Here is a 144,179-nt window from a genome sequence, read left to right as displayed (position 1 = left end):
GCGGGAGCTGCAGAATCACATAGCCGGCTCCCTGCCTCTATGAGCTGTAGCTGCGATCTGCGGTAGTTAACTCCTCAGGTGCCGCGGATCGCAGCTACAGCTCATAGAGGTCGGGAGCCGGCTATGTGATCCTGCAGCCAGCTCCCGCCTCCTGTATATGAATAAATTAGAGATTAAGCTTCATTGGTGGCGCAGTGCGCCCCCCCCCAAGCCCCCCAGTATCAGACATTGGTGGCGCAGTGCGCCCCCCCAAGCCCCCCAGTATCAGACATTGGTGGCGCAGTGCGCCCCCCCCAATATTAGGCATTGGTGGCGCAGTGCGCCTCCCCCCAAGCCCCCCCCAGTATTAAGCATTGGTGGCGCAGTGCGCCCCCCCCTCCCCCCCAGTATTAAACAGTGGTGCGCCCCCCCCCCACCCCAGTCGCAGTGCGCCCCCCACAGGATTCCCTCTCCCCTGCTCCTCCGATCGGAGACCCAGCAGTGTAATGCTGGGGCTCCGATCGGTTACCATGGCAGCCAGGACGCTATTGAAGCCCTGGCTGTCATAGTAAGCTCCATGCTGCTCTGTGCACAAAGCACAGAGCAGCAGGGACAGTGTGAGCTCCTATTCACCCTGATAGAGCTCTATCAGGGTGAATAGGACAAGGGCTCTAGTCCCTAAGGGGGCTAAAAGTTAGTTAAAAAAAAAAAAAAGTAATAAAAACACCAAAATATTAAATATAAATGAAAAAGAAAGATTTACAAAAAAAATAAAAATACACATTAACAATAAACATTAATTTTCAGCAGATTTGTGGGAATTTTAATTTTTTTTTCAAAAATGAAAATTCCCAGAATATCGGTATAAATTATCGGCTATCGGCCTGAAAGTTCACAAATTATCGGTATCGGTATCGGCCCTAAAAAATCAATATCGGTCGATCCCTACTGAATAGACTGTTAGAATTTGTATTAGGGCAAGAAAAAAGCAGCTAAGTAAAGAATAACGAGTGGCCATCATTACTTTAAAAAATGAAGGTCAGTCAGTCCGAAATATTTGGAAAACTTTTAAAGTGTCCCCAAGTGCTGTCACAAAAACCATCAAGCGCTACAAAAAAACTGGCTCACATGCGGACCGCCCCAGGAAAGGAAGACCAAGATTCACCTCTGCCGCGGAGGATAAGTTCATCCGAGTCACCAGCCTCAGAAATCGCAGGTTAACAGCAGCTCAGATTAGAGAACAGGTCAATGCCACACAGAGTTCTAGCAGCAGACACATCTCTAGAACAACTGTTAAGAGGAGACTGTGTGAATCAGGCCTTCATGGTAGAATATCTGCTAGGAAACTACTGCTAAGGACAGGCAACAAGCAGAAGAGACTTGTTTGGGCTAAAGAACACAAGGAATGGACATTAGACCAGTGGAAATTTGTGCTTTGGTCTGATGAGTCCAAATTTGAGATCTTTGTGCGACGCAGCAAAGGTGAGCGGATGGACTCTACATGCCTGGTCCCCACCGTGAAGCATGGAGGAGGAGGTGTGATGGTGTGGGGTTGCTTTGCTGGTGACACTGTTGGGGATTTATTCAAAATTGAAGGCATACTGAACCAGCATGGCTACCACAGCATCTTGCAGCGGCATGCTATTCCATCCGGTTTGCGTTTAGTTGGACCATCATTTATTTTTCAACAGGACAATGACCCCAAAAACACCTCCAGGCTGTGTAAGGGCTATTTGACCATGAAGGAGAGTGATGGGGTGCTGCCCCAGATGTCCTGGCCTCCACAGTCACCGGACCTGAACCCAATCAAGATGGTTTGGGGTGAGCTGGACCGCAGAGTGAAGGCAAAAGGGCCAACAAGTGCTAAGCATCTCTGGGAACTCCTTCAAGACTGTTGGAAGACCATTTCAGGTGACTACCTCTTGAAGCTCATCAAGAGAATGCCAAGAGTGTGCAAAGCAGTAATCAAAGCAAAAGGTGGCTACTTTAAAGAACCTAGAATATTATATATTTTCAGTTGTTTCACACTTTTTTGTTATGTATATAATTCCACATGTGTTAATTCATAGTTTTGATGCCTTCAGTGTGAATCTACAATTTTCATAGTCATGAAAATAAAGAAAACGCTTTGAATGAGAAGGTGTGTCCAAACTTTTGGTCTGTATATATATATATATATATATATATACACACACACACAAACCGGATTCCCAAAAAGTTGGGACACTAAACAAATTGTGAATAAAAACTGAAAGCAATGATGTGGAGATGGCAAATGTCAATATTTTATTTGTAATAGAACGTAGACGACAGATCAAACGTTTAATCTGAGTAAATGTATCATTTTAAAGGAAAAATGCGTTGATTCAAATTTTCACGGTGTCAACAAATCCCAAAAAAGTTGGGACAAGTAGCAATAAGAGGCTGGAAAAAGTAAATTTGAGCATAACGAAGAGCTGGAAGACCAATTAACACTAATTAGGTCAATTGGCAACATGATTAGGTATAAATAGAGCTTCTCAGAATGGCAGTGTCTCTCAGAAGCCAAGATGGGTAGAGGATCACCAATTCCCACAATGTTGCGCAGAAAGATAGTGGAGCAATATCAGAAAGGTGTTACCCAGCGAAAAATTGCAAAGACTTTGCATCTATCATCATCAACTGTGCATAACATCATCCGAAGATTCAGAGAATCTGGAACAATCTCTGTGCGTAAGGGTCAAGGCCGTAAAACCATACTGGATGCCCGTGATCTCCGGGCCCTTAAACGACACTGCACCACAAACAGGAATGCTACTGTAAAGGAAATCACAGAATGGGATTAGGAATACTTCCAGAAACCATTGTCAGTGAACACAATCCACCGTGCCATCCGCCGTTGCCAGCTGAAACTCTACAGTGCAAAGAAGAAGCCATTTCTAAGCAAGATCCACAAACTCAGGCGTTTTCACTGGGCCAGGGATCATTTAAAATGGAGTTGGGCAAAATGGAAGACTGTTCTGTGGTCAGACGAGTCACGATTCAAAGTTCTTTTGGGAAATCTGGGACGCCATGTCATCCGGACCAAAGAGGACAAGGACAACCCAAGTTGTTATCAACGCTCAGTTCAGAAGCCTGCATCTCTGATGGTATGGGGTTGCATGAGTGCGTGTGGCATGGGCAGCTTGCATGTCTGGAAAGGCACCATCAATGCAGAAAAATATATTCAGGTTCTAGAACAACATATGCTCCCATCCAGACGTCATCTCTTTCAGAGAAGACCCTGCATTTTTCAACAGGATAATGGCAAACCACATTCTGCATCAATCACAACATCATGGCTGCGTAGGAGAAGGATCCGGGTACTGAAATGGCCAGTCTGCAGTCCAGATCTTTCACCTATAGAGAACATTTGGCGCATCATAAAGAGGAAGGTGCAACAAAGAAGGCCCAAGACGATTGAACAGTTAGAGGCCTGTATTAGACAAGAATGGGAGAGCATTCCTATTTCTAAACTTGAGAAACTGGTCTCCTCGGTCCCCAGACGTCTGTTGAGTGTTGTAAGAAGAAGGGGAGATGCCACACAGTGGTGAAAATGGCCTTGTCCCAACTTTTTTGAGATTTGTTGACACCATGAAATTCTGATTCAACATATTTTTCCCTTAAAATGGTACATTTTCTCAGTTTAAACCTTTGTTCTGTGATTTATGTTCTATTCTGAATAAAATATTAGAAGTTGGCACCTCCACATCATTGCATTCAGTTTTTATTCACGATTTGTATAGTGTCCCAACTTTTTGGGAATCCGGTTTGTATATATAAATAAATAAATCACAATAAATGAGGAACCAGCAGAACACTTACCTGGTGACCTCCTTTTCATGTTTTTAGCTGCGGATCAGCCAGTTCGCAGGCGTCTGTTTTGTCATCCAAGATGGTTGCAACGCTTCTCAGACTACTTGATACATATTGTGCATTTGACAGCCCAAGACACTTCCTGCTGCCCAGTGTTGTCCAATCCAAGAGCAGGGCTTGACAAGCAGGACAGTCTGCAAAGTGGTTCAGACTTCTTGGATGACAGCGGATCTGTAAGATAAAAAGGAGGGCACCATGTAAGTGTTCTGTTCATTCCCCAGTTAACGTGATTTTTTTCTAGAACCGGAGTGTCGCTTTCAAATTTACCATGTCCATTTTCACATGGTTTTGGACACCATGTTGCACTTGATTAAACAAAGTGGTATCATTTTTTAAGCTTCACTGGTCAATACATTACATAGTAGAGTTAAAAAAAAAAAAAAAAAAAAAAAATATTTTATATATATATATATATATATATATATATCGGAATTAGTCTTACTGGTAATTCTATTTCCATGAATCCACCATGATGGCATACATATGGAGATTGACCCCTGACCTCTGTAGGTGCAGGAACAGAAAAAGGTTAACATTTTCCCCTCCCTCCACCATTCCCCAGTGCTAGTGTTAATTGTGATATTTTGTATTTCGTCATACCCAACATGAAGTTTTCTTACTCTCTTGTTTATCGATATATCTCAGAAAATTTTATTTTTTGGGAAGGGTTTTATGTCCCGTCATGATGGATTCATGGAAACAAAATAACCAGTAAGACTAATTCCCATTTTTCATTTCACCACCATGACGGCATACATATGGAGACCTATCAGATCACAAAGCTTCAAGAACTTTACATCCGAAGGACAGATCTGCAGTACCCGATAAGTAAAACAGGCTAGGTCAGCGCTAAAGCCCACCCATTAGTGCCAGCAACGTCATCGGGAACACTGCTAGGCAGAAGCCTCCGCCTAGCAGTGTAAAAATATAAACAAACAGCCCTTGCCCCATGTGAGACAGAGAGGGGCAAGAGAGAACATTGGAGCATGAAATGCTCAGATGCTCCACTCAAAGGGAATGTCTGGGTAAATAGGCAGATATGTACAGGTTCAGCTCTGAACCTGGACAATCCCTTCAAGAGTTGATATCACTTTATCAGATAGACCATGGCGTTTCAGGATGTCGACTTCAGGATCCATGCTGTTGATTTGTATAATTCTGGATGTAGATAAACAATGAGTCTCTGTGCTAGTATATCTTTCCTCTTCGGAAGAATCCAGGGTTCCAATAGTGACATTCTTTTCAGTAGTGGGAACCAGCTTCTTTTTGGCCAAAAGGGTGTAATCAGTATGAGTGTCATCCTTTCTTGAAGAGCTTTCAGTATTAACCTTGGGATTAGGTGAAATGGCGGAAAGGAATACGCTAGATCCCAATCCCAGGTTTGTGAAAATGCATCTATTGCCCATGGGTTGTCCCTGGGGTTTATAGAGAATAATTTTTGGACCTCAAAAATGGACCTTGTGTGCTTTCTTGATGCAAATAGGTCCACTGATGGAGAGCCCCATTTGTCTTTTATCATCCTGAATATCTCCGAATTCAGTGTCCGTGCTCCCTGATCTAATTTCTCTCTGCTGAGAAAATCCACTACTTGGTTCCGAGATCCCCTGAGGTAAACTGCTGTTCTAGATTCCACTTTCTTTTCTGCCCAGGAGAAGTTTGTTTTTCTTGGTGTTTAAGGTATGACAAAGTTATATTGTCTGATAATATTTTTATATGATGACCTTCAAGAATTCTTGGTGCTGATTTTAAAGTCTTCCATACCGCTCTTAGCTCTCGATAGTTTGAGGACTGACTACTTATGTCTGTGGACCAAATGTCTTGATAGAATCTGTCCCCTATTCTTGCTCCCCATTCTGTCTTGCTTGCAACTGTCTGGACATGTATGGATGGAGATCTTTTCCATACTACCACTAAGGGTAAGATTTATTAACCTTATCCACCAGTAAAGGGAAGTTTTTACATGTCCCTGAATGGCAACTTTGGAGTCTAGGGATGCCTGGCGTCTGTCCCACGTTTTTAGCAGCCATGATTAAAGGGTGTGAAAATTAGTCTGGCTCCAAGTTACAGACGGTATGCATAATGTAAGTAATCCCAGTAAGTTCATAGTTTCTCTAATGAAACACATCCTGTTTGTTATGACCAGCTGCCCCACATGACCAACTTCCTCTGAGGGCAATGCCTAAACACACCCCTCGTTCTTCACACGATACCTCTGATGGTTAGGAGAGACTTTCCCAAGGGGAGTACCAGGTGCAAAATCGAATTGGAACATGAGGGAATCGGGACTAGAGTGTAAACCCACTGGACTGACCTGCAGGTGACACACTACACCCGTGGATGCTGGAGGCCAGAGGCTGATCAGACGGAAGCATAGTCAGAGTATGAAGACATAAGTCAGGACAGGCAGCAGTCAGGCAAAGTCCGTAAACGGCGTGCAGCAGCAGGGAGGAGTTAGTGAGCCCGGCGCCCATACCTGCATGTGGGGACAGAATCGCAGGCATGGGAAGCGGGGTTAACACTTTTCCTCTGAAATATTCGGATCCTCTGTTTCAGTGATGTTATCTTTACCTATGGAAGAAAGGATGTCTATGCCTCTGAATATAGGATAATTCCCAGGAATCTTGCTTGTGTTGCCAGATCAAGGCAAGACCTTTTTAGATTTATTACCCATCCTATGTCTGATATGGGGGACAAAATCCTTTTCAGCTGGTAGTTTCTGGTTCTCTGTGTTTCCTATGATTAGGAAATCGTCTAAATAGGGAATTATTATTGATCCTTCCTTTCTTAGGTATGTCATAATTTCCACAATGAGTTTGAACAGCCTGAGGGCAGATGATATGGCAAATGGGAGAGTGACAAACTGGAAATGAACTACCTTTCCTGCTGTGGTCATTGTAGGGACAGGAAACACTGGGGAATGGCGGGAGGGGCAATTTCTCAGTTTCTGCTCCTACAGAGGTCAATCTCCATATGTACGCTGTCATGGTTGTGAAATGGAAAATAAATATGGCCATCAAGTTTAGCCAAAGAATGGGAGGGGAGTGGGAGCCAGACTTCCACACATTTACATAAGTATTAAGGGGTAATAAATCTGGCATTTTATTATTGATGACTGTGATGGTGGGATATGGCGTGGTGGGTATCATTTTGTCTATCTGATAAATGGGAGCCCAGTGGTACTTGATCCTCCCGCTTGGGCGGCCTGAAAAAGATTGGGGAGATACTCGTCCTCCGAGTATCACTAGGTCGGGTGGAAGACGTCTAGAACAGGCAAGGATCTTCTGACCACTAGGGTCCATGGCAATGATGTAGTTAGTGGTTTTCCTGACAACCTGATAAGGGTCTTCCCACATTGCTTGAAGCTTGTTGGCAGGGGAAACAATAATAATGAGCACCTGTTGTCCTTCCATAAATTCCCAGATCCTGGCTTTACGGTCATACCAGGTCTTTTGTCGGGACTGGGCCATTCGCTGGTGTTCTTGAGCCAAGGTAACTAGCTGGGCGAGACGGTCTCAGAACTCTGTAACATACGGAATGACAGACACTCCAGTGTCCAATGTTCCTTTAGAAGAGCAAGAGGCCCACGGACCTTCCGGCCAAACAATAATTTGAAAGGAGAGAACCCTGAGGAACCTCCTGATAGGCGAAGAGGAGATGTGACAGGTATTTTTCCCAGTTCTTTTCAAAGTCAGCAAAAGCCTGCAGCATATTTTTTTACAGTTCCATTAAAGCATTTGCATAGTCCGTTGGTCTGCATTGGTGGTATGGGGTTGTGCGAATGGCTTGGAGCAGGTCTGACATGAGTCCTTAATCCGATAATATTTCACTGGGGAATCCTACCTGGGTAAAGATGGTAGCCAGAGCCTCAGCTACCTTTACTGCTGTGATACTGGACAGGGCCATGGCTTGAGGATACCGAGTGGCATAACCCACCACTGTCAGGATGTATTTTTTCCCCGATCGGCTGGGGTGGGCCAGAGGTCCTATGATGTCCACAGGTACACGTTGAAATGGTTCTTCAATTATGAGCAGGGGTTGCAGGGGCACCTTATATCGAGCTCCTAGATGCAGCATTCGCTGGCACATATCGCTGGTGCGGCAATAATGGGCTACAGACTACGAGATGTCAGGCCAGTAAAAGCTTTGGGCAAGTTTCTTTTCAGTCCTTTTCCTCCCTTGATGCCCAGCCAAGGGGATGCCATAGGCCAGTTGGCGTAACTGTGCCCTGTGCTTCTGAGGGACAATGAGTTGCCTGGTCGGCACGTCAGGGAGGCCCTTGCCACTGACCTTCGTTATGCGATAATACATTCCCTTTTCTTGGGTGAAGCTATCTCCATTATCTCCCACATGCCCAGTTTCTGCCTTCAGCCTAAGGGCTGCCAAGGTAGTGTCACCCTCTGTTTCTTTTCTAAACTCCTCTCGGTCCCAAGACCCTCCCAATATAGTAGCAAGGGATGGATTGCTTACCAACTCTCATGGGGTTCGTGGTGGTTGCTCCCCAGTGCAATCCTGATGTCGTGGTGCTCGAATGGCCTGTAGTCGGATGACGGCTCCCATAAAATGCCACTGTAACTCTCCAATGTCGTTTCCCAGAAGGACATTGGCAGGAAGTCCTTCCATAACTCCAATCCAGCACAGTTTTCCCCATAACAATAATCCAACCGCACAGAATCTCACTGTGTATATTTGCGAATACCCCCTGCCAGGACAATGGGGATTTCCAGGCCCTGGTGAATTGCCTCGGGTCAAACCACACGGGGGTCAGCGATAGTCAGGAATGCCCCCATGTCTTGGAATTAGGGGTGCACCAAAATGAAAATTCTGGTCCGAAACCAAAACCAAAAATTCAGGATGCCCTTGCACCGAAAACCGAAACTGCCTTTTTGCCCAAATACTTTTAAAATACTTTTTTTTTTAATGATTTTATTAATAATTCTTTTTCATGAATTTAATAAATATTTCCAAACCGCTGACATTGTAAAGTCACTGAAAGAGGACTATGCCTCAGCTATAGATTAAAAAAAAAGGAAAGTGAATTAAAATATAAAGTTAAACAGATACATAGATATTATACACACAATGCCACCCAAAGTGGTTATTTTAAAAAAAATGTCACTCTCCCCCTCCCTCCTTTGTCACTCTCTTCCCCCCCCCCTCCCTCCCTTGTCACTCTCATTTCCCCCCCTCCCTTGTCACTCTTATTCTACCCCCCCTCCCTTGTCACTCTCATTCTACCCCCTCCCTTGTCACTCTCATTCTACCCCCTCCCTTGTCACTCTCATTCTACCCCCCCCCCTTGTCACTCTCTTTCTACTCCCCCCCTCCCTTGTCACTCTCATTCTACCCCCCTTGTCACTCTCATTCTACCCCCTCCCTTGTCACTCTCATTCTAACCCCCCCCTTGTCACTCTCATTCTAACCCCCCCTTGTCACTCTCATTCTAACCCCCCCCTTGTCACTCTCATTCTAACCCCCCTTGTCACTCTCATTCTACCCCCTCCCTTGTCACTCTCATTCTACCCCCCTCCCTTGTCACTCTCATTCTACTCCCCCTCCCTTGTCACTCTCATTCTACCCCCCTCCCTTGTCACTCTCATTTTACACCCTCCCCTTGTCACTCTCATTTTACACCCTCCCCTTGTCACTCTCATTTTACACACCCCCTTGTCACTCTCATTTTACACACCCCTCCCCCTCCCTTGTCACCTCTAGTGTAGCCTGTGTAGCGTGGCCGAGCTCTGTTCGGTCCGCGGTACAGGAGCATTTGTTTCTTGTACCCGGCCGGACTGAAAGGAAGTGCACACTAAGTGAGCACTTCCTGTCAGTCCGGCCGGGTACAGGAAACAAAAGCTCCTGTACCGCGGAACGAACAGAGCTCGGCCACGCTACACTAACAACAGCAGTAGCACAGAGCAGACACAGCAGGCTGCGCAGCACTGAGCCGGAGATTCTTTAGAGCGGCAAGCGTTTAGGAGGCACAGCATAAGGGGCGCCGCCGGCCGGCCGCCCGAACGTATATAACCAACCATATTTTCTGCCGATATGTACCAATATCGGCCGAAATGGATTAGGCCCATTTTCGGCCGATATTTTTGGCCGCCGGAATTTCGGTGCACCCCTACTTGGAATCCCGACACTTTGTATCCATCAATTAAGACATCTTGCAGGTGGCTTTGGCGTCAAAGGCTGGAGGCAATACACTCCAGAAGGGGAATCTATGGTGCAGGGTTCGGTAGTCCACTCCAGTGGGGGTGGTGGTAACGCTTCCTCAGGCGGAATGGGGTGCACAATTCCCCCCCCCCCCCCCCCGAGTCCTTGAGGCACAACCAACCGGATGGCAGGTGCACAGGTTGCCCGCACCCATAAGATCTCCTCTCTGTGATTCTCCCAGATCATGGTTGAAACTGTTGGAGCCCGGGATTGCGAGGTGTGGTTGTCATCGGGCTGCAGCTGGGTGGAGGGGCAGATATAACCAGAGTGGACCGGGTGCAAGGGCAGGCTGTGGTTTATTGTCCTCCATTGCGGTAAGATAGTAAGAGCCTCATCAGCCAGGGCTGCAGATCTATCCAAGGTGCGCGGTGTGCGCTCCCAGACCCATTCACTTATTTCGGAGGGGCACTTGGCAAGAAATTATTCTATAAAGGAACATCTGTACGTCTTCCACACTGAAGGCTTCCTCCACTTACAGCCATCTCCGACATGCCTGGGACATCTTATTGGCATACATTCTAAACGATACCCCCGTAGTGCATGGGAGGTCTCAGAACTGGGCCTGATACGAGTCTGAGCTGACAGCATGGTAATCCAGGATAGTCAGTTTTACAATGTTATAATCCCGGTTCAGCAGCGAGTCCGTGGTTCGGTAAGCCTCCGCCAAGCTTCCGGTGAAAAGTCCCGCTAACAAACGCATCCAGCCAGAGTGGAGCACCTCCATCACGGCACACTGCTGCTTAAAGTCCTTGAACAACCCCTCCACATCTCTGGAAGCCTCATCAAATGGCTTGGAGTCTGTCTGGGTGATCCGTACAGGTTCCTGAATCGTTGGGTTTACACTCCGAGTCACATTACTCCCTCTTGCGGGCATCATTGCTTCTAGTCTATGCTGGGCTTGGCGTACAGCCTCCTCCTTATACTCCTGAGAGACACCTGGTCCTAGAGCCTCCATCCCTTCTTCATACCACACGAACCACTGGCTTTGGGGGGGGGGGGGGTCCCAGTCTCCAATGCTTGTCCATTAGACCTCTGGGAGGGAGTGGTCTGGCTAGCACCGACCAGTAGATCAATTAAGGCCTATTTAGTCAGTCCTTGGTAGTTCAGGCCAAGATCTCTGTCTCTCTCCTGTAGACTGGGTATAGTCCAGCTTCTGTATTCACTTTGTGGGTGGTTCTCAATTGGGCTGCGCTCTGTTGATCCCACTGCGTGCCACCAGTTGTCACGGGGTCCTACTCTGGTATCACACAATCAACAGAGCGAGGAATCAGTGAACAGCCCAAGGGCCTTTATTACATGCAAACCAAAAGGTTCAAGGACTCCACCACACAGAGGGTAAAATAGTCCATGAACATGGCTACAGCCTGGTAACAGGATAAATACCCCGGGAGATGAGGGTCACAATCCTCCAGCAGTATATTCCAGGGTAATCAGGGTTCCTCCAAGTCTCTTTGGGGAGCTGTCCCTAGCATCAGCATCCCACAAAGGATCTATCTTCCTCCTCAGGCCCCGTCATTATATCTCCGGGGTGGGCAGACAGCATGGATGGTTTTCAGGCCCCACATACCTGGAAACGGTGCCTCAGGAATCAAGGCACTACAGGGGGTGATTTCCAGCATTTGGAGAGCACAGGGTCATGAATGGAGAGTCAGAAAATGTCAGCAGTGGTTCGTCAGGAGGCATGGCTGCCGATAGTAACTGAGCGGATTCAATTATCAGACCTTCCTGTAATGTAATTAAGACTCTGCACAAGACGGGGAATACACTGAATGATACAGAGCAACAAGACAACACTAAAATCAGTAAAAATATAAACGATAGATAAAACTATACCCACCACGCCATATCCCACCATCACAATGACCTATCCTCAGGATAGGTCATCAATATCAGATCGGAGGGGGTCCGACACCCATTCACTTCTATAGGACGGCTCTGAAGTATACACTTGTATAGGAACAAGCCGTCCCATTGAAGTGAATGGGACGGATTGCAATTACACTGATCACCGCTGCGATGTCGGCTGCAAGCTGGTAAATTATAAAGGGAAGGCAGAACTCGCACGGAGCGCGCCATTCTAGTCAACCAGCTGATTTGTGGGGTGCCAAGTCCGCTGATCTCATATTGATGACCTAAATCCGCCCACTGTTTTTGCTGTGACCACGTCCTGAGGAAGTCTATTCCACAGATTCACAGTTCTTACAGTAAAGAAGTTTTGACGCTTCCGGAGACTGAACTTTTTCTTCCCCAGTCGGAGGCAGTGCCCCCTTGTCTTTTAAGGGGATTTTACATGAAACAGGTTTTCGTCCTCCCTTTTCGTACTCTTCTTAAAGCTAAATTAATGTCATTCTTTTAAAGGGAGCCTGTCACCTATTTTTTACTAAAATAACTAACAGTAATGGCCATCCCTAATGTGGTGATCACCTCAGAGATCTGCCCTGCGCAGACGCTGCTTGTGAACATCGGTAGTGAAAACGGCGCTTACACAACACATAGAGATGCTGTGCCTGTCAATGGGGGAGGGGGGACTATGATGAGGAGAATATGTCAGGGAAGGCAGGCAGTTTTCGGCACTTTGAACCGGAACGCCCCAAAAAAAACTGTACAGCTATGACAATCAAAAAATAAAAGACTAATGGCCAGGGGCGTAGATAAAAATCATTGGGCCCCATAGTGACAATCTGAATTGGGCCCCCATGTCCGGAGGGCCCCCCACAGTTGTTTTGTTCCTATGATAGAGCAGAACAGCGACCGTCACCAGTGCAGTGCGAACAAAGCCTAACAAACACCTCAGCTGCTGCAGAACATCATGAGAGTGACTAGAGAACTACAAGTCTCATCGTGAACAGCTCAGGCCTGTGAAACAGGTGAACTATAGTGGAGGAGTAAGAGGAGAGAACTACAACTCCCAGCATGTCCAGATGGATAATTGTAAATAATCAGTGAACATTACATAGTGGGGATACAGTAGAACAGAACTATTACTCCCAGTATTGGGATGTTATGGGCTCTCCCAGGACCCCGCTCACCTCTCCTCCCCAGGCAGTTCACTACTTTTTCCTCTCCACTGCTGAGCGCCAGCTTCCTGATCACATGATACATATAATTAGGGGCGGGGCTTTGCTGCACAGGAAGGGGGAGCCCTTCCTACTTGGGCCCCTTGGCAGGTGCATGGTCTGCCTCTATTACAGATACACCACTGCTTGTGGCTTATAGAAGACAGGGAGGTAAAACAACGTAATCTCCTAAGCTGGTTTGGTCCTGAAAGGGTTAACCCCAGTTTACACTACCTAATCAGTGAATTCAAAAACTCATATCCAAAAAACTACGGGTCACCGTCCAGACCAAACTTCCTCCAGTCCTCAGAAGGCGGATTCTGCCCTCACTGACCGAGGAGTCTCCAGGGACATGTTATACAATCCTTACCTGACAGACGATGGCGGTGACTGGGCACATACCTCCTCCTGCACCACTGGACACTACATGTATGGGGAGACTAGTGGGCTAAAGGACCTTTCATGATGTCATGACCATGTGACCATGTGTGGGAGGAGTCAGGCTCCAGGCTGTGCTGCTGGGGCAGGTAAAGGACCTGTGGTGATGTCATGACCGTGTGACCATATGTGGGAGGAGTCAGGCTGTGCTCCTGGAGGAGGTAAAGGACCTTTCATGATGTCATGACCAGGGGCGTAGCTATAGGGGTTGCAGAGGTAGCAGTCGCTACCAGGCCCAGGAGCCGAGAGGGCCCAAAGACCCTTGTGCCGCATAAGAAGACACCGGTATTATAGAAAGTGCATGCTGGTCAAGTTACACCTCTGACTGGAAGGTGGCCTCAGGCAGCATGAAAGCTATGTGCTTCCCTGCCCCTGACCACAAAGCACTGAGGGAAGGGGGCCCAAGCTGAGCTCTTGCACCAGGGCCCCTGAGCCTGTAGCTACGCCCCTGGTCATGACCATGTGATCATATGTGGGAGAAGTCATAAATCAAATAAGCAGGTGCTGGTGCCACCTGAGTGATGTGTATGTAGCAGAGCTGTCTCTGTGTGACGTGTATGTAGCAGAGCTGTCTCTGTGTGATGTGTATGTAGCAAAGCTGTCTCTGTGTGATGTGTATGTAGCAGAGCTGTCTCTGTGTGACGTGTATGTAGCGGGGCTGTCTCTGTGTGATGTGTATGTAGCGGAGCTGTCTCTGTGTGACGTGTATGTAGCAGAGCTGTCTCTGTGTGGCGTGTATGTAGCGGAACTGTCTCTGTGTGATGTGTATGTAGCGGAGCTGTCTCTGTGTGACGTGTATGTAGCAGAGCTGTCTCTGTGTGACGTGTATGTAGCGGAGCTGTCTCTGTGTGATGTGTATGCAGCAGAGCTGTCTGTGTGATGTGTATGTAGCAAAGCTGTCTGTGTGACGTGTATGTAGCGGAGCTGTCTCTGTGTGATGTGTATGTAGCAGAGCTGTCTCTCTGTGATGTGTATGTAGCGGAGCTGTCTCTGTGATGTGTATGTAGCGGAGCTGTCTCTGTGTGATGTGTATGTAGCGGAGCTGTGTCTGTGTGACGTGTATGTAGTAGAGCTGTCTCTGTGTGACGTGTATGTAGCAGAGCTGTCTCTGTGTGATGTGTATGTAGCGGGGCTGTCTCTGTGTGAAGTGTATGTAGCGGAGCTGTCTCTGTGTGACGTGTATGTAGCGGAGCTGTCTCTGTGTGATGTGTATGTAGCGGAGCTGTCTCTGTGTGATGTGTATGTAGCAAAGCTGTCTGTGTGACGTGTATGTAGCGGAGCTGTCTCTGTGTGATGTGTATGTAGCAGAGCTGTCTGTGTGTGACGTGTATGTAGCAGAGCTGTCTCTCTGTGATGTGTATGTAGCGGAGCTGTCTCTGTGATGTGTATGTAGCGGAGCTGTCTCTGTGTGATGTGTATGTAGCAGAGCTGTCTCTGTGTGATGTGTATGTAGCGGAGCTGTCTCTGTGAGATGTGTATGTAGCAGAGCTGTCTCTGTGTGATGTGTATGTAGCGGAGCTGTGTCTGTGTGATGTGTATGTAGCAGAGCTGTCTCTGTGTGATGTGTATGTAGCGGAGCTGTCTGTGTGATGTGTATGTAGCGGAGCTGTCTCTGTGAGATGTGTATGTAGCAGAGCTGTCTCTGTGTGACACCCTGCTCTCCGACCCCCGTGGCTGAGGTAGTATTGTCTACTCTAGGTAGTAGTGTCCTGGCGGTTCCCCTGCAATGAACTCCAGATCTCTGTACAGGGGTTAAAGGGTTAATACCAGGGGACGACCAGGATTGGGATTAGCCCATAGCCATATCCGTCTGGTAGATACGGTGGTGCCACAACCACTATGTAACAGTAAAATAAGATACTAACACTTTCTAGGTTTATTGTAAGGACCGTGAGAGGCCGGCACTTGTGTGAAGGGTTAATGTTGACAGATCTTGAGGCGACCATAGTATTTGGAAGGTTCGGAATCCTCCTCCTCAGCATATCACTATTAGCTTAACAAATAAGGAATATATAGAACATCATGATGTAAGGGGTTTTACTTATTAACCCTATATGTTTGTTAGAATGGTAAATACAGGGTACAATGTAGCTCTATGGAGATAGAGCCGTCCCGTTAAGTTCAATGGCGCCACCGTGTGTTGTCCACATCCGTATGTCCGCTCCACAGCACCCACAAAAAATAGAACATGTCCTATTGCAGTGAGCCAGACCGACAGGGGAATTACACGTGAGGTCACGGTGTGAGCGTTAGGTGGGCCGAGGTAAGTACAGTTCTGGTTACTCACGTCGTCCCTGGGCAGGCCTGCACAAGTGAGGAGGAATTCTCTGGGGAACACTCTGGTGTAAGGGACACAGGCCAGATGGTGGTTCCAGGTGCCCGCGATGGTCTGTATTAATGTGCCTTGTAGTCGTGACGCCAGTACCTTTTATGGTGGTACAACCATTGACTGTAGTGTTAATTTAAGAATTGGAGACTGAGACAAGGATGGCGCAATCCAGCTTAGAACTCTGGTAACGGTTACATCCAAGTATAGAACAGTCTCTAGTACATCCAGATATGAAATACAGTCTCTTCAAGAGGGACAGAGGTAAAGCTGCAAGAGGTCCTCTGCTCCCAGGTGTGATGGCTGTCTCTCAGGCTATTAATGATAAATATTTGAAAGCAAAGAGGTCACATTTATTGGAGTACTCCAGTTATATAGATGTATGCGTGATCTCCGCATTATATTTATCTATATGTATATATGCTGATATGGAATAAGGTTATGTTTCAACATTTTAATGATATTTTTATTGGGATAATAAATTTTGTGTATGCAAAAATACTGTGAGCCAGCCTGATTTATTATTGATTTATTTAGTCCTGGCACTTGTTTGCAATATGACATGTAGATCCAATCAGACAGCCGTGGTGGTGATCAGGACTTAATGTGGATCTTCAAACCGAAGCTCTAGGACTTTCCGCACGTCTCTCATTTCACCACTACCCAATCTCCTGATTGTAAAGAATGAATTGCTTCTATACAGTCTGGATTCTAGGAAACAACTAAAACTTGGAAATACACATTAGACCAGTGTTTCCCAACCAGTGTGCCTCCAGCTGTTGCAAAACTACAACTCCCAGCATGCCCGCACAGCCAAAGGCTGTCTGGGCATGCTGGGAGTTGTAGTTTTGCAACAGCTGGAGGCACACTGGTTGGGAAACACTGCATTAGACAATCAATTTGTGCAACAGACAACATAATTTGGAAACTACTATGCTGCATCTGGAGCTGTTGGGGAAATAGAGACCTATTCTAGGGGCATTCCCAAAAAGTACTTCAAAAGGACTTAGGCCTATCTTCCGGTTAGGTGTGTACCGGATGGAGAAAAGCCCAGGGGTAGGTACTCTTACCTCAGTCAGTATCTTCTAGCTGTAGCCTTTTCTACAGGCCAAATCTCTGAATATCCTGGAAATAGATCAATACAGACATATTCACACTGTTCCACCTTTGTTCTGAATGTAGTCAATCCGCAGTCTCTGAAATAGGTAAGATGACCTTGGCATATGCCTTCCTGGAACTCCCATAGTTCTCCCATCATTATTACAGAATTCACCTTCAACTAACCTAGTGGCAGCATTTCTGAACCCAGGAGCCATCCACCACAGAACCCAATCACACCTTCTCTCTCTTGATTTGCCCATGTTCTAAATTCATCCTCTTTAGGTAGAGTGCCCTTTGAAAGAATAGTTTCTTACCAACCCTCCAGAGTCCATTCTCAATCATCACTTCTACCTTTATCCTTTGATGTCTCCTTTCAGCCTCTGTAGCCTGTATCTGAAAAAAACAAACTTTTGGAAGCCTACTTACTGGCCCTAAGCCATCCTGTATCACACAGACGTCCACTTAAAGGGGTTCTGCACTTTTATTTAACTGATTATCTATCCTCTGGATAGATCATCAGCTTCTGATCGGCAGGGGTCCGACACCCAGGACCCCTGCCGATCAGCTGTTTGAGAAGGCAGCGGCGCTCCAGCAGCGCCGCGGCCTTCTCACTGTTTACCGCCGGGCCGCCCGCCCACTGACGTCACGACTTGTATCAACTAGAGGGGGCGCGGCTAAGCTCCATTCAAGTGAACAGAGCTTAGCCGCGCCCACTCTAGTTGATACAAGTCGTGACGTCAGTGGGCGGGCGGCCCGGCGGTAAACAGTGAGAAGGCAGCGCCGCTGCCTTCTCAAACAGCTGATCGGCAGGGGTCCTGGGTGTCGGACCCCTGCCGATCAGAAGCTGATGATCTATCTAGAGGATAGATCATCAGTTAAATGAAGGTGCAGAACCTCTTTAACGTAGACTTCAGGTAATAGTTTAGCCTCTACCTTCTTTGGCAGCATCAGGGCATCAAACATCTTTCATACACTCAGCATTCATTATTGATGGGCTTACCCATGGATCAAACAAAATCTCTGCATTACCAGATTAGACCATAATAATGAGTGATACCGAAAGCATACCTGGATTAATATGGATGTTAGCAGTCTTACCATCAGCCATCTTACATACCTCAGCGAGTGTCTTCAGCTCTGTCTCCTGCACTAACATTGCTGGAGGGACTTGTTCTTTCTTGACATCAGATTAAGCAATCACTTGAGCCAAGCGGGTGAGTGAGATCCAGGCCTTAGCCCTACACAATTTTCCTTCAGGATAGAGTAGTGCTGAGGACTCTACCTTCTTTTCAACCGAAGGTTCCTTCTTTTACTAATAAAAATCTAGACGATTGAATTGCCAAGTTTTCCCCCAAATACGTCTTCAGAAGGAGGAGTGTAAGCTTCACTCGCTGGATGTAGTCAGAGCCTTAAGAATATATTTCCAAAGGACAAAAGAGTTCAGGAACACAGACCACCTGTTTATATCACATTCAGGGAGAAAAAAAGGAGAAAAACTAACAAAAGCTTCAATATCCAGATGGATAAGAGAAGCTATCACTATCTGCTATGAGCAGAATGGCTCGGAAGTGCCTAAGCCCATTAGGGCTCATTCCACTCGCACTATAGCCCCATCATAGGCAGAGAAGAAATCTTTCCCCATAGACCAGCTCTGTAAAACAGCATCCTGGAGCTCATCCAATATGTTTATGAAGCATTACAGGCTGGATATGAGACAAACAGGAGAGATGGCTTTTGGCGGAGCGGTTATAGAGTCTGCGGTATAATGGAGAGCCCTGCCTGTGGGATTAATTGCTAAATCCCCGTGGGTGCTGCTGCTGTAGGACGACAAGTCAAGTGTAATTTTTCTTACCGTAAATTCTCTTTCCTTTAGTCCAAAGCAGCAGCACATACTTACCCGCCCAATGAACTGACCGTGGTTATTGTATGACTGGAAGTTCAATTAGAATTACACAATAGGAGGGACTAGGTTAGGCAGTTTTATAGGATCTGCATTTAAATTGATTAATTTACAACTTCTGTCCTATGCTTTCAGGAGGATTATCCTCTGTGGGTGCTGCTGCTTTGGACTAAAGGAAAGAGAATTTACAGTAAGAAAAATTACACTTTAGCTGTTGAGATGTATATATATATATGCCTGATGAAGGTGGCGGACTGCCACTGAAACGCATTGCTTGCTTTTATCATTTTTTTTTATTTTTCACTTTTTATAAATCAATTTATACCTAATTGTCACGTACCGGCAGGACAGGTAGTGGATCCTCTGGACCAGAGAGGCGATGGCGCGGGTTGTACTAAAGGACCGGTTCTAAGCAGTTACTGGTCTTCACCAGAGCCCGCCGCAAGGCGGGATGGATTTGCTGCGGCGGTAACTACCAGGTCGTGTCCCCTAGTAACAACTCGACCTCTCTGGCAGCTGATAAGGCGTGGTACACAGGGAGAAGGCAAGAGCGTAGTCGGACGTAGCAGAGGTCAGGGCAGGCGGCAAGGTTCAAAGGCGAGTAGACGGTAGCAACGGGTTCGGCAACAGGCAAGGCAAACAAACACAGTGGAACGCTTTCTCTGAGGCACAAGGCACAAAGATCCGGCAGGAAGCTGTGGGAGGAGAAGGTATAAATGGGCAGTGCACAGGTGCAGCCTAATTAAGTCAGCACTGCCTCTCACAAACCTTAACCCTTAATAACCCCTTTGGACCAGGCACCAATCACTGGTGTACTGGCCCTTTGAATCTAAGAGTCCCGGCGCGCGCGCGCCCTAGAGAGCGAGGACGCACACGCCGAGACACTGGAGTGCTGCCTGGGGGCATACGCTGTGAGGGCTCCAAGGCCAGCAGGGGACCCGGAGTGCTCAGCATAACAGTACCCCCCCTCTTTGGTCTCCCTCCCTTTTTGGTACCGAAGAACTTGCGGATGAGACTGCGGTCCAGGATGTTCTCCTCCGGCCCCCATGACCTCTCCTCAGGACCGCAGCCCTCCCAGTCGACCAAAAAAAATCTTTTCCCCGGGAGATCTTGGTCGCCAAGATCTCCTTGACAGAGAATATATCTGAGGTACCGGCGACAGGGGTGGGAGAAACAAGCTTGGGAGAAAAACGGTTAAAGACAGCAGGTTTCAGAAGGGAGACATGGAAGGAGTTATGGATTCGGAGGGAGGGAGGAAGATGGAGCTGATAAGAAACTTGATTGATACGACTCTTGATTTTATAGGGTCCCAAGAAACGAGGGCCCAACTTGTAACTTGGGACCCTAAATCGGATGTACCTAGAGGAGAGCCACACCTTGTCACCCGGGCGAAATTCCGGAGGAGATCTGCGTCTCTTGTCAGCTTGAACCTTCATACGGGCGGAAGCCTTGAGGAGAGCAGCGTGGGTTTCTCGCCAGATGGAGGAAAAATCCTGTACAAGACTGTCAACGGCAGGTACAGAAGAAGGAGTGGGAGACTGCGGCAGAGGTGGAAGAGGATGACGGCCAAAAACTACAAAGAAAGGAGACTTGTTAGAGGCAGAGGATTGTTTGTAGTTGTAGGAGAACTCCGCCCAGGGAAGTAGATCAGCCCAGTCGTCATGGCGTGAGGATACAAAGTGACGCAGATAGTCACCCAAAATTTGGTTCACCCGTTCTACTTGGCCGTTAGACTGAGGATGGTACGAAGAAGAAAAGTCCAATTTGATCCCGAGCTGAGCACCTAGAGCCCTCCAGAATTTGGAGACGAAATGTACCCCACGATCCGAGACAATATGTTTGGGAAGGCCATGGAGACGGAAGATGTGTTGGAAAAATTGTTTGGCCAACATGGGTGCAGAGGGTAGACCGGGCAGGGGTACAAAGTGAGCCATCTTGGAGAAGCGATCCACCACGACCCAAATAACGGACTTGCCATGGGAGGAGGGAAGATCTGTAATAAAGTCCATGGCGATGTGAGACCAGGGAACTTCAGGAACAGGTAGAGGCAAGAGGAGACCCGCTGGTTTCTGGCGAGGCGATTTATCCCGGGCGCAAATCATACAGGCCTGGACGAAGTCTGAGACATCTTTCTCCAGAGAAGACCACCAGTACCTTTGGGAGATTAGTTGGAGAGACTTTTGCACCCCTGGATTACCGGCAAAAGGGAAGGCGTGGCCCCACTTGAGAATTCGCAGCCGCTGACGTGGAGGTACGTAGGATTTGCCAGGAGGAAGAAGGCGCAGGTCCACGGGAGCGACTGTAATAAGGCGTTCTGGAGGGATAATATATCGAGGTGTTAACTCGTCGCCCACCACATCAGAGGAGCGAGACAGAGCATCTGCCCTAATGTTCTTACAAGCCGGACTGAAATGGATCTCAAAATTAAAGCGGGCGAAGAACAGAGACCAACGAGCCTGACGGGGATTTAATCTCTGAGCAGACTGGAGATAAGCCAGGTTCTTGTGGTCCGTGAAGATGTACACAGGATGTGTGGCGCCCTCGAGTAAATGTCTCCATTCCTCCAGTGCCAATTTAATAGCCAGCAGTTCCCTGTCCCCAATGGAGTAATTTCTCTCTGCGGAAGAGAATGTTTTTGAAAAGAAGCCACAAGTAGAAGTCTTGCCCCAGGAAGACTTCTGGGTGAGGACAGCTCCGGCTCCCACCGAGGAGGCATCCACTTCAAGAGAGAAAGGCTTGGTGGAATCTGGTCTAGAGAGAACAGGGTGCAGAGGCAAAGGCGGATTTCAGGGACTGGAAGGCTTCCTCGGCTTGGGAAGGCCAGGATTTGGGGTTAGCACGTTTTCTTGTGAGGGCCACGATAGGAGCTACCAGAGTTGAATAGTGAGGGATGAATTGCCTGTAGTAATTCGCAAAGCCCAGAAATCTTTGTATAGCTCGGAGACCAGAGGGGCGTGGCCAATCCAGAACCGCCGAGAGCTTGGCTGGGTCCATTTGAAGTCCTTGGGCTGTGATAATGTATCCCAGGAAAGGCAGGGAGGTCCGTTCAAAAAGACATTTTTCAAGTTTAGCGTACAGGCGATTTCTCCTAAGACGAGTAAGAACTTGTTGCACATGGACCCTGTGTTGATCCAAATTGGAGGAAAAGATGAGGATATCATCCAGGTATACGACCACGCAGGTGTAAAGTAAGTCCCTGAAAATATCATTGACGAATTCCTGGAAGACAGCAGGTGCGTTGCAGAGGCCGAAGGGCATCACCAAATACTCAAAATGGCCGTCCCTTGTGTTAAAGGCGGTCTTCCATTCGTCTCCCTCACGGATACGGATCAGATTATAGGCCTCTCGAAGGTCCAATTTAGTGAAGATCTTAGCCCCTCGGAGACGATCAAATAGCTCAGAGATTAGAGGCAGAGGGTAACGGTTCTTGATGGTAATTTTATTAAGACCTCTGTAGTCAATGCAGGGGCGGAGGGAGCCGTCTTTTTTTGTCACGAAGGAAAAACCGGCCCCAGCAGGAGAAGAAGATTTTCTTATGAATCCTCTCTGTAGGTTCTCACGTATATAGTCAGGACATGGCAAGAGTCTCAGGAGGTGAGAGAGGATAAATTCTGCCCCGAGGTGGAGTAGAACCGGGTATCAGGTCGATCGGGCAATCATAGGATCGGTGAGGAGGAAGGACCTCAGCTTGTTTCTTGCAGAAGACATCCGCGAAGGAATGGTATGGCTTGGGCAGCCCAGAAGGCGGAGAAACTTGCGGGTTCTGTTTGACCAGAGCAGGCTTGAGACAGCGGTCTGAACAGGAGGAACCCCAACGCAGGATCTCACCGGTGGACCAATTCAGGACAGGACTATGACGTTGAAGCCACGGCAGACCCAGGAGGAGTTCGGAGGAACAGAAGGGAAGGACAAAGAACTCTATAGTCTCGGTATGAAATATTCCGATGTCCATCTGCAGAGGCTGGGTACGGAACTGCACGGTGGCAGAGAGTCTCTCACCGTTAACAGTAGAGATGAAAAACGGCTTGGGTAGACAGATTACTGGAATACGGTACTTGTCAACCAAGGAGGCATGAATGAAGTTGCCAGCTGAACCGGAATCCAAGAAGGCGGCTGCGGAGAAAGAGGACTTGGAAGAGATGATCAACTGCACGGGTATGATGAGACGTGGAGAGGAAGAATCCACACCTAGCAACGCCTCTCCCACGTTTACTAGGTGCGAGCGTTTCCCGAACGCGGTGGACGGAGAGGACAATCTCTAAGGAAGTGCTCGGTACTGGCACAGTACAGACACAGGTTCTCGTTTCTGCGGCGGCTTCGTTCTTGCGGAGTCAGGCGTGACCGATCCACCTGCATGGCTTCCACGGCGGAAAACCCAGTAGCGGGTTGAGGTGGACGCAGAAAACCAGGAGCCAGACGAGGAAAGCGTCTAGGACGAGCTTTTTCCTTTTCAAGGCGGAGTTCCTCTTGTCTTTCGGCGAAACGTTTGTCTATCCTAGTGGCCAGCCAGATGAGGTCACTAAGAGTGGAAGGAAGCTCACGTGCAGCCAGAACGTCCTTTACTTCACTGTTAAGTCCCTTCTTGAAGGTGGCGCAAAGGGCTTCATTGTTCCAGTTCAGCTCAGAGGCCAGGGTGCGGAACTGAATGTCATAGTCACCCACGGAAGAACCTCCTTGGGTCAAATTTAGTAAGGCAGTCTCTGCGGAGGTAACCCGGGCAGGCTCCTCAAAAACATTCCGGAACTCTAGGCAGAAGCTCTGGACGGAAGCGGTGGCAGGATCTGCGCGGTCCCATAGTGGTGTAGCCCAGGCCAGGGCCTTCCTGGACAGTAAACTGAGAATAAAGGCTACCTTGGCTCGCTCAGAAGGAAACTGGTCGGACAGAAGCTCGAGGTGGAGAGAGCATTGCGACAAGAACCCACGACACTGCTTAGGATCTCCGTCATATTTGTCTGGTAGGGACAAACGGATTCTGGAACCGGTGGCAACTGCAGGCGGAGGTGATGCAGCAGGAGCAGACGGAGGAGCTGGCTGTTGCTGAGAAGGCAGGAGCTGCTGCAACATAGCGGTCAACTGGGCCAGCTGTTGACCCTGCTGGGCCACAATAGTGGTGAGGTCCGCTAGGCTTGGCAGGGGAACATCAGCGGGATCCATGGCCGGATCTTACTGTCACGTACCGGCAGGACAGGTAGTGGATCCTCTGGACCCGAGAGGCGATGGCGCGGGTTGTACTAAAGGACCGGTTCTAAGCAGTTACTGGTCTTCACCAGAGCCCGCCGCAAGGCGGGATGGATTTGCTGCGGCGGTAACTACCAGGTCGTGTCCCCTAGTAACAACTCAACCTCTCTGGCAGCTGATAAGGCGTGGTACACAGGGAGAAGGCAAGAGCGTAGTCGGACGTAGCAGAGGTCAGGGCAGGCGGCAAGGTTCAAAGGCGAGTAGACGGTAGCAACGGGTTCGGCAACAGGCAAGGCAAACAAACACAGTGGAACGCTTTCTTTGAGGCACAAGGCACAAAGATCCGGCAGGAAGCTGTGGGAGGAGAAGGTATAAATGGGCAGTGCACAGGTGCAGCCTAATTAAGTCAGCACTGCCTCTCACAAACCTTAACCCTTAATAACCCCTTTGGACCAGGCACCAATCACTGGTGTACTGGCCCTTTGAATCTAAGAGTCCCAGCCACTGAGTTATTCAGTAAAATGTATCTGTATAGCGCCACCTGCTGTTGGTTCATTTTCTTATTTCTTTGACCTGCTCACTGAGATGGCCGCACATGCTCAGTTTCATCCTTCAACTGCCTCCCAAGCTGTGATAGGGAGAACATGGACACGCCCCCTGAGCTGCAACAGAAAATACACTACCCCTGAGCGGTCAGCTTGATATAAATCTAGCAGAGCAATGAATGTGGAGATCTCTGGATCCATGTGAGGTACAGGGCTGGTTCTAGCTTTGTGAGAAAGAGATGTCATGTATTTTATGATGTCCTTTTTTACATTAATCATGGGATAACCCCTTTTAAATGAACGGATCATGGAGATAGATGGAACAATGAGAAGATAAAGAGGGAAGATCACATGACTCCATCCTGTGGGTTGTCTATTATGCTCTGCATCTAGCCTCAGCCAATCAAAAATCACTGTGAAGTCAATGAACATGTTACAGACACTGCATAGGATCCTAGCCAGGATCTGCCATGTTTTTTCAGGGCTTGTGCATTGGAGGGATACAATGTTCTTAAAACACATAGTACAGCTAGTTTAGGGTCAGAGAGTATTTCACAGTGAAGATAAGGTAATAGCTAGTTAGATTTATAATTATATATTTTTTAAAATATACAGTCAGGTCCATAAATATTGGGACATCGACACAATTCTAACATTTTTGGCTCTATACACCACCACAATGGATTTGGAAATGAAACAAACAAGATGTGCTTTACCTGCAGACTGTCAGCTTTAATTTGAGGGTATTTACATCCAAATCAGGTGAACGGTGTAAGAATTACAACAGTTTGCATATGTGCCTCCCACTTGTTAAGGGACCAAAACTAATGGGACAGAATAATAATCATAAATCAAACTTTCACTTTTTAATACTTGGTTGCAAATCCTTTGCGGTCAATTACAGCCTGAAGTCTGGAACGCATAGACATCACCAGACACTGGGTTTCATCCCTGGTGATGCTCTTCCAGGCCTCTACTGCAACTGTCTTCAGTTCCTGCTTGTTCTTGGGGCATTTTCCCCTCAGTTTTGTCTTCAGCAAGTGAAATGCATGCTCAATCGGATTCAGGTCAGGTGATTGACTTGGCCATTGCAGAACATTCCACTTCTCTCCCTTCAAAAACTCTTTGGCTGCTTTTGCAGTATGCTTTGGGCAGGGGCGTAACGATCGCGGTCGCAGGGGGTGCGACCGCGACCGGGCTCGGCAGGGGGAGGGGGCCCGCTGTAACTAACATCTAATGAAGTGCTGTGACGGGGCCCGGCATGAAGTAGAGTGACAAGGCCGGGCCCCGTCAGGGCGCTCCATTACATGTTTAATATGAGGCAAGGTGGGGGAGGTTTGCGCGGGGGGGGGGGGGGGGGGGAACGCGCGCACTCACTCACATACACTCGGCCCGGCAGTTCTTGTCACTGCCGAGCTGTATCCAGATCATCAGTGAAGCAGCTCTAGCGCTCCCTCTGCTGGCCGCACATCGCGCTGCTGGCTGTGGGAGGAGCTCTGAAGGCCCAGGAAACTGCCTACAGTACAGCCAGGAGCGCGATGTGAGTGTGGCAGCGCAACATCAGGGAAGAGGGTAAGTATGTTTTTTTTTTTTTTCCTAACACTGCAGACTGGGGGCAAAGGGGAAGGAGGGGGGGGGGGTTGATGGGCACAACTAGAGTAAGGGGGCACAAAAGTGGGCATCTCTACTGACGGGACACCTAATCTGCCATAACTACTGTGAGTGGGGCACATATAAAGGCATAACTATGAGGGGGCACATATATCAACTGCTGTGAGGGGGGGGCACATAATCTGGCATAACCACTGTGAGGGGCACATATGTGGGCATATCTAATGTGAGGGGCATATAATCTGGCATAACCACTGTAGGGGGGAGGCACATATCTGGCATAACTACTGTGAGGGGGCACATATAAAGGCATAACTATGGGAGGGCACATATAAAGGCATAACTACTGTGAGGGGGGGCACATAATCTGGCATAACCACTGTGAGGGGCACATATGTGGGCATATTTAATGTGAGGGGCACATAATCTGGCATAACCACTGTAGGGGGGCACATATCTGGTCATAACTACTGTGAGGGGGCACATAATCTGGCATAACTACTGTGAGGGGGCACATATATGGCCATAACTACTGTGAGGGGGAACATATCTGGCCATAACTACTGTGAGGGGGCACATATCTGGCCATATCCACTGTGAGGGTCACATATCTGGGCATAACTACTGTGAGCGGGCGCATATCTGGGCATAACCACTGTGAGCGGGCACATATCTGGGCATATCCACTGTGAGGGGCACATATCTGGGCATAACTACTGTGAGGGGGCACAAATCTGGCATAAATACCGTGAGGGGGCACATATTTGGCACAACTACTGTGAGGGGCACATATCTGGGCATAACTACTGTGACAGGAACAAAGGTGGGCACAACTGCTGTGAGGGGCCACAAGAAGGACATAACTTTCACTAGAATAAGAAATCTAAACTAACTATACAGACATGGAGAGCGGCACCCAGGGATCTCCCTGCACTTACTGTTATACTGTGGGCGCCGCTCCGCTCTCCCGATATAGCTTCCGGTATCTTCATATGTTAGGCTCCACCCAGTGGAGCCTGCCGGCGTCTCCTTCTCCCATGCTGTAGCGCTGGCCAATCGCAGCGCTCAGCTCATAGCCTGAGAGACTTTTTTCTCTCTGAGGCTATGAGCTGAGCGCTGCGATTAGCCAGCGCTACAGCATGGAAGAATGAGACGCTGGCAGGTTCCCCTGGGTGGAGCCTAACATATGAAGATACCGGAGGCTATACCGGGAGAACGGAGCGGCGCCCAGGTATAACAGTAAGTGCAGGGAGATCCCTGGGCGCCAATGTGGACATTAGTACTGTGTGGTAGCACTTGGGGCAGTGATGGCAAACCTTTTACAGGCCAAATGCCCAAACTGCAACCCAAAACCCACTTATTTATCGCAAAGTGCCAATACGGCAATGTAACCTGAATACTACAGTCCAATATAGTCTATCTTCCATGTACTTTATCATTTAGCTATAATAGCCTGCCTACATTCAGTGCGCTGCCTGTGCTGTTCATAGTGCGCCCTGCACTGATGAATGGCAGGAAAACTCTAAAGCATATTGGTACACCATAGATTTTTCCAGGGTACGGGTGCCCACAGAGAGGGACTCTGAGTGCCGTCTCTGGCACCCGTGCGATAGGTTCGCCATCACTGACTTAGGGGAAATGTCCTAAATTACCCTGCTATACATTGGCATAGCTCAGTCTACCAGGCCAGCACAGTGCCCCCTGCTGGTATTTTCATAGAGGCAGTCACCATCCCTTCCTTATGTGATTATTCTTTTTTTCTCTATCACCACAGGGACCTTGTTCTGGATCCAGCGGACATCACACAGACGCCAGCGACACCCTGGATGAGGTAGGACCAGATTTTATTAGGACTGGGTGAGTGTAGCCATGCATTGGGCTTAGGGCTCTTTAACACAAGCGGATCCCGTGTGGCTAATCTGCTGTGTGAAAGAGAGCCAAGGCCCGCTCCGGACAGCAGAGACACGGAGCAGTAACATGATTGATAATGTTCCGTGCCTCTCTATGATCGTTTTGCTACAAAATCACGGTGATTCTGTAGTAAAAAGGTCACAGAGAGGCACGGATCATTATCAAATATGTTACTGCTCCGTGTCTCTGCTGTCCGGAATGGGGCTTGGCCCTCATTCACGCAGCGGACTAACCGCACTGGAAAGAGCCCTTAGTAAGAAAATCTGCCACTTCTTTGTATAAATGTTTGCACTGGGGCCCATAACACTCTAGTTACGCCACTGGCTTTGTGTCATTGTCCATCTGCACTGTGAAGCACCGTCCAATGAGTTCTGAAGCATTTGGCTGAATATGAGCAGATAATATTGCCCGAAACACTTCAGAATTCATCCTGCTGCTTTTGTCAGCAGTCACATCAATAAATACAAGAGAACCAGTTCCATTGGCAGCCATACATGCCCGCGCCATGACACTACCACCACCAGTGCTTCACTGATGAGGTGGTATGCTTAGGATCATGAGCAGTTCCTTTCCTTCTCCATACTCTTCTCTTCCCATCACTCTGGTACAAGTTGGTCTTGGTCTCATCTGTCCATAGGATGTTGTTCCAGAACTGTGAAGGCTTTTTTAGATGTCGTTTGGCAAACTCTAATCTGGCCTTTGTATTTTTGAGGCTCACCAATGGTTTCCATCTTGTGGTGAACCGTCTGTATTCACTCTGGTGAAGTATTCTCTTGATTTTTGACTTTGACACACATACACCTACCTCCTGGAGAGTGTTCTTGTTCTGGCCAACTGTTGTGAAGGGTGTTTTCTTCACCAGGGAAAGAATTCTTCGGTCATCCACCACAGTTGTTTTCAGTGGTCTTCCGGGTCTTTTGGTGTTGCTGAGCTCACCGCTGCATTCCTTCTTTTTAAGAATGTTCCAAACAGTTGTTTTGGCCACGCCTAATGTTTTTGCTATCTCTCTGATGGGTTTGCTGTGTTTTTTTCAGCCTAATGATGGCTTGCTTCACTGATAGTGACAGCTCTTTGGATCTCATCTTGAGAGTTTACAGCAACAGATTCCAAATGCAAATAGCACACTTGAAATGAACTCTGGACCTTTTATCTGCTCATTGTAATTGGGATAATGAGGGAATAACACACACCTGGCGATGGAACAGCTGAGAAGCCAATTGTCCCATTACTTTTAGTCCCGTAAGAAGTTGGAGGCACATATGCAAACTGTTGTAATTCCTGCACCGTTCACCTGATTTGGATGTAAATACCCTCAAATTAAAGCCGACAGTCTGCAGGTAAAGCACATCTTGTTTGTTTCATTTCAAATCCATTGTGGTGGTGTATAGAGCCAAAAATGTTAGAATTGTGTCGATGTCCCAATATTTATGGACCTGACTGTATTTTTTGAAGGCAGTCTGTTATATTGTGTAACTTATTCAGGCTGCCTTAGGAAGGCTGGTTTTATCAGCTATTTGTCAGACTGCTTGTGCTAGTGTGCAGTATTTAAGGCTATAGTACTCGGTTTACTATAAATGTGAATCAGCCCGATCCTAGTTACATAGTTAATATGGTTGAAAAAAGACATAAAAGTCCATCAAGTTCAACCAAGGGAAAGGAGGGCGATTCTACTTAGCATATGCTATATTTCCAACGTTAACTTCGTTACTTACGCAGCTGATTTCAATTGCAGCAACATATCGAACTCGTTAATTTAAGTGACAAATAAGTGAATGCAATGCATTACAATAACTTCAAGTAATCGTATTGCGATTTCAACTTAGACCTGGTTTACTATGGTTGGCTTGGTAGAATTAGCGAAGATGAGTATCTGACAAATGTATTCGTCATATCCTCAAACGAAGATAACAAATATTCTCCATCTTCGTTTAGCTCACCTATTCGTCTCAACTTCGCTAATTTAACAAATAGGAAAGTTGACTATAGAGACAGCTGTGCTTAATTCGCTACGCGATTATATTACTTTGCTTTTTTTTTAGAAATAGAATCATTATAATACTTGATAATTATTATAATTATTCTATTTATTAAAAAAAAGCTAAGTAATATAAACGCATAGAGAATTAAACACAGCTGTCTCTATAATCAACTTCGCTAATTCTAGATATCAAACCAATAGGAAAGTTGCCTTCAGTTAAAATCGCAATACGTGATTATTTGAATTGCATATTAATCGCGATAACTAGAATAATGACGAATATTCGATTTTGACGAATATTCTGGCGAATATTCGCGAACTTCATCGAATATGGCACCTCCAGCTCATCACTAGTTACCATCTGTACATTAGTGGACCATATTTTAAAAATATATATATTTCAAAACTTAGTTAAAAAATTCATTTGATCACTTCAGATTAGTATATCTGACCTGACATATTGGTGTGCGTCACAGTTACCGACCATTTATTGTAGTGGACTCTGTATAATCATCTGAATAATCTTTATTTTATTTTTTTATATTTTAAAGTTTATTTAAAATAGTCAGTTCTTCACACACTGGTGTACCAACGTGACATAGGACTCTGCCCAACTGACAGTCAAAAGTTAATCTAAAAATTCATGTAAATCACAAACTGGTGTGGCCAACCTTATGTATTGTTCTGGATCACAGTTACTGTATATTGTACTGGGCTCAGTCCAACAATACGGGGTGATTTATAGACTGTGTGACTTTTCCTCATTAGGAATCATGTTAAAAATAAACTGACAGGTAAAAGATGAGTGGAAATGGATACAATTTTGTAAAATGAAAGACCTCTGCCACGACATTTGTCAGTAAGAATGTGGGTGGCCGTGGCGCAAGTAACAGCACTGTTGGTACCAGTCATCTGGCCAGTAGTAGTAAGTGGCATATTATTGGGATGAAATTGTGGACTGTATGACTCAGCCACAGCAAGATGATATTGAGCCAGTATTTATCACATTCCACCACCTAACAGTTAAATTAAAGACCATTAGAATAATTTATTTTCTGGCATCTGGCTCCTCCTAGTGGGAGACTTCTTTTCTCCTAAGAGATAACAGCACGGATGTTGAGGAAAATATTCCAGACGGGCTCCTGTTGAGTTGAATGAGAACAGTCAGCATTTGGACAGCCTTGGTGAGGATGTTCAGGTGGAGGAGTAAGATGATGAGCAAAATGTATAGCTGTGTTGGTAATGGTATTTATGGCACTTTTAGCCATGGTAGCGATGGTAGGGGCACTCGGAGCAAATATAGAGGTGGGATTTATGAAAAGGATCCTCCCACCATGTTTGACAGTGGGGATGGTGTTCTTTGGGTTGAAAGCTTCTCCTTTTTTACACCAAATGAAGGAAACATCATTGTGACCAAACAATGACATTTTTGTTTCATCTGACCATAACACAGAAGACCAGAAGTCTTCTTTGTCCAGATGAGCTTTTGCAAAGGCCAAGAGAGCTTTTGTGTGCCCTGGTCTGCATCCGTGGAACCCAGCAGTGTGTAGTGTCCATTGGATTGTCTGCCTTGAGACATTGCCACCAGCAGAGCCCAGATTCACCAGGATGGCCTTGGTGGTAATCCTTTGATTCTTTTTCACCTCTCTAACTATCCTCCTGGCCAGCACAAGTGTCACTTTTGGCTTCCGACCACATCCTCTGAGATTTTCCACAGTGCGGAACATCTTGTATTTTTTGCTCAAATGTAAATAAAAGCTGAGAATTTTTTTCCCCCCACAATAATGCCTCTTGTACATCGTCTTATTATCTTTTGGGAGACACCTATGTCATTTCCCATCAAAAAATGACTTGCTGGTTGAATAAAAGTAACTTTAAGTCAAAATTTGCCAGGGGTATGAATAATTATGGGCAGCACTGTATGACAGTCTGAGTAAAGTGACAGGTTAAGGATGATGATGATTTTGTACTGGACAGGAACCATATCATGGCAACAAGGAGGTGATGATGTCAGGAGGAAGGTGGCGGTGATAAACAGCAGAGTCGACATACAGCCGAAACATAAAAAAATACAAATAAATTACCAGGGGCAGATCGGTTTTGGTTGTGGTCAGCTTGGGAGCAGGTGATGCCACTGCTGTTATTGGGGTAAGGTTTAAAAAAAGAAAAAACTGTGATACCGAGGGCAAACTTGTGTGGTGGCAGCTTTGTACAGATATCTGCAGTGTGGGATTTTTCATAACATTGCAACATGACAACACCATTGTAGTATGCAAGAGAATAAGACATGGCATCAGTGGCTCATGTGGGAAAACTGAACTGGCCCGCAATGTCAGCAAGATCTTCCACCTCCTTATCATTCTAGTAGTCAGGGCACATTGTCATCATCATTAACATAATTAGTTAATGCTTTACCTGCTCCTAATCCTCTGCTCCGTCAGTCTACCATATTGGAATGTGTGGCTAGGAAGAAACAATACGCAACCAGTAATCTGCTTGTTTGCCAATTGAACTCCCATCTGGCCAAGTAGCTGGCAGTGCAGTCGCTGCCGGACCGAACAGTGTATTCCATTGCCTCTAAGCAATAAATGGTGTGCGCTCAACTTCAATGAAGAAAACCTAACCGCTATTATTTCTCAAAAAAAGCCAATGCTGCCTTGTACTCTCATGTGAAGGAGAATGTGGACTATGCCTTGGAATTGTAGCAAGGTGCACATCATCAACAGATGCAGCAGCAATCGTGACCATGAACAGAACATGACTTTCATGGCCCACTGGGTAAATATTTTGAATGGTAGTAGCGACAATATATGGCGACATGGGCCTGGACAAGAGACACCACACAACAAATTAGTTCCTATTGTGTATCAAGCAGCAAATTTCCTGCTGAATATATCCTCCCCAACTACCACTGGGTGACCTAATCAATGGCAGGAACATCGTGCCACATTTCAGGAATATAATACATGCATAGCACACGTCATACATTTGGTGGTGTAAGTTTGTGCGAGTGTTTCAACCATTCTTATATGGCTAAGAACACTCCCCTGGACTTGTAGCAACAGCTGTCTGCTCTCAGAAAGTTCCAATATGTCACTTCTGGTGAAACAGAGAAGAAATGTGAAGTAGAACAAGCAAGTGAAATAATACAAATATAGGTGCTGGAGGTTTCCTGATAAGAACTATTAGGTCTGACAGTATCTGCTGTCCATATGTTTTTTTTCATAGGAGCATAGTCGTACCTTTTTGTCCACTCTCTAGTTTGCTGTCAGAGAGGGTATTCAGTGTGGCAGGTGGTGTCATCACAGTGAAGCAGACAAAATTGTCCTCCACAAGTTTGAAAACATTACATTTTTGGAAAACATCTGCATGGATTCATTAGGATTTTTACCTCCGGCTGATACCAATGAATAGATCTGCCATTTCTTAAAGTAGGGACTGGCTATTTACCACAAGCTCAATGATGCCACTGTCTTACTGTTTATCATATTGTATCCCGTGCTGTTGTTGCCACACAATACTGTCCTGCTATTGCCGCTACTACTACCCCTACATAGCTGCATATTTACTGCTTTGTCTATCATGTTCCATAGAGTGATGCTGTTGCCACTACTACTACCACTACACATGTCCCACCTTATCTATTATGTTCCATAGTGTGTTGCTGCTGTTTCTACTACTACTAGCCTTACACAGCTGCACATCTCCTGTCTTGTCCATTATCCCTCCTCTACCAAACTTTACCTTTAACATCTAGAGGAGACACAACACAATCACAAATCTAACATTTATTAACAATTGGAAACAAAACAAACTTAATCGGCAGGGACAGTGTTATAAAAATTAAAAACAAAACAATTAAACCTACCGCCTTAAACCAACCCATTATAGTGCAACCGATCCTATCCTCCCTGCCTTGACAATGTTTTTGCTGCAAAGATGATGGGCCATACTCTGCATGAGACCACTGAAGCCAATCACTGGCCTCAGCAGTTTACAGCACTAGCCCACTCAAATCAGGGACTGTATGCAGCAGTCACGTGTGATAAATGGGCACATTGCCTCTGCAGTAAGAACAACAAAGGCCATCGAGGTGAAGAGGAGCAGTGGTGTCAGAATGGAGGGGGTTCAGGATGGTAAGCCACAATTTTTTTTCATTATTATAATACTGTCCCTGCCAATTAAAAACAACTTCTTAGGCAACCCCTTTACTGTAGAACCTTCTATGAATATGGTTAAGATATTGTTGGTAAGATATTTCCTACATTCGTCCTGTGTGAATTTTATGATGTTCAATAAGATTTGATTTTCGAGTAAAACATCTCCCACATTCTCTGCATGAAAATGGCTTCTCTCCTGTGTGAATTCTTTGATGTTCAACAAGAGTTGCTTTGAGGGAAAAGCATTTGCCACACTCTAAACACGAGAATGGCTTCTCTCCTGTGTGAATTTTCTGATGTGTAACCAAATTTGATTTCACGCTGTAGTGTTTCCCACATTCTGAACATGAAAATGGCTTTTCTCCTGTGTGAATTCTCTGATGTCTAACAAGATGTGATTTCTGGTTAAAACATTTCCCACATTCTGTACATGAAAACGGTTTCTCCCCTGTGTGACTCATCTGATGTTTAACAAGAGTTGATTGCTGACAACAGCGTTTCCCACATTGAGAACATGAGTATGGCTTCTTCCCTGTGTGAGTTCTTTGATGGTCAATAAGATTTGATTTCCAAGCAAAACATTTCCCACATTCTGAACATGAATATGGCTTCTCCCCTGTGTGAGTTCTTTGATGTTCAAGAAGAGTTGATTTCCAAGTAAAACTTTTCCCGCATTCTGAACATGAAAATGGCTTCTCTCCTGTGTGAATTCTCCGATGTATAATCAGATATGATTTATCTGCAAAACATTTCCCACATTCTGAACATGAAAATGGCTTTTCATCTATTTGAGCTCTTTGATCTTCAATACCTCCTCTGTGATGTTTATTTTGTCTAACAGTCTGTGGTACAAAGGAAGATCGATCATGTCCTATAGGATTATATGGTATATATTTGCTGTGAAGGGCTAAGGGTACATCTTGAATAATAGCATGCTCTTCATATGTGTCTTGTGTGGCACCATGACTATATGCTTTAAAATCTGAAGATATCACATGTCCATCCGATCTCGTGGTACAGTCATCTGACAAAAATGAAAATGCTTTTATTATTTTGAATAATCAAACATTAAATTGATATTTATATAATTTTTATATAAATATTTCCAAAAAGGCAATCAGTACAATTCAGTTATCAACAGACTAAGACACCCAAGACAAAACAGATCACAATCAGAGTACATCTCAGAACAAGGACCAGATTATGATGCTAGGCTACCATGATGCCACCTGGCATTTTTACTACTTCTGTTTTAAAGCCAGTGTCTTCCTAGGTAAGGGGTCAGCAACTTTCGGCACACCAGCTCTGGTGAAACTATGATTCCCAGCATGCGCACTTGCTCATCTGTACTCAGAACGTGGGTAGTAGTACTTTTTCAACAGCTGGAAGTTGCTAAACCCTGTCCTAGGTTGCATTCCTTAATCTCAGGTCCTAGGTAGTATTCCTCAATCTAAGTTGGGTGTCTCCAAGAGCGATCCAGGCGGTCAAAAGTGTGTGGTTGCAAGGCAATCAGAGGCTCCCGCTTCCAACCATATGGAATTTCGACCATAGCCCTCTTCTTCAGCAATGTTAGGTTGCAACTAGGGTCTGAAGATGACATGGGGCACGATTAGAACACTGGCTGGTAATAGAAGCCATTATGTCTTTCTATGCATTTATATTGCACTAGCTTTTGTTCTCGTTTATTAACGTCATCTCATCTTTGACTCTTCATCCATTTATCTCTTGGTTGTCTCTTATAGTACTTCTCTGGTGTTAGACCAAGCCTTTCTCTGACTTTTCTTTAACTCTTGACTTCCTGTTGACTACCTCTGTCTTACCCTATCTTCGTGTAAACGTTGTGCTATTGCCACCAATCTGTATTTTTCACCCTATAAGACACACCTAGGTTTCTGAGGAGGAAAATAAGAAAAGAAAACATTTGGAACCAAAAGGTGTGTTTTTGGTGGGTTTTAAACTAATGGTGGTCTGTGGATGGCACTGTTATGGGGGCATCTCTGTGGGTGGCACTTATGGAGGGGGGATCCGTGAATGACACATATATAGCATTTTACCCCCTGTGTAGTGACCCCCAATACAGGGGGTGCAGGCCGGAAACCGGTGTTGAAATCGCAGTCACTGTACTCTATTACACCGGGCCCCGCACACAGCAGTATTCATATGTAAAGTGTAGGCAATCCATATGTAAAGTGTAGAAATCCTCTGCGGTAGGGCAATCCACCTAGTACTCACTATGAAACTCCGGTACTAGCAGGCAGACTGGCCGGTCACTCACATGCTCCTCCCACTTTATTAATGAAGCAGGCGGATTGCCTACACTTTACATATGAATACTGCTGTGTGCAGGGCCTGGTGTAATAGAGTACATGTAATAGAGCACAGTGACTGCACCGGGCCCCACTGTGATTCTAGCAGTTGCCAGCCTCCAGATTCAACAAGCCCCCCTATGTCTGTCCCCAGTCTGGGTGAAGGATTCTCTTAAGTTTCCTCACTTGGTTCCCAATTCGAATTCCCCTCCTGTGGAAAGATCTGTGGGACCCATGCAGCGTGGCCACTGATGCCTGAGGAGAGGTCCCGTATAGGATAACTCCTATATTGTGGACAAGTTGGGCATCTTTGCACTTGAAGAGTCAGGAAACTTGTAGGCTTAGGCGAGAATGGATTACCCTGGGTCTAACCCCATCCTCCTCTGGTGACAAGTTGATATATCCTGTTATTCTTGCCTTTTCATCTCTTTAAAAATGTTGTCAAGCTTACAGGTGAAACAAAAAAAAAAAAAATATAGAATATCGTGCAAAGTTCATTTATTTCAGTAATGCAACTTAAAAGGTGAAACTAATATATGAGACTCATTACAGGCAAAGTGACATATTTCAAGCCTTTATTTGTTATAATTTGGATAATTATGGCTTACAGCTTATAATAACACCAAAGTCACAAATTTGAGGCACCCTTTGCTCAGGGGAGATGGATTAATTAGCTGACTAGAGTGTGACACTTTGAGCCTAGAATATTGAACCTTTTCACAAAATTCTAATTTTAAGCTGCATTAATGCAATTCCTTTTAAGTTGCATTACTTAAATAAATGGACTTTTGCAAGATATTCTAATTTTTCGAGTTTCTACTGTATGTGAGTTCTGGTGCTGCAGAAAAACTATTGACCTAATTCTGTGGAGAAGATTGCCCAATCCTTTGTCTCTACCTGATCTGCTTAAACTTTTTCCTGCCAGAAAAAGTTCTCCGCTGTGAAGAATTACTTGATCAGTGATCATGAGCTGCTGTCCTTAAAGCTCACTTTGGAGAAATTATTTTCTCTCCTAGATAGATCCAATTGTTCAATGACAATATCCACCAAACACAAAAATCTTGACTACTTCTAATCTGCCTGCAGATTGAATCCTTATCGAGCACATGGGGTGCTCTTTGTCACCCTGCAGCGAAGAACCATATGCTCTTTCCAGGTCCTTCGACCTCTCTAATTTGTCTCATTATGGTTCATATGGTCTCAGATGGTTCATATCATTGATCTAAAATCTATACTGGGAGCCATTAGTATCTCTACTGAAGTACCATCAAGGGGGTACTCCATAATACCATTGCATCCATGCCAGAAAGTTATTTTTTGAGCTCACTGTATATTAACTGATATTTGTTTCATAGCTAATCCTTAGTTTAGCCGAATTCTGTCTAATGTGTATACACACACATTAACATAAGAAGACAGGGTGCAGAATTAATTAAAAACCCTGGGAAAATGTACAAACTTAAAGTTTTTGAAGGTCCTCATTCATCTAGGTCGTATTAAGTCAGATCAACTGGGCATTTTTTTTTCTTCTTGAAAATGTCTCACACTTGCTTTGTAATTAACAAAGCAAGTGTGAGACACGCCTAAGCATGGTTTCTCCAACTTAACATTAATAACTTCTTTCACACCTTTTGTGAACCAGTCCTCCTCTGTATCTCAGATGCAAACTAACCTGTCAAATGAGTGCCCTTTGTCCTGAGTTTTAAACAAAAAAAAGTTAGCATAAGGTCTGTTCTTCGTACGATCTTAATTGTGAAGGAACAGCTATCTTTGGGCTTCCCTAAAGTCTCTTTCAGCCATATTATTCAGTTTCAGCTGCACAGCTAGATGCTTTTCACTCACACGCAGTGGGTTTCTCCTTTCTCTTGAATGTGCCAGTAATATATGCAATGGCCTCGCTTCCATCTCTCTTAGGGAGCTCAAATAAGGAGGGATAAATCACTCTTACAAAAAAAAAGCTGTTTTATAAAAGGTTCAGGATCTCAGCTAGCTCTGACACGCCCCAATTTCCTGTTAGCTGTCTTCTGAGTCTCAGGGACGGATCTTGCCTTACAACAGGCAGCGGACTAAAAGTTAGGTGGAAGGGAGACCCCTATTGGCGATGACTTTTCAGCTCTTGTTGAGGTGGATGCAGGCTTGTTTTTTAAATGAAGTGATTTAGAAATTTAATATTTACATCATTCTCTATTGAACGAAACCAAATTGTGTGAAAGTTCCCCAATATACAAGTCTTGGAGCTCCTCACTGCACTGGATTGCCTACACAAGATTTCTTTTTTTTTTTGTGGTCTAGGATCTTTTGGATGAACCATGTTGCCAGGAGTTTAGCAGACAGGGGTGAAATGTTTATTAAAAATTCTTCAGAGTTTTTCAGATACCCCAGCTTTAGATGGAAGAACCAAATGTCACGGTCCCTCCCATGACAGAGGTTAGAAGATCTGAGAGACTGGCTGCATGTTAGGTCATCTTACAGCCTGTTTTCTCTTCTTGCAGTGTTGTTGTTGGCCATGACCATACCTCTCGTTTCAGGTGTAGCTTGTGGTCATTACTGCTCCTCTATTTAGTCTGGACTCACACTTCATAATATGCGGTTGATATTCTCTGCCTGGAGTTGGAATAGCTGGTGTGTGGTCCTCTTCGGAGTTCCTGCTCACCCATTTTCTATTAAAGATAAGTGTTCTTCTCTTTGTATTTTGTTGCTCCCATTTGCTTGTTGTTTACTAGCCCTCAGGGAGATGCTGGTTCGTTCATCTGGAAAGCAACCAGTAGTCTCAGACCCCGTCACTAATCCTAGGGCTTTTTAGGGTTACTAGGGCCTAGGTTTTCCTGGAGTATGAATATTCCCACCTTCAGGGTCTATTCATACTGACAGGAGTCAGGGCTAGGATTAGGGTTTCCTTAGGTGCTCACCTTTTCCCTTTCCCTAGCCTTGAGGCCTAGTTCCTGGTCATTTTCCTTCTGTTGTTCCTCCCCTTCCCCTACATTGTGACATTATCAAACGCAGAAAAACCGCCATTTTGTTTGTGTCAATGCAGCGATGGATACTATTTCTTCACTGGTCGGACAACTGCAGGGGCTGTCTTTGGCGGTTGCTGACCTCTGCGCGACCGTCTCACAGATCCAGAAACTACAGGCGGCTGGTTCCGGCAGAGGGAACCAGGTCTGTCCTGAACCTAAGGATGCTCTCCCGGAAGATTTACTGGGGGAATTGACAACTTTATTCGGTTCAGAGAGTCAAAGAGTGGGTATAATCATTTCATTATTTAAAGGTGATGCTCAAACTTCGGCTTTTTCGTTCCCGACCGGATCACAGTACCTCCGCTCGGTAGATGAATTTTTCAAAGCTCTAGATCTTCTCTACGATGACCCAGATCAGATATCCCTGGTCGAGACTAAGCTGTGTGGCTTACGGCAGGGAGAGCGTTCTGCAGAGACCTATTGCTCTGAATTTAGGAGATGGGCTACGGATATGGAGTGGAATGAACTAGCTCTCCGTAGTCAATTCTGTCAAGGGTTATGTGAGAGCCTGAAAGACGCGTTGGCGTTTCACGAATATCTTGAGTCATTGGAAGCGGCCATGTCTGTTGCTGTACGTATTGATAGATGCCTGAGGGAGAGATCTAAGGTTCCTTACTCTCAGGACGTACTATTATATAGGGTGGCAGCCTCCTCCAACATTTGGGTAGAGAAACACTTGAGTTCATGTCTGGTGATGAACCAATGCAGCTGGGGGGAGCTACTCCTGGACCTGGTGATAAGATCTTGTCCATATGCATGGGTTGACAACAAGTGCATTAGACAAAAATATTTCGGCGTTTGCAATTGATTCTGCTCCACTCACACAGAAATTTTGTCACAAATGGTGCAGGACATCCATTTAAAGGGAACCTGTCACCGGGATTTTGTGTATAGAGCTGAAGACATGGGTTGCTAGATGGCCGCTAGCACATCAGCAATACCCAGTCCCCATAGCTCTGTGTGCTTTTATCGTGAAAAAAAAAACAACGATTTGATAGATATGCAAATTAACCTGAGATGAGTCCTGTATGTGAGATGAATCAGGGACAGGACTCATCTAAGGTTAATTTGCATATGTATTAAATAGGTTTTTTTTACACAATAAAAGCACACAGAGCTATGGGGACTGGGTATTGCGGATGTGCTAGCGGCCATCTAGCAACCCATGTCCTCAGCTCTATACAAAAAATCCCGGTGACAGGTTCCCTTTAAAAGTGGGTGATTTTCATAAAGAATCTATTTCGTGTTTTGTGCCGGAGGGTTTGCCTGCTCCCTTGGTGCTAGGATTATCATGGTTAAGCAAACTTAATCCTACCATTGATTGGCAAGCGAGACAGATTCTTGATTGGAGTGATTATTGAATAGACAACTGTCTTAGCACGTCACTTTCTGTTGTAACCACTAAAGTTATACCTTCGTCTATTTCAGTTTTTTTCCACATCGGGAGTACGATTGCCCCGTTAACCTTGTTCCCGAAGCTAGGTTGCCCAAGTCTTGGTTGTATAATATTTCTGAACCCGAAAGAGCAGCCATGTGAGAACATATCACTGAGAGTTTGGCTAAAGGTCATATTAGACCATCCAAATCCCCAGTGGATGCAGGGTTCTTTGTTAAGAAAAGGGACGGAACTCTTAGGCCATGTTTGGACTTCCGTGAGCTTAATCGCATTACTGTCCGTGATCCTTATCTCCTTCCTTTGATCCCAGATTTGTTCAATCATATTGTCGGTGCCAAGGTGTTCTCTAAGTTATATTTGAGGGGGCCATATAATCTGGTAAGGATCAAGGAGGGGGACGAATGGAAGATGGCCTTTAATACCCCTGAAGGTCATTTTGAGAATATGGTCATGCCTTTTGGGTTAACCAATGCCCCTGCGGTTTTTGAACATTTCATCAACGGCATCTTTCATTATCTGGTGGGCAGGTTTGTGGTGGTGTGTATAGATGATATTCTAATTTATTCTCCTGACGCATGAGGATCACGTAAGACAAGTGTTACAGATCCTAAGAGAGAATAAGTTGTATGCCAAGTTGGAAAAGTGTGTATTTGCAGTTCAGGAAGTGCAATTCCTTGGTTACCTACTCTCATCTTCAGGTTTTCACATGGAACCAGAGAAGGTCCGTGCTGTGTTGGACTGGGATCGACTCGAAAATCTGAAAGTACTTATGTTACGTTTTTTGGGGTTCACCTACTACCGTAAATTCATTTTCAATACTCGACTGTGGTTAAACCTTTAACAGACATGACTAGGAAAGGTTCAGAGGTCTCAGTCTGGTCTGATGAGGCATTGCAGGCCTTTTCAGCGGTGAAATAGAGAGAAAGTAATAGAGAGAATGTCAAGGCGGATGATTTGTCGCATAGCTTTCTTAGGGGGGGGGGGGGGGGTGATTCAGAAGATCCTGGTCTGATATTGGCTGAACGGGTGGTAATATCCGCCTTTTATCCCGACCTTGAGGCAGAGGTATGGGAGGCCAAGGGAGATGCACTTTAGTCTTGTCCTCCAGGGAAACAGTTTGTTTCTTCTGAATTATGACACAAGGTGTTCGAGGAACATCACTGTACAGTTCTTACAGGACACCCTGGAAGCAGATTTATGGTCGATCTCATTTCTCGTAGATTCTGGTGGCCGGGGTTGCGTAAATGTGTTGAGGACTATGTGTCGGCTTGTGGTACTTGTGCATGTGCTAAGGTGACACAACTTCCGTTATCCATCCCGTCCCAAACTTGGACTCATTTATCCATGGACTTTATCACAGATTTGCCGAATTCCTCAGGAAAACAGCGATTCTGGTGGTTGTTGATCGCTTCAGTGAGATGTCGCACTTTATAGCATTATCAAGTCTACCTAATGCTAAAATTCTCGCACAATTGTTTGTTGATAACATTGTGAAGCTACATGGTATTCCCTCTGAAGTGGTGTCTGGAAAGTGTTCTGTACTCGCCTGTGGGTACAATTGTCCTTCTCCTCGGCCTTTCATTCTCAGTCAAACAGACAGACTGTAGAAGTATAAACGGATGGCTGACAAGAGACGTATAAGTGGTTCAGACCTGAGAGTGAGTGATTCTGTGTGGCTGTTCACAAGAAACATTAAGTTGAAGGTATCTTCTTGGAAGTTGGGTCCAAGGTTTATTGGTCCATATAAGATCTCTGCCATCACTTTTTCCTCTGGCAAAAAACATCTCTGGAGGGACGAATCCAGAATTAATTCCAGAAAAAAAAAAAACACGGGTGGACAGTACTCCTAAGTAAAAATGCTGCGGGTGCTCTTCTCCAAGGGAGGTGGTAAAAGGCCCCCCAATATTAACAACTTGCAGATGTCCAAAAAATAAAAAAATGAGACAGCACGTAGGATATTTACTACTATTTTCTGTTCTTCCAAAAATAAAAAAAATCGTCTAGGTAGGGAATGAAAAGAATATCCCTTTCCCTTATATGGGCTGCCATCTCTGCGATTTTCGTGAATACTCTTGGAGCCTTAGTGCCTGAAACGGAAAATGTTTTAACTGACTCCCTACACTGACAGTGACTCTTAGGAACCTCTGATGGTCTGCAAAAATTGGGACGTGATAATACGCATCCTTAAGGTCGAGTACTGCCATGAAGCAATGAGGCGAAAGAAGGTTTATAGTTGATCGGATAGTTTCCATTTTGAATTTCTTGACTTGGAGAAACGGATTTAACTTCTTTAGGTTTATAAGAGTTCTTAAAGACCCGTCTGTTTTTTCTACTAGAAATAGGGGGGGAATAAAACCCTTTGCCTTTCTCTTGCTCCATTACCGGGATTAAAACAGATTTTTCTATTAGATTTTTTACTTCTTTTTCCATGGCAGATTTTCCTAGCCTTGAAGTTTGAACTTTCGTAATAAAAAATCTTGCTGGAGGGACCAGACGGAATTCTAATTTTAAACTGCTGCGGATTGAATCTAGAATCCAAGAACTTGATGAAATTTGTGACCATTCTATGAATAAAAAAAATTTAGTCTGCCCATGGTTGAGCGAATGGCTTTCAGGAGTTTTCCACTAATCTCGCCATCTTCAGAGGAGGATTCTGAGGAATTATCAGATTGTTCATACAGAGAGGAGTGTATCTCTTCCTCCTCAGCGTCAGAAGATATATACTCCTGTACAGACTCCCGGTGCTTTGCTTTAGGGTCTTTGTCCCCCAGTCCCTTCCTAGATTATAGTGTAAAGCTGACTTCAGATCTAACCAGGGTCTGGAGACATTGATAAAAGGAAGGGGACTCTTCTGCTACTGTTCTATCTTTTTTTCCCAATCTGAAGACAACACGGATTTACATATGGCACATTCTTTGTTCTTCTTTTTAGAAAACACTTGGGCCTTGTCTGAAAATTGATTAACATAAATACATCAGTACAAGGAAGCAGAACAAAAGAGACCCAGGCACTCACCCCCTCAGAGGTACCGACACTGGAGGGACTGTTTCCTCAGTAAGTTTGTCCTCCTCCATGCTTCCCTTTGCTGGCCACCAGGATTGCTTGGAACGCCAGGCAAAATGAAACTGTGCGCTCTTCTCACAGGAGCACTTGAATGACGTCACTTTGCAACGCAGTGCGACGATCAAGTGACCGCTTTCCCCATGCCTACTCACTGCCGGAAGCGCTGACTCCCCCCCCCCCCTCCTCCTCCCCCTGTGGTTCGGGGTCCGTGTCTCCAGCTCATCAAGTGATGCCGCCAGGCACCTCTCGCTCCAGCACACTAACACACCCTCCGGAATTTAGCTGTGCCTCTGCTGTCCCTGTGCGCACCAGCTGATGCCGCCTTACTTACCCTGGGACCGCAGGTATGGACGGATCACCACCAGAGGGAAGGACTTGAAAGGAAAAAACTGCAGGCTTCCCCAGAGACAGAAAACCACACTGAATTGGGAGGAGAGTGTCCACCCTTTTATTCTCTGCAGGTTTCCTGTCTCTGGGGGTGGATTCTCTCTCTCGGGGTGCTGTCATGGGTGAAGAGGAAAAAACAACAACTTTCGGACGTGCCAGATGCTGTGACAAGACACATACACACAAGCTTTGGACTGAATCCCTGGCTACTCTGTTTCTGGTGTACTCTGTTCAACCAGGCAAAGAAAGGGAACTCCTTCAGGAGATAAGAAGGTGTAAAGTTAGGACCTAAAATCAAGTGAGCTGTCATAGTGGACAACACTAGGGCACTGATTAAATAGGGCCACTGCATTTTCACATATTTGAAACTGCACAGTTGGGAGGTATGGGCCCCTGACTATGGTACCAGTTGTTCCGCCCTTAACCAAATGGTTCTGCTAAAATTCAAAAGTGAAATCACAGAGAAATTCATTGGACATTTCCATCACACAGATTATATCCAACTTTTCATCTCATCCTGAGTCTAATAGCCCACGGCACAAGAACAGTATTTATGGCGTACACCAGACGCCATAAGTCCTATTTAGGATTCTGTAATTTTAACTATCTAAGGGTTCTACGACAGTGGACAAGTCAGCAACAGAAATGTTTGACCAACGAGATATCTCCCATATTATACATTGGGTTCAATCTTATCAACATGTATGAATCATTTCTTCCCCCCCAAGTCTGTATATTTTCTGTATACAAAGAATCTGCAGAATGAAGGGAAATAGGTTATCCTGTTTATTCATTCCCTTTTTGAAATAGTTTTAGCAGAACTATACTTCTAAATTAATCCCCTCTACAAATTCAGGATTAGATTGCTGGGATCTGGACACCTTTTTAGAACACAATTCAAAAGGTGATTCTCGTCTTTTTTGCTTGCCATGAGGTTTGTTATGTAATAATGCTGATCTACCATCTAGGTCTCTTCCTCCTAGATCCTGGTGACCACCATTCCTGACACTCATAGCTCTAAGGTTACAGACTCCTCCTCTTATTTGAGTGCATGTCTCCAAGTTTTTTTTTATAAAACGCCGGTCTTAATGAATGACCCCTATTGTCTCCAGTGAATGAGTAGAACCTGTGAGTCTTCTCTGCTTTATTAGTTGGTTACTACTCACCTGGGTGGCTACCTGTAGGAATGTCCTCTATACTCTGCTCATCACCACTCACATCTGTCTCTGTAACATATATAATCTTCAGATCTTCACCCGGATGCACAAGCTGTGAAAGAAACATTGTAAAAGTCATCAGACTGTTGGAGAAGTCGTGTGGAAGTTTTTATATGGCCAGAAAAGATCAACAATTAACATGATGACCAAACATGACTGGACAGCAGGAGTTATCGGACCCAAATATCTGCAGGTCTCCTGTATAAATCCAACCTGTTGGTTCCTTATTCTGACCAGCATTATCCAAAACCAGATAATAGTGAGAAGATCCAGACAGCATGTAATGTCTATGGTCGGCTGTAATCCTGCCATCGCCACCTTTCTCATTATACAAGGATAAAACATATAATACTGGTGGATAAAACAAGATCTTCACAGCCTCCTACAGATCATAGGGAACATTTCGTGAGGACTCATCTCCATCTACCTGATCATCCTGTGGGACATTGCGATGTTCTTCTGACCCATCCTGTGGAAGAAGAGGACTGGGAAATCTCTCCGGTGTTCTTCTCTCTTCTTTAACTGTAGGAAACACATCAAGTGGCTGAATTCATTCCTTACATACAGATAATGAGAGGACGTGTGGATTTAGTCATGTCTATTACCTGGTGATGTGAGGGGCTGGTGATCCTCCATCATGATGTCCTTGTACAGATCTTTGTGTCCTTCTAAATACTCCCACTCCTCCATGGAGAAATAGATGGTGACATCCTGACACCTTATAGGAACCTGACAACACAATTATACGGTCATCACCCCGATCCCTTCATAACGTTCCTGTATATTGTCCTAGCATTCCCAGCAGTGTCACCTCTCCAGTCAGCAGCTCAATCATCTTGTTGGTGAGCTCTAGGATCTTCTCTCTATTGGTTTCCTCGTGTATCAGGGGATGAGGTGGACGCCCCGTGAATGGGCTCAGGGTTCTTCCCCATCCTTCAGACACAGGGGCCTGACAGCGCTCACTAGAGGTCTTCTTCACTACTGTGTAGTCCTGGTTATGGAGAGACACTGTAATAAATATCACTCCATACATCTCCAGAGTCCCTCACCTCTCCAGTCATGTCCATCTAACATAGATAAGATGATGTAATGTGACATCATCAGAATCTCTCACCTCTCCAGTAAGCCGGAAGAGGATCTCTAGGGTGAGATTTATTATACTCTCCGCCATCTTGTCTCTGTCCCTGTCCATTCTTGAAGGGTCAGGAGAAGAATCTTATATAGAAGAAGATCTCCACTGAGCAGATCCTATATTGTAAGAACCTGAATGGAAAGGAGATGAGACAATGTAAAATCCTACAAAATCCCATGTAAAATAGAATTACTGGAGATAATAAGAGGAGACATCGGAGGAGATAATAAAAAGTGTAAATGTTGTATTGTAGCCATTTGCCACACTTTAAACTGCACTTGTTTTATGCGCACTCTTCGGGTCTACTCCTTGACCGGGCACCATCTTTCAGTATAATATACTAATGGCTACACCACGACTCAGATCTTGTATCTTCATATGTACTAATAAATCCTATTTACTTTGAACCAAACACAGCGACAAACAGCTTGCTCCTCCATAGCCTGGAGACTGAGTATGTTTTTCATAGAAGTCATTAGTGTTGAGTGAATCAAAGTCCACAAAGTCCGAATTTCAAGATAAAGTCCATATCCAGTGAAGTGACGGGCCGGCCATCGCCATCTTGCTTGAAGATCTTGGCCAGAATCTTGTGCATGGTGACATATGACGTCCCCGCGCCGGCTGGAGTAATGACGTCATCTCGGGCTGTGCAAGATTTCGCACCAGATCTTGAAGCAAGATGGCGGCAGCCGGCCTATCGCAAGCAAATGGAGCAGGTAAGTATTATTTGTTTTTTTATTTTACACCGTGTTTTGCACAATTACCGCTCCCTGTCATTGCACGCACTATTGCAAAGAAATACACTTCGAGACAAAGTCATTCGTCACCAAACAAATTTTTGGGTAAAACTTGGCGAAGCAGCCAAATCGACTTTTCCAATATTTCACTCGTATCCAGACGTCATCTATTTAATAAAGCTCATCCACGTCTCAGTCGTCTACACTGGAATCGGCAGCAGGAGAAATTCATTAACGCCACCACGATAGGGAAATAAGTATAACACGATGAGGACTATCGTATACATTTAACACCTCAGATGCCGTGGTCAAATGTGACCACGGCACCTGGGAAGTCAAAAACCCGGCCGTGCTCTGGCTCCCCCAACGAAGATCAGGGGAGCCGGATGTAGTGTGTGGCAGCCCCTGTACTCAGGAGTGATAGAGGGCTGCCGCACTTTAGTTCCTATGGAGCCCCTGCCTGTGGCAGTGCAGTTCTTATAGACTCAATGAGAACAGCAACCTAATGATTGATTGCTAGAGTTCCCTAGGTGAACCATTAAAAACTGTCAAAAAATAAAAATAAAATTATATACATATATCACCCCACTTTCTCAAAAATAAAAATACATAAATAATAAAAACATTAACATCACGGGCATCGCCATGTGCAAAATAGTTATTAATATTTATCCCATATGGCAAAACAGAAAAAAAAAGGTTTATCCGGGACCCTCGCAATCGGCTCGGTGAGCACCCCCAGCCTCTTCCTATGCCATGTGACGTCAACATGCATCGGTCATGTGGCCTAGTTGCAGCAGCAGTACCAGGCACAACCGCTAAATGATGTACAGTGCTGTGCTTGGTAAGCGCCAGGGAGGCCGCTGCGCTCACCAGAGCAGCTTTCTGAAACAGCTGACCCCTTCTGATGTGACAATGATGATCCCGATGATGTCATCAGTATTTTTTCCCGGATTATCCTAGATTCTGTAGTTGATAGACACCATGGCATCTGGGTGGCTAAGCAATGCATTTTTATCTGTCACCTATCTACGGGGAAATATAGATCAGATTGTGGGGCTGACCCCCAGCGATCCCTAGAATGAGGGGTCCCTGAATCCCCTCTCTAAGGCCTGTTTCAGATGAGCGATGTGGAATGTGTCAGGGTCCAACCATTTTTCACGCACGTGAAGAAAAACTGAAGAATAACGCTCAACATTAGGGATGAGCGAACTTCTGTTTTTTCCAAGTCCGGCATTTCAGTTATGTAAGAACTCCATTATGGATTCCGTTCCCACAGACTATAACGGAATGCACCACGGAAGAATAGAAGTCTATGGGCAGCATAACGGATCCGACAAAACGTATTCAACTTAGATGCAAAACCGTCAGTGTCATTCTGTACCGCTCATGTGGAAGAGGCCCAGGAGTGGTAGATCCACCACTTCATTCACCTCTATGAGACGGATGTGGACAGTGGTCTGTCAGTCCCACAGAAGTGAACAGAGTGTGGCAAATACTTTCATTATGTAACCCCCCCCCCACACACACACACACATTTAGAAAAAAAAAATTGAAAATAATTCACATTTCAATAAAAATATTTTGGATTTTACATAGATTGTCAACAGGCTACTTTCACACTGGCGGTTTGGCATCAGGTTTGTGAGATCCGTTCAGGGCTCAGAAGGCATCAGTTCAGTCTCCAACGCCGCTTGCAGTTTTGGTGTCCGTCTGATGAAACTGAGCCAAACGGATCCATCCTGGCACACAATGTAAGTCAATGGGGACGGTTTTCACTGACACAATCTGGCACAATAGAAAACGGATCCGTCCCCATTGACTTTCAGTGGTGTTCAAGACGGATCTGTCTTGGCTATGTTAAAGATAATACAAGCGGATCCGTTCAGAACGGATGCAGACGGTTGTATTATCTGAACGGATCTATGATGACTGATCCGCACAAAACGCGAGTGTGAAAGTAGCCTAATCGGTATCGCCACAATTGCAAAAATCCATATGAGACACGTGTCTGTTCACACAGTGCACAGAGAACAATGGGGTTTTCTAGGTGTTTCTTGGGATAGGTCATGATTAGAGATGAGCGAACCTCTGTTTTAAGTTCGGCGTCTAAAGTTCGGCTTCCGGTTAGCGGAGAATCCCGATCTGGATCCGGATTCCGACTTCCGTTGTGGTCCGTGGTAGCGGAATCAATAATGGCCGATTATTGATTCCGCTACCACGGACCACAACGGAAGTCGGAATCCATATCCGGATCCAGATCGGTATTCTCCGCTAACCGGAAGCCGAACTTTAGACGCCGAACTTAAAACAGAAGTTCGCTCATCTCTAGTCATGATTTTCTGATTGGTAGGGGTCTGACCAAAGAAAGGGGCTGAGCTGCAATACTACGCACAGCCGCGATCGAATGGATAACACTAAGCTCCGATAGTGCCGCAGCCCCTTCAAACAGCAGAGGAGTCGGACCCCCACCGATCAGATATTAAAGGGGCTCTCTCACTTTACAAAGTAGAGAAAGTTAATACAAGGCACTTACACATGTCTTGTGATTCTCCATATTGCTTTCTTTGCTGGCTGGATTCATGTTTCCATCACATTATACACGTCTTGTTTCCATGGTTACGACCACCCTGCAATCCATCAATGGTGGCCGTGCTTGCACACTGTAGGAAAAAGCGCCGGCCTCTCTGGTGTCTGGGACCATGGGCTACTGCTTTTTCCTATAGTATGCAAGCACGACCACCACTGATGGACTGCAGGGTGGTCGTAACCATGGAAACGAGCAGTGTATCATGTGATGGAAACATGAATCCAGCCAGCAAAGGAAGCAATATGGAGAATCACAGTATATTATTAGGTGCCTTGTATTACTCCCTCTACATGATAAACGCCACTGGCTGACGTGAGACAACCCCTTTATTGACCATCAAGCTCTTACTCCTGGGAACGGCATTAATAAATAATTATTACGTATGACAAAATTGTTTTCTCAAAAACAGGACTTTCCTCACAAAAAACGAAACCTCACCTGGCTACAAATAGGGCATAATACATACAACATTTGGGATCACCAGATTCGTACCGACCCATAGGACAGAAGGAGACGTCTGAAACACAAAGACACAGGTTACAATTGTTCATTTTCCCCATGTTTCAAAAAAATAACTTTTAATCCTGACAGACAAAGGCGGTGACTGGACACATACCTCCACCTGCACCGCTGGACACTACATGTATGGGGGAGGCTACTGGGCTAAAGGACCTTTCATGATGTCATGGCCATGTGACCATGTGTGGGAGGAGTCAGGCTGTGCTGCTGGGGCAGGTAAAGGACCTGTGGTGTTGTCATGAGCATGTGACCATGTGTGGGAGGAGTCAGGCTGTGCTGCTGGAGGAGGTAAAGGACCTGTGGTGATGTCATTGTCATGTGATCATGTGTGGGAGGAGTCAGGCTCCAGGCTGTGCTGCTGGAGGAGGTAAAGGAACTGTGGTGATGTCATGACCGTGTGACCATGTATAGGAGGAGTCAGGGGGTCACATGACCAGGTGCTGCTCTGCTGGTTGTGATCCGTGCCGGATGACCTGAAGTTTATGTGTCCCATGAGGGACTGTATGAATGTAGCAGAGCTGTCTCTGTGTGATGTGTATGTAGCGGAGCTGTGTCTGTGTGATGTGTATGTAGCAGAGCTGTCTCTGTGTGATGTGTATGTAGCGGAGCTGTCTTTGTGTGATGTGTATGTAGCGGAGCTGTCTCTGTGTGATGTGTATGTAGCAGAGCTGTCTCTGTGTGATGTGTATGTAGCGGGGCTGTCTCTGTGTGATGTGTATGTAGCGGAGCTGTCTCTGTGTGATGTGTATGTAGTGGTGCTGTCTTTGTGTGATGTGTATGTAGCGGAGCTGTCTCTGTGTGATGTGTATGGAGCAGAGCTGTCTCTGTGTGATGTGTATGGACCAGAGCTGTCTCTGTGTGATGTGTGTGTAGCAGAGCTGTCTCTGTGTGACATATATGTAGCGGAGCTGTCTCTGTGTGACGTGTATGTAGCGGAGCTGTCTCTGTGTGACGTGTATGGAGCGGAGCTGTCTCTGTGTGACGTGTATGTAGCGGAGCTGTCTCTGTGTGATGTGTATGTAGCGGAGCTGTCTCTGTGTGATGTGTATGTAGCGGAGCTGTCTCTGTGTGATGTGTATGTAGCGGAGCTGTCTCTGTGTGATGTGTATGTAGCGGAGCTGTCTCTGTGTGACGTGTATGTAGCGGAGCTGTCTCTGTCTGATGTGTATGTAGCGGAGCTGTCTCTGTGTGACGTGTATGTAGCGGAGCTGTCTCTGTCTGATGTGTATGTAGCGGAGCTGTCTCTGTGTGATGTGTATGTAGCAGTGCTGTCTCTGTGTGATGTGTATGTAGCAGAGCTGTCTCTGTGTGATGTGTATGTAGCGGAGCTGTGTCTGTGTGATGTGTATGTAGCAGAGCTGTCTCTGTGGGATGTGTATGTAGAGGAGCTGTCTCTGTGTGATGTGTATGTAGCAGAGCTGTCTCTGTGTGATGTGTATGTCGCAGAGCTGTCTCTGTGTGATGTGTATGTAGCGGAGCTGTCTCTGTGTGATGTGTATGTAGCGGAGCTGTCTCTGTGTGATGTGTATGTAGCAGAGCTGTCTCTGTGTGATGTGTATGTAGCAGAGCTGTCTCTGTGTGATGTGTATGTAGCAGAGCTGTCTCTGTGTGATGTGTATGTCGCAGAGCTGTCTCTGTGTGATGTGTATGTAGCAGGCTGTGTGTGTGTGTGTGTGTGTGTGTGATGTATGTATAGTAGTGCGGTATGTGAATGCAGCAGGGCTGTATTTGTGTGACATGAGCCTAGGGAGCTGTATATGGCAGAGCTGAGTGTGTGACATGCATATAGAGGAGCGTCATATATAATGTGCATGTATCTGAAATATCATGTAAGCAAGTTGTGAAATGTGCATGTAGCAGAGCTGTGTGTGTAACTATCACTTCTCTTCCAGTACTGCAGATGATGTAATGGAAGCTATATCTTATTTCCTGTGGTCCTTTTCTTTCCCTCTCTCTGGTTCTGGAGGTCCCTCCTCCTGTCTACAACTTCATGTTCCTGACCCTCTCCTCCCCATCTTCCGTTCAGAACAAGTCCTCCTCTGCTTTATCTTCTGGGGTGTGGAACCAACATGTTCCAAAAGCCCTTCCTCACCTTCCTGTAAAGGTTTGTTTTCACAGCAGAATTGTGAATACAGCTCTGGAGTATACGGGTGTGTCTACACACGGCAGGTTTGTTGCGTGACTGTTCTGCTCATCTGAATGAGGTTTGCAGAAATCCATGTAAATCCTGCAGAAACCGATAATCAGTCCCATCTCCTCTGCCTGGTGTGAACACGTCCTGATAGAGCCATGACCGGGAGAAGGTTTCATTCTTACACAGGGAAGCTGAACCAAGAGCTAGCAGAAGAGGGAAAGGTGGTGGAGAATGGAGGACATATGGGGTGAGATCCCAGAGAAGACTCCCACAGTGAGAAGACTTCCGCAGTATGGAGCTGGACTACCAGTGCTACATCTGTACAGGCAAGGACCGGCCTGACCGCAGCTCTAATGAACTGAACTAAAATAATCATTTGATGCTCCATTTACAGGACGTGCAGCTAGTTCAGAACCTGAAGTACTAATAAAGATGCTAAAATTGGGCCTGACTAGTAACTATGCCTGTCTGAACAAGGCCCTGACTCCAGTGAAACCTCGTAGTAAGAATTGGCCAAAACGGCTTACACAGATCGGCTCGCATCTGCTCCCCACGTACATCAATGAGTCAAAGGTCCCCTGGTTATTGTCCTTTCTTGGCTTTGAGGAATACAATATCTCCCTATGGAGATTTATAGGCCAGGAAACCTCCTCTGGAATTCTGGGAAGAATGTATGCAAATGAGCTCTTAACAAGCTCCGCCTCTAATGCCACCAGATATAAGGCAGATATTGTATAAGTCAGTCTTCGACCTTTTAACCACCTGCTTTGCTGGAACTCAGCTCTGGGAAAAGTATTTAAGGCTAGGGCTACATGGCGACACGTGTTGCGTGACAAAAACAGTGTTGCACAACATTTTTTACAATTGTAGTCAATGGTGTCGCACTGCGACATGCTGCGATGCGACAATTTGCACAAAAATGTGCATGTCGCAGTGTGACACCAATGACTACCATTATAAAAATTGTCGCGCTACTTTTGTGTGACAACTGTAGCCTTAGCCAAACTGTTCTGCTGGAGCTGGGCTTCGGCAGAATTTGAGTGGGGGGGGGGCTGCTTTAGCTGCTGATATCTCCTGATTGGTAGCATGGTCGTGGTCTTGTTTGAAAGCTAGCATTCCTAGCTTTCATGCAGTGACAGCATTAGCTCAAGATAAGCAGGAGATATCACTGTTAGAATTCGAGTCGGGAATAATTAAGGTTAAAACCTGCTTTTACTTTCACTTTAAGCTGCATTCATTGTATCCCGATTTCTAACACTGATATCTTCCCATGTACTGAAGATATTGCTGTCATTCTAGCATTGTTTGAAAGCTTGGAATGCCAATACAAATCCCATATCTGTAGCTGCTACTAAACCAGAGATATGAGCATCTAAAGCAGGCAACCCCTGTCCCTTGCAGTCTGGAGGAGGGGAAGCAGTGGGGGAGTTGACAGCCTGCAGGAGGAAAGGAAAAATAGTAAAAATAGATATAACTGTGGCTATATTATCATTGTACGGACCACATAATAAAGTTATGTTATTTTTACCACACAGTGAACACCATAAATAAATTCCACCAAATAATGTTTTTTCATAAAAATTAAATAATAACATTTATTTAATACACTATATATACCCAAAAATTGTTCCTAAAAAACCTACAACTAATTCCACAAAATAAAATAAAAATTTAGAAGAAAAAATGTAAAATTTATGACTGCTGGAATACAAGGGGGGAAAAATTATTGGTCCTTAAGGCTAAAATTAACTGTCACTAAGGGATTAAAATGTACTTGTGCCCCCGGAGTTGTGCGCCAACAGGATTTACTGCAGACACACATAAAAAATCTACAATAAAAAAGTGACATTTTTGGGAGGGTTTTTTCCAATGTTAATGTGACTGTTAAAGTCATGTCCAAGAGACATGACTTGGATAATAAATAAGCCAGCATCTCATCTGCAGACAGCTGTTTCAGGGTGACGGTTCCTGATCAGTGCAGAGCAGAGAGGACTCCTTTTGTCCTTTCTTGGATCACTTTTGGTACGTACTAACCACCAAATACCAAGAACATCCCACATCACAACTTAGTCCTTGTCAACGTCTCTCAAATCTTTACACTTGCCTATTTTTTCACCTTTTAACACGTCGGCTACAAGAACTGACTGGATATTTACTGCCTGATATAGGCCGCCCTTGTACAGGTGGCAGTGTCACAAGATAATTTGAGGATAGCACAAAAGCTTATCTTCTCACTTTCTGTGATTGTGCAAATAGCTCCACAAGTTTCCCAGGTACTAATGATGTCTCTTCAATTCTCAGATATTCCTAGGACTTACAGTAGGAACAACCTGTATAACTTGTCCTGCAGTAAACGATTATTTTAGAAATTGAGTATTCTATCGATTATTTTTTTACGATGAATCGAGTACTCTAATAAGAAAAAATGAATTAATGGACTGTTTTCCTTTATAAAACCTCATCAGACCCCCTGCCATCAGTCCCCAACACCCTTCATTCCCCCCCAGTGCCATCAGCTCTCCCCCACCCCCGTCTTATTAGCCGTTCTGCGGTGAATTTTGATTGTTATATATTTTTGGGTGGGTTTATTAATAGGAAAAAGACTATGTCTTAATTTGGCGTTCAGCTGTGAAGTTACATTGTACTACAGCCATTTACGGGGTGTATTAATAGGAAATATACGTACGTCTTATTAGCCGTTTTGATTGTTATATTTTTTTTAGGGGGTTAATTAATAGGAAAAAGCATACGTCTTAATTGCTGTTCTGCGGTGAAGTTAAATTGTACTACAGCCTTTTCTGGGGTGCATTATTTAAATTTAATTCTTTTATTTTACAGTATGTCAGACAGGCAGATGACAGGCCCTTCAAAGGGAACGGGCAGTGGCCAAAATGTTTATTTCGCAGGCAGAAGTAGCAGCACAGTAAGGGGGCCATGGCAGAAGGGGTCACTTCGAGAGGCCTGAGCTCCCAGTGTCAGCTAGTGGTCGTGTCTTGACCAGCAAACCAGGGGTGCTAGAATGGCTGACTTGGTCTTCGACTTCGTCGCTAGTGACATCAGACACCACCCAGCCAAGAGTCGGTGGGTTCATCTGACACAAACCTTAGTTGGCATGGCCCAGGAGCAGGCTCTGTGGGGGCCACCTATCCCGAACCTTCCTCTGTCATTTTCAGTTCCCTCAGCGCTAGAAGTATTATATACCGTAGGTTTGGCACCACTTTTCAGCGAGGACAAGCCACTAGAGGAAAGTCAGCAGCTCATGCCCAGCCAAGATCTGGAGGAGACATCCGCAGCTTCCTCCAGTAGGTGGGCAAGTAGTGATGAGAGTCGCATGGAAACCGGGGTTGTAAGCGGTCAGGCTCCTGGACCTGAGACCGCTGTATACCAGAATCGCCACAAATAAATTCGGATCCAATCAAATCTTTTTGAAAAATTTGGCAAACCGACCGAATTGAATTTTTGAGAAATTTGCTCATCTCTAATGAGCACAATCAGGTAATGAAGCAGAAAGATGATGAGGACAGTCAGGTAATGAAGCAGACAGAGGAAGATAAAAAAGGAGAACAAATGGAAAATCTGAATCTTACTCCAGATGTCCCTAATTCTTTCCCTTGATCTATTCCTACACTGACCGTCAAACCAAACACAAATAAATCCCTCATTTATAATACCGACCATATGGCAACAGTAGGAGGACACCAGGTCCCAGAGACAAGAAACTAAAACTGAGCAAACATGACCAAAGCAAGTAAGAAACAAAGAAAAAGCAAACTACAATTTACAAAATTCCGAAACAAGAACTTGGCAAGAATGCTGACAAGAACCATCTACAAAAGGACTAAATGCTAGAAATATGCGAGGATTTACGGGATACAAATGCACAGAGCTTACGCTATAATCAGTAACCTGTTGCTGAAGCCAGAGGCTGACTGGGAATTTTAAGTGTCCTTGGGAAAAAAATAAAATAAAAGTGGCCCCATGTTGTACGCTGGTCCAAACTTACAGAAGACCGGGTCAACACAAGTAGGCAGGGACAAGAGAACTAGGTAGGGCCAGCGATACCATAGTATAGCAGAACCAAACATCACTGTGCAGAACAAAATACTGCCACCCCCACTACAGTTCACTGTCCTGAGGATGGCGATACAGTTGAATGCAGGAGAGCATTTACCACCGGACCCCTGTGGAGCAGCTGATTGGTCACATGGCCTAGGTGCCGCTCAGCCTCGTTGAAGTACAGTCACTATTCCATGTAGGGTGCTGTGCTTGGTGAGCAAAGAGAAGGCTGTGGTGCTGACAGGAACCTGGCGTTGCCAGTGCCTTCTCAAAACAGATGATCAGTAGGTGAAGTCTCGGAAAACCCATTTGACATGGTGCATCCGCTCTGCTCCCCCATTGTGTTTATTTTTTAAAGCTAAGGAAATGTAGTAAAAAGGGGAAAAAATATGCAACTAACATTCCTTCTCACTTATGGTTGTTTTTATACAGGGGATAGGTAGTTCATAATCAGTGGGGGCAGGGCTGAAAGCTGCCCTTTTTTTGTATTAATTTTTATTTTACACAATGTGCCCCTTATTAGGACCTTTGGGGGGGAATTTTAATATGGCTTCACTTTTTTATTGCAGAGTGCTTAATTAGCTGAGGCCGACATAGTAGCCCATGTTATGGTGTGGATACATCCTCTGTGACCTAAATGCAAAGCTGAACGCAGGTCCTTTATCTGGTGATCACTGGGATGGGAGGAGAAAGCATCATGGATGCTTCCTAAATTGTATTTTCCCTTTAGTATCTATACTTTTGGCATTCCTTAAATTCAGTATATTCCAATGTAGTGCTTCGACCTGCAGGCCTACATTGGAATATACCTGTGATAGGCATTAGAGCCACCAGTAGGCTCCTGCCTTTCACAACCAATGAATGGCTCTCCCGATTGCCACGTGGAGGATCCCTTCCGAGTCACTTTTGACAATGGCATCTGATGAGTTAAATGTCTGCTATCGGCGTTCTCACTAGGCGCAGACATTAACGCCCCCATCTTAAACACTGTACATGTACTGGGGATGTCAGTAAGGCGTTAAGTCCTTAAGAAGACCGACAGTTTTGACCTCACAGTTGCAGCCCCATCTTTCAAATGTGTCGTTTGTGGTAATAACTTTTGGAAAGCTTTTAAATATCCAAGTGATTGTGAGACTGCATTTTTCATAACACATTTACTCAATGTTACTGGTAAATTTTGGTCCAATTTCTTAGTTTTTCTATATTTGAAAAATCCTACATTTACGGAAAGTTTTTTTTAGGCTTTACAGAGAAAGGGGCAGTAAATTTATAATAAACCCCAAAATTGCCCCCAAAGGAGTTCATAGCCTATAAAGCAGAATGAGGTTGAAATGTAAAAAAAAAAATATTTTTTTTTGCAAATTTTCCAATTTAATCCATTCATTTTTGTAACGCCTCACAGTTAACAGGGGATGTAACTTCAAATATATTACCTTGGTTCTGTAGTTTATAGAACTATCCCAGACGTGGGCCTAGTGTGTTACTTGACCCCAGCATAAGCTGCAGAAATGAAGGAGTGCCTTTTGGGGGTCTTCTTTTTATTACAATGTTTTTCAGGAGCCAAGTTAGGTTAACAGAGGCCTTGAGGTGCCCCAACAGAAGAAACACCCCATAAATGACAGCCATTAAGAAAGTCATCTTGGGAGGGTTGTGACTAGAGTTTAACAAAGTTTAGAAAAATTCAATTCGGCTGTTTCGCTGAATTTCACAAAGAAATTTGATTTGCGACATATTACTTGGTCAAGAAGCGCATTGCTGCATTTATCGCTGATCGTGGCAAATGAAGCAACATTTTTGGCCTTTCAGGGTTTAATGACGTCACCGCACCCGGCCAGCGCACCGGCGTGGTGATGTCATACGTAACCCCACTCGACTGCTTCTTTGCGCGCAAATGGATGAGGCAAATATGGAGGAGTTTTTTTAACGCCATTTCAGAAAAAATTTAATCTTTACCACGAAGCATGGGGAAATTTGGCTTCGCGGAGAATCACATTTCCCCCAAAATTCTGATCAAAGTCAATTTGTCACTAGTTGTGACCATGTTGACCACACAGGCGTTTCTTAGAATTTATTAGAATTTGGCTATGAAAATAAAAACATATTTTTTTTCAATGATATGTAGTTTAGATATATATTTTTTTCATTTTCACAATCGATCAGACAAAAAGCACCCCATAATGCGGTTCTCCCGAGTTCGATAATATCTGTTATGTGGTCATAAATTGCTGTTTGGGCACACAGCAGGTCTCTGAAGAGAAGGTCCACCATTTGGTTTTTTGAGCACAGATGTTGCATTTGCAGGGCCCCTAAGGAACTAATACAGTGGAATCTCCCAAGAAGGGATCCAATGTTGGAAACTAAACTCCTCAAGGAGTTCCTCTAGGGGTATAGTTAGTTTTTTGACCCGTGGAGAGTGCAGAGTGAAAATTGCTCATTTTCCACAATTATGCCAATTCAGTGCCCAATATTTTGTGTCCAGCTTCTGCTACCCCATAATTTTTTTAATGTGTTCTCCCGGGTACAGCAATACCCCAGGTGCAGCCACAATCTGTTGTTTTACAACACGGCTCAGAATGGATAGATCACCATTTGTAATCTGGAGATTGGTTTTTCACAGATGGTCTATGGGTGCCATGTCACATTTGCAGAGCCCATAAAGAATGGGCTCTGCATTATAAAAGTATAATGTCCCAAAGAGTGACCCTATTTTGGAAATGAAAGCCTTTAAATAATTCACCTGGGGGTGTAGTCAGTAGTTTAAAAATTTTGTTGTAGAAATGAATACATAGCTAGTGTAAAAAATAACATTAATTTTTTTTTCAAAAATGCATCACTTATAGGAATCACACATAAGGCAAACCCCAATTTTTCCTAAATGCCGAAATCTGTTATGCCACATGGTAGAGGAGCTTGAATGACTTATAGACCCAATCCACACTTGCAGAGAATCTGAACTCGCAAAAACGCCCCGCGAAGTGAATCCATTTTGAAAACCCTGGAGATATTTATTTAGGTATATGGCGATTATGTCGATCATATTGTTTTTTTTAAGCTACAATTTTAGGAGAGCAGGAAATGCCTCAAGAAATTTTGGGCTCAGATGAATTCCAGGCACTATTGTCAGATGTTCTAAAGCGGCAGAGCATAATACACATAGAAAATGGTTTTAATGGAATGTTTTATTTTAGGTTGTCACGCTGTGGGTTACTTTTGGAATGAGAGAGATGAAGGAAGGGCACACACTGCCGACCTAAGAAAATATTTAATACCTAATAACAGAAAAGAACAAAACCAGTAACAAAGACAATTAGTAAAGAAGAGTCAGACGGGGTAATTGGAATGGTCCAATGAGCGATCTTTGAATAGAAATCGGATAATGTGTCTGTCTTTATGGAAATGGCAAATGGGATTTTAAAAAATTAGAGAAAAAAAATTACTACTTTAGAGAAGAATGGTAAGAACAAAAAGTATTTGATGTGCAACCCCGGCTTTCCCGACAAGTGTCCCACTGATAATCGGCATCTTTTCTAATTCCGCTTTTGTAACAAACATAAAAAATGTTTGTAGGGCTGTTGGCTTTTTTTCAGTTCGAAAGAGCTATCCTTTTACTGGCCTCACTGCAATAGAATATGCATCTGCTTCTGTCTACTCTTCAAACAATAATTACTTAAAGAGGTTGTCTCATGAAAAATATTCTACAGTTGTCAAACCAGCACCTGGATCTTAATACTTTTGTCATTGCATGTAATTAAAAATCTAGCATAGCCACTGAGCTATTCAATAAAATGTATCTGTAGAGCGCCACCTGCTGTTTGTTTTCTCTTATTTATTTTACCTGTTCACTGAGAAGGCCGCACATGCTCAGTTTCATCCTGAGCTGTGATAGGGAGAGCTGAGACACGCCCCCTGAGCTGTGATAGGGAGAGCTGAGACACGCCCCCTGAGCTGTGATAGGGAGAGCTGAGACACGCCCCCTGAGCTGTGATAGGGAGAGCTGAGACACGTCTCCTGAGCTGTGATAGGGAGAGCTGAGACACGCCCCCTGAGCTGTGATAGGGAGAGCTGAGACACACCCCTGAGCTGTGATAGGGAGAGCTGAGACACGCCTCCTGAGCTGCAGCAGAAAAGACACTCCCCTTGAGCTGTCAGCTTGATATAAATCTAGCAGAGCAATGAATGGGGAGATCTCTGGAGCCATGTGAGGTACAGGACTGGTTCTAGCTTTGTTAGAAAGGGGTTGTCATGTACTATATGATGTCTGATTTTCATTTTTTACATTAGTTATGGGATAAACCCTTTAAAGGGGTTGTCTGAGGCACTTACTAATGTATGGTGATTCTCCATATTGCTTCCTTTGCTGGCTGTATTTATCTTTCCATCACATTATACACTGCTCATTTCCATGGTTATGACCACCCTGCAATCCAGCAGTGGTGGTCGTGCTTGCACAGTGTAGGAAAAAGCGCCGGCCTCTCTGGTGGCCGGGACCATCGGACCGCACATAGGCTGGTGCTTTTTCCTATAGTGTGCAAGCAGGGCCACTACTGATGGATTGCAGGGTGGTCATAACCATGGAAACAAGCAGTATATAATGTATTGGAAAAATAATTCTATCCAGCAAAGGAAGCAATATAGATAATAACAATACATTAGTAAGTGTCTTGTATTCACTTCTTTTACATAATAAATGCTGTTTGCTGAAATCAGACAACCCCTTTAATTACTTATTTCAGGTGCTCAAGATCTTTGTTTTCCGGTAAATTATAAGAGACTTGTACAGCGCTGTTTGTATTAAGTGCTGCATGGCTGTTACATTTGAGCAGCTAGATCCAACCCTCCCATGTTTTCGATGTATTCCTATATACACACAGGTTTGGGGACTTCCTCTTACAGGAACCGGGATGCTGCTGTCTGCATGAATGGATGTGAGGAGGAAAACATCTTTGTTGTCATCATAAGACTGTCATTACACAAGGTCCTGTTTTTGCCAGGCCTCAATTTTTAGTCCACCAGATTTTTGGGGGGAGGCCCCTTATATTTCTCTTTATTACCACAACTCAGTGTTCCTATTTCAAACACTAGAACATGAACACTAGAATAGAAATTGTCAACATAAATATGATAACCTTTACTTTACCAGGAGGCATACAAGGTCCCAAATAATTCTGACCTCGTACTGAGGGTAGTGGAACATTCTGGGCGAAAGGGGGGTCAGATTTGGGAGTCTTTTCCCTCATATATTGTCACAACCAGACAGCTGAGAAGCTCTGACAGAAGCCTTTCAGAACCTCCTCCTTGAGTTTCTTTGTTGTGATGTTCAGTTCCTCATCTCGTTAGCCTCTCTCAGCTGTCATGTAGTTGGACTTATTGCATCCCTTTAAATTCCGCCCCATAATGCATTACTGGGCGGCTTATACTACTTCCTGGAGTGTGTGTGCATGCTGATCTTGTTTTCCAGTCTGCTACAAAGTTAAGTGCTGAACATTTATCTGTTATTTTCTGTTTGCTGGATCCCAGGTGACCCTGACTCCCTCCGTGTCTGGTGTAGGGATCCAGTGGTCGTGTCCCCTCACTATTGTAGGGTGTTCAGGGGTTATATAGTCGAGGTACGTGGATATGCAACCATCCATCTCTGGGATCTTTGCATAGGCTGAGCAGCCAGGGAAAGTCTCAGGTCTTGTGCAGGGGTCTCCCTTTGGTTCCTTAGCTTTGGATCCAGTGAGTCATATATGCATGTTGCTTTGTCTTGTTTCCTGTACACTGTCCGTGACATTATAAGCCGCCAAAACCGTCTCAAGCATGGATCCGGTTTCACTTTTGGCTGAACGCTTCCAGGGTCTTTCATTGGAGGTAGCTGATCTCCGTAAGACTTTTTCTCAGCTTCAAGTGACCGGTTCAGCTTGCGTTCATGGAGCTTGTTCTGAGCCTAAGATCTCACTCCCGGATACGTTCTCCGGGGGTAGTGAGAATTTTGTGCGTTTTAGAGAGGCTTGTAAACTCCATTTTCGCCTTCTTCCCCATTCCTCTGGAGATGAGGAACGGAGGGTGGGGATCATTATATCGCTGCTCAGGGGTAATGCTCAGTCTTGGGCCTTTTCGCTGCCGGAGGGGGCACGGCCTCTCCGTTCAGTGGATGAATTCTTTTTAGCCCTGGGTCAGATATATGATGATCCGGATCGTATTGCTCTGGCTGAGTCTAGACTACGTCTATTATGCCAGGGTAAACAATCCGCAGAAATATGCTGCTCAGAATTTTGGAGATGGGCCGCTGATACTGGTTGGAATGATGCTGCACTCCGAAGTCAATTTTGCCATGGTCTTTCAGAGGGATTGAAAGATGCATTTGCCTTTCATGAGAGGCCTATTTCTTTGGACACTGCTATGTCACAGGCCGTTCGTATTGACAGGCATCTTAGAGAGAAAGGAGAGATGTCCCCTTCCTGTCATACTCAGTCCCAGGACAGTGCAGCGGTCTCATTCTGTGCGCAGGGGTCTAGGTCGCTGTCAGCCCCTGCTGAGCAGGAGCCCATGCAGCTGGGGTTGATTGCTTCTGACAATAGAAGATTCAGCTTGCATGGGAGGGTTTGTTTTTGTTGTGGAGGTATAAATCATTTGGCAAATGTTTGTCCTTCTAGGACAGGTGTGTCAAACTCAAATTCATCGGGGGCCGCATCAGCAGTTTGGTCACCGTCAAAGGGACGGTTGTATCGGACTTATGGGGGATCTGTGGGTGACACTTATGGGGGATCTGTGGGTGACACTTATGGCGGATCTGTGGGTGACACTTATGGCGGATCTGTGGTGACACTTATGGGGGATCTGTGGTGACACTTATGGGGGATCTGTGGTGACACTTATTGGGCTCTCTGGATGGCACTGTTATGAGGATCTGTGTATGACAGTTATGGGGGGGATCTGTGGATGACACATATATAGCATCTTATGCTATGTGTCATCCACAGATCCCCTCCATAAGTGTCCCTGTAGTGTAGTGAATGACCCTCAATACATGGCTGGGGGCCGGCATCTGCTTTTATAATGACAGCGGGGCCCATGCAGTGACTGTATTCCACTACACGGGCCCCGCTCACTGTATAATCGCATCTCTAATAGTAAATTGTTGTGCGTATAATCACATAATGAGCGCTGTTTAGTACTTACAACTACAAGCGCTCGCCGCTCGGTAGGCAGGAGGGAGGAGGCAGGCCGGGAGGACAGGCGCTGGCAGTGTGAGTCATACGTCATGCGCCCACGCCGCCTGCTTCATTCATAAAGTGGGCGGCGCAGGCGCGTGACGTATGACTCACACTGCCAGCGCCCATCCTCGCAGCCTGCCTCCTCCCTCATATCTGTATGCTGTTAACTGAGTTTGCCTTTGTGTATTTAATATAAGATTTAACTGCTCGACTTTTAGAAAATTTAAGAGTGAGGCAGAAGAATTAAGATGCAGATTTAGAGACAGAGGATACCCAGATGGTGTACTCCGAGTGGCCTATGAGACGGCTGTCTCAGAGAATAGGGATGGGCTACTAATTCCGAAGAAAAAGAGAATTGACTACATGACCTCCTCTAAAAACACACGGATCATAGGGACCTTTGATAATGCCCATAGACAAGTAAGGCAGATATTTACAAAATACTGGGACATACTAAAAACTGATCCTGACCTTGAAGAGATTATAGGTCCACATCCAGCAATAACCTATAGGAAGGGTAAAAGTCTGAAAGACAGACTAGTCAATAGTCATTACCTACCCCCCACTAGTCCTGGGAACTGGTTATCTAGGAAACCTACGGGCACATTTAAATGTGGCAGATGTCTGGCGTGTAGCCAGATAAAGAAAACAAAAACATTCACGTGCTCACATACAGGAAGACAATATACCAACCGTGACTACGTGAACTGTTTAACCACAGGGGTAGTATACCTCGCACAGTGCTCCTGCCCGCTAGACTATGTAGGAAAGACTAAAAGAGAATTCAGGAGACGCATTAGAGATCATTATAATGATATACAAAACAAGAAGGACACATCCGTGGCTCGACACATTAACCAATGCCATGGAGGCAACGTGGCATGCCTTCAGTTTATGGGGATCCAACATGTCCCTAAACCCAAGAGAGGAGGAGACTGGGATAAACTAATTCTGAAGGCAGAGGCCAGATGGATCTATAGACTCAAGTCAGTCACACCAAACGGCTTAAATGAATATCTCTCCTACAAACCCTTCCTATAAGTAAATAAATAAATAAATAAATATTCTCATAAGGTCCCTATAAAAATATATATAAGCATCAAAATATAAGTATCTAGAACCCATATATCTATACACAACAATGTATTATATTATAAAAATCAGCATATAAACTGCATAATTTCATAAGAATTCATATAGTCACCCATATAAAATAAGATGGCCGATAATATCAAATTGATGACTATCAAAATATCATAACCCTGTAGAGAATACCTAAAATGATGGCTACTATGATAGCTAATAATATAACATAACTCAGCAAAAAATACAGGATTATCTATTCTCTGTCCATCTAGAGTAGCCCTGCTTGCTTTCTCTATTAATCAAATCGAATTACCCACAGGATTCCAGGAGATAGGAATATCTTGCGTAATAGTAAGCCAGCCGGGGACGCGGCTTGAGATCCCCATGACGACAAACCACTCCCACACGCCACGTCACCTCCTGACTACAGCTGAGCATAGCCGGACAGCCTGACGTAAGACGCAGCTCAAGTCTGCGCATGTCTCAGCGGGGAAGCAGACTCGTGAATATTCATAAGGGGGAGCGCCATCAGTACGTCCGAACCTGACCCGATGATTGGTGTATTCCATAGAGGGGAGGAGCGAGGCGCACAAAAGTGAGACACAGCTTCACAAACGCCGCCACTGCCGCATGATCGAACCGGATGAGAGCCACTGCTTGCAACACCGGATAATCTTCCTTAGTCCCTGAGGAGCCTAATCAGGCGAAACGCGTCGGATAAAAGGAAAGGGATTCAACAGCAGAGAGGTAAGAGAATAGGGAATTATAGAACAGGTCCGAGGTTCCCGACTACAGCCATTTAGGTCATCACCCTGACTAGAGTAGGTCAAGTAGGGTGGAGATATAGGGAATTCTAGTAAAATATACTAATGTTGTCCTCTATATACAAACTGACCAGCCATAGTACCTCTAACCTGTACTACATAACTGGCCCCTTCTGTCTCTAAACAGCGCAGCAGTTTCACTAAATTCAGCTGTCTCATATTTATTTTAAATAATAAGAATAAAAGTTAAATCTTATATTAAATACACAAAGGCAAACTCAGTTAACAGCATACAGATATTTGAGACTACTGAGAACACTTTATGGTGGGTCTAACTAATAGACACCACTATAAACATATGACATAACTGCCTCCTCCCTCCTCTCGGCGAGCGCTTGTAGTTTTGAGTAGTAGGTAATACACAGCGCTCCTTATGCGATTTATTATCACTTCCTGCAGGGGCCGCCTGGCGGCCGGCGGCGGGCCAGATGACGAGGTCTGGCGGGCCGGATTCGGCCCGCGGGCCTTGTGTTTGACACCCGTGTTCTAGGAGATTCAGGCAGTTTTCTGGGAGTAATAAAGAAACAAACAGGAAAAAATCTTTTAAAAATGTTCCGTCTGTTACTATTGGCAGGGTTGAGGCGGAAATTGAAGGTTTTCCGTTTGCTTGTAGTTCCCGTTTTGTCCTGCCGGCTAGGGTGGCGCTAGAGAGCAAGAACATTTTTTGTGAGATTTTTGTGGATAGTGGAGCAGCTGTCAATCTCATTGATAATCAATTTGCAATAACTCATGGTTTCCAGGTGCGCACTTTGGGAAAGGATATTCCTGTTTTTGCTATTGATTCCGCTCCACTTTCTCAGAAATCATTAAAGGGCATAGTTCACAATATCCGTTTAATTGTGAGTGATGCTCATGTTGAGGATGTGTCATGTTTCGTCCTTAGCGGTTTGTCTACTCCTCTAGTGTTGGGGCTACCCTGGCTCACTAAACATAACCCCACCATTGATTGGCAAGCAAGGCAAATAAATGGTTGGAGTGACTTTTGCAGAGAGAATTGCCTTACGACATCTGTTTCTGAGGTTGCTACTAAGACTGTACCATCTTTTCACTCTGAATTTTCGGATTACTTCTCTGAGAGTGGAGTTCAGGATTTGCCCCCGCACAGGGAGTACGATTGCCTTATTAATCTCATCCCAGGCGCCAAACTGCCTAAATCTCGTTTATACAATCTTTCCCAACCTGAGAGGATTGCTATGTGTGCTTATATCTCTGAGAGTCTGAGAAAAGGACACATACGACCCTCGAAGTCACCTGTTGCCGCTGGTTTTTTCTTTGTTAAGAAAAAAGATGGTTCTTTAAGACCTTGTCTGGATTTCAGGGTGCTGAACAGTATCACTATTCTTGACCCTTATCCGCTTCCTCTGATCCCGGACCTGTTTAACCAGGTTGTTGGGGCTAAAGTCTTTTCCAAATCAGATCTAAGAGGGGCATACAACCTGGTCAGGGTCAGAGAAGGAGACGAATGGAAGACGGCCTTCAATACCCCTGAGGGCCATTTTGAAAATTTGGTTATGCCTTTTGGTTTGATGAATGCCCCAGCCTTTTTTCAGCATTTCGTGAACAGCATTTTTTATCATTTGATGGGAAAATTTGTATTAGTGTATTTGGATGACATTTTGATTTTTTCTCCTAATTTCAAAACTCATAAGGAACATTTACGTCAGGTCTTGCTCATCCTGCTGGAGAATAAATTATATGCGAAACTGGAAAAATGTGTGTTTGCAGTTCCAGAAATTCAATTTCTGGGGTTTCTTCTCTCCGCTTCTGGTTTTCGCATGGACCCCGAGAAGGTCCGCGCTGTGCTTGAGTGGGAGCTTTCTGAGAATCAGAAGGCGCTGATGCGTTTTTTGGGCTTTGCCAATTATTACAGGAAGTTTATTTTGAATTATTCCTCTATTGTTAAACCACTCACTGATATGACCAGAAAGGGGGTAGATTTTTCTTCTTGGTCAGTAGAGGCGCGTAAGGCTTTTTCTAATATCAAGGAGAATTTTGCTTCCGCTCCCATCTTGGTGCAACCTGATATTTCTTTACCCTTCATAGTTGAGGTTGATGCTTCTTAGGTGGGTGTGGGGGCGGTCTTGTCTCAGGGTTCCTCTCCTGCCAAATGGCGACCGTGTGCCTTTTTCTCGAAAAAACTCTCCTCCGCAGAGAGAAATTACGATGTGGGAGATAGGGAATTGTTGGCCATCAAGTTGGATTTTGAGGAATGGCGCCATTGGCTAGAGGGAGCCAGACACCCTATTACCGTATTTACTGATCATAAAAATCTGGCCTACTTGGAATCAGCCAAGCGTCTGAACCCGAGACAGGCCAGATGGTCTTTGTTCTTTTCTAGGTTTAATTTTGTTGTCACATTCCGCCCTGGAGTTAAGAATGTGAAGGCAGATGCCCTGTCACGTTGTTTTCCGGGAGGCGGGAATTTTGAAGACCCGGGTCCCAATTTGGCTGAAGGTGTGGTGGTCTCTGCTCTTTTTTCTGAATTGGAGGCAGAGGTGCAGGCAGCCCAGTCAGAGGCTCGTGATCTTTGTCCTCCTGGGAGGTTGTTTGTGCCTATCTCTTTAAGACACAAGATTTTTAAGGAACACCACGATACGGTCCTTGCTGGGCACCCGGGGGCAAGAGCCACACTGGATCTCATCGCTCGGAGATTCTGGTGGCCTGCGCTTCGTAAGTCGGTTGAGGGTTTTGTGGCAGCCTGCAAGACTTGCGCTCGTGCCAAAGTCCCTCATTCACGGCCATCAGGTCCTCTCCTTCCCTTACCCATTCCTTCCCGTCCTTGGACACATCTGTCCATGGACTTCATAACGGACCTGCCTCGTTCCTCAGGGAAGACTGTGATTCTGGTGGTGGTGGACCGTTTTAGCAAAATGGTGCATTTCATCCCATTTCCTGGTTTGCCCAATGCTAAGACGCTGGCGCAGGCATTTATTGATCACATTGTCAAATTACACAGTATTCCTTCAGACATAGTCTCTGATAGGGGCACGCAGTTTGTTTCCAGATTCTGGAAGGCTTTCTGTTCTCGCTTGGGGGTTCGGTTGTCATTCTCTTCTGCTTTCCACCCGCAGTCGAATGGCCAGACAGAGTGCGTCAATCAGAATCTGGAGACATATCTGCGCTGTTTTGTGGCGGAGAATCAGGAGGATTGGTGTTCTTTTTTGTCCCTTGCTGAGTTTGCTTTAAATAACCGTCGTCAGGAGTCCTCTGATAAGTCACCATTTTTTGGTGCATATGGGTTTCATCCGCAGTTTGGGACTTTCTCGGGAGAGGGGTCTTCTGGTTTACCTGATGAGGACAGATTCTCCTCGTCTTTGTCATCTATTTGGCAAAAGATTCAGGATAATCTAAAGAGCATGAATGAGAGATATAAGCGTGTGGCAGATAAGAGACGTGTGCTTGGTCCGGACCTGAATGTTGGTGATCTGGTGTGGTTGTCTACCAAGAATATCAAATTGAAGGTTCCCTCCTGGAAGTTGGGTCCTAGGTTTATTGGGCCTTACAAAATCCTGTCTGTCATCAATCCTGTTGCCTACCGTCTTGATCTTCCTCAGACTTGGAAGATCCATAATGTTTTTCATAAGTCCTTATTGAAACCTTATGTTCAACCCATTTTACCCTCGCCTTTGCCTCCTCCTCCGATTATGGTTGATGGGAATCTTGAATTTCAGGTCTCTAGGATTGTGGATTCTCGGCTTGTCCGCGGTTCTCTCCAGTACCTTGTTCATTGGGAGGGTTATGGTCCTGAGGAGAGGATGTGGGTCCCAGTGACGGACATTAAGGCCTCTCGTCTCATCAGGGCTTTCCATAGGTCCCATCCTGAGAAGGTGGGCTCTGAGTGTCCGGAGTCCACTCGTAGAGGGAGGGGTACTGTCACAACCAGACAGCTGAGAAGCTCTGACAGAAGCCTTTCAGAACCTCCTCCTTGAGTTTCTTTGTTGTGATGTTCAGTTCCTCATCTTGTTAGCCTCTCTCAGCTGTCATGTAGTTGGACTGATTGCATCCCTTTAAATTCCGCCCCATAATGCATTACTGGGCGGCTTATACTACTTCCTGGAGTGTGTGTGCATGCTGATCTTGTTTTCCAGTCTGCTACAAAGTTAAGTGCTGAACATTTATCTGTTATTTTCTGTTTGCTGGATCCCAGGTGACCCTGACTCCCTCCGTGTCTGGTGTAGGGATCCGGTGGTCGTGTCCCCTCACTATTGTAGGGTGTTCAGGGGTTATATAGTCGAGGTATGTGGATATGCAACCATCCACCTCTGGGATCTTTGCATAGGCTGAGCAGCCAGGGAAAGTCTCAGGTCTTGTGCAGGGGTCTCCCTTTGGTTCCTTAGCTTTGGATCCAGTGAGTCATATATGCATGTTGCTTTGTCTTGTTTCCTGTACACCGTCCGTGACATATATATGGAATCTGTGAGCATACCTACTCTCACTCACAGAGCTTGTAAATTTGGATTCTGTATTTCGCTCTTGGCATAGAATGCCAAAAACACAGCCTCCCATTGAACAGTACAAGTGACTCGTCGGTGGCAGTATTCTGTTCTGGGGTGTATGCCTCACCACAATGAGTTGTAGTGGCCTGATTTTAAATAATCTGCCGTTGGTGATGTCACCTATTGTCGCTATTATCAAGAAATTTTAGCATTGCTTCAAAGCGGATTCTCACCCTTACAGCCCTGTACATTGGAATATCATACAATACATTGGTTAACCAGTAGGACCATATTTTGGGTTTCCATATTAAGTAGGAACCTCCCAAAATGTTCTCCTTTCTGTCACAGTGGGATGCCACATCTGGGTTCTTTCATAATAAGGCCTCATTCACATATCAGTGTTTTGGTCAATGATTTCCATCAGTGATTGTGAGCCAAAACCAGAAGTGGCTCCAAGCACAGAACAGGTGCATATCGTTTGACGTGTGAATGAGGCATGAGTTTGTGACCATCAGGTTTATTAACTCATCTGTGAAAAAACTTTGAAAAACAATTACAATTCCTTGTACCCGGTGGTATCCATTTTTTTTTTCTGGGGTAGAAGTATATTCTGGACTTTGGGATTAAAACATATTCGGGGGCAACCAAATGATTGTCTGCTTTATCTACGTGGGGGCTCCGAACACAAGACGGAGTAAACCTCCTCTACTCAATACACCCGTTGAGCCATAGTAAGAGAAACTTTTATGTTTTTGTTGCAAAAGAGAAAAATAAAAAAAATCACCTGAACTGCAGGAAAGGTTCACACGCCTTTCTGGAGGTCTGTGTGCATATATATACAGTGGTCCCTCACCATACAATAGTTTTTCCTGACCCATCGTAAGTTGAAACTAGACTCAACCTACAATGCATCTGACTCAAATCCAACCGTTTATGTATGTAAACTTACGTAAAACTATACTAATCATATCTTAACCAGTACTACTACCTACATTTTCTTTTTGTATTTCCTGACAAATAAAAACCAGCGCCTGGAACATCAGTGCAGAAGGGGGTACACTTGCCTTTACAGAGGTTTGTGTGTATATATCCTACAAAGATACTAACTATATTTTTATATATCCTTTCATACTATTCATACTATTATTTTTTATTTTTTTATTATTATAATTTTTTTTTCAGAAAGCAAAAATAAAATAAAAACATGACAGCTCCCCAAAGGTAAGAACTCAATGGGTGGTTCAGGGGGTTGTATGGGGGTTTGCTGTGGGGACTGAAACTTGTGAGGAGAAACATCAAGTCACACAGCTTCGATCTCCTCAGCACCAAACTGAGGAGCTCGGAGCTGAAGAATGTGCTTTGGGTGACTTTTTATTTTCAACTGTGACTGGTCAATCTGATCAATCCATGCAATTGCCATCTGGGGACCACTGTCTCTGTCATTAGCAGCAGGAACAATCACCTGTCTATGGCAGCTACTGTCACTGTCCTGTCCCCCTGTCTTTACCCACGGTGATCGTTAACCTGAGGAAGGAGAATGCTCGTCCTAATGAGAAAAGCACCTACTGGTTAGGAGAAGTGTACTCGTTCTACGATGCAGTTATATATACACTAATGAGAAATATTCTGAGCACAGGATTGACGTAAAGGTGGGTTATCTGGACTCTACTTTTGAGTAAAAGACGTTTATTAGTAACTAAAAACATTTCTTAGTCATCAATTAGTGCTGTAAATGATCTTCATTTCTCCTGACCTTACTCTGACTGTGCCTAAAAGACAGGGCTATTCCCTGTGTTCATGGATTAGAAGAAGCTGCGATCTGTGCACAAAACACTTCCTTCATTGAGAACATTTCTAGGGCTTCTCCACTGTGTGAAGTTTCTGATGGTAGAGAAGATGTGATTTCCGATTAAAGCGTTTATCACATTCTGGACATGGAAATGGCCTTTCCCCTGAGTGACCTTTCTGGTGTCTAATAAGAGCAGATTTCATGCTAAAATATTTCTTACACTCTAAACATGAAAATGGCTTCTCCCCTTTGTGAGTTTTCTGATGTCTAACTACAGCTGACTTATTTTTAAAAGATTTCTTACATTCGACACATGAAAATGGCTTCTCCCCTGTGTGAATTCTCTGATGTATAACAAGATCTGATTTCTGGATAAAACATTTCCCACAATCCGAACACGAAAATGGCTTCTCCCCTGTGTGAATTCTCTGATGTTTCCCGAGATCGGATTTCTGTTTAAAACTTTTTCCACATTCCGAACAAGGAAATGGCTTCTCCTCTGAGCGAGCTCTTTGACGCCCATCCCCTATTCTGTGTCCTTTGTTTTGCTTAACAGACTGTGAAGAATCAGAAGACTGAACATGTTCGAAAGGATCAGATGATAGATCTTTGTCGTCAAGGGCTGAGGGTATATCTAGGATAATGACATGTTCTTCGAATGTATCATCACTATCATCTGTTTTGAAATCTGAGGATTTCAGATGCTCCTCTGAGCTCCTGGTACAGTCATCTGCAAAGAATAAAACAGACTTTATTAACCTTCAAATGATATTGATGTTTTAATGTTTTATAACACTTCTATCTGAAAATTTCTACACAAATTGCAAGGCAAAAACATCAATTCTAGACTAAGACAATGGTTTTCAAAACAGATCATAATTTTACCAGTAGACCTCAGAGCAAGCACCAGTAGATCATGATATTAGACCACCAGGTTACCCACTTGTAATTTTCAACTTTTGTTTCAAAGCCAGCATATTCATCCAGTATATCAATTCTCTCTTTTCTAGTGAAATGCTCAGTGGAGAATCATAATGTGATTCTGTGAGTCACCACTATCCACTGCTACATGGATGAATAAGAATGTGGGGTGCCAATGCCTTCACATGGCAAACGGGGGTCTAAAGAAGGCTTCCCCATGTCTCCCTTCTGTATATATATAAATTCTGAGAAAGGGACTAATTAATAGTATGTCCTTAAAAATAACCACATCACAACAATGACCCTAATGCCATGGCCTGCGTTATTGACAGATATATCCCTGGATTTGGATCAATAAAGAGGTAACCGTGAGCTGTACTGCTGACTTTGTAAAGGTCAAGAGTAAGCCAAGGGACCTCCTCTCCCAGAGGTTCTGGTTCGGCCACACAGGGTAGGAAGGGAGAGGATGAACAAGCCAGGCTAGAGGTCTAAGTAGCCATGAGGCATGAGGCAGCCATCCTAGCGCAGAGGCCCCATGAGGCCAAGATGATAGCAATACCACCTGATCGACACAATTAGTGAGGAAAGGTTAGTACAAAATATGCACATTACGATCAAGGTAATTAACTTAGACAAACTTCGGGTCTTTTTACATGGACCAATGACCTAACAGTTTATTGGGAGCTACACAGACACTAGCAATCATTGTCAGATCGTCAGTGGAGGAGATGAGGGTTGAATTCACATGCAGCAATCACCTCCGTTGTATAGGAACAAGCAAACAATAAAGTGATCCTTTTTTCCATAGAAATATAGTGTTGCATTGCAGCACATCATAGTTAATACACAGCGATCTGCTACATAGGAACAATGATTTTCGGTGCTCCCCAAATGATACGATGACTTGATGAACAAGAGTTTGCTTGTTCAAGGGATAATCACCGGCACCTGCATCTGAAACGAGCATTTATATGAACGCTCTTCCCGTATAATCTGACAGATCACCATTCCATGTGAAACTACCCTAGGAAAAGGTTGGTATACTTGGATGAGATTATGCCCTGCAACCAGATTGTGGGACTGTAGCAACTCTTGCAAACTTGGCTAAACGCATGAATGATTCCACTTACCTGAAAATCCCACACATAGTTCACTTACCTTTGTCACCTCTAACACAGTCATGCATCTTCTGCCAACTTCTGTATGCCATACAGAATGTTGGTACAGACAGGGGAAGTGCCAGACAATCTAAAATGCAGAAGATTTCCAGCAGACAATATTGCTGTTAACCCCACCAAGGAACAGCAGATCTGAGCTCCATTAACCAACAGCTATCAATAGCCACCAGCTGTATTACTTACTTCCTGAAGATTAGGAGCAAGTCAGGTCACCACAGGAGATGCTGGCACAGCCACATAGGATAGGAAGGAAAAGGAGGAACCTGGGTCGACAGAGAACCAACTTATAGGTTCAGGGGTGGCATACAGCCAGGTAGGTTCTGGGGGCAACTAGGGACCTCTACCTTGAGAGATGCTAGCAAAGCTATTGAGGTGCCAGGAGTGACAGGAATTTATGGGCATCCTAGTCCCAACTTTAGAAGACCTTGAATGACACTTGTAGAAAATCTCTCCCCTTAGAGCAAGGAACCACCCCTCCCCTCAGGAAGAACCCCTCAGGAAGAACACTGAAAGATGAACATGGGAGGGACCTTCTATCTTCTTTGTTTCCTGTCCCAAGAAGGTCAAGGTGTAAAGCTTCCAGTGGTGCTGTCATGGAGCTGGAAATCTGGACTGCTATTGACTGGAACCATATTGGCTTTAGCTACTAATCTAGGTTCTGTTTGGCATCCTACGACAATCAGTTTCAAGTATGGAGGCCGTGTGGTCAGTGTTTCAATCCTGTCGATCCTATCTTTGCTGTGGAGCAACAGATTGCCTCAACAGCTGGTGTGATAACATGGGGAGCCATCACACACGACAGTCGGTCACCACTAGTAGAAATATCAGAGACACTATCAGCTTGGCAATATGTGGAGGACATCCTCTCTGCTTTATTTAGTGGTTGCTACTCACCTGGGCAGTTATCTGGAATGTCCTCTATACTTTGCTCATCATCCCTCACATAAGTCTCTGTAACCTTAATAATGTTCAGGTCTTTATCTGGATTGAAAAGCTGTGAAACAAATATTGTAAAAGTCATTCATTGATTGGAGAAGTTGTGTTGAATGTTTTATATGGACAGAAAAGATCAGTAATTAAAATGATGACCAAAAATGACAGGACATCAGGAGTTATCTGACCCAAATATCTGCAGGTCTCATGTATAAATTGAACCTGTTGGTTCTCCAGTGCCAGAAAATTGATCAGCTGTAATCCTGCCATCTCCACCTTTCTCATTATACAAGGATAAAACATACAATACTGGTGGATAAAACAAGATCTTCACAGTCTTCTACAGATCACAGCAAACATTTCATGAGACCTTATCTCCATCTACCTGATCATCCTGTGGAACATGTTCTGGTGAACCATCCCGTGGAAGAAGAGGACTGGGACATCTCTCTGCTGTTGCTCTCTTACTGGATGTAACTGTAGGAAACACATCCAGTGACTGAATGTATTATTTACAAACAATAGAGGACATGTGTATTTAGTCATGTCTATTACCTGGTGATATGAGGGTCTGTTGATCCTCCATCTTGATGTCCTTGTACAATTCCTTGTGTCCTTCTAAACACTTTGACTCATCCATGGAGAAATATACTCCATGACACCTTATAGGAACCTGACAACACAATGATACAGTCATCACCCAGATCCCTTCATAGCATTCCTGCATAATATCCCAGCATTCCCAGGAGTGTCACCTCTCCAGTCAGCAGCTCAATTATCTTGTTGGTGAGTTCTAGGATCTTCTCTTCATTGGCTTCTTCATGGGAGCGAGATGGAGGCCCTGTGGTTGGGCTCAGAGTTCTTCTTCGTCCTTCAGACACAGGGGCCTGACAGCGCTCACTAGAGGTCTTCTTTGCTACAATGTAATCCTGTTTATGGAGAGACACAGTAATAAATATCACTCCATATATCTCCAGAGTTCATCACCTCTCCAGTCATGTTCATATGTTAGTAACAGCATCAGTTTTTCTCACCTCTCCAGTAAGCCGGAAGAGGAGCTCTAGAGTGAGACTTAATATGCTCTCTGCCATCTTGATCCTGTCCTTATTCATCCTTTACAGGTTGTTCAGGAAAATTTGATGCAGAAGATATTCACAAAGAAGATTTTATATTGTACAAACCTGAATAGAAAGAAGATGAGCCGGTGTAAAATCATACAAAATCCCATGTTAAAATACAATTGCTGGAGATAAAGATAAACATCTCAGGAGTGTAGATGTTGTATCTAGGGATGAGCAAACCCAGACCATAATTTTCGGTAACATTATGCTGTCCGGGCACCTGAAAGCAGACTTTGCAGTGACAGTTCAGGTTCGGGTGAATAATAAATCTTGTTGAAAGGCTGCAGCGTAGCCAATCAGCAAACTTTTAAGCTGTGTACACTTTGAAACCATCACAGTCATGCAACATAGAACTTGTATCCTCTCTTTTTTTATGGCTTATTAATTGAATAGCTTTCATAGAAAGTTCCTCTATATTTGAGGTCATATCTAGAGATGAGCGAAGTTTTGAAAATTTCGATTTGGCACCTTTGCCAAAGTTCCACAAGAAATTTGATTTGTTACAAATTATTTTGTCATGAATCACTATAAATTAGGTACACCCAGGCCACTCTACATTAGGGTATGGCCACATAGAGCAGCCGTTTTGTAGGCGGGTTGGGGCCATGCTGCAGTGAAGAACCGCGTGGCCAATTAGCCTGCAGCTGCCTTTCATTTAATAATGAAGACGAAATGTATATGTGCGCGGCACCTTTAATGCACTAATAAACAAGGGCTGTACCCACTCCAAGCCCAGCTCTCTCCTGCCTTACAGGTCGGAGCTCGTTTTCTGCCATCCGCTTTTCCTCCTTTTCCACATCATCTAATATCGATGAGAATATGTCATCAGGAACATCCAGCTCCTCCTATCTCTGCATCTTGCTGACATTTCTTCGACATAGAGATCAAGAAGGATGATTTGGAAGAAGTAAAGGCATCAAAAGATGAGGATGATCATCATTAAGACCTGGCCCCCCTAAAGGGTGCAGACTGGATGGTATTGGTTGGCACGCTGGCACCGGAATAATCTTTGATCTTATTGGTATTGAATTACATTTACAGCTGATGTAGGAATAAGTAAATGTAGGAATAAATAAATGAAACTGACGCAGCATAAATCTCCATGCACTCTCTTTGCAGTCTCCCTACACTGTCCCCAATATTCTTCTATCAATCATTTTCAGCAGCACTGTCCCTAGCGCATGAGCGCTTGCCACCTCTCTCCCTATGCTCAGGTCAAAGGACAATGGCGGAGTCCAGGTGGGATGAGGGTTTCTTAGGGCTGTGACATCACATGACATGACTATCTGAGGCTGCACGGCATTATGGGTGATCTTGCACTCCCGTGTTTGTCTCCTCTAACCTGATTTGTTACCACAAAGCGAGAAGAAATTCAGATTTGTTGCAAATCAAAACTTTCCTTAAAGGGAATCTGTCACTGTCTTTTTCATGAATCCATGTTTAATAAAGTACCTTTTTCCATATGTCTTGTTCTTTTTATTGAGAGTCATGTCTTTTCTTCAAAAAAATGATTCTTATGATATGCAAATGAAGCTGTAAGGAGTCCAGAGGGGCGTTATTCTTTCTCCACGGTGCCCAGGAACGCCCCTCTGAAGTGCCGTGCCCGCCTAAATTTGAAAACTAAGAACTCCTCCAAGTTCAGCTAAATCGCCTCCCAGAGGCGTGGCTAAGTGCTCAACACCCCCCCCCCAGCGCCGCGCTCTGCTGCAAACACTCAGATCCTCCTCTCGCCCGCATCTGAAATCCCGTGCAGGCGCAGTGCCGGGACAGGGGACATGTCACGGCGGACGTACACTAGTACCAAAGATAACACACCAACCAGGCTCTGGACGAGAGACAGGGGAAGGGTCACCTCCTAGCTAATCCCTGACCTCTTTCCCTGCACTGCTCAGCCCACAGCAGACCTTAAAGGTAGGTGTGCTAGTGTCCTCCTGCCTGGGCTAGCAAATTCCCTAAGATGGTGAAGAGGGGAGATAGGAGCAGTCTGCTCGCACAGAACCTGGATGGACAAGAAGACACAAACAACTAAACTAACAATGACACTTATCTCAGAGAGCAGGAACAGACAGCCAACCTTCTCTCCAAGCTTCCCAGACAGAATGAACAGTATAATCCGCCCAGGGCACTGGGCGATGTGCTATTTAAACTAATGACCCCACCCAGTGCACCTGATGAGAGGCGGATTCAGCACGGCTCCAAAGCAACCACTAAACTTGTGCTGCAATCCTGGCTGACCTCCGTACAGCGTCAGAGTGGGGCATGACAGGACAGCCTATTCAGCTTGCAGCTGGGTGAGGAAACAGCGAACACGTCACTGGGATCGGCACATGCCCAGTGACGCTGTTGAAGCTGTTGCCCTCAGTCGTCTTATCATAGCGCAGGCAATCGCCGGCACTGCGCCTGCGCGGGATTTCGGATGCGGGCGAGAGGAGGATCGGGGTGTTTGCAGCAGAGCAGTTAGCCGCGCCTCTGGGAGGCGATTTAGCTGAACTTGGAGGAGTTCTTAGTTTTCAAATTTAGGCGGGCACGGCATTTCAGAGGGGGGTTCCTGGGCACCGTGGAGAAAGAATAACGCCCCTCTGGGCTCCTTACAGCTTCATTTGCATATCATAAGAATTTTTTTTTGAAGAAATTACAAGACTCACAATAAAAAGAACAAGACATATGGAAAAAAGGTACTTTATTAAACATGGATTCATGAAAAAAATTTTTTGCTAAATTGCTAGTGACAGATTCCCTTTAACTTCAGACCAAATTCCGCTCTGCTCAACACTAGTCATATTATATTGCACAATCATAAAGACCCTATCACTGCCCAAAATCTTGATGCCAGTACAGCACAGTCATCTGTTAGATCACTTCATAAAGTTCTCTCACTTGGGAACTCAACAGTTAAAAACAAATACAGGTGTAAACAATTCAAATTGGAAACTCCCCGGAAGCGCACCAGGCCTATTTAGATGTGACTAACCTCGATTATTAAATAAATATTTTCAGTCGGTAATGGTAAACTGGGATGGCTCTTGGCGTGAGTTACCAAACCCTTTTAACTTGCTACTCAGGTAGTTAAGGTCAAATCGCACTCGGGATCCCTACTGAAATTTTTGTGCCGTTTTATATAATGCTGAACAGGATGACCCAATAAACAGCTTATCCTTGAACCAATCTCATCTACCAATCCTGCGGTCTTTAATTTCCCCATCAGCCAAGAAGAAATAGCCCAGACCATAAAGTGCCTAAAGCTTTCCAAAGCCCTAGGTCCTGATGGCTTTAGTAATGAATATTATCGATTACTAAGCTCCTCTCTTAGCCCACACTTGTGTTCTTTGTACAATCATATTATTTCAACTAAAAGTATCCCCGATGGCTTTAATAATGCATTTATAACTGTCATTCCAAAACCGGGTAGGGAGCCTACCCTTACTAATTTCTGTCGACCTTTATCATAATTAAATTCAGACTTCACAATATACAAATTTTAGCCATGGGACTACAATCCATTATTCCTGATCTTATCTGCACGTTCCCAACCCGACTTCACTCATGGGAGATCCCTAACTTATATTATATTAACAGCTATAGGGGCAATCTCTCATATTCGACAATAAATATCTTGGTTATTTTACACACCGACAGAGGGTTTGACAGGGTCTTATGGACTCATATTAATAGAATACTAACTATACACCAGTTCGGTTCATGTCTTCGATGGTATATAAATGATTTATGATGCTCAGTCTATGGTTGGGGTCAATAACTTTTTGTTTGTTTTTTAGGGTCACATGTCTCTGGTATTATTTAATCTTGCTCTGCATCCCCTGCATTGAAGGCTAAAGAATTTGCCCTCTTTCTGGGGTATTCAGGTCGGTTCTGTGGAGATGAATGTCCTGGCCTTCACTGATGACATTCTTCTATTTATATCTAACCTGAAGTAGGCAATCCTGGACATTATGACAACTATTACAACTAGATTTAGATTTATTTCAGGGTTTAGGGTAAACTTTGATAAAACTGGGGCCTACCAATCTTTAGAATGGGAAGGAAGTATTAGGGTAACTCATATCCCTTCCAATGGCAAAGAGAATCCCTCACTTATTTATCTTGTTTAACTTCCAGCCAATCCCTTCCTTCTTTACAAAGAACTTGAAACCCCATAATCTCATCGCTGCTGGAACTAAGAGACTCTTGGCAGCATTTCAAGCTGGCTTTCTTGGGTAGATATCCACTTAATGGTTGTATTCCCCAAATTATTATTTACCCTTATTATTCTGATGTCAAACTACTTCTTGTTTCAGAGGTTTATTTGGGGAAGCCATTGGCTTAGCCATAATGTCTTTTTAAACTTCAACGGCCTAAGGTGATAGGAGATTGAATCTTCCGGATATTGCCTTCTACAGTTTAGCAGCTAATTTCTGGCACTTTGCAATCGTGGAAGTGCACATATGCAACATATGTACTTATTAGCTTTGCTTCTCGAGTGTCTAGGGATGCTTAGGGCCGTGTCTCAACTTATTCCTTAAAAAAACTAGACTGCAGGCTTCTTCTACTAGCACTATATATCTCTGTGAGCATCCATAAAACCAAATCATAATCCTATTATGTTGAAGCACTTTTATCTGCTACACTACAACTGTAGAAAATGAAATTTTTATTCAGAATTTTTTTTAAAAAAAGCATAACCGTTATTTTGAGGGTCAGTTTTAATCGTTTTTTGCCACTTCCATCAGAGATCAGTTGTTTTTGATGGGAGAAAAAGTACTTAATGTAGGACTTGCTCGCCCATAATAAATAGCTGATCTCTGACCGAAGTGACCGTGATCAGTTTTTTTATATCTTTCTATTCTTCTAAAGACTTACCACAGGTGTATAAAATCCAGCCCCTAGCCATGCAGTCTGCCTTTATATACATTTATATACATATATCATGTGAAAGAATGGCTCATTAAAGTGCTCCCCAAATTCCAGCATGGTCCTATAATAGGATGCAAGTCTATTCCTAAAATGTCTTCACTCCTAGATTTTCCACAATCAACTGTGTGTGGTATTGTTCTAAAGTGGAAGTGTTTATGAACCACAGTAACTCAGCAATGAATTGAAGACCATGTAACGATACAGAGCAAGGCAACTGAGTGCGTATTGTGTATAAAAGTCACCAATGTTCTGCTGACTCCAACTGCAGGGTCCATACCTACCTTGCCATTAACATCAGCATGAAAATTGTTCACCAGGAGCTTCATGGCATGGATTTCCAGCCTTACATCACCAAGCTCAATGACAAAGATTGGGCGATGTGGCTTAAAGGTGTTTTTCAGGAACTAAGAAAAGAAAATACTTAACTATTACTTAATTATAAATAGATTTCCAAATACCCTTCATTAGTTATAACGGCTTGTTTTGTCCAGGGAGCAATTATCAGGGGGCAAACAAAATGGCTGCAGTTCTATTAGTACACACAAAACCTGTCCTAATCACACAACAGGACAAAAGCTGCCCCATCCTCCCTTCTCCTCTACTTGTCAGGGATTATGGGGGACATTTTCATAAATGACCCGGTAGGATCCTGAATACAGCTGATAAGAATTTCAGCTGAATCTCTGTAGGTATGGAGTTCATGAAGAGATTTGAAGTATAAAGAGGATGGACAGGACAGATGGTGGTAATGTGGGGCTGGGGTAATGGAGACTGCATACAAGGGCTGCTGCTCACAACCCACACCCTCCTATCTGTATTTCATGTCTTCTCTTGAACTCCATTCCTACAGGGATTCAGCTGAAGATCATATTAAACTGTATTCAGGATTATAATCCCTGACAAGCAGAGCAGAGAGGAGGATGAGGATTAGGACTAGTGATAAGCAAATTTTTCAGAAATTCGATTCGCCAGTTCGCCTAATGTTTTTGGAAAAATTTGGTTTGATACAAATTTATTCACGGCGAATTACATAAAAAAAACACCTATTTCCTGGCTGCAGAGAGCCTTTATAGTGGTTTAGAAGACTGTGCCTTGCAGTAACATGCATAGGGAGTCCGTATGACATGCAGATGACAGGCGTTGCTCTTAGAATCACTACACACTTCACTTATTTGGGCAGTCACGGGCCAAAACTGACCAAATAACTGTCACGGATGGTGTAACAGAAAACAAGAAGTTACAAATAAGGATCCGACTGGCTTGATCCAAAACTAAGGAACAAAAAGATTGTCGAGATGAACCAGGCGTGGATCAGCCAGGATTTCCACCCACAATTGCCTGATGCATCTGATTAGATCATCCATGCCGCCTCATCCAACCTTGAAAAAAGAGACCGGTTTCTTCTGGCTACCTGCCTCAGCTACTACTCTGATGCTGCCACCCGCCTGATGCCACACATCTGATGCCAACTGCTCCTTCTTTCACCCACCTTCATCAGCAGGAACTGGTATTACCACCCACCACCCCACTCTGTCACCGGGTCACTTTGTGCTGCTGCCGCTGCCATCTCCACATTATGTCACCTTGCCACTCTGTGGTGTCCTGATGCTGCTGCCAAATCCACACTATGTCACCTTGCCACTCTGTGGTATCCTGATGGTGCTGCTGCTGCCATCTCCACACTATGTCATCTAGGCACTCTGTGGTATCTTCCTGATGCTTCTGCTGTCGCTTCCTCCAGACTCGGTCATTATGCCACTCTTTGGCCTCATCCTGATGCTGCTGCCACCTCCACACTTTGTCATTGGGCCACTCTGTGGTCTCCTCATGCTGCTGCCACCTCTAGACTCGGTCATTATGCCACTGGGTGGCCTCCTCGTACTGCCCCCACCTCCAGACTCTGTCATTGTGCCATTCGGTGCCCTTCTCCTGATGCTGCTGCTGCCGCCACCTCCAGACTCTGTCATTGTGCCACTTGGTGGCCTTCTCCTGATGCTGCCAACTCCAGACTCTTTCATTATGCCACTCGATGGCCTTCTCCTGGCCTCCTCATACTGCTACCACCTCCAGACTCTGTCATTGTGCCAATCGCTGGCCTCCTCATACTGCTGCCACCTCCAGACTCTGTCATTGTGCCACTCAGTGGCCTCCTCATACTGCTTCTAACTCAAGACTCTGTCATTGTGCCACTGGATGGCCTCCTCCTGATGCTGCCAACTCCAGACTGTGTCATTGTGCCACTTGGTGACCTCCTCATACTGCTGCCACCTCCATACTTTGTCATTGTGCCACTCGGTGGCCTCCTCATACTGCTGCCACCTCCAGACTCTCTCATTGTGCCAATCGCTGGCCTCCTCATACTGCTGCCACCTCCAGACTCTGTCATTGTGCCACTCGGTGGCCTTCTTATACTGTCTTATCTGTCAGAAGGAAGGAAAAATGAGACGCACAATGGATCCTGTCTGTGTAGCAGCTGTAAGGCCTGTATGGTCCCATCAGAATTGGCTTATGATTTGGTAGCCAAAAACAGGAGTGAGTAGAAAACACAGAAGACATGCAAATATTCCATTCATGTGTCATCCACTCCTGTTTTTTTTTGCATTAGAAATACTGATGGATTATTGAGCAAATGCTGACCGAGTGAAGGCGTATGGTCCACAGACAGGATCCATTTTTTGTGGGTTACTGTTCTTACAGATCAGAGGAAGGGCAAATTAATCAGTGACGTCAACACAAACTTACTGCTGACACCCTCTTCACTCTGTCAGGGGTCAGCAGGTTATCTACTTGTATAAGTGTTTAATAGAACAGGTTATGTAGACATCTATGTGGAATTAGCTGACGACAGTGTGAAAGGAGTACGCTTATTCATACTTGAATTATTGTCACAACCAGATCTTTGAGAAGTTTTGATAGACGCCCTTCAGTACCTCCTGCATGATCTTCTTTTGTTTTGCTTTCGTTTTGACATCTCTCCTCCCTCTCCCAGCTGTCATCTATTAGCAGTGATTGCCTCCCTATATATCCCCTCCCATACTGCCTCACCTTGCGGTTTATACAACTTCCTGGAGTGTGCTCATGCTGCGAGCTACAACTGATGCTTCTACAGATAAGTCTGTTCATTTATTTGTGTTTTCCTGTTGCCTTGATCCTAGGTGACCCTGACTCCATCCGTATTAAGTGTAGGGAGCCGGTGGTCGTGTCCCTTCACTATTATAGGGTGTTCAGGTGTCATACAGTCGAGGCACAAGGGCATGCAATTTTCTATCATAGAGATCTTTGCATGGGCTGAGAAGACAGGGAGAGTTTCAGGGCTTAAATAGGGGTCAATCTTTTTGTTCCTTAGTTTTGGATCAAGCCAGTCGGATCCTTATTTGTAACTTCTTGTTTTCTGTTACACCATCCGTGACAGTTATTTGGTCAGTTTTGGCCCGTGACTGCCCAAATAAGTGAAGTGTGTAGTGATTCTAAGAGCAACGCCTGTCATCTGCATGTCATACGGACTCCCTATGCATGTTACTGCAAGGCACAGTCTTCGAAACCACTATAAAGGCTCTCTGCAGCCAGGAAATAGGTGTTTTTTTTATGTAATTCGCCGTGAATAAATTTGTATCAAACCAAATTTTTCCAAAAACATTAGGCGAACTGGCGAATCGAATTTCTGAAAAATTTGCTTATCACTAGTCCTAATCCTCATCCTCCTCTCTGCTCTGCTTGTCAGGGATTATAATCCTGAATACAGTTTAATATGATCTTCAGCTGAATCCCTGTAGGAATGGAGTTCAAGAGAAGACATGAAATACAGATAGGAGGGTGTGGGTTGTGAGCAGCAGCCCTTGTATGCAGTCTCCATTACCCCAGCCCCACATTACCACCATCTGTCCTGTCCATCCTCTTTATACTTCAAATCTCTTCATGAACTCCATACCTACAGAGATTCAGCTGAAATTCTTATCAGCTGTCAACTAGTGGTCGTGTCTTGACCAGCAACCCAGCGGTTCTTGGTTGGTTAACTCGGTCATCCATTTCATCCCAAGTGACATCATACACCCCCAGCCAACAGTCGGTGGGTTTGTCAGACACAACCCTTAGTTGGCATGGCCCAGGAGCAGCTACTATACAGCGAAGACGAGCTACTAGACAGAGAGACTGACAAAGGTCAGTCTCTCCACAATTTTGGTGGACAGGAGAGTTCTCCTTGGGGTAACTATAGTCCCCGCCGCACTAAACACCCACTCTGATGCCACACTACTGGCCGGGCAGAACAGCTTTTCCAGGGCAAGCTCTGCTAGTTGCGGCCACAAATTCAGTTTAGCTGCCCAGTAGTCCAGCGGATCTTCAATGTGGGTTGGCAGGGTGCTGTCAAAGTATGCCATCACCTGCTGGTTCAGGTCCTGCTCCAGGTCTACCTGCTGCTGGTAAGTAGTTTTTTCACTATGCGGGTGAAGAAAGCTACTCATCAGTGACTGTAGACTCAGGCTGCTGCTGATGGTGCTGGTACTGCTCCTGCCACCCCACCCCTTCCCAGCAGCCATGGCAGTGGAACGTGAGCGCAGAGGGCCCCCTCCCCGGTCAGACCTGTGAGAGAATAGACGATGGCACCGATAGGCAGCGGCCAACTGACTACTATGTAGTAGATCAGTTTGTCCTCCCTCTCAGTGGGTGTAAAAAAGGCCCCCATTTTGGACCGGTAGCGAGGGTCCAACAAGGTGGAGAGCCAGACGTCATCCCTCTACTGAATGGTGACAATTCGGCTGTCACTATGCAAGCAAGTAGGCATGCGTTGGGTCATTTGTGCAAGTGACACGGAGGGACTCCCTGCCTCCATCTCCACTGTATTCTGCCACGGTGTGTCTGGGTCCTCTGTCTTCCTCATCACCCTGTAGCTCCTCTGGCTGCTCCTGCTCCTCCTCTTCTGTCAGATGAGTAGAAAAAACACCCATTTCACTAAACATTGCCTGTGCCCCAATGTCCTCCTTCCCCTCCTCTTCCAGTTCAGCCCCCACAGGGTTCATGTGGCCGTGAGATCTAGGCGCCACGTCTACTGTCCCCTGACCAGCCATTGTTACCACCATCTGTTCTAGGACATGAAGCAATGGAATGACGTTGTTCATCCCGTAGTCCTGGCGACTGACAAATAACGTGGCGCCCTCAAAGGGCCTGAGCAAACAGCAGGTGTCACGCATGAGCTGCCATTGGCTGACATAGAAGTTACACAGGGGAGTACTCCTATCCACTTGGATAATCAAGAAATCGTTGATTGCCTTTCTCTGTTAGTATACTCAGTCCTACATATGGAGGGTGGAATTCCAAAGGGTGGAAACATCGCATATCAGCCTATGTTTAGGGATGCCGTTCTGCCGCTGCAGCTTAAGGAGGGTGTGCTTTGCGGTGTATGAGTGGCTGAAGTGAACCGCTTGACAACCAAATTGAAGACGTGTTCCATGCAGGGCTCATGGCTCAGCCCTCCTTGACGCAGCACTGACACAATGTTCTTCCTGTTGTTGTCACCATGGTTCCTATTTTGAGTTTTCGGGGAGAAAGCAAGGATTCCATTTCTTCCTGAAGGACATAAGCAGTTCCTCCCCTGTGTGACTCCGTTCGCCAAGGCAAACGAGGTCAAGAACAGCGTGACACCGCCATGTGGTATGCTGGAGGGGCACTGTGACCTGTCTCTGCAGTGGAGGCTGAAGACATGGTGGAGGATGAGGAAACAGAGGCGGACATTGTCGCAGGACCAACGGCATGACAATGTGGAGGCGGAAGCGGTGTGACGTGGCCAAGTTGCTGGTGTGGCTGTGCAGGAACCACATTCACCCAGTGGGCCGTAAAGGAAATGTATTGTCACTGAACGTAGTTACAGCTCCGCACGTAGGCGCTGCCGTGCACTTTGGCATATACCGACAGGCTCAAGGACTGCCCCCCCTTCTGTTCTACATATTTGTGCAGGGCTGGTACTGCCTTTTTGGCAAAGAAATGACGGCTTGGGACTCTCCACCTCGGCTCGGCACAAGCGATCAGTTCTCTGAAAGGTGCAGAGGCCACCACTTGGAAAGGGAGGGACTGCAGCACTAGCTACTTGGACAGGAGCACATTCAGCTTCTGTGCCGTTGGATGAGTGCACGCATACTGCTGTCTCTTCTCAATCGCTTCGGTGATCGATTACTGACGGAATGACTAAGGAGGAGTAGGAGCATCTGGACCAGTAGAAGATAGGAATGACAGACAGATCCCTTCTGCTGAGAGGATTGAGCCTTGACTGCCTGAAACCGGGTGTGTGCCACTGAGTGATGCAGCGGTTGCTGCGGCAGGCTGAACCACCACATTGGAGCCACGGTTCTCCCAGGCCACTTTATGGTGACGATCTTGGCTGGGCAGTAGCTGCTGACTGTCTAGTAGCTCGTCTTCGCTGTATAGTAGCTGCTCCTGGGCCATGCCAACTAAGGGTTGTGTCTGACAAACCCACCGACTGTTGGCTGGGGGTGTATGATGTCACTTGGGATGAAATGGATGACCGAGTTAACCAACCAAGAACCGCTGGGTTGCTGTTCAAGACACGACCACTAGTTGACAACGGGAGCTCAGACCTCTCGCTGAGACTCCTGCTGCCACGCCCCCTTACTCTGCTGCGACCTCTGCCTGCGCCAGAAACATTTAGGCCTCTGCTACTCCTCTGTGCATGGCCTGGCACTTCTCTGCCTGACATAATTTATTTAGTTCAGCTAAAAGTAACAGCAAATTAAAACACCCCTGAAAGCGACAAATATATTTTTCTTTTTGTACTGAAATAGGCCACTAAACGCTTTCACCATAAATAACTGCAACAGTGAAGTGCGTATATATTTTTCTTTTTGTACTGAAATAGGCCACTAAACGCTTTCAACACATATAACTGCAGAAGTGAAGTACGTATATATTTTTCTTTTTGTACTTAAATAGGCCACTAAACACTTTTACCACAAATAACTGCAATAGTGAAATGCATATATATTTTTCTTTTTGTACTGAAATAGGCCACTAAAGGCTTTCACCACAAATAACTGCAACAGTGAAGTGCGTATATATATTTATCTTTCTGTACTGAAATAGACCACTAAACGCTTTCAACACATTCAACTGCAGAAGTGAACTGAGAATATATTTTTATTTTTGTACTGAAATAGGCCACTAAACGCTTTAACTGCAAATAACTGCAACAGTGAAGTGCGAAAATATATTTTTCTTTCTGTATTGAAATAGGCCACTAAACGCTTTCACCACAAATAACTGCAACAGTGAAATGCGTATATACAGTCCTGATCAAAAGTTTAAGACCACTTGAAAAATGGCAAAAAATCATATTTAGCATGGCGGATCTTAACCTCTTCAGGACACATGACGTACCGGTACGTCATGATGTCCTGGTACTTAAGGACACATGATGTACCGGTACGTCACGTGTTGTTCCGATCACTGCCGCCCGGCGGGCGGTGATCGGAACAAGGTGCCTGCTCAAATCATTGAGCAGGCACCTAGGCTAAATGCGAGCGGGGGGGTCCCGTGACCCCCCCACGTCGGCGATCGCAACAAACCGCAGGTCAATTCAGACCTGCGGTTTGATGCGCTTTTTGCAGTTTCTGACCGTGGGGATCAGAAACTTTATAATGCCCAAAATATCTATGTTTTATCTCAGCCTGCACCCCTGAGTGATATTATGTGGGCGGGTGGTGCAGGGGGAAGGTTGCGGGCGGTGCGGGAGGCGGGCGGTGCGGCAGGTGGGATCGCGATCCCCCGCCCGCCTCCCCTTGAATAATCGTTGGTGGCTAGTGGGTATACAAGGGTGCTAGCACATTGCTGGCACCCTGGTATAAACGGCTGACAACCTGTATGGAAAAGGTTAACAGCGCAGGGAGCTCCTTCCCTCTCCGATCGGGGGGCTGCTGTGCCTTTGCAGCCCCCCGATGGAGAGGGAGAGAGCCCCCCGCCAGCCCCGTCCTCACCCTTCCCCATCTGCGAAGTTATGGCAGACAGGGAAGGTTCCCATGGCAACAGGATGCCTTCTCAGGCATCCTGCTGTCCATGGTGCTAAACAGATCTGTGCTGAAGGCAATTTCCCCCATCCTCAGCCGTGCGCTGGGCGAAAGATGTCCAGTCTCTACTCGCCAGGAACACAGAATTAGGGAGCAGGTCACCTCCTGTTGCATCCCTAACGCTGACCCTGTCTCCTACCTGCATGGGCCGACCTTGATGGTAGGAGGACCCATGCGCAGGAACCTTGGAGCCCTGACCTACCCTCCTGGGCTAAGGAGCAGGGTAAGACAACACACTCCTCCTAGGAACGGAGGAGCAGGAGTCTCACTGGCCAAGCAGCATGAAGATGGGGGTACATAAACAGGACTACGGATAAGACAGGTGAACCCTAACAGTTCCACACATACCTGTCTCAGCCTAGCTGACTGGAACCCGTGCAAACGCTGTCCACACAAACAAAGGTAAACAGCACACACATGAAGACACACAGGGACCAGGACATCCATAGCTGCACAAAAAGCAAAGACACAGGACATCAACAACAAATCACGCAATAATAACATATGACCGGAAGGGTGGCCCATACAAGGAGATAGAAATCACAGGAGGCTGCTACAGCAAAGCATGGCTGAAGCAACCTCCTGAGCCATGCCGAAGACAGAAGCTATATAGGCCTAAGTGGCCACACCCACCGGTTAGACACACCCAGTGACATCACACACACTGGGAAGAGAGTTAACCCTTCCAGCACCACAGGAAAGGGAAAACACCAACTTAAAGGAACCGTGTCCAAACACAACAAACACACTGTGGTTGTTACCGCTGGCAGCGACATGGGTGGCAACCGTGTCCTGGGAGTCAGCCAAAAGGCCGGGACACTGCCACCACAAGGACACATCACCAAACGTTGCCACGGGCAACCACAGTGCAGGAAAGGTGTCAGTGCACACCACACAATACACAGAGTGCACACAGACAAACAAAGTTGCATACATACACGCACACAGACTCCAAAGGGACCGCACACACACCTGTTGTCCGCGGCAACCGCACCTGAGACAAGTAACAACATGCCTCAAGCTGCGGTTGAAACAACAACCCAAACCGCGGGCAACAGTATGCGGCTCCCAAGGAGTCACGGCCAAAACCGTGGCCGTGACAATAGATCTGTTCAGACAAAGTGTAAGTAAAATACAGTGCAGTACCCTATATAGTGTACTGTACTGTATTATACAGACGACATCAGACCCACTGGATCTTCAAGAACCAAGTGGGTCTGGGTCAATAAAATAGTGAAAAAAATGCAAAAATCAAAAAACACATTTATCACTGATTAAAAATGAAAAAAATAAAATTCCCTACACATGTTTGGTATCGCCGCGTCCGTAACGACCTGATCTATAAAACGGTCATGTTACTTTACCCGAACGGTGAACGCCAAATAAAAAATAAAAAACTATGATGAAATTGACATTTTGCCCACCTTACTTCCCAAAAAAAGGTAATAAAAGTGATCAAAAAGATAGCATGTACGCCAAAATTGTAACAATCAAACCGTCATCTCATCCCGCAAAAAATTAGACCCTACTTAAGATAATCGCCCAAAAACTGAAAAAACTATGGCTCTTAGACTATGGAGACACAAACTTTTTTTTGTTTTAAAAATGAAATCATTGTGTAAAACTTACATAAATAAATAAAAATCGTATACATATTAGGTATCGCCGCGTCCGTGACAACCTGCTCTATAAAATTACCACATGATTTAACCTGTCAGATGAATGTTGTAAATAACAAAATAATAAAACGCTGCCCAAAAAGCTATTTCTTGTTACCTTGCCGCACAAAAAGTGTAATATAGAGCAACCAAAAATCATATGTACCCTAAACTAGTACCAACAAAACTGCCATCCTATCCCATAGTTTCTAAAATGGGGTCACTTTTTTAGAGTTTCTACTCTAGGGGTGCATCAGGGGGGCTTCAAATGGGACATGGTGTAAAAAAAAACAGTCCAGCAAAATCTGCCTATCAAAAACCGTATGGCATTCCTTTCCTTCTGCGCCCTGCCGTGTGCCCGTACAGCAGTTTACGACCACATATGGGGTGTTTCTGTAAACTACAGAATTAGGGCCATAAATAATGAGTTTTGTTTGGCTATTAACCCTTGCTTTGTAACTGGAAAAAAAATATTAAAATGGAAAATCTGCCAAAAAAGTGAAATTTGGAAATTGTATCTCTATTTTCCATTAAATCTTTTGCAACACCTAAAGGGTTAACAAAGTTTGTAAAATCAGTTTTGAATACCTTGAGGGGTGTAGTTTCCTAGATGGGGGTCACTTTTATGGAGTTTCTACTCTAGGGGTGCATCAGGGGGGCTTCAAATGGGACATGGTGTAAATAAACCAGTCCAGCAAAATCTGCCTTCCAAAAACAAAACGGCGCACCTTTCACTCTACACCCCGCTGTGTGGCCGTACAGTAGTTTACGGCCACATATGGGGTGTTTCTGTAAACGGCAGAGTCAGGGCAATAAACATACAGTCTTGATTGGCTGTTAACCCTTGCTTTGTTAGTGGAAAAAATGGGTTAAAATGGAAAATTAGGCAAAAAAATGAAATTTTCAAATTTCATCCCCATTTGCCAACAACTCTTGTGCAACACCTAAAGGGTTAACGAAGTTTGTAAAATCAGTTTTGAATACCTTGAGGGGTGTAGTTTATAGAATGGGGTCATTTTTGGGTGGTTTCTATTATGTAAGCCATGCAAAGTGACTTCAGACCTGTAGTGGTCCCTAAAAATTGGATTTCTGAAAAATTTCAAGATTTGCTTCTAAACTTCTAAGCCTTATAACAACCCCAAAAAATAAAATATTATTCCCAAAATAATTCAAACATGAAGTAGACATATGGGGAATGTAAAGTCATCACAATTTTGGGGGGTATTACTATGTATTACAGAAGTAGAGAAACAAACTTTGAAATTTGCAAATTTTTCCAAATTTTGGGTAAATTAGGTATTATTTTGTGCAAGAAAAAAAAAATTTTACTTCATTTTACCAGTGTCATGAAGTAAAATATGTGATGAAAAAACAATCTCAGAACGGCCTGGATAAGTCAAAGCGTTTTAAAGTTATCAGCACTTAAAGTGACAGTGGTCAGATTTGCAAAAAATGGCCTGGTCCTTAAGGTGAAATAAGGCTGTGTCCCTAAGGGGTTAACAAGGTTCCAAGTAGAGCTTCAACATGCAACAAGAAGAAATGGGAGTGAGACAAAACATTTTTTGAGTATTCAATTTAATGAAAACAACGAATAAACTGAAACAGGCTGTTTTTCAACTGGTCAAAAGTTTAGGACCACACCTCCCAAAAAAATCTAAACCCCCCCAAAACAGAAATCCAACTTCCAAACATGGACTCAGTAATGAGTAGCTCCGCCGTTATTGTTTATCACTTAAAAAATTTGTTTCGGCATGCTTGATGCAAGCGTTTTCATGAGGTGAGTGGGAACATTTCTCGAAGTGGTGAAGACGGCCGCACGAAGGCCATCTTCTGTCTGGAACGGTTGTCCATTTTTGTAAACTTCCCTTGCCATCCATCCCTAAAGGTTCTCAATTGTATTTAGATCAGGGGAACATGCAGGATGGGCCAAAAGAGTGATGTTTTTCTCCTGGATGAAGTACCTTGTCCTGCGGGCATTGTGTACTGTAGTGTTGTCCTGTTGAAAAACCCAGTCATTACCACACAGACGAGGGCCCTCAGTCATGAGGAATGCTCTCTGCAACATCTAGACATAGCCAGCGGCCTTTTGACGCCCCTGCACTTCCTGAAGCTCCATTGTTCCACTGAAGGAAAAAGCACCCCAGACCATTATGGCGCCTCCTCCACTGTGGCGCGTAGAAAACATCTCAGGTGGGATCTGCTTGTCATGCCAGTAACGTTAGAAACCATCAGGACCATCAAGGTAAAAAAAATTCTTATCAGAGAATAAAACTTTCTTCCACCTTTGAATGTCCCATGTTTGGTGGTCTCTTGCAAAGTCCAAAAGAGCAGTTCTGTGGCGTTCAAGGAGACGAGGTCTTTGAAGACGTTTTTTGTTTTTGAAGCCCTTCAGTCTCAGATGCTGTCTGATGGTTATGGGGCTGCAGTCAGCACCAGTAAGGGCCTTAATTTGGTTTGAGGATCGTCCAGTGTCTTGATGGACAGCCAATTGGATCCTCCGGCTCAGTGCTGATGAAATTTTTTGGGATCTTCCACTTGACTTTTTTGTTCCATAACCCTCAGGATCATTTAAGATTTTAAGAAATTCCAAATGACTGTCACTGCGTCCCACCTCAGCAGCGATGAGGCGCTGTGAGAGACCCTGCTAATGCAGTTCAACAACCCGACCACGTTCAAAAAGGGAGAGTTTTTTTGCCTTTGCCATCACAACGTGTGACTACCTGACAGAAAATGACAATGAATCCACATCTTTGCACAGATTTGGCCTTTTAAAGGCACGTGGTCCTAAACTTATGATCAGCTGTTTCAGTTTATTCGTTGTTTTCATTAAATTGAATGCTCAAAAATTGTTTTGTCTCACTCCCATTTCTTCTTGTTGCATGTTGAAGCTCTACTTGTTAACCTTGTTAAGATCCAGCCATGCTAAATATGATTTTTTGATATTTTTTAAGTGGTCTTAAACCTTTGATCAGGACTGTGATTTTCTCTTTGTACTGAAAAAGGCCGCTAAACGCTTTTACCGCAAATAACTGCAACAGTGAACTGCGTATATATTTTTCTTTTAGTACTGAAATACGTCACTGAACGCTTTTACCACATATAACTGCAGAAGTAAACTGCGTATATATATATATATATATATATATATATATATTTTTTATATTTTTTTCCCCCTACACTCCGAACGCTGGAAAATATCTAAATCCACTATGGCCGCCGTATTTAACTGTGACATCACAGGGCTGGCTGGCTGCTGATTGGCTGCATGTATGGCATTATGGGTCATCCAGCCTTCTCAGAGTTCCTTGCCCAAAGTCCTCACACGTGTAGCCGCCATTTTAGGAAAAATTGCGCTTCGTTACCACATTCCAGACATTCGGTTCGAATTCCACTTCGTCAGCTTCGATTTGCTCATCTCTAATTAGGACAGGTTTTGTGTGTACTAATAGGACAGCGGCCATTTTATTTCCCCTGATGACTGCTCCCTGGACAAAACAAGCCATTATAACTAATAAAAGGTATTTGGAAATATATTTCTAATAAAGTAATATTTAAGTATTTTCATTTTCCTAATTCACGGAGAACCCCTTTAAGCACACTGCCATAGAACTCTGGATCAACATACTGTAAATGTGTTCTGTGGAGTGACCAATTACATTTCTCTGTCTAATGGTCTGATAGGCGAATCTGAATTTTCCAGGTAAACATTACCTGCCTGACTGTATTGTGCCATCTGTAAAGTTTCATGGAGGAAAGATAATGCTATGGGGTTGTTTTTCAGGGGTCGGCCTAGGCTTCTTAGTTCCATTGAAACAAAATGTTAATACCAAGACATTGTGGACAACTGCATTCTTTGGGGATGGCCCTTTTCTTTTCCAGCATACCTGTGCGCAAGTGCACAAAGCAAGGTCCATAAAGATATGGTTGGGTGAGTTTGGTGTGGAAGAACTTGACTGGCCCATACAGACCGGATTTTAACCCCAATGAACATCTTTAATATCAAGTTCACATGGTGAGGTTACAAGACAAACACTAGCTCATTTACATTAATAGTTGTGGGTAATTAGAGGCAGTGTATTGTACTGTAGTCATGTGAGCAGTATTTTTTTAAAAGTTAAGCAGTACAACCCCAACGTTTCGGTCGGTGTCGACCTTTATCAAGGGATCTGTGGCTTGAATATGCAGTGTCTGCTCTGGAGATCTCCAGAGCAGACACTGCATATTCAAGCCACAGATCCCTTGATAAAGGTCGACACCGACCGAAACGTTGGGGTTGTACTGCTTAACTTTAAAAAAAAAATACTGCTTACATAATTGCTCTAGATGGAACATTAAATTGATGTGAAAACTACTATGAATTAAAAATTACTAATTGATAAAACGCATTTGGTGTGCCGTGGATTTCTCAAGTGAATCTACTGACGTCTGTCCTCTACGAGCATCCACAATCTAGGGTGTGCAGATCTCATATATTTCTTGGATATTGTACTGTAGTGGCCCAGAGGGACATTACCACTCCAACATTCCTATTGCTAGCCTGTTTGCCACCATTGTATTGGTTTGCACCACCAACTGTACCACCAGCAGCAAAATGTCATTTTGCAAAAATTGTTATGTTTATGTACTGTGCCCGGTTCACCAGCAGGTGGTAGTGTATCTGGCAGACAGTACTTTTAGGTAGAATGGAATTTCCATTCCATTCTCCTCCCTTTTGGACAGAAGTAGGCTAGTCTTGCTTCCTACTAAGTTAGGGGTTTGCAGGGAGTTGAGAGTGGAGATGAGAATTGAAGTGAAAGAGTAAAGCAGCATGGTGCGGTGAGGGAACATTTTCCCTTCACTGCTGCAGAAACTTAGGGAAGGAAGCTCAGAGACCAGCAAACTCCTGATATATAAAAGGACTCAGCAAAATGAGCCACAGGATACCTCACTCTCATAAGAAACAGTAACTGAAGCTGATAGGAACCAGAATGAAGCCAGAAATTAGCACAGCAGCAGTATTCAAGTTCATCTGCCAGTTTACCCTTAGCCTGCTGAAAATTTATCTGTGACCTACAGTGTACTTTTTCCCTAGACGGCGTCCGCTGCGGGCAGTGACATTAGCTGCGCTACATCTCTTCTGTAAAGTTTGCGCATTCCAAAAAATATCTGGCATCCAGTGTACTTTTTCCATAGACGGTGTCCGCTGCGGACAGTGACATAACCAGTGCCACATCTGCAGTGTAACGTCTGCACAAAAATAATTTATCTGTGACATCCAGTGTACTTTTTCCGTAGACGGTGTCCACTGTGGACAGTAACATTAGCTGCACCACATCTCATGTGTAAAGTGTGTGCATCCCAAAAATATCTGTGACATACAGTGTACTTTTTCCATAGAGGGTGTCTACTGCGGACAGTGACATTACCAGCGCCACATCTGAAGTGTAACGTGTGCGCTTAAAAATGTACCTGGGACATACATTCGAGGCCAAAAGTTTTGAGAATGACACAAATATTAGTTTTCACAAAGTTTGCTGCTAAACTGCTTTTAGATCTTTGTTTCAGTTGTTTCTGTGATGTAGTGAAATATAATTACACACACTTCATCCGTTTCAAAGGCTTTTATCGACAATTACATGACATTTATGCAAAGAGTCAGTATTTGCAGTGTTGGCCCTTCTTTTTCAGGACCTCTGCAATTCCACTGGGCATGCTCTCAATCAACTTCTGGGCCAATTCCTGACTGATAGCAACCCATTCTTTCATAATCACCTCTTGGAGTTTGTCAGAATTAGTGGGTTTTTGTTTGTCCACCCGCCTCTTGAGGATTGACCACAAGTTCTCAATGGGATTAAGATCTGGGGAGTTTTCAGGCCATGGACCCAAAATGTCAACGTTTTGGTCCCCGAGCCACTTAGTTATCACTTTTGCCTTATGGCACGGTGCTCCATCGTGCTGGAAAATGCATTGTTCTTCACCAAACTGTTGTTGGATTGTTGGGAGAAGTTTCTGTTGGAGGGTGTTTTGGTACCATTCTTTATTCATGGCTGTGTTTTGGGGCAAAATTGTGAGTTAGCCCACTCCCTTGGATGAGAAGCAACCCCATACATGAATGGTCTCAGGATGCTTTACTGTTGGCATGACACAGGACTGATGGTAGCGTTCAACTTTTCTTCTCCGGACAAGCCTTTTTCCTGATGCCCCAAACAATCGGAAAGAGGCTTCATAGGAGAATATGACTTTGCCCCTGTCCTCAGCAGTCCATTCACCATATTTTCTGCAGAAGATCAATCTGTCCCTGATGTGTTTTTTTTTGAGAGAAGTGGCTTCTTTGCTGCCCTTCTTGACACCAGGCCATCTTCCAAAAGTCTTCGCCTCACTGTGCGTGCAGATGCGCTCACACCTGCCTGCTGCCATTCCTGAGCAAGCTCTTCACTGGTGGCACTCCGATCCCGCAGCTGAATCCTCTTTAGGAGACGATCCTGGCGCTTGCTGGACTTTCTTGGACGCCCTGAAGCCTTCTTAACAGGAATTGAACCTCTTTCCTTGAAGTTCTTGATTGAGGTGCAATCTTAGTAGCCACAATATCCTTGCCTGTGAAGCCATTTTTATGCAACGCAATGATGGCTGCACACGTTTCTTGCAGGTCACCATGGTTAACAATGGAAGAACAATGATTTCTAGCATCACCCTCCTTTTAACAGGTCAAGTCTGCCATTTTAACCCAATCAGCCTGACATAATGATCTCCAGCCTTGTGCTCGTCAACATTCTCACCTGAGTTAACAAGACGATTATGAAATTATCTCAGCAGGTCCTTTAATGACAGCAATGAAATGCAGTGGAAAGGTTTTTGGGGGATTAAGTTAATTTTCATGGCAAAGAAGGACTATGCAATTCATCTGATCACTCTTCATAACATTCTGGAGTATATGCAAATTGCTATTATAAAAACTTAAGCAGCAACTTTTCCAATTCCCAATATTTATGTAATTCTCAAAACTTTTGGCCACGACTGTACAATGTATGTTTTCAATAGATGGTGTCTGCTTCTGACATGGGCATATCTATAGTGTAACGTGTGCGGCTAAAAAATGTATCTGTGACATCCAGTGTACTTTGTCAAAAGAGGGTGTCTGCTTCTGACAGTGACATTACCAGGCCCACATCTGCAGTGTAAAGGGTGCGCTTCAAAAATGTATCTGTGACATACAGTGTACTGTTTTGCGTAGACGCTTCTTACAGTGACTTTACTGGTGGTACCTCTCCTGTATAACGTTTCCAAATACCTGTAACATTCCCTGTAATTTTTCATTAGCCGCTGGTGACAGCATTGACATTATCTGCGGGATATCTCCTGTGTAATGTTTCCATATCCCAAATACCTTTTTAAATTTGTTTGCACATACACTTCCAAATCCTAAGCCACTGTACGTGTGACAGACTTTCAATCACATATAACATTTAATATGAAGAAGGCAAGCAGTAAGGGACGGGGCAGTGGCCGTGATGCTGATAATGCACGCAAAGGCCGTGGTCCTGGGCGTGGTGAAACTATGCTTGCTGCCAGAGCACAAGAAAAACAGTCATCCAAGATACGTAGCTTCATATCCCTGTTTGCGGGGCGGAGCAGGACATCACTCTTGAAGTCAGACCAGTGCGACCAGGTGGTCGGTTGGATTGCAAAAGATAATGGTTCCAGTCGGTTAAGCACCACCCTGTCTTCCACCAAGTCCAGTCTCAGTAGCCAAGAGTCTGCTCAATCCAATCATCACCCTGATCCTCCTTCTTCTGGGCAAACAAACGATCCAACACTCGGATATTCGGAGGACCTCTTTTCATCGCCATTCCTTGATTTGGCCCTCTCGCCAAACACGCTTAAAGAGGGACATGAGATCTTGTGCCCTGATTCCCAAACTCTTGAGCATCCAAAATCACAAGAAGATGACGGTGGGGAATGGCCATTACTGTTTAATGAGATGGATGATGATGAGACACAGTTGTCAATAACTCAACAGCAATTACACTCAAGAGGTTGATGAAGAGGATGAGACACAGTTGTCAATCACTGAGGTAGTGGTTAGGTCAACAAGTCAGGAAGATGAGCAGAGTGAGGAAGTGGAAGAGGAGGTGGACGATGAAGTCACTGACCCAACCTGGGAAGATGGAAAGCCGAGGGAGGACAGCAGTACAGAGGGGGATGGATCTGCTGCACCGCAACAGGCTGGAAGAGGCAGTTGGGTGGCAAAAGGGAGAAGGCAGGCCACACCAAAAAGGCCTGCAACTGTTCCCTGGAGCACCCCCTTGTCGAAATCTCCCTTGCTAAGGGGTAGGTGTTCCGCAGTCTGGTGCTTTTTTGAGGAAAGTGTGGATGACAAATGGAATTGTAATTTGCAACCTGTGCCATACAAAAATGAGCATGGGCATAAACACTAGCAACCACACCACCACCAGCATGATCCTCCACATGGCATCCAAGCACCGTAATAGGTGGGCCGAACGCCTGGGTCCACCATCTGTGTCTGCGGGACACACCACTGCCTCCTCTTCCCCTGTGTTACGCGCTGGCCAATCCCCTGTCGAAGGCTCTGTACCGGATGCCTCCCGCCCTGCACCTGGACCTTCGCAAGCACCATCAGCGACCACATCCACTCACGTGTCCCAGCAAAGCGTACAAATTTCCTTACCCCAGGCATTTGAACGTAAGCACAAATACCCAGCCACCCACCCACAGGCCATAGCACTAAATGCGCAACTTTCCAAATTGCTCACCCTGGAAATGTTGTCATTTAGGCTTGTGGACACTGAGGACTTCCGCACCCTGATGTCGGAGGCCGTCCCGCGTTACGCAGTCCCCATCCGCCACTATTTTTCACGGTTTGCCGTGCCCGCCTTACACCAACATGTGTCCTGTAACATCACACATGCCCTGACCAACACAGTTACTGGGAAGGTCTACTTAATCACAGACACATGGACAAGTGCATTCAGCCAGGGATGCTACATTTCCCTGACGGCACAGTGGGTGAATGTGCGGGCCCTATGTCGATGTCATGCTCAGGTTATGTGCGGAGGTCTGCCAGGTTAGCAGCACGTGTGTAGTTTGTTTTGTTTTTGGGTTTGGATTTGAGCTGTATCCACCTCCTTTCAGGTGCACTGGGTGGGGTCATTTGTACGAGTTTAAATTACGCCCCTTCCCAGTGTCCTGTGCGGGTTATAGCTTCTATCTTGCTCTGAGGAAGGACAGAAGGAATCGCTGTTTCTGCTCAGCTACAGATAAGTTGGTTTTGTTTCTCTCTTGTGTTCTGTTTAGGCTGCTAGGGAGACAACTGCTCCCTCCTTGCTTGAGGAAGCAGGCTGTCTCTTTTCCCCTTTTCCACCATCTTAGGGATCTTAGGGTTTCTTCAGCCTTAGTCATGGTGGCACGTTTATTCCCACCTTCAGGGTCTGAACGTGGGCACAGAAGTCCAGGAAGAGTTGGTAGGGATTTGTCAGGAGGTGACCTTTATCCACAGCTTCTAGCCTAGACACTTGTTTTATGGTTTTCTGTGTTTCTATTGTATCTTGCATCCTACCCAGCGTGACAGTCGATCAGGGTTTCCGCCAGCACCTACCTTAGTGGCTCCAAACCCCACTTCTTCTCCTCCTCCACATACACCTCCGAATTATATGCGTGCAGCACCAGTCAGTCATCAGTCGGTAGCTGGAAGCAGTGTAGCACTGAAGTGGGGAAGTGGCAACAGGCCATGCTGAAGCTGATATGCTTCGGGGACAAACAGCACAATGCCGCAGAGCTGTGGCAGGGGATAAGAGACCAGACTGAGCTGTGGCTCTCGCCACTCAACCTAGAACCAGGCATGGTTGTATCTGATAATGTCCGTAACTTGCTGGCGGCTTTGGATATTGGCAAACTCAGACACATGCCATGCCTAGCCCACGTCTTAAACTTACTGGTTCAGCGGTTCTCAAAACCTACCCCAACTTGCCTGAACTACTGGTAAAGGTGCGCTGCTTGTGTGCACATTTCCACAAGTCATCGACTGATTCAGCCGGGCTGTCAATGCTGCAGCAGCGCTTGAAATTGCCAGCTCACTGGCTGTTGTGTGACGTGATCACGCGCTGGAACTTCCCGTTCCACACGTTGGCCAGGCTTTGTAAGCAGCAGAGGACAGTAGTGGAATACCAGCTGCAACATGGTCATTGCCTTTCCAGTCAGCTTCCGCTATTCACAAGCAAGGAGTGGGCATGAATGTCTGACCTCTGTTAGGTTTTAAGAAACTTTGAGGAATCAACACAGATGGTGAGCGGCGATAAAGCTATTATCAGCGTAACCATCCCACTTCTGTGTCTACTCAAACGCTAGCTGCTCACATTTAAGGACAACGCTTTGCATGTTGAAGAGGTGGAAATGGGAGAAGACATTACACAGGGTGATAGCCAGACTACCCTCAGTTCGTCTTCTCAGCGCGAATTGGACGATGAAGAGGAGGAGGAGCAAATGCCTCCGCTACAGAGGGTAGTAACCATGGAAGTTTAATTCCATCTGTTCAGCGTGGGTGGGCAGAAGAGGAGATTGAGAGTGATCCTCCTGATGACGACAGCGAATGTCTTGCCTTTTGGTACTCTGGCACACATGGCTGACTTCATGTTAGGCTGCCTTTCCCGAGACAACACGGATTACTGGTTGTTCACCATTCTGGACCCCCGCTACAAAGAGAACGTCTCATCTCTCATTCCTCTGGTGGAGAGGACGAGCAAAACGGTGCAATACCAGAAGATCCTTGTTGAAAAATTGCTCCAAAAATTTCCATCTGACAACACTGGCGGCAGAGTCCGTAGTTCCTTGGCCAACCGAGGAGGGGAGACAAGGGGAACACACAGCAGTTCCAACAGAGGCAGGGCAACACTCTCCAAAGCCTGGGACAGTTTCATGACAACCCGCCAGCACCCTCACCCTGATGCGTGGCCTACTGTCACAAAGAGGGAAAACTTTTGGAAGATGGTGAAGGAGTACATAGCAGACTGTGTCAGTGTCCTTAATGATCCCTCAGTGCCTTACAACTACTGGGTGTCCAAGCTGGACACGTGGCACGAACTGGCACTCTATGCCTTGGAGGTGCTGGTCTGCCCTGCTGCCAGCGATTTGTCTGAGCGGGTATTTAGTGCTGCTGGTGGCATTATAACAGATAAGTGTATCCGTCTGTCAACTGAAAATGCTCACAGGTTGACTCGTATAAAATTGAACAAGGCCTGGATGGATCATGACTTCTCGATTCCACCAGAGGAAAGCTGATGAACATAAAGGCACTTTAAATGTGTTGTTTATAATGTACTGAATACACTGTATTCCTATGCACCCCTTCCACCACAAACACGGGTATATGGTTGAAGCTTCCTTTTCTCATCCTCCTCCTCTTACTACATCATATCAACACGCTTATCCGTTGCATATAATGCCCTCGCATTTATGTCCTTCGCATATTTTTTACAGGGTCAGCTCAGCTGCAGGCCCTCGCATATAATTTTTTAGAGGGTCAGCTCACTAGCAGGCCCTCACCTACAATGTTATACAGGGTAAGCTCAGCTGTAGGCCGTTGCATATAATTTTTTAGAGGGTCAGCTCACCTGCAGGCCCTCACCCACAATGTTTTACAGGGTCAGCTCATCAGCAGGTCCCCGCATATAATTTTTTCGATGGTCAGATCATCAGCAGACCCTCACCCATAATGTTTTACAGGGTCAGCTCAGCAGCAGACCCTCACCCCTAATGTTTTAGATGGTCATATTAGCAGGCAAAATTGTTGCACTACTCAGACAACATTGTTCCCAGCAGCAACCTGGGAGTCCAAGATGCATCCAGACATTCTCCCTATGCTGTTCCCAAACCATTTCAGTGGTGTTTCCATCAATTTCTGACCTTTTCCTATGAACCAGGCATCCTCCCCTCTTCAGAGCAGGGGGTGCCTGGTTTAATGCTCGGGTTCTCCCATTGACTTACATTAAACTCGGGTGCTCGGTAGAGCACCCGAACATCCCGATGTGTTTGGCCAGAGTACCTGAGCACTTTTGTGCTCAATCAACACTAGATGACACAAGTGATTGCAAGTTTATTCAATTAAAAACCATTAAACTTTACCAGGTCTAGACTCTACTTGCCTTTGTTGCTATGGAGTCTAATCCCGGGCAATGACAGTGTCCAGGTAGGAGCACCATGACACAAACAATTAAGGCTGCATCACCACTCGGCATTCCTAAACACTGGGACTTGATCTCCTTGGGGGGAGGTGGGTCGCCCATTGCAGTACCAGTGGCAGTGAAACAAATTATCACAGTTGAGGAAGATATACATAGTATATTATCCCAGTTCAGCGTTCCTCAACATGTCCAGTCAAGGTTCATCAGCATCCAGAATCTCTGAGGGTATTTATGGTTTTGGTAGAGCTTCCTTTTATAAGAAAGATGTTATTCATAAGGGCTTTCCATTGAATTATGTTTGGGAGCTTGTTACCCATCCATCGGAAGGGCAATAGCTTTTCTGTCGATGAATATTACATTTTGAATATTTTTGTTTTCATTTTAGAATTTTACATTCAGTTCACTCATCTCAAGTGATAAGCATGCTGAATATACTCAAAGGTCAGCAATGTTTCTTGCCCCATCAGGTGTTTCAACTTATATATCCAAGTAGTTCCACTAAAATCACTATTACTATGCAATGGAAAGGACATTTCAAATTAAGTATTATCACAAAATACATAAAAAATATTGTTATTTTTTTTTTGTAAGATTATTTTTTTTTTTATTCTGGCCCCTTATGTGCCTGAAATTCTTGCAAACCTTCTCCTACATTTAGAGGTGAAACAACATGCTCAGTAGACTCCCTGCTCCCTTCAAGCTAACTTTATCTTTTTTACTATATTTGTCACATGCCTTGGCTAGTTTCAAATTAGCAAAATACGTCTTCACTCTTTTCTACCAGCCTATCAAGAAGAACATATGCAAATTTGTGTTAATATAGATGCCTTATCGTCAGAATAGGTCATTAATATCTGATCAGCGGGGGTCTGTTTAAAGAGCAGGTGTCGCTCCATGTGAGTGCCGCTCCCTCTTCACTACACTACACTATGTCTCAGAAGTGCAGTGCAATACAAGTACTCACTACATTCAAGTGACTGGAGCGAGTGCTTGTAATTACACTATAGCGCTGGTCCACAGGAGACGAGATGTAGTGTGAAGACAAGGAGGCATGGAGTGCCATCACATTGTCAAACAGCTGATTGGGGGGGGGGGTGTTGGGTGTTGGACCTCCCCCCCTTTCAGATATTAATGACCTATCCTGAAGATAGGTCATTAATATTAATGGCTGGACAACCCCTTTAAAGGCTCAAGCTCTCTGTAAAGTGCGCTGACGTAAGTGTAGCAAAAATGTGTTTGTACTGTGTAATTAGATCTCACTTTTTCCGGGACTATCCCATAAAGCCATACATTTCAGAACCTAGTGCTAGTGGGCTACCCTAGGCAAAATCTGTCAGAGAACAAAAAGAGCGGAGACAGCACATCCATTCTTTGTGATTTACCCTAGGCAAAAATCAGATAAAAAATAAATAAAAATCACAATTCCTGACTCTCGGACTTTGCCTTGACCCAGATTTCTTGTACAAGGATCAAGGTCATCAATATCAGAAAAAGGGGTCCTACTCCTGGCATCCCCGCCAATCAATTATATGAAAAGCTTGTGGAGCTCTGTGAGCGCCTAGGCCTCTTCCTAGGCCAGTAACATCACTACACATTGGTCGAGTGGACTTGGCACAGCTCAGCTCCATTCAAATGAATGGACCTGGGCTGCCATACCAAGCCCAGCCACTATATGATAGAACATCAATACGAAAATCCCTGATAACCTGTTTAAGCCACTGCATAAACCCTTAGGCCCCTTTCACACGGGGGAGAATTCCATGTGGGTGCAATGCATGAGGTTTAACTGCACTGAATCCTGACCCATTCACTTAAATGGGGCTGTTCAGATGAGCGGTGATTTTCACGCATCACTTGTGCGTTGCGTGAAAAATCGCATGGTCCATAAATATTGGGACATTGACACAATTCTAACATTTTTGGCTCTATACACCACCACAATGGATTTGAAATGAAACGAACAAGATGTGCTTTAACTGCAGACTGTCAGCTTTAATTTGAGGGTATTTACATCCAAATCAGGTGAACGGTGTAGGAATTACAACAGTTTGCATATGTGCCTCCCACTTGTTAAGGGACCGAAAGTAATGGGACAATTACAATGAGCCGATAAAAGGTCCAGAGTTCATTTCAAGTGTGCTATTTGCATTTGGAATCTGTTGCTGTCAACTCTCAAGATGAGATCCAAAGAGCTGTCACCATCAGTGAAGCAAGCAATCATTAGGCTGAAAAAACGCAACAAACCCAGAGAGATAGCAAAAACATTAGGCGTGGCCAAAACAACTGTTCGGAACATTCTTAAAAAGAAGGAACGCATCGGTGAGCTCAGCAACACCAAAAGACCCGAAAGACCACGGAACTGTGGTGGATGACCGAAGAATTCTTTCCCTGGTGAAGAAAACACCCTTCACAACAGTTGGCCAGATCAAGAACACTCTCCAGGAGGTAGGTGTATGTGTGTCAAAGTCAATAATCAAGAGAAGACTTCACCAGAGTGAATACAGAGGGTTCACCACAAGATGTAAACCATTGGTAAGCCTCAAAAACAGGAAGGCCAGATTAGAGTTTGCCAAACGACATCTAAAAAAGCCTTCACAGTTCTGGAACAACATCCTATGGACAGATGAGACCAAGATCAATTTGTACCAGAGTGATGGGAAGAGAAGAGTATGGAGAAGGAAAGGAACTGCTCATGATCCTAAGCATACCATCTCATTAGTGAAGCATGGTGGTGGTAGTGTCATGGCGTGGGCATATATGGCTGCCAATGGAACTGGTTCTCTTGTATCTATTGATGATGTGACTGCTGACAAAAGCAGCAGGATGAATTCTGAAGTGTTTTGGGCAATATTATCTGCTCATATTCAGCCAAATGCGTCAGAACTCATTGGCCAGCACTTCACAGTGCAGATGGACAATGACTCAAAGCATACTGCAGAAGCAACCAAAGAGTTATTTAAGGGAAAGAAATGGAATGTTATGCAATGGCCAAGTCAATCACCTGACCTGAATCCGATTGAGCATGCATTTTACTTGCTGAAGACAAAACTGAAGGGAAAATGCCCCAAGAACAAGCAGGAACTGAAGACAGTTGCAGTAGAGGCCTGGCAGAGCATCACCAGGGATGAAACCCAGCGTCTGGTGATGTCTATGCGTTCCAGACTTCAGGCTGTAATTGACTGCAAAGGATTTGCAACCAAGTATTAAAAAGTGAAAGTTTGATTTATGATTATTATTCTGTCCCATTACTTTTTGTCCCGTAACAAGTGGGAGGCACAGATGCAAACTGTTGTAATTCCTACACCGTTCACCTGATTCGGCTGTAAATACCCTCAAATTAATGATGACAGTCTGCAGTTAAAGCACATCTTGTTCGTTTCGATTCAAATCCATTGTGGTGGTGTATAGAGCCAAAAATGTTAGAATTGTGTCCATGTCCCAATATTTATGGACCTGACTGTATATTCCTTGTTTTTCATGCAAAGCAGGCCCCATAGAAATGAATGGGTCTGCGTGAAACCCATTAAAGTCTTACAACATGGTTATAAGAGAAAATAATAGCATTCTTAATACAGAATGCTTACTAAAATGTGGCTTGAGGGGTTAAAAAATAAATTAACTCACCTCATCCTCTAATTCGCACAGCCGGCATGTCTTCTTTCTTCTTCTTTTAGGACCTGCAAAAGGATCTTTGATGATGTTATCGCGCTCACTACTTGGTGAGCGTGGTGACGGCAGCGCAGGTCCTGCTGAATGAAGATAGAAGGATCTTCTATCTTAATTAAGCAGGACCTGCGCTGATGTCATCGAGCTAACCACGTGGTGAGCGCGATTACGTCATCAAAGGTCTTTTTGCAGGTCCTGAAAGAAGAAGCAAAAAGACAATGCAAGCTGCGTGATCAATTGGATAAGGTGAGTTAATTTTTTTTATTTTTTAACCCCTCAATCCATATTTTTGTAAGCATTCTGTATTAAGAATGCTATTATTTTCCCTTATAACCATGTTATAAGGGAAAATAATAAAATGAATAGAGCACCAAACCCAAACCCGAACTTCAGTGAAGTCTGGGTTCGGGTCTGGGTACCACATTCAGTTTTTTTTTCATGCACGTACAAAACACGTTGCACTCGCGTGGAAAAAACTGAACAATTTCTGCGCAAAACTGCGCAATTTCAATTTTCCTGCAATGCATACGCGACGCATCCGGAGCAAATCCGGGACGCCCATGTGAAAGAGGCCTTAAACATATCAAGAGTGACTCAATATCAATGTCCCTATGTGGTTTGTCCACCATAGAGAGTCTATCTAAGCAGACCACTGCCCAGGAAATGAATGAATGCAATAGTGAGTGGTTCTCATCAGCTCATGGTCACGATTTTCTCACCAATCTCATTGCAAGTGCATTAGGCAAAGCACTTTATAAAACAGGACCCAAACAACTATACATCACCTAAAGCACTAGGGATTATATATATTCTCCCTGGAGAACAAGCACAAAGTATTTCAGTTACATCCTATAGTAGGATAGGCAATCAAATATATCAGCATCAGGCACTTGTTCACACCTAAGATTCCACAGTATGGATGCACATTAGTAAATGTGAGCTGGTGTTTGCAAAGCGCTTTCAATAAGCAAGAGGGAAAACAGGAGCAAAACAGGATTATGAGAACAGTACACAATAATTACCAGCAGGCAGTATATAAAAGCCTCTCTACAACATCGAAAAAATATATGAGTACTTTGAAGTCTGGACTATTTGTCTGTTTCCCCAATGCAAAGTTATAAACTTCTCACTTTTTTTTTATTGAAAGGGTTAACTTGCACTGTTTTATGTGATATATTATGTTCATTATCATTGTATTTGCAAAGCTATATGGAAAGCGTTAATGAACTCTGAAAGATTTTTGGGATCAGAAGCTGGCAACTTTCCACAGCTACCATAGGGTTTAAAGAACATGTTTTCGAGGGAAAAAGCCAGTCTTGTTGACACCATAACCAGACAGACTGACCTTGTGACCGTTGTTATGTCTGGAAACTTGTTTTTGTCTGGAAAAACTGCTGCGTCATTTAGTATCATTGAAGCTCTAATGTAAGTCTATGACAGAAAGGAGTGGTAACTTTGTATTGGTTTGTGCTGAGTTTCTCCACTCCACCCCTCCCACTAGAAGGGTTCAGTCTAGCTGAAACTGTATATAAGGAGAGCAGTCAGAGCCCCTAGTGTTCTGCAGTTAGGGATCAGCGCTTGGAGGGGAAGACTCTGCCAGTCTGCATGAGTGACCAGAAGAAGATGCTAAGACGAGGACACTGAGCCACAGACCATGGGTCACCAGCCCTGTGACCAGGGAGCCACTGTCACGGACGTACCGAGACATACGGCATCTCCGCAACAGTGAGTGGCAGATCTTTAAAAATGGCAACATGTGGTTTGATTTGGCATGTTTACCTTGTGGATGAATAGGCGTCTGTGTTGTTCCTGGTACTGGCCACACCCTTAACCTCCAGGTGTTGCTATTGTGGTCATTAAGCTTTCCCTTTTATAGTTGTTTCTCTCACAATACTGTGCGGTTTATAACTTATGTTGGACCTGTGTATTTCTGGTGTTTGGATCTCGGCTAAGTTCCTGGTGCTGCCATAGCTTCTTGGAAGTTAAGTGTTACCTTTCCCTTAGTATTTTGGCTTTTCTGTGTGTTACCTTTCTCTTTGTATTTTAGCTTTTCTGTGTGTTGCATTTCCTTGTTGTTTTGTATTAGGGCTTAAGGAGACTCCCGTTCATCCTTTCTTTTGGAGGAACAGGATGTCTCATTCCTATCATTAGTACCAGGGTTCTTTTAGGGTTAGATAGTACTTTAGGTATTCCTGTGTATGAACTCACCTACCTCTGGGGTCTGTTCATACTGGTAGTCAGTCAGGGCTTTGATCAGGGTTTTCACTAGGAGGTGTCCTGTCCATCTTCCTTCCCTAGTTTTCAGGCCTTATTTCCTTTCCGCTTTCCCTCCTATGTTTGGTGTGGGGTTTCCCTCTTACACTAGAGCAAGACGGCCACCCGGACTACTGAGCTACGGTCCGTTGGCCTCCAGCCTTTGAACAGTGTACTAGCCTTCTGAGAGAGCGAATGGAACAGCTAGCTCAGGCCTTTCCTCAGCATCAAACCCTTCTTCTGCCCTGGAGAAGACTGGAGATGCCAGCCCTATGCCTTGCCGGTATTGTTTTCTACCTGAATTCCCCTAGTAAAGAAGCACACTGGTTACTGCAGACCCTGACTATCTGGACTTATTTCCCATTTGGGTTCACCACGCCTTACCATCCCTTTCGGGGAGTAGCAACACGTGGTGACACCGCAACGGTGTCCGCAGGACTCACGGTAGCATTGGGGCCACCCCAAACCAGGCCACTGCATAAATAATTGCCAGTACACAGTATATAAAAGCCACTATACAGTATTAAAATGATATATAATTACCAGCATACCATATCTAAAAGCCACTATGCAGTATAGAAATAATATATAAAAAATTACCAGCAGACAGTATATAAAAGCCGCTATACAGTATAGAAGTAATATATTAATAATTACCAGCAGACAGTATAGAAAAGCCACTAGACAGAACATAAATAAAAGCCGCCATATTGTATCAGATAAATCCTACAACAGTGGATATAAGCCTAATATGTTACATATAATATTATCTACCTTACTGCATAGAATAATTGTACAAATAATGTGTAGAAATAAATTCTCCACAGCGCACAGAATTTTTCCATCATTCCATGAAAAAAACATAGAATTCAATCTAAAGAAAAGATGAAAGGCGTCCACAGCCTTACTGATCCCCATCCCCAGTAATCCTGACAGACAATGGCGGTGACTGTACACATACCTCCACCTGCACCGCTGGACACTACATGTATGGGGGAGACTAGTGAGCTAAAGGACCTTTCATGATGTCATGACCATGTGACTATGTGTGGGAGGTGTCCTCCAGGCTGTGCTGTTGGAGGAGGTAAAGGACCTGATGATGTCATGAACATGTGACTGTGTATGGGAGGAGTCTGGAATCACATGACTGGGTGCTATTCAGTGTATTCAGGACTTTGTTGTGCTGGTTGTGATCGGTGCTGGATGACTTGAAGTGTTGCATCGGGATGTAGTTACAGAGTGTATGCAGTGGAGCTGTCTCTGTGTCTCCTACAATATAGGATCGCTCAGTGGAGATCTTCTATATCAGATCCTTCTTCTGATTGACCTATCAAGGATGGACGGGGACAAGATGGTGGAGAGTATAATAAATATCACCCTAGAGATCCTCTTCCGGCTTACTGGAGAGGTGAGAGATGCTGATGATGTCACATTACATCATCTTATCTATGTTACTAACAGATGGATATGACTGGAGAGGTGAGGGACTCTGGAGATGTATGGAGTGATATTTATTACTGTGTCTCTCCATAACCAGGACTACACAGTAGTGAAGAAGACCTCTAGTGAGGGCTGTCAGGCCCCTGTGTCTGAAGGATGGGGAAGAACCCTGAGCCCAATCACAGGGCCTCCACCTCACCCCCTGATACATGAGGAAATCAACAGAGAGAAGATCCTAGAACTCACCAACAAGATGATTGAGCTGCTGACTGGAGAGGTGACACTGCTGGGAATGCTGGGACATTATACAGGAACGCTATGAAGGGATTGGGTTAATGACTGTGTCATTGTGTTGTCAGGTTCCTATAAGGTGTCAGGATGTCGCCATCTATTTCTCCATGGAGGAGTGGGAGTATTTAGAAGGACACAAAGACCTGTACAAGCACTTCATGATGGAATATCTCCAGCCTCTCACATCACCAGGTAATGGACATGACTAAATACACACGTCCTCCCATTATTTGTATGTAAGGTATGATTTCAGTCGCTGGACGTGTTTCCTACAGTTAAGGAAGAGACTAGAACACCAGAGAGATGTCCCAGTCCTCTTCTTCCACAGGATGGTTCAGAAGAATATCACAATGTCCCACAGGATGATCAGGTAGTTGGAGATAAGGTCTCATGAAATGCCCCCTATGATCTGTAGAAGGCTGTGAAGATCTTGTTTTATCCACCAGTATTATATGTTTTATCCTTGTATAATAAGAAAGGTGGAGATGACAGGATTACAGCCAACCATAGACATTACATGTGGTCTGGATCTTCTCACAATTTTCTAGTTATGGTTGGAATAAGGAACTAACAAGTTGGATTTATACAGGAGACCTGCAGATATTTGGGTCAGATATCTCCTGCTGTCTGGTCATTTTTGGTTGTCATTCTAATTACTGATCTTCCACACGACTTCTCCAACCGTCTGATGACTTCTATAATATTTGTTTCACAGCTTGTGAATCCGGGTGAAGATCTGAAAAATATTAATCCTACAGAGACATATGTGATGGGTGATGAGCAGAGTATAGAGGACATTCCTACAGATAACCACCCAGGTGAGTAGTAACTAGTAGTGTTGAGCGAGCATGCTCGGCCGAATACCAGTTCGGCTCGAGCATCACTATGCTCGGCACATGGCGGTACTCGGCCGAGTACCGCATGTACTCGAGTCTCCTCCCCGCACCAATAAACATGCAGGTAAGTACTGTCCTCACTGTAATGCCAATAGCTATGTTGGCTACTGGCATTACAGTGATTGGCTGGCCGGAATGCGTCATTCGGTGCTATATAACACCCTATGACGCATGTTTGGCTCATTTTGTCAGGGAGAGCTGAGGATAGGAAGGTACAGAGCGTGTAGGGAGTGTAATCGAATATTATAAGTGTACAAAAACGTTTCAGTGACCCAAAAGTCCTTGTAACAGTAGCGCAACCTGCGCTAAATTGCTCAGTGTTAGGAAGAGCTGTGCATAGTAAGTGACAGACAGTGTAAGGAGTGTAATAGGAAGATTTTTATACAAAATACTTTTCAGAGACCCAAAAGTATTTTTAAGGACTATTGTGTGTGAAAGCAGCAATATATAATTTTAGCGCATCCTGCGTTAAATACCCTGTAATAGTCCGCTGTGGACAGTTAAATTATCCGCGCCACATCTCTTGTTTAAAGTGTGCGCATACCTAAAATATCAGTGACATCCAGTGCAGTGTTTCCGTTGAAGTTGTCCCCTGCGGACAGATAAATTATCTGCGCCATATCTCCTGTTTACAGTGTGCGCATCCCTAAAATATCAGTGACATCTAGTACAGTTTTTCCGTAGACACTGCGAAGTGTGACATTACCTGTGGTACCTGTCCTGTATAACGTTTCCTCATCACAAATACTGTTGTAAATTTTTTTGCACAAACACTTCCAAATCCTACGCTACTGTACGTGTGACATACTTTCAAGAATATATCCCATTTAAAATGAATAAGGCGAGCAGTAAGGGACGGGAAGTAGCTGTAATGCTGATTGTGCACGCATAGACCATGGCCCTGGGCGCAGATAAACAGTGCCTTCAGCCAGAGCACAAGAAAAACAATCATCCTCGATATCTAGCTTTATGTCCCAGTTTCCAGGGCGGCGCAGGACACCACTCTTGAAGTCAGCCCAGTGCGAGCAGGTGGTCGGTTGGATTGCAGCAGATAATGCTTCCAGTCGGTTAAGCACCACCCTGTCTTCCACCAAGTCCAGTCTCAGTAGCCAGAAGTCTGGTCCACACAATCTTCACCCTGATCCTCCTTCCTCCCACCATTTACAGTTTGGCCAAACGAGTGATCCCACACTAGGATATTCCGAGAACCTCTTTTCATCACCATTACAGCACGCTTGAAGAGGGACATGAGATCTTGTGCCCTGATTCCCAACCTCATAAGCATCCACAGTCACAAAAACATGACGGTGGTGAATGGCAATTAGTGTTTAATGAGGTGGATGATGATTAGACAAAGTTGCCAATGAGTCAATCGCAATTACTGTCTCAAGAGGTTGATGAAGAGAATGAGACACAGTTTGCAATCACTGAGGTTGTGGTTAGGTCAACAAATCAGGAAGATGCTCAGAGTGAGGAAGTGGATAAGGAGGTGGTGGACGATGAGATCACTGACCCGACCTGGGAAGTGACAAGCCGAGCAAGGAGAGCAGTACAGAGGGGGAGAGATCTGCAGCACCGCAATAGGCTGGAAGAGGCAGTGGGGTGGCAAAAGGGAGAAGTCGGGCCACACCAAACAGGCCCGCAATTGTTCCACAGAGCACCCCCTTGTGGAAATCTCCCTTGCCAAAGGGTAGATGTTCCGCAGTATGGAGATTTTTTTTAAAGAAAGTGCGGACGACAAAAGAATAGTAGTTTGCAACCTGTGCCATACGAAAATCAGCCGGGGCGTGAACACTAGCAACCTCACCACCACCAGCATGATCCGCCACATGGCATCCAAGCACCATAATAGGTGGGACTAATGCCTGGGTCCACAATCTGTGTCTGCGGGTCACACCACTGCCTCCTCTTCTCCTATGTTATGTGCTGGCCAATCCCTTGTTGAAGGCGCAGGCCCAGATGCCTCCCGCCCTGCATCGGGACCTTTGCAAGCACCATCAGCGTCCAAATGTCCTTACCCCAGGCCTTTGAACGCTAGAAAAAATACACAGCCACCCACCCACAGGCCATAGCACTAAATGTGTAGCTTTCCAAATTACTGGCCCTGGAAATGTTGCCATTTAGGCTAGTGGACACTGAGGCTTTCCACAGCCTGATGTCATTGACCGTCCCGCGTTACGCAGTCCCCAGATGCCACTATTTAAGGTGTGCCATGCCCGCCTTACACCAACATGTGTCCCGTACCATCACATGTGCCCTGACCAACGCAGTTACTGGGAAGGTCCACTTAACCATGGACACATGGACAAGTACATTCATCCAGGGATGCTACATTTCCCTGACGGTACAGTGGGTGAATGTTGAGGCCGGGAGCGATTCGTACCCTGGTATGGCACAGGTGCTAATGACGCCAAGGATTGCGGGACCTACGTCGATCAGGGTTTCCGCCAGCAACTACCTTAGTGGCTCCAACCCCCAGTTCTCCTTCTCCACTTCTACCTCTGAATTATCTACGTGCAGCACCGGTCAGTCATCAGTCGGTAGCTGAAAGCAGTGTAGCACTGCAGTGGGGAAGCGGCAACAAGCCGTGCTGAAGCGGATATGCTTAGGGGACAAACAGAACACTGCTGCAGAGCTGTGGCAGGGTATAAGAGACCCGACTGAGCTGTGGTTCTCGCCACTCAACCTAGAACCAGGCATGGTTGTGTCTGATAATGGCGTAACTTGGTGGCGGCTTTGGAGCTGGGCAAGCTAAGACACATCCCATGCCTTGCCCACGTATTCAACCTTGTAGTTCAGCAGTTTCTAAAAACCTACCCCAATTTGCATGAGCTACTGGTGAAGGTGTGCCACGTGTGTGCACATTTCCGCAAGTCACGACATCTTCAGCCGGTCTGTCCACGCTGCAGCAGCGATTGAAATTGCCAGCTCACCAGCTGTTGTGCGACGTGAGCGTGTGCTGGAACTCCACGTTCCATATGTTGGCCAGGCTTTGCAAGCAGCAGAGGGCAGTAGTGGAATACCAGCTGCAACATGGTCTTCACCTTTCCAGTCAGCTTCCGCTATTCACAAGCGAGGAGTGGGCATGGATGTCTGACCTCTGTGAGGTTTTAAGAAACTTTGAGGAATCAACACTGATGGTGAGCGCCGATAACGCTATTATCAGCGTAACCCTCCCACTTCTGTGTATACTCAAACGCTAGCTGCTCGCAATTAAGGATGATGCTTTGTGGAAGAGGTGGAAATGAGGAAAGACATTACACAGGGTAATAGTCAGGCCACCCTCAGTTCTTCTTCTCAGCGTGAATTGGACGATGAAGAGGAGGAGGAGGAACAGGAGACGGTTGCCTCCGGTACAGAGCGAAGTTTAATTCCATCTGTTCAGCGCGGGTGGGCAGAAGAGGAGGAAGAGGATGAGGAGATTGAGAGTGATCCTCCTGATGACGACAGCGAAGTCTTGCCTGTTGGTACTCTGGCACACATGGCTGACTTCATGTTAGGCTGCCTTTCCAGATACAACACAGATTACTGGTTGTTTACCCTTCTGGACCCCCGGTACAAAGACAACGTCTCATCTCTCATTCCTCTGGTGGAGAGGACGAGCAAAACGGTGCAATACCAGAAGATTCTTGTTGAAAAATTGCTTCAAAAATTTCCATCTGACAACACTGGTGGCAGAGTCCGTAGTTCCTTGGCAAACCAAGGAGGGGAGTCAAGGGGAACACACAGCAATTCCAACAGAGGCAGGGCAACACTCTCCAAATCCTGGGACAGTTTCATGCCACCCCGCCAGCACCCTCACCCTGATGCGGCCTACTGTCACAAGGAGAGAATCATTTTGGAAGATGGTGAAGGAGTACATAGCAGACTCAGCATCCTCAATGATCCCTCAGGGCCTTACAACTACTATAAAAATTAACAAGGCCTGGATTGACCATGACTTCTTGACTCCACCAGAGGAAAGCGGCTGAACAAAAAGGCCCTTTAAATGTGTTGTTTTTAATGTACTGATTACTGAATACACTGTATTCCCATGCACCCCTTCCACCACAAACAAGGGTATATGGTTGAATCTTCCTTTTCTCTTCCCCCTCCTCCTCTTCCATCATATCAACATGCTTATTCGCCACATATGGAAGAAAGAAGAGACCGAGGGGATATGATAGAAACTTTTAAATACATAAAGGGAATCAACTCGGTAAAGGAGGAGAGCATATTTAAAAGAAGAAAAACTACCACAAGAGGACACAGTTTTAAATTAGAGGGGCAAAGGTTTAAAAGTAATATCAGGAAGTATTACTTTACTGAGAGGGTAGTGGATGCATGGAATAGCCTTCCTGCAGAAGTGGTAGCTGCAAATACAGTGAAGGAGTTTAAGCATGCATGGGATAGGCATAAGGCCATCCTTCATATAAGATAGGGCCGGGGCTATTCATAGGATTCAGATATATTGGGCAGACTAGATGGGCCAAATGGTTCTTATCTGCCGACACATTCTATGTTTCTATGTTATGTTTCTATATAATGCAGTCGCATATATGCGCTTCAAATATAATGTTTTACAGGGTCAGCTCACCTGCAGGCCCTTGCATATAATTTTTTAGAGGGCCAGCTCAGCTGCAGGCTCTCACATATAATTTTTTAGAGGATCAGCTCACCTACAGGCCCTCGCATATAATTTTTTAGAGGGTCAGCTCTGTTGCAGGCCCCCTCATATAATTTTTTAGAGTGTCAGCTCAGCTGCAGGCCCTCGCATATAAGTTTTTAGAGGGTCGGCTCACCAGCAGGCCTTCACCTACAATCTTTTACAGGGTCAGCTCGCCTGAAGAGCTTGCTTTTGTTCTGGGAAAAGTGGTGGTTTTTAACTGTTTTTAAAAACAATAGAAAAAAAACCAGCAACTCCGCAAATTTTTGTTTTTATTAGATCACTGGTTGCCAGGTTATAACAATCCTGACCATTAGAGCAGAACCCTGACTATCATTATACAGCTGAGCACCCTCACTAAGGTGCTAAGGGATAAAAATAAAATACATTAAATATGCTAATCCAGCCTTACATTTGCTCCAAAGCCACAATTTCATGGCCATAGTGGTACTCTCCTTTGGTATTTGCTGAAGTTCCTATATTTTGTGGGATTACATGAGATGGGCACCCACTAATAGCACTGACTTACAGGTCATTTTATGATTCTCAACTGAGTATTTAACTAGAAAAGCATATGATAGACACACTGAAAAGTCAACCTTTGAAGATGCTGGCTTCAACACAAAAGTGGAAAACTACAGCCTAGTGACCTAACATTCTGATCTAATGGTTCTTGCTTTGAGATTAGATTTGATAAGAATCTGTTTTGCAATCAACTGTCCTAGTCAGTGAAGGATTTAATTTTGTTACATTACTTGCAATTTATATTTAAATGTTGAGATAGAAATGGTATAACATATTAATATTATTTAAGGTTATATCATTCAAAAATAATACAAATTTATTCTTGGCAGATGACTGCACCAGGAGCTCAGATGGACATGGGATATCTTCACAACATACTATGCCTCAAGATGTATATGAACAGCATATCATTATCCCAGATGTATCCTCAGACTTTCACAGCAAAGATCCATCATCTGATTTTTTTCGATGGATCCGATCTTCTGATTTATCACAGACTGTTAAGCAAAACAAAGAACACAGAAGGGGTGAACATCAAAGATGGGAAAAGCAAATTTCATTTTCAGAATGTGGAAAAAGTTTTATCCAGAAATCAGACCTTGTTAAACATCAGAGAAGTCACGAAGGGCAGAAGCAATTTTCATGCTCACACTGTGAGAAATGTTATAGCTGCAAATTAGATCTTATTAGACATCAGAGAATTCACACAGAGGAGAAGCCATTTTCATGTTCAGAATGTGGGAAATGTTTTCACCGTAAATCTAATTTTGCTAGACATCAGAGAACTCACACAGGGGAGAAGCCATTTTCATGCTCCGAATGCGAGAAAGGTTTTAATGCTAAATCAGATCTTGTTAGACATCAGAGAATTCACACTGGGGTGAAGCTATTTTCATGTTTAGAATGCGGGACATATTTTACCCAGAAGAAAGACGTTGTTATACATCAGAGAAATCACACAGGGGAGAAGCCATTTTCATGCTCAGAATGCGAGAAATGTTTTAATTATAAATCACATCTTGTTAGACATCAGAGAATTCACACAGAGGAGAAGCCATTTTCATGTTCAGAATGCGGAAAATATTTTACCCAGAAGCAAGACGTTGTTATACATCAGAGAACTCACACAGGGGAGAAGCCATTTTCATGCTCAGAATGCAAGAAATGTTTTAATTATAAATCACATCTTGTTAGACATCAGAAAATTCACACAGGGGAGAAGCCATTTTCATGTTTAGAATGCGGGAAATATTTTACTCAGAAGAAAGACGTTGTTATACATCAGAGAACTCACACAGGGGAGAAGCCATTTTCATGCTCAGAATGCGAGAAATGTTTTAATTATAAATCACATCTTGTAAGACATGAGAGAATTCACACAGAGGAGAAGCCATTTTCATGATCAGAATGCGGTAAATATTTTACCCAGAAGCAAGACGTTGTTATACATCAGAGAACTCACATAGGAGAGAAGCCATTTTCATGCTCAGAATGCGAGAAATGTTTTTATAATAAATCAGATCTTGTTAGACATCAGAGAATTACACAGGGGCGAGACCATACTCATGCTCGGAATGTGGGAAATGTTTTAATCAGAAAACACATCTTGGTTACCATCAGAAAACTCATACAGTTAAAAAGCCAAAGCTCTCAAGTTGCAGTCCAAGCAAGGGAAATTAATTTAAAGCACTAAATGATTATTGAGAAATTTCTGTAATTACCAATAAATGTCTTATTCAAAAGCATATAGAAACTTATCACTTTGCTTTTAAGATGGTGCAGAAAACAACATGAAAAGCACAAAAAAACGCACATAACTCAACACTATGTATTGTAGATTTTGGTGGGGAATTTTTGTGTATTTTTACAACTCAGTCATAGTCCATGGTGAAACCACAATACAGCAATCATGGATCCACACAAATAATTGACTTGCTGTGAATTTTTAAAGTCACACCACAGGTCAATTTCCATGTGTACAAAATACGCACAGTGGTATATCAGATTTGGTCTCATTGATTTTGTGGGTGCTGTATTATGCTGTAACCTGCAGCATGTGCAATAGTATAAAACTTACAAGAATAGTCCAGATTGTTATGGTGGAATGAATAAAAAAAAGGTGTTAAAAAATAAATAACTGATTAGTTGTGAGTGTACAGTATATATACTGTGTATTCACCGCCTTTTCTAAGAAACTCTAAAATAAGATCTGATCCAACCAATTACCTTCCAAAATAACATAAATAGTTGAATAAGGGCCCCCCATTGTGCCATAAAAATATCACAGGATGTGAGTATGAATGCTTCCGTTCTGAAAGACCCCTAAATCTGCAACTCTACAAAGCAAGCAACATGGAGACCAAGGAGCTCTCCAAACAGTTCAAAGACAAAGTTGTGGAGTAGCATGAATCAGGGTTGGGGTATAAAAAAAAAATAAAAAAATAAAAAAAAATTGAACATCCCATGGGGCACCATAAAATCCATTATAACACAATGGAAAAAATATGGCTTAACTCCAACCCTGACAAGTGAAGAACATCCACCAAAACTCACAGATGAGGTAAAGAGGGCATTAAATCAAGGATTCAACAAAGCCACACACTCTACAGAGGAGATGGAAGGATCAGTCCATAGGACCACTATAAGGCATGCACTCCACAGGAGAGATGGAAGTATCTGTAGGTAGAACCACTATATGCCACACACTCAACAGGGGAGATGGAAGGATCTATCCATGGGACCACTCTATAGAGGAGATGGAGGGATCTTTCTATAGGACCACTATAAGCCGTACACTTTACAGAGAAGATGGAAGGATCTGTCAACAGGACCACTATAAGGCTCCATTCACACGTCCGCAAAATGGGTCCGCATCCTTTCCGCAATTTTGCGGAAAGGGTGCGGACCCATTCATTCTCTATGGGGATGGAATGTGCTGTCCGCATCCACATTTGCGGATCCGCACTTCCGCATCCGTGCTTCCGTTTCCGCAAAAAAATAGAACATGTCCTATTCTTGTCCGCAATTGCGGACAAGAACAGGCATATTCTATTATGTCGGCAATGTGCGGTCCGCAAAATGCGGAAAGCGCATTGCCGCTTTCCGTGTTTTGCGGATCCGTGTCTCCGTGTATCCGCAAAACACATTGCGGACGTGTGAATACAGCCTAAGCCATACACTCCAGAGAAGAGATGGAAGGATCTGTCTATAAGACCACTATAAGCTATACACTCCCCAGAGGAGATGGAAGGATCAGTCCATAGGACCACTATAAGCTGTACACTCCACAAAAGAGATGGAAGGATCTGTTCATAGGACCACTATAAGCTGAAAAAATTCACCAAGGAGATGTAAGCAATTGTCCATAGGATCACTATAAGCTGTACAGTCGTGGCCAAAAGTTTTGAGAATTGCATAAATATTGGAAATTGCTTAAGTTTTTATAATAGCAATTTGCATATACTCCAGAATGTTATGAAGAGTGATCAGATGAATTGCATAGTCCTTCTTTGCCATGAAAATTAACTTAATCCCCAAAAAAACTTTCCACTGCATTTCATTGCTGTCATTAAAGGACCTGCTGAGATCATTTCAGTAATCGTCTTGTTAACTCAGGTGAGAATGTTGACGAGCACAAAGCTGGAGATCATTATGTCAGGCTGATTGGGTTAAAATGGCAGACTTGACCTGTTAAAAGGAGGGTGATGCTTGAAATCATTGTTCTTCCATTGTTAACCATGGTGACCTGCAAAGAAACGCATGCAGCCATCATTGTGTTGCATAAAAATGGCTTCACAGGCAAGGATATTGTGGCTACTAAGATTGCACCTCAATCAACAATTTATAGGATCATCAAGAACTTCAAGGAAAAAGGTTCAATTCTTGTTAAGAAGGCTTCAGGGCGTCCAAGAAAGTCCAGCAAGCGCCAGGATAGTCTCCTAAAGAGGATTCAGCTGCGGGATCGAAGTGCCCCCAGTGCAGAGCTTGCTTAGGAATGGCAGCAGGCAGGTGTGAGCGCATCTGCACGCACAGTGAGACGAAGACTTTTGGAAGATGGCCTGGTGTCAAGAAGGACAGCAAAGAAGCCACTTTTCTAAAAAAAAAAAAAATCAGGGACAGATTGATCTTCTGCAGAAAATATGGTGAATGGACTGCTGAGGACTGGGGCAAAGTCATATTCTCCGATGAAGCCTCTTTCCGATTGTTTGGGGCATCAGGAAAAAGGCTTGTCCGGAGAAGAAAAGGTGAGCGCTACCATCAGTCCTGTGTCATGCCAACAGTAAAGCATCCTGAGACCATTCATGTGTGGGGTTGCTTCTCATCCAAGGGAGTGGGCTCACTCACAATTTTGCCCCAAAACACAGCCATGAATAAAGAATGGTAATAAAACACCCTCCAACAGCAACTTCTTCCAACATTCCAACAGTTTGGTGAAGAACAATGCATTTTCCAGCATGATGGAGCACCGTGCCATAAGGCAAAAGTGATAACTAAGTGGCTCGGGGACCAAAACGTTGAAATTTTGGGTCCATGGCCTGGAAACTCCCCAGATCTTAATTCCATTGAAAACTTGTGGTCAATCGTCAAGAGGCGGGTGGACAAACAAAAACCCACTAATTCTGACAAACTCCAAGAAGTGATTATGAAAGAATGGGTTGCTATCAGTCAGGAACTGGCCCAGAAATTGATTGAAAGCATGCCCAGTCAAATTGCAGAGGTCCTGAAAAAGAAGGGCCAACACTGCAAATACTGACTCTTTGCATACATGTCATGTAATTATATTTCACTACATCACAGAAACAACTGAGACAAAGATCTAAAAGCAGTTTAGCAGCAAACTTTGTGAAAACTAATATTTGTGTCATTCTCAAAACTTTTGGCCACGACTGTACACTAAATATTAAGCTTAGAAGCGAGTTTAATTAGATCAAAGCATTGCATGTGGATGTGCGATCCAGTTCTGTTTCTTTCCTTTTGGTATAAAGTAGACATATGGGGAATGTTAAGTAATATCTATTTTATAAGGTATGACTTTCTATTTTAAAAGCAGAGAAATTAAAATTGGGTAATTTGTTTTCTTTCATAAATAAAAGGTGAAATATATTGATTCAAATTTATTCCTATCATGAAATACAATGTGTCACGAGAAAACACTCTCAGAATGGCTTGGATAAGTAAAAGTGTTCCAAAGTTATTACCATATAAAGTGACACATGTCAGATTTGCAAAAAATGGCATGGGCAGGAGGTCAAATACTGGGGTAAAAGGGGTTAATATCCTTTTTAGTACCCTTAGGGGACGTGTATGTGTGATCTCCTGATCACTTGTACTATACACTGCAATAGAAGACTATTGCAGTCTATGGTATGTTTGCTGGCTGCCTGTCAGGCTGTGTTTCAGGCTTAGCTTTGCAGGCAGTTCACTATGACAGGCCTAGGAGTCTACACAAGGCACCAGGCTGTCATAGCAACCGATGATTGGAGCCCCATGATTTCACCACAGGGGCTCTGATCAGAGGAAGCCCCTCCCTCTGTCTAACCTCACAGATGCCGCAGTCTCTATGGACAGCGGTATCTAATGGGTTAAATGACTGGGATCAGAGTCATCTCCATTCCCAGATTGTCATCTGTATAATACATCCGGCACCTGCCATAGAGAGATCAGTGCCTGAGCCCGCTCCATACAAGCTCTGAAAGCTCATGTACAGGATGTCACAATGCATTAGGCTGGTTTCACACGGGCGTTGCGGATTGGGGCCGGATGCGTTCAGGGTGCGTTCAGTGAAACTCGCACTATTTTGCAAGCAAGTTCAGTCAGTTTTGTCTACGATTGCGTTCAGTGTTACAGTTTTTTCCACGCGGGTGCAATGCGTTTTGATGCGTTTTTCACGCGCGTGATAAAAAACTGAATGTTTACAAACAACATCTCTTAGCAACCATCAGTGAAAAACGCATCGCACCCGCACTTGCTTGCGGATGCAATGCGTTTTTCACGCAGCCCTATTCACTTCTATGGGGCCAGGGCTGCGTGAAAAACGCAGAATATAGAACATGCTGCGATTTTCACGCAACGCAGAACTGATGCGTGAAAAACAACGCTCATGTACACAGACCCATTGAAATGAATGGGTCAGGATTCAGTGCGGGTGCTATGCGTTAACGTCACGCATTGCACCCGCGCGGAAAACTTGCTCGTGTGAAAGGGACCTTAAGGGGTTAAGTAAATGTGTGAAAATGGTGTCAGGTCCTCAGGCCCCAAAATAACACAGACCTGATAAATCAGTACCAGATAAGATATAGCTCGTATCATTTATAACACAGCTCTGCTACACTCACATATAAAATGTGCTGTATCACGTGTAGATCGCACATACAAATAACAGCTCTGCTACATACACATCACACAGAGACAGCTCTGCTACATACACATCACACAGAGACAGCTCCACTACATACACATCACACAGAGACAGCTCTGCTACATACACATCACACAGAGACAGCTCCGCTACATACACATCACACAGAGACAGCTCTGCTACATACACTTCACACAGAGACAGCTCAGCTACATACACTTCACACAGAGACAGCTCCGCTACATACACATCATATAGAGACAGCTCCGCTACATACACATCACACAGAGACAGCTCAGCTACATGCACATCACTCAGAGACAGCTCCACTACATATATGTCACACAGACATAGCTCAGCTACATACACATCACACAGAGACAACTCCACTACATACACGTCACACAGAGACAGCTCCGCTACATACACGTCACACAGAGACAGCTCCGCTACATACACGTCACACAGAGACAGCTCCGCTACATACACATCACACAGAGACAGCTCCGCTACATACACGTCACACAGAGACAGCTCCGCTACATACACGTCACACAGAGACAGCTTCGCTACATACACATCACACAGAGACAGCTCTGCTACATACACGTCACACAGAGACAGCTCCGCTACATACACATCACACAGACAGCTCCGCTACATACACATCACACAGAGACAGCTCCGCTACATACACATCACACAGAAACAGCTCTGCTACATACACGTCACACAGAGACAGCTCTGCTACATACACGTCACACAGAGACAGCTCTGCTACATACACGTCACACAGAGACAGCTCCGCTACATACACGTCACACAGAGACAGCACCGCTACATACACATCACACAGACACAGCTCCGCTACATACACATCACACAGAGACAGCTCCGCTACGTACACATCACACAGACAGCTCCACTACACACACATCACACAGAGACAGCTCCTCTACATACACATCACACAGAGACAGCTCCTCTACATACACATCACACAGAGACAGCTCTGTTACATACACTTCACACAGAGACAGCTCTGCTACATACACATCACACAGACACAGCTCTGCTACATACACATCACACAGAGACAGCTACGCTACATACACATCACACAGAGACAGCTCCGCTACATACACATCACACAGAGACAGCTCTGTTACATACACATCACACAGACACAGCTCTGCTACATACACATCACACAGACACAGCCCGCTACATACACATCACACAGACACAGCTCTGCTACATACACATCACACAGATACAGCACCGCTACATACACATCACACAGACACAGCTCTGCTACATACACATCACACAGAGACAGCTACGCTACATACACATCACACAGAGACAGCTCCGCTACATACACATCACACAGAGACAGCTCTGTTACATACACATCACACAGACACAGCTCTGCTACATACACATCACACAGACACAGCCCGCTACATACACATCACACAGACACAGCTCTGCTACATACACATCACACAGAGACAGCACCGCTACATACACATCACACAGAGACAGCTCCGCTACATACATATCACACAGAGACAGCTCTGTTACATACACTTCACACAGAGACAGCTCTGCTACATACACTTCACACAGAGACAGCTCTGTTACATACACTTCACACAGAGACAGCTCTGCTACATACATCACACAAAGACAGCTCCGCTACATACATATCACACAGAGACAGCTCCGCTACATACACGTCACACAGAGACAGCTCCGCTACATACACGTCACACAGAGACAGCTCCGCTACATACACGTCACACAGAGACAGCTCCGCTACATACACGTCACACAGAGACAGCTCCGCTACATACACATCACACAGAGACAGCTCCGCTACATACACGTCACACAGAGACAGCTCCGCTACATACACATCACACAGAGACAGCTCCGCTACATACACATCACACAGAGACAGCTCCGCTACATACACATCACACAGAGACAGCTCCGCTACTCACAAATCACACAGAGACAGCTCCGCTACATACACATCACACAGAGACAGCACCGCTACATACACGTCACACAGAGACAGCTCCGCTACATACACATCACACAGAGGCAGCTCCGCTACATGCACATCACAGAGACAGCTCTGCTACATACACGTCACACAGAGACAGCTCCGCTACATACACGTCACACAGAGACAGCTCTGATACATACACATCACACAGAGACAGCTCTGCTACATACACATCACACAGAGACAGCTCTGCTACATACACGTCACACAGAGACAGCTCCGCTACATACACATCACACAAAGACAGCTCCGCTACATACACATCACACAGAGACAGCTCTGCTACATACACATCACACAGAGACAGCTCTGCTACATACACATCACACAGAGACAGCTCCTCTACATACACATCACACAGACAGCTCTGCTACATACACGTCACACAGAGACAGCTCTGCTACATACACGTCACACAGAGAGACAGCTCTGCTACATACACATCACACAGAGACAGCTCTGATACATACACATCACACAGAGACAGCTCCGCTACATACACGTCACACAGAGACAGCTCTGCTACATACACATCACACAGAGACAGCTCCTCTACATACACATCACACAGAGACAGCTCTGCTACATACACATCACACAGAGACAGCTCCGCTACATACACATCACACAGAGAGACAGCTCTGCTACATACACGTCACACAGAGACAGCTCCGCTACATACACATCACACAGAGACAGCTCTGCTACATACACATCACACAGAGGCAGCTCCGCTACATACACATCACACAGACACAGCTCTGCTACATACACATCACACAGAGACAGCTCCGCTACATACACATCACACAAAGACAGCTCCGCTACATACATATCACACAGAGACAGCTCCTCTACATACACGTCACACAGAGACAGCCCTGCTACATACACATCACACAGAGACAGCTCCGCTACATATATATCACACTGGGTGTGGGGTGCATGCAGTGGTCTTCTACCGCATAGTGTCTTCATCGCTAAGTGTCATGCAGTTAAACATGGCAGTTAGACGAGGCAGGACACAGGTAGGTTATCAGTACTACACATCCTCACACTCTTCCTCAACTATGTGCCTTGTCTCTATGTCCCTTTTTATATATGCTTTTTACCTCCACATTCACCGCCCTGTTCCTCCTTCATTACCTTCCATCCACATCTGCCCCTCTTTCCTCCACTCCCCCATGTACAGCTCCCATGCTTTCTTCACCCTTCTTAATCAATTGAAACCATTGTGTCCCACAACAAGCTCTCCCACAAATCCTACAACCATTAGATTTTCCTCTCTTTACTTTTACTTCTTATTTCAGGGGATATCTCTTCTAACCCTGGCCCACCCTGCCCCCACATCAACCCCTCCCCCATCTCTCACAGAAACCTTGCATACCTCATCAACATTTGGTGTCCACCTTCTTTCCCTTCTTTTAACTGTGCGCTCTGGAATTCACGGTCAGTCTGCAACAAGCTCCCCTACATTCAAAACTTATTTTTAACTAACTCTCTAAACCTGCTGGCCCTCACTGAAACCTGGATTTAGGAATCTGACATGGCTTCCCCTGCTGCTCTCTCCTATGGCGGACTACACTTCTCCTATACCCACAGACCTGAGAACAGACATGGTGGTGGAGTTGGCATTCTCCTGTCCCCACAAAGCACTTTCCAGGTTATCCCCCCCCAGTTCCATCTCTCTTATTCCCTTCTTTCAAGGTTCACACCCTCAGGCTCTTCCATCCCCTCTCCCTCAGAGTAGCGGTTGTATACTGTCCCCCTGGCTCACCCACCCAGTTACTAGATCACTTTTCTGCCTGACTGCCACACTTCCTGTCCTCAGAAATACCAACCCTTATCTTGGGAGGCTTCAACATCCCCATAAACGGCCCCATTTCCCCATCTGCTTCCCAGCTTCTCTCCCTAACCTCCTCTCTTGGCCTTTCTCAACTCTCTAACTCTCAGACACACAAAGACGGTAACACACTAGACTTGGTTTTCTACCGGCCCTGCTCAATCTCCAACTTTAATAACTCTCCTCTCCCGCTTTCTGACCACAATATCCTCTCCTTCACTCTCACAAATCTGCACCCATCCCAGCACTCCCCTATCTATTACATGCACAGTAACCTACAGGCCATCGACCCTTATACACTTACAGACACTCTATGTGCATCATTGTCCCCAATCTCTTCCCTTTCCTGCCCCGATAAGACTGTAAATCACTACAATGACACCCTAAGAAGCAGCCTGGACAAAGTAGCGCCCCCTGGATTTAACAAAAACTGCCCTCACCAAAGTGACAAATGACCTCCTCACAGCAAAGTGACAAATGACTTCCTGACAGCAAAATGCAACGGTAACTACTCTCTGCTCATTCTCCTTGACCTCTCTGCAGCTTTTGACACTGAAGACCACCATCTCCTACTCGCCATGCTCCAATCCATCGGCCTAAAAGGACACCACCTGGTGTACTTCATATCTCTCTGGTCGCTCTTTCAGTATATAATTTGCTGGCTCCACTTCCTTACCTCTCCCCCTCACTGTTGGAGTTCCTCAGGGTTCAGTCCTAGGCCCGCTCCTCTTCTCCCTGTACACAGCACCAATTGGACAGACTATCAGCAGATTTGGTTTCCAGTACCATCTCTATGCTGATGTCACACAACTAGAGTTGAGAGGACACCTGGATGTTCGAGTTAGACGGGTTTGGACGAACTTCACGAAAAAGATTGAGTTCGGGACCCGAACTTGACCCCGAACCCCATTGAAGTCAATGGGGGCCGGGACTTTCACGCACTAAAATGGCTCTAAAAAAGTCATGGAAAGGGCTAGAGGGCTGCAAATGGCAGCAAAATGTGGTTAAGAGCATGGCAAGTGCTCTGCAAACAAATGTGGATAGGGAAATGACTTAAAATAACATAAAATACATAAATATATAAAATAATAATCTTGATCTAGAAGGACGAGGTCCATATGAAGGAGGAGGTTGAGGAAGCGGTGGAAGCAGCGGTGGAGGAGGACGAGGCAGCCAACACTGGTTTTGGGTTTTATTTTTTTTTGTTTAAATTAGGGTACACCCCAAATGAGTGGAAAATATAAAAAATACAACAATGAGCAATTGCGCTGGAGTATAACAATGGCTGGGTAAGGCCGGTATACATGTCTATTCTGCACAAGGTATGGACATGTCCTGTGGGATCCATGCCTAGTTCATTTTAATGAATGTGAGCTTGTCCACATTGACTGTGGACAGGCAGCTGCGCTTGTCTGTGATAACGCCCTCTGCCGTGCTAAACACACGTTCAGACAATACACTGGATGCAGGGCAGGCCAGCCCCTCCAAGTTGTAAAGGGCAAGCTCAGGCCATGTGCCCAATTATTTGGAGACCCAGAAGTTTAGGGGGAAGACCCATCATTCAGTATATATAGGCGTGTGCACACATACTGCTCCACCATGTTGCTGAAATGCTGCCGCCTGCTAAGACGTTCCATATCAGCTGGTGGTGCCTTTTGTTGTGGCGTGCTGAAAAAGCTTTGCCACATTTTGGCCATGCTAACCCTGCCTTCTGAGGTGCTGTTGGTGCCCCAGCTGCGTTGGAGACCTCTTCCTCCTCCTCTGCCTTCGCCTTGTGCTTCCACTGTGTCCCCGCTGTCAGGTGGGAATTCCACCAGCAGTGCATCTACCAGCGTGTGCTTGTACTCGCGCATCTTACGATCACACTCCAGTGACGGAACTAAGGACGGTACGTTGTCCTTGTAACGGGGATCCAGCAGAGTGGCCACCCAGTAATCAGCACAAGTTAGAATGTGGGCAACTCTGCGGTCATTGCGGAGACACTGCAGCATGTAATAGCTCATGTGTGCCAGGCTGCCCAGAGGCAACGACAAGCTGTCCTCTGTGGGAGGTGTATCGCCTGTGTCCTCTGTATCCCCCCAGCCACACACCAGTGATGGCCATGAGCTGGTTTGGGTACCACCCTGCTGTGAACACGGTTCCTCCTCCTCCATCCCTCCTCCTCCACCTCATCATCCTCCAGAACTGTGCCCTGGCTGGACAATTGTGTACCTGGCATTTATGGGTGCAGGAACCCACCGTCGGAGCCAGTTGTGAATGACTGGCCGGAAACCCTATGAAATGTTCCCTCTTCCTCCTCCTTTGCCACATCCTCTTCCATCATCGCCAGAAGCGTTTTTTCAATGAGGCATAAAAGTGGGATAGTAATGCTGAGAACACAGGACTCGCATGGAGGCCCAGTCATTGGTGGTAAAGTGGTACTGTTCCATAGAGCGACTCACCCTTGCGTGCTGCAGCTGAAACTCCACTATCGCCTGCTGCTGCTCGCACAGTCTGGCTAGCATGTGCAAGGTGGAGTTCCACCTTGTGGGCACTAGTGATGAGCGGCAGGTGCCATATTCGATTTCGACGAAATTCGCGAATATTCGATAGAATATTCGTTTTATATTCGTCGAAATCGAATATTCGTCATTATTCTTGTTATCGCGATTAATATGCGATTTAAATAATCGAATTTCGATTTTTAACTTAGCCTAATATGGCATATAGCAGTGCTAAGTTAAAATCGAAATTCGATTATTATAACTTTAAAAAAATCGAATTGCGATTTCAACGTAATTCTCCAATCCGACAGTACATTCTAGTATATGGAGTCGTTCCCATGGTGATGGGGACGCTCCATAAGCATGGAATATGGCTTCAATGGCTTGGTAGAATTAGCGAATTGACGAATATATTCGTTTTATTCCACAAAAGGAATATAACGAATGTATTCGTCATATTCCACAAAAGGAATATAACGAATGTATTCGTCATATTCCACAAAACGAAGATAACGAAGTATTCTGCATCTTCATTTTAGCCACCTATTCATCAATTTCGCTAATTCTAGCAATGATATAGGAAAGTTGACTATAGAGACAGCTAAGTATAATTCGCTATGCGATTCTATGACTGCTTTTTTTTATAAATAGTATAATTATAATAATTATCAGGTATTATAATTATTCTATTTATTTTAAAAAAATATATAATATAATCGAATAGCGAATTAAACTTAGCTGTCTCTATAGTAAACTTTGCTATATGATTGCTAGAATTAGCGAAGTTGATGGATAGGTAGGTAGCTAGCTAGAGATGGAGAATATTTCGTTATCTTCGTTTTGTGGAATATAACGAATACATTCGCCATATTCGTTTTGTGGAATATAACGAATATATTCGTCATATTCGCTAATTCTACCAAGCCAACCATAGTAAACCAGGTCCAAGTTGAAATCGCAATTCGATTATTTCAAGTTATAAAAATCGAATTTCGATTTTAACTTAGCACTGCTATAGTCCATATTAGGCTAGAATTAACGAATATGGAATATAGCAGTGCTAAGTTAAAATCGAAATTCGATTTTTATAACTTGAAATAATCGAATTGCGATTTCAACGTAATTCTCAAATCCGACAGTACATTCTAGTATATGGAGACGTTCCCATGGTGATGGGGACGCTCCATGAGTACGCAAGTCGGCAGAAGCGGCAACGGGCACTGACTGGAGCAGCCAGGAAGCCCGGAATCCAAGGGACAGGTAGAACAACTTTAGGGAAGTGGGAAAGAAAAAAATATAAAAAAAAAAAAAAAACGAATATTCGAAATATCGAATTTATATCACCATATTCGAAATATTCGCGAATTAGCGAAGTGCCGATATTCGCGAAAAAAATTCGCTATTCGAATATTCGCGCTCAACACTAGTGGGCACGTCGCATATGAAGCGGTGAGAAGCAAGGCCGAAGTTACACTGTAGCGCTGACAGTCGAGCAGCAGCAGGGTCAGAACGCTGAAAGCGCGCACAGACGGCCCACACTTTATGCAGCAGCTCTGACGTATCGGGGTAATTTTATGGAACCTCTGCACCACCTAATTCAGCACATGCACCAGGCTAGGGATGTGCGTCAAACCGGCTAGTCCCAGAGCTGCTACGAGATTTTGCCCATTATCGTACACCCCCAAGCCGGGATGGAGGCTCACTGGCACTAACCACTCATCGGTCTGTTGTTCCATGCCCGACCATAGCTCCTACGTGGTGTGGGGTTTGTCCCCCAAACAGATATGTTTTAAAACTGCCTGCTGTCGTTAACCCCTGGCTGTGCTGAAGTTGGTGGCGAAGGTGTTACGCTGATTGGATGAGGAGCCGGTAAAGGATGAGGGAGCGGAGGAGGAAGCAAAAGAAGGCAGACTGAAGCGCCCTGCAATCCTCGGGGGTGAAGGACATGCGCCAAACTGCTATACGCCTCAGGCCCAGCCGCCACTGCATTTACCCAGTGTGCTGTTAGGGAGCTATAACATCCATGACCGTGATTACTTGTCCACGTATCCGTAGTTAGGTGGACCTTGCCACAGATGGTGTTGGGCAGTGCACACCTGATTTTGTCCTCCACTTGGTTGTGCAGGGAAGGGATAGCTCGCCTGGAAAAGTAGTGGTGACTGGGCATGACGTACTGTGGGACAGACACTGCCATAAGGCTTTTTAAACTCTCCGTCTCCACCAGACGGAATGACAGCATTTCAAAGGCCAGTAATTTTGAAATGCTGGCATTCAGGGCCAGGGATCGCGGGTGGGTAGGGGGATACTTTCTCTTCCGTTTCCGTGGGACATTGTGGAGATGCTTGGTGACCCAGGTGTTGGTGTTGCTGGTAGATCCTCTGTTTGCGGGGTGGCAGGTGGCACTGTCACTCCAGAGGTGGATGAAGAGGTTGAGACTGCAGCAGAAGAGGAAGCAGGAGGAGCCAGAGACCTTTCTTTGTTTTTGAGGTGTCTACTCCACTGCAGCTAGTGCTTTGCACTTAGATGCCTGGTCATGCAGGTTGTGCTCAGGTTGAGAACGTTTATGCCTCGCTTCAGGCTCTGATTGCACAGCGTGCAAAACACTCGTGTCTTGTCGTCAGCACATTGTCTGAAGAACTGCCACGCCAGGGAACTCCTTGGAGCTGGCTTTGTTGTGCTCGGTCTCTTGCTGCGTTGGGCAGTAGCAGGTGTACTGTCTAGGGGACGGCCGCTCTGCTTTTCCACCTTGCTCCCTCTTCTGCTGTGTTGGTGACTCTGTGTGACCACCGCCTCTTCCTCCGAACTACACAGGTCACTCGCATGCCCTTGATTCCATGTGGGGCCGAGGACCTCATCGTCCTCCAAATCATCTTCCACCCAGTCTTCACCCCTGCCCTCCTTGTCGGTCTGCACACTTTCAAAAGCCACAGCAGTTGGCACCTGTGTTTTGTCATCATCCGAGACGTGTGCGGTGGTCCTTCCATGTACTCATCTTGAAACATAAGTGGTTGGGCATCGCTGCACTCAATCTCTTCTACTTCTGGGGCAGGGCTAGGTGGATGGCCCTGGGAAACTCTGCTAGCAGAGTCATCAAAAAGCAGAAGAGACTGCTGCATGACTTGGGGCTCAGACTGCTTGGCTGATTTGCAAGGGGGTGAGGTGAAAGACTGATGGACATCGGCTGCAGGTGCTAACTCTGATCTTTCCGCAGGAGACTGGGTGGTAGACAATGGGAAGGAACTGGAGGCACTATCAGCAACCCAATCTACTATCGCCTGTACTTGTTCTGGCCTCACCATTCGTAGAGCCGCATTATTCCCGACCAAATAACGCTAAAGGTTCTGTCGCCTACTCGCACCTAAGGATGGTGTTTCACTTGTGCGTGTAGCTGGCACAGATCAACCACGTCCTCTCCCTGCAACAGGAGCTCCACCAGCCGCACCACGACTGGGGCCACGTCCCTAATTCGACGCTCTCCTAATTCTCCGGAAATTTAGGATCTTGACCAAAATGGGTGTTTTTTTATAACAGAATAGAACACCAGTATCTAACGCGTGTGTTTCACACTGACGGATGCAGCCAAGGCCGCAAATTTAGTATTTGGCCGAAAATGGGTGTTTTTTTTAAACCCAAAATATTATTGCCGTATTTCTAGCTTGTCTTTCAGACTAACAAATGCTGCAAAGGCACCAGATGTAGGATATTGCCAAAAATGGGTGTTTGTTTTAAACCCAGAATATTATTACAGTATTTCTAGCTTGTATGTCACACTAACAAATGCAGCATAGGCCCCAGATGTAGGATATTGCCAAAAATGTTTAGTTTTTTTAAACCCAGAAAATTATTGTAGTATTTCAATCTTGTATCTTACACTGACAGATGCGGCCAAGGCTGCAAATTTAGTATTTTGCCCAAAATGGGTGTTTTTTTAAACCCAGAATATGATTGCAGTATTTCTAGCTTGTATGTCACACTAACAAATGCAGCACAGGCCCCAGATGTAGGATATTGGCAAAAATGGTTGTTTTTTTAAACCCAGAAAATTATTGAAGTATTGAAAGCTTGTATTTCACACTGACAAATGCTGCAAAGGCCCCAGATGTAGGGTATTGCCAAAAATGAGTGTTTTTTTAAACCCAGTGTCACAGGGCACCGGCGATGCGCTCCGCAGCGTTGACGGCGCCCCGCCTTTGTACAGGAGCGAAGACGCATGCAGCGTCCTCGTCTCCTAGGTGATGTGGGGCGGGACGGACCCGGACGCGCACGTCTCCTCAGCGTGGCCGGCGTCCTTGGTCCCCCCAGCAACCAGATGAAGCCTGAGCACCGAGCAGGGTGGGTCATGTGACGCTGGTCACGTCACATGACCCCTGTTACTCAGTATTTAAACAGGCAGCCTGCTGGCCACAGGTTGCCTGTTATTTAGGTTCCTGCTGTGAATTTGCATTACCTGGCGTACTTACCTTCTGCTATTTCCTGACGATCCTATGCCTGCTCCTTGTGTACTTCGCTGCTCTACTGGTATTCTGACCCCGGCTTCCTCCTGACGATCCTCTGCTAACTCATTTGGTACTTCACGACTCCCCTGGTATTTATGACCCCGGCTTCTTCTGACTATTCTCTGCTTGCCCCATTTGTACTTCATACCTCTCCTGGTATTGACTCGGTCCGTGCACGTTCTCTTGTTTGTCTGGTCTGTCCTCCCAGCACTTATTCCAAGAAAGGGATTGCCGTCCATTTGTCCCCTGTCATTAGGACTTGCGAGGCAAGTAGGTAGGGCCAGGGGTGAGGGTGGAGCGCAGTGTTCACTTTCCTCCCCCCTGTGTGTGTGTGTGTACGTGACCATTACACCCAGAATATTATTACAGTATTTCTAGCTTGTATGTCACACTAACAAATGCAGCATAGGCTCCAGATGTAGGGTATTGCCAAAAATGGGTGTTTTTTTAATAACAGAATAGAACAACAGTATCTAACGTGTGTATTTCTCACTGACAGATGCAGCCAAGGCCGCAAATTTAGTATTTGGCCCAAAATTGATGTTTTTTTAAACCCAGAATATTATTGAAGTATTTCTAGCTTGTATTTCAAACTGACAAATGCTAAAGTTCGGGCTGGATGTTAGAGCTTGAGCGTTTGGGCCTGGACTAGTCCTGCTACATTGTTTGAGGACAAAAGCACATGGACTACTGCTTCCTTTAAGGACTTATGTGCTGCAGCCTGGTGTGAACAAACACGAGACTCAAGGTGACTGTTTTTTTTTTTTAAACTGTTATTTTGTCACTTTACGTCTGTGTGAATAAAACCCTGCACTATTTAAATTAAAGACGTTGTCATTACCTCTGTACTGCGTCCGCAAGCGTGTCTACCAGAGCAAATCCCCACACCCCCCACACCCCCCCAAATCCAGTGAGGCAGGCCTGAAGGCTGAAAAGTTTTTGTTTTTCCTGGCACAAGTTTATGTCCTATATGAAGCCGGCAAGGTTGCGACCTGTGTCCCTTGACAAAATGGAGGCGGTCGTGAAGGCCCTCATGGAGGCTAACTTGCAGCAGCGGGAGGCTAATAACCAGCAGCAGGAAACTAACCAGCTACTAATGCAGCATGTGATGGCGTTGCAAGTTGCAGGAGCGTCCCACAACATCCACAATGCCCGGAAAGCTGTCCGCGCGGCGATCCCAAAGATGACCCCATCTGATGACGTCGAGACCTATCTAGCGGTATTCGAAAAAGTGGCTGTGAGAGAAAAGTTTTCTTTTATCTCCCTGACGATCAAGCGTCCGACTATTTGATCGTAAAAGGTGAGATCCTGGCGAGAGTGGGGGTGAATGTGTTGGTACTGGCCCAGCGGGTGCATCAGTGGGAATTTAACCCGGCTGAACCTGCTAGATCACAGTACTATGAACTGTTGGACCGGTTGCAAAAATGGCTGCAGCCTGACGTTTTGACTCCCACGGCTATGCTGGACCGTCTGCTGGCGGATGTGTTCTGGAGGGCTTTGCCATACCCTCTCCAGCACTGGATCGGCCAGGGTTCTCCGGGTAATGCCCTGGAGATGGTCGACCTGGTCAAGTGCTACAAGGCCACACGAAATCTACGGGGGGGGGGGTTCTTTTGGGAGGGGGCCAGTCAAACCCTGGAAAACTCCACCCCATACCAGGCGGCCGGTGCCAGCTAGACCCGCCCGGGATGCACACCCAAACCTGGTGGTCCGCTGGCATTGTCAGGAGCCTGGACACATAAGGGCCGACTGTCCCCATCGGGGGGAACCCATGGACACGAACTATGGCTACCGCCACTCATTATAGGCCAGAAAGTTGTGTGCCACAGGAACCTCCGAGACTATGGACAATAGCCACCTGTGCCAGGTGGAAGTGGGGGGCACTCTGGCGTTGGCACTGCTGGATTCAGGGAGCCTGGTGTCCCTGGTAAGAGCTGCCCTGGTGCGGCCTGCTGAGTATACTGGCCGAAAGGTCGGCGTAGTCTGTATCCATGGGGACTTAAAGGACTATCCCACCGCATTGGTCTGTCTAAAAACGGTGGCCGGCAGGTGGACTCATGAGGTGGCCGTTGCCACAGGGCTACCTTATGAATTAATAATTGGGAGACACTTCCCCGGGTTCCCTGCACTCTGGCCGGATATGAAAGTCACCAATACACATGAGACAGATGTAACCATAGCAGAGTGGCCTGGCTCAAGGGGGAGACCAGAACCCTGGGAACCTGAGTCCAAAGGGCCAGCGGTAGGAGTGACCACCACTTTGGTAGAGGAGGGCGAGACAACCCCGCTAAGCGTGATGGTAGGAGACGTGGAGAACTTGCCACCGGGTCCGGAGTTGGCAGACCTCAACGTCCCGGAGATAATTTTGGCACAGCCCAGCACCAGGACCCAACTCTATCTCGAGCCTGGGTAAATGTAGTAGTGGTTGAGGGTGAGTCGCAACAACTGGGGGCCGAGTCTATGTTCCCCCGTTTTGTGGTTCAACAGGAGATGCTGTACCGAGTAAATCAACTATGGGGTGAGCATATTGAACAGCTGGTGGTGCCCAAGGCGTATCGCAAGCTCGTGTTGGATTTAGCCCACCAACATGTTCTTGGGGGACACCTGGGCCAGCAGAAAACGCAAGACCGGATTCTACAGAGGTTCCACTAGCCCAGTGTGTTCAGAGAGGTAGAAGAGTATTGTAAGTTTTGCCCAACCTGCCAGATAACCAGCCCCCAGCCACATTTCCGTACTCCCCTGGTCCCTCTCCCGATTATTGAGGTTCCATTCGAGAGGATCGTTATGGATCTCATAGGCCCAATACCGAAGTCAGCTAGAGGGCACCAGCACATCCTGGTCATCCTCGACTACGCCATGCGGTACCCGGTTGCAGTGCCACTGCGTCATACGTCAGCTAAAATCATAGCTAAGGAGTTGATGGAAATGTTTTCTAAAGTGGGTCTGCCTAAGGAGGTTCTAACTGACCAAGGGACCCCATTTATGTCCAAGGTCATGAGAGAACTCTGTAAGTTGCTCCACATAAAACAAGTACGGACATCCGTGTATCATCCGCAAACGGATGGCCTGGTAGAGAGGTTTAACCAGACGCTAAAAAATATACTGAAAAGAGTGGTGTCTAAGGATGGGAGGGACTGGGACCTTCTTCTGCCCTATCTCATGTTCGCAGTGTGAGAAGTGCCCCAGGCCTCTACTGGGTTCTCGCCCTTTGAACTGCTATACGGCAGACACCCACGTGGTTTATCAGACGTCGCCAAAGACGCGTGGGAACAACAAACCACACCGCACAAAAGTGTTGTTGAGTACATCATCCAGATGCAGGGACGGATGGAAACAATGTTACCTCTGGTTTGGGAGCACATTGAGGCAGCGCAGCGAGCCCAGAGTAGGGTCTATAATCGGCAGGCTCGGGTCCGAAAATTTAACCCGGGTGATCGGGTGTTGGTTCTGGTACCGACTGTGGACAGTAAGTTCCTAGCCAGGTGGCAGGGGCCCTATGAAGTACTTGAAAAAATTGGAGAGGTAGATTACAAAGTACACCAGCCAGGGAGGCAAAAGCCGCAGCAGGTGTACCATGTGAATCTGCTCAAGCCATGGAAGGAAAGGGAAACCTGTACGGAAGACAGCCCATGACCAGGGTTTCTAGGGGAAGTGGTTTTGGCCCCTCGGTCTGAAGCAGGGGAAGCGGCTGCCACTGTGAAAATTGCTGACAGCCTCTCCTCTAAACAGGCTCAGGAAGCCAGGGAGTTCATTAGTCGGAACACAGATGTGTTCTCAGACCTCCCTGGACGCATGTCCGTAATCCGGCATGACATTATCACTGAGCCTCAGGCGAAAGTCCGGTTAAAACCGTACCGGGTACCCGAGGCTCGGCAACAAGATATCACGGAGGAAGTGCAGCTAATGCTCCAGCTGGGTGTCATTGAAGAGTCAAAAAGTGAGTGGGCCAGTCCGATAGTATTAATACCCAAGCCAGACGGGACATTGCGGTTCTGTAATGACTTCCGCAAACTTAATGAGGTGTCCAAGTTTGACGTGTATCCCATGCCCCGAGTCGATGAGCTTATTGAAAAGTTGGGCCAAGCCCGGTATTTTTCTGTGTTGGACCTTACCAAAGGGTACTGGCAGGTACCCTTGACGGAGGCTGCCAAAGAAAAAACTGCTTTCGTCACGCCAGAGGGGCTCTATCAGTACAAGGTATTACCATTTGGTCTACATGGCGCTCCTGCCACGTTTCAAAGGTTAATGGATATTGTACTCCGTCCACATCGTCGATACGCTTCGGCGTACCTGGACGATATCATTGTCCATAGCACCGACTGGAAAAGTCACTTACCAAGTACAGGCTGTAGTGGACTCCCTTAGGAAGGCTAAGTGCTCGATAGGGTTAGAAGAGACCAAGTACCTGGGGTATGTAATTGGGCGCGGAATGATGAAACCACAGGTGAACAAAATTGAGGCAATTAGGAATTGGCCGAGACCTGTCACTACTCTGCAAGTAAAGTCGTTCCTGGGTATGGTGAGGTACTATATGAGGTTTGTCCCCAATTTTGCTACAGTCGCCGCACCATTGACAGGCCTTTTGAAGGGACGCAAGTCAGTGACGGTCCACTGGGATGAGGAGGCGGAAAAGGCTTTCTCCGCTTTGAAGTCGGCCCTGTGTGGGTCCCCGGTTTTTGTGACGCCCGACTTCAAAAGGGAGTTTATAGTGCAAACCGATGCCTCCGAGGTAGGTCTCGGTGCTGTACTATCTCAAGATATTGACGGGGAGGAGCATCCCATTGTCTTCCTCTGCCGGAAGCTCATCCCAGCCGAGACTAGATACAGTATAGTGGAGAGAGAGTGCCTGGCCATCAAGTGGGCACTCGAGTGTCTACGCTGCTATCTTTTGGGGAGAAGGTTCCATCTGGTGACCGACCACTCCCCTCTGAAATGGATGAGCCAGGCCAAAGAGAGGAATGCTCGGGTCACCAGGTGGTTCTTATCTTTGCAAAATTTTAAGTTTTCCGTGGAACACAGGGCAGGCAGGTTATAGGGAAACGCGGATGCCCTGTCCCGCGTACACTGTCTGGTGTGTGTTCACCCCCTCAGGGTTGAACAAAGGGGGCAGGTATGTAAGAAGGAACAAGGAGCCGTCATTGACGGAACATACGTGTCACCGAGGTTCCTGGCCTTGGTGAGGTAAGAACCAGATTTTTTTTCCTGAAGTGTCAGTTCTGTAGTGCAGTCTGACACTTCAGCTGTCAGAATGGCTGTAAAGCCAATCCGGGCCGGTTCTTATTGGGAGCAGCCAAAGAGCAGGGTGGGTGGCTGTTCCCCACGGTTCCAGGGCGGGTTTTGGCTGGGATATAAAAACCCAGCCAGCATGTTCAGCTGGGTGAATTATCCTCCATCTGCTAGTGGAGTGCTGGCAGTCTGGGTGTTGGAGCTTGAGCGTTTGGGCTTGGACTAGGCCTGCTACATTGTTTGTGGACAAAAGCACATGGACTACTGCTCCCTTCAAGGACTTATGTGCTGCAGCCTGGTGTGAACAAACACCAGAATCAAGGTGACAGTTTTTTTCTTGAAACTGTTATTTTGTCACTTTACGTCTGTGTGAATAAAACACTGCACTTAAGTTAAAGACGTTGTCATTGCCTCTGTACTGCGTCCGCAAGCGTGTCTACCAGAGCAAATCCCCACACCTCCTATATTCAATCTCTCTCCCGCTCATGTCGCCTGCACCTCAAAAACATCTCTAGTATCCGCCCCTTTATCACTATGGAAACAATAAAAACTAATTGTTGCCCTGATCCACTCCCGCCTTGATTACTGCAACTCACTATTAATTGGCCTCCCCCTCACCAGACTCCCCTCTCCAATCTATTCTTAATGCAGCAGCCAGGGTCAAACTATCTGTCCAACGGTTACTCTGATGCCTCTGCCCTGTGCCAGTCATTGTGCTGGCTACCCATACTGCTCCTCCTCACCCACAAAGCTCTCCACAGTGCTGCACCCCCTACATCTCTTCTCTCATCTCTGTCTACCACCCTACCCGTGCTCTCCACAGTGCTGCACCCCCTACATCTCCTCCCTCATCTCTGTCTACCATCCTACCCGTGCCCTCCACAGTGCTGCACCCCCTACATCTCTTCTCTCATCTCTGTCTACCATCCTACCCGTGCTCTCCACAGTGCTGCACCCCCTACATCTCTTCTCTCATCTCTGTCTACCACCATACCCGTGCTCTCCACAGTGCTGCACCCCCTACATCTCCTCCTCATCTCTGTCTACCACCCTACCCGTGCTCTCCACAGTGCTGCACCCCCTACATCTCTTCTCTCATCTCTGCCTACCATCCTACCTGGGCTCTCCACAGTGCTGCACCCCCTACATCTCCTCCTCATCTCTGTCTACCATCCTACCCGTGCTCTCCACAGTGCTGCACCCCCTACATCTCTTCTCTCATCTCTGTCTAACACCCTACCCGTGCCCTCCACAGTGCTGCACCCCCTACATCTCTTCTCTCATCTCTGTCTACCACCCTACCCGGGCTCTCCACAGTGCTGCACCCCCTACATCTCTTCTCTCGTCTCTGTCTACCACCCTACCCGTGCTCTCCACAGTGCTGCACCCCCTACATCTCTTCTCTCATCTCTGTCTACCACCCTACCCGTGCTCTCCGTTCAGCCAATGACTTACGACTGACTTACACAAAAATCCGAACCTCTCTCTCCCGGCTCCAAGATTTTTCCGGAGCTGCGCCAGTTCTCTGGAATGCGCTACCCCAAGAAATCGGACTTAATCACAACATGCACAGTTTTAAGCATTCGCTAAAAACACATCTTTTCAGGGTGGCCTCTCACCTCCCATAGCCCATTTATCATTCCCTGAAGCTGAGCCTCCACTGCACCCAGAAGCACTTTGTATATCGGCTGCTGACCGGCTCATGTGGCTTTATAGCTGCTCCCCTATTCTCCCAAGATGGCTGGATTATCGCACATAACAAGCACTTCTACCTTTTGTGTCACCCCTATCCCCTCATAGATTGTAAGCTCTTGCGAGCAGGGCCCTCATTCCTCTTATTGTAATAATCAACTTGTCTGTTGCTATGTTATTTATGTTTGTACATGAACCCCTGAATTTTGTGGTGCTGCGGAATATGTTGGTGCTATATAAATAAAGATTATTATTATATTATTATCATACAGAGACAGCTCTGCTACATACACATCACACAGAGACAGCTCCGCTACATACACATCACACAGAGACAGCTCCGCTACATACACATCACACAGAGACAGCTTCACTACATACACATCACACAGAGGCAGCTCCGCTACATACACGTCACACACAGAGACAGCTCCGCTACATACACGTCACACAGAGACAGCTCCGCTACATACACGTCACACAGAGACAGCTCCACTACATACACATCATACAGAGACAGCTCCGCTACATACACATCACACAGAGACAGCTCCGCTACACACACATCACACAGAGACAGCTCCGGTACATACACATCACACAGAGGCAGCTCCGCTACATACACATCACACAGAGACAGCTCTGCTACATACACATCACACAGAGATAGCTCCGCTACATACACATCACACAGACACAGTCCTGCTACATACACATCACACAGAGACAGCTCTGCTACATACACATCACACAGAGACAGCTCCGCTACATACACATCACACAGAGACAGCTCCGCTACATACACATCACACAGAGACAGTCCCACTACATACACATCACACAGAGACAGCTCTGCTACATACACATCAACAGAGAGAGCTCTGCTACATACACATCAACAGAGACAGCTCCGCTACATACACATCACATAGAGACAGCTCTGCTACATACACATCACACAGAGACAGCCCCGCTACATACACATCACACAGAGACAGCTCTGCTACATACACATCAACAGAGAGAGCTCTGCTACATACACATCAACAGAGACAGCTCCGCTACATACACATCACACAGAGACAGCTCTGCTACATACACGTCACACAGAGACAGCTCTGCTACATACACATCACACAGAGACAGCTCTGCTACATACACATCACACAGAGACAGCTCTGCTACATACACATCACACAGAGACAGCTCCGCTACATACACATCACACAGAGACAGCTCTGCTACATACACATCAACAGAGACAGCTCTGCTACATACACGTTAAACTCTTAGTGACCACCAATATGCCTTTTTACAGCGTCCCAGCCTAAGCACTGCACGTGTCCCCTGTGCAGCGGAGAGCGGGGGTTAGGTTCTCACATGAGAGCTGCGCTCCTGCTCTAACATCCCGGACCGGCAGGAGTGCTGATCAGGGCTGTTTATCCCCCTAGATGCTGCGGACTCCCTCTGTCTCCCATCGGGGTGCCGATATGTGTAAAGGCCGACTGAGGCCTAGTATAGGACCCAAGCCTGCCTTGAGTATTTTCCAGCAGGCTGTGCCTCTCTGGTGCAGTCTGCTGGTCTATGTTAGTAAAGCACTGACATATAAATGCAATACACTATAGGGATAGTGCACCGTATTATAAAAGCACTCAAAATATTGCCTGTTATATTCCCCTTTATCAGGATTATCCCCATACATTCTGAATGGAGAGAAATCCGTTCAGGATGCATCAGGATGTCTTCAGTTCAGGACCGGAACGTTTTTTGGCCGGAGAAAATACTGCAGCATGCTGCGCTCTTTGCTCCGGCCAAAAATCCTGAACACTTGCCGCAAGGCCGGATCCGGAATTAATGCCCATTGAAAGGCATTGATCCGGATCCGGCCTTAAGCTAAACGTCGTTTCGGCGCATTGCCGGATCCGACGTTTAGCTTTTTCTCAATGGTTACCATGGCTGCCGGGACGATAAAGTCCTGGCAGCCATAGTAAAGTGTAGTGGGGAGCGGGGGAGCAGTATACTTACCGTCCATGCGGCTCCCGGGGCGCTTCAGAGTGACGTCATCCATGCGCATGGGGCGCTCTGGCGTCATTCTGGAGCGCCCCGGGAGCCGCACGGACTGTAAGTATACCGCTCCCCCGCTCCTACTATGGCAACCAGGACTTTAATAGCGTCCTGGCTGCCATAGTAACACTGAACGCATTTTGAAGACGGATCAGTCTTTAAATGCTTTCAGTTCACTTGCGGTGTTACGGATCCGGCGTGTAATTCCGGCAAGTGGAGTACACGCCGGATCCGTAGTAGAAAGAAAAGTAAAGAAGTTATGGGTCTTGGGATGCGGTGATGCAAAAAGATTTTTTTTCCTTTAAAAAAAATGGGTTTTATTGGACAAGAGAAGTAAAACTTTAAATAAATAACTACATGTATTTGGTATCGCTGTAATCGTACTGACCCAGAGAATAAAGATATTGTGTTATTTATACCAAAATATGATCGCAGTAAGAATTATAATGTAAAAACTGAGTGGCAGTATTGGTGTTTTTTCACATTTCCCTCCCAGAAACAGTTAATAAAAGTTTATCAGAAAGTAACATGTACCCCAAAATGATACTATTAATAACTACAACTTGTCCTGCAACAAAATAAGCCCTCATTCAACTACATAGAGGGAAAAATACAAAAGTTATAGCTCTTGGAAGGCGAAGATGAAAAAAGGGAAGAAAAACGCTTGGTCAGTAACGCCCAAAACAGGCTGGTTACTAAGGGGTTAAAGCTTCTGGTTATCAGCACCATTCACAACCAGCACAGCAAGAGTCCTGAGCACCTGACTCCTCCCACATATAATCACATGGGCATGACATTATGAAAGGTCCTTTACCTCCTCCAGCAGCACAGCCTGAAGACTGACTCCTCCCACACAAGGCCACATGGTCATGACATCATCACAGGTCCTCAACCTCCTCCATCAGCCCAGCCTGACTCCTCCCACACAAAGTCACATGGTCATGACATCATCCAAGGTCCTTAACCTCCTCCAGCAGCACATCCTGACTCCTCCCACACACAGTCACATGGTCATGACATCATCACAGGTCCTTAACCTCCTCCAGCAGCACATCCTGACTCCTCCCACACACAGGATCACATGGTCA

At 45.4% G+C, this 144,179-nt stretch overlaps 3 protein-coding genes and 2 long non-coding RNA genes across 6 annotated transcripts in view; 2 read left to right on the top strand and 3 right to left on the bottom strand.

The window, feature by feature from the left end:
- The window catches only part of LOC122941698, a 15,146-nt gene extending 1,573 nt beyond the window's left edge, over nucleotides 1-13,573 (bottom strand). The window contains exons 1-2 of one of the 2 annotated variants that reach the window (XR_006390487.1): nucleotides 13,510-13,573; nucleotides 3,823-4,044 (exon numbers count right to left, since the gene is read on the bottom strand). This is a non-coding gene — a long non-coding RNA (uncharacterized LOC122941698). Of the gene's footprint in view, nucleotides 1-3,822; nucleotides 4,045-13,112; nucleotides 13,152-13,509 lie in introns of those variants that run through there. The other variant, XR_006390488.1, reaches the window with a different exon arrangement.
- Nucleotides 13,574-33,826: 20,253 nt separating this feature from the next.
- Nucleotides 33,827-45,746, bottom strand: LOC122941682 (gastrula zinc finger protein XlCGF8.2DB-like). The gene is made up of 2 exons (XM_044299105.1): nucleotides 45,623-45,746; nucleotides 33,827-35,311 (listed from the first exon to the last, which is right to left on the bottom strand). The coding sequence occupies exons 1-2, from the start codon at nucleotides 45,738-45,740 to the stop codon at nucleotides 34,389-34,391; spliced, it is 1,041 nt and encodes a 346-aa protein (XP_044155040.1). The 5' UTR covers nucleotides 45,741-45,746; the 3' UTR covers nucleotides 33,827-34,388.
- A 25,415-nt stretch (nucleotides 45,747-71,161) lies between these two features.
- On the bottom strand, nucleotides 71,162-110,056 carry LOC122941676 (oocyte zinc finger protein XlCOF7.1-like). The gene is made up of 8 exons (XM_044299095.1): nucleotides 110,017-110,056; nucleotides 81,518-81,640; nucleotides 76,239-76,385; nucleotides 75,960-76,133; nucleotides 75,760-75,877; nucleotides 75,590-75,681; nucleotides 75,166-75,265; nucleotides 71,162-72,902 (listed from the first exon to the last, which is right to left on the bottom strand). Exons 3-8 carry the CDS (start codon nucleotides 76,314-76,316, stop codon nucleotides 72,238-72,240), a joined length of 1,227 nt encoding a protein of 408 aa, XP_044155030.1. The 5' UTR covers nucleotides 76,317-76,385; nucleotides 81,518-81,640; nucleotides 110,017-110,056; the 3' UTR covers nucleotides 71,162-72,237.
- A 663-nt stretch (nucleotides 110,057-110,719) lies between these two features.
- Nucleotides 110,720-111,109, top strand: LOC122941716. The gene is made up of 3 exons (XR_006390508.1): nucleotides 110,720-110,772; nucleotides 110,855-110,978; nucleotides 111,062-111,109. It is a non-coding gene; the product is annotated as an uncharacterized LOC122941716 (long non-coding RNA).
- A 204-nt stretch (nucleotides 111,110-111,313) lies between these two features.
- On the top strand, nucleotides 111,314-118,568 carry LOC122941677 (oocyte zinc finger protein XlCOF6.1-like). The gene is made up of 2 exons (XM_044299097.1): nucleotides 111,314-111,604; nucleotides 117,182-118,568. The coding sequence occupies exons 1-2, from the start codon at nucleotides 111,475-111,477 to the stop codon at nucleotides 118,252-118,254; spliced, it is 1,203 nt and encodes a 400-aa protein (XP_044155032.1). The 5' UTR covers nucleotides 111,314-111,474; the 3' UTR covers nucleotides 118,255-118,568.
- Nucleotides 118,569-144,179: the final 25,611 nt, after the last annotated feature.

Source organism: Bufo gargarizans, chromosome 6 (assembly GCF_014858855.1).
Source record: "Bufo gargarizans isolate SCDJY-AF-19 chromosome 6, ASM1485885v1, whole genome shotgun sequence".
NCBI lineage: Eukaryota > Metazoa > Chordata > Amphibia > Anura > Bufonidae > Bufo > Bufo gargarizans.
This window is presented reverse-complemented; position numbering and strand designations above follow the sequence as displayed.

Coding starts and splice junctions, on each gene's coding strand:
- LOC122941682 (XM_044299105.1), bottom strand. CDS start 45,740: ATGTTTCTTTCACAGCTTGTGCATCCGGGTGAAGATCTGAAGATTATA. Junction 35,312..45,622: donor TCCTACAGGTAGCCACCCAG/GTGAGTAGTAAC, acceptor CATTTTTGTCAG/ATGACTGTACCACGAGATCG.
- LOC122941676 (XM_044299095.1), bottom strand. CDS start 76,316: ATGAATAAGGACAGGATCAAGATGGCAGAGAGCATATTAAGTCTCACT. Junction 75,682..75,759: donor ACAGACCCTCATATCACCAG/GTAATAGACATG, acceptor TGTTTCCTACAG/TTACATCCAGTAAGAGAGCA. Junction 72,903..75,165: donor CATTCCAGATAACTGCCCAG/GTGAGTAGCAAC, acceptor TATTCTTTGCAG/ATGACTGTACCAGGAGCTCA.
- LOC122941677 (XM_044299097.1), top strand. CDS start 111,475: ATGACTTCTATAATATTTGTTTCACAGCTTGTGAATCCGGGTGAAGAT. Junction 111,605..117,181: donor TCCTACAGATAACCACCCAG/GTGAGTAGTAAC, acceptor TATTCTTGGCAG/ATGACTGCACCAGGAGCTCA.